The 144179-nt window shown below is 40.0% G+C and overlaps 5 protein-coding genes across 9 annotated transcripts; 3 read left to right on the forward strand and 2 right to left on the reverse strand.

Annotated features, from left to right (window-relative positions):
* Positions 1–22105: 22105 nt before the first annotated feature.
* Positions 22106–50989, reverse strand: Mmut (methylmalonyl-CoA mutase). 2 transcript variants are annotated; one of them, XM_013115062.3, is made up of 13 exons: positions 50853–50989; positions 47026–47444; positions 45578–45945; positions 44270–44427; positions 41849–42020; positions 39162–39410; positions 36459–36570; positions 35424–35539; positions 31942–32057; positions 30792–30923; positions 28514–28661; positions 27835–28002; positions 22106–23499 (listed from the first exon to the last, which is right to left on the reverse strand). In XM_013115062.3, exons 2-13 carry the CDS (start codon positions 47402–47404, stop codon positions 23371–23373), a joined length of 2247 nt encoding a protein of 748 aa, XP_012970516.1. In that variant the 5' UTR covers positions 47405–47444; positions 50853–50989; the 3' UTR covers positions 22106–23370. The 2 variants fall into 2 exon arrangements, with proteins under 2 accessions (XP_012970516.1, XP_005072350.1); XM_005072293.4 differs by having other exon boundaries at positions 50820–50976.
* Positions 50990–51102: 113 nt separating this feature from the next.
* On the forward strand, positions 51103–63946 carry Cenpq (centromere protein Q). 2 transcript variants are annotated; one of them, XM_013115064.3, is made up of 10 exons: positions 51103–51267; positions 52396–52486; positions 55326–55460; positions 55720–55774; positions 56765–56891; positions 57901–57969; positions 59737–59866; positions 62509–62628; positions 62744–62821; positions 63403–63946. In XM_013115064.3, the coding sequence occupies exons 3-10, from the start codon at positions 55362–55364 to the stop codon at positions 63532–63534; spliced, it is 810 nt and encodes a 269-aa protein (XP_012970518.1). In that variant the 5' UTR covers positions 51103–51267; positions 52396–52486; positions 55326–55361; the 3' UTR covers positions 63535–63946. The 2 variants fall into 2 exon arrangements, with proteins under 2 accessions (XP_012970518.1, XP_005072493.1); XM_005072436.4 differs by lacking the exon at positions 52396–52486.
* A 5266-nt stretch (positions 63947–69212) lies between these two features.
* On the forward strand, positions 69213–83762 carry Glyatl3 (glycine-N-acyltransferase like 3). Of its 2 annotated transcripts, XM_005072292.3 has the most exons (6): positions 69213–69344; positions 74337–74445; positions 75285–75392; positions 76376–76502; positions 78643–78775; positions 83172–83762. In XM_005072292.3, the coding sequence occupies exons 2-6, from the start codon at positions 74368–74370 to the stop codon at positions 83596–83598; spliced, it is 873 nt and encodes a 290-aa protein (XP_005072349.1). In that variant the 5' UTR covers positions 69213–69344; positions 74337–74367; the 3' UTR covers positions 83599–83762. The 2 variants fall into 2 exon arrangements, with proteins under 2 accessions (XP_005072349.1, XP_021084140.1); XM_021228481.2 differs by lacking the exon at positions 75285–75392.
* A 22638-nt stretch (positions 83763–106400) lies between these two features.
* On the forward strand, positions 106401–110560 carry CUNH6orf141 (chromosome unknown C6orf141 homolog). Of its 2 annotated transcripts, none has more exons than XM_040729515.1 (2): positions 106401–107001; positions 110009–110560. In XM_040729515.1, exons 1-2 carry the CDS (start codon positions 106470–106472, stop codon positions 110071–110073), a joined length of 597 nt encoding a protein of 198 aa, XP_040585449.1. In that variant the 5' UTR covers positions 106401–106469; the 3' UTR covers positions 110074–110560. The 2 variants fall into 2 exon arrangements, 1 of the variants encoding a protein (XP_040585449.1); XR_005870145.1 differs by having other exon boundaries at positions 106404–107231.
* Positions 110561–117373: 6813 nt separating this feature from the next.
* On the reverse strand, positions 117374–134774 carry LOC101843216 (cytochrome P450 2K6-like). Its single transcript, XM_005072434.3, has 9 exons — positions 134667–134774; positions 132457–132619; positions 131361–131510; positions 128624–128784; positions 126191–126364; positions 124534–124675; positions 123766–123950; positions 121055–121196; positions 117374–117737 (listed from the first exon to the last, which is right to left on the reverse strand). The coding sequence occupies exons 1-9, from the start codon at positions 134772–134774 to the stop codon at positions 117541–117543; spliced, it is 1422 nt and encodes a 473-aa protein (XP_005072491.1). The 3' UTR covers positions 117374–117540.
* Between the last annotated feature and the right edge of the window lie 9405 nt (positions 134775–144179).

Below are 144179 nucleotides of genomic sequence, written 5' to 3' on the forward strand. Positions count from 1 at the left end.
CTGTGGGTTCAAGGCCACAGTGAGAATTTGTGTGAAACAGTCAAAAGTCACAACAGCAAAAAGAAGACAACCCTTATATTGCTTTATTTCCCAAAGTAGTAATATGTTATAAATGAACAAAGACTAGTCAAAGCAAAATCACATTACAATGAAAACAGCTTGCCTCTGACTTCACAATAAAGCACAGGATTATTCTGAGATGAATTATTGATTTCTGCACTTCCCTTTTTAAGTCTTTCTGAGTAATTATTTATTATGTTGACCATGTAAAACACACTCTTTTATAGTGAAATGGTAAATAATAAGACGTCAACACAGTTAGAAATTTGAAATGAGATGACACAGGTCACGAAAAATTAGTAATCTAAAATGAGTCAATGTGAACCAAGGATAGATTTACCAACAGAATTCAACATTAATCTTGTCTTAGTGGCAGTGCTAATAAACTGACCACCTCAGCAACCATGTGGAGAACCCTTCATAAGCAATTACCAACAGAACATGCTCTGAAAGGGGACATTAGGAACATCTAAATGGACTATTAAACAGACATTCTTTTCCTGAAAGTGCCTATGGGCAGGGGATTTCAAAATTGAACATCATTTCAAGCAGGGAAATATAGGAATTATGAACTTAGAGTGCCACCTAAAGGTCAGAAAGGAAAAAAACGAGAAGGCAGTGGGAAGAAGCAAAGAAAAACAACAAAGAACTATTCTTCATTAAGTAAATGGGTGTGTGCCAACCCCACATCTGACAGAGGGCTGATCTCCAAAGTTTACAAAGAACTCAAGAAGCGAGTCTCCAAAACAATAAAGGATCCAATTAAAAAGTAGGGTACAGAACAAAATAGAGAGTAATCAATAGAGGAATCTAAAATGGCTGAGAGACAAATAAGAGAGTGCTCAACAGCCCTAGACATCAGGGAAATGCAAATCAAAACAACTCTGAGCTACCATCTGACTCCTGTCAGAATGGCTAAAATCAAAAACACCAATGACAGTTTATGCTGGAGAGCATGTAGAGAAAAGGGAACACTCCTCCACTGCTGGTGGGAGTGCCAACTCCCCAGCCACTTTGGAAATCAGTATGAGGATTCCTCAGGAAAATGGAATCAGTCTACCACAAGACCCAGCAATTCCACTAGTTGGGATATACCCAAAGGATACACAGTCATACAACAAGGACATTTGTTCCACTATGTTCATAGCAGCATTATTTGTAATAGCCAGAACTTGGAAGCAACCTAGATGCCGCCCAGCTGAAGAGTGGATAGAGAAAATGTGGTACATTTACACAATGGAGTACTATTCAGCTGAAAAAAATCAATGGAATCTTGAAATTTGCAGGCAAATAGATGGCACTAGAAGAAGCCATCCTGAGTGAGGTAACCCAGTCACAAAAAGACAAACATAGTATGTACTTACTCATATACGGATCTTAGACATGAATCAGGGGAGTGCCAACCTACAATCCAACTGCCACAGAGTCTCGGAAACAGAACCTTCATCCAGTGACTGATGGAAGCAGAGGCAGACACCCACACCTAAACACTGAACTGAACTACTGGAATCCAGTGACAGAGAGGGAGAACTGATGAGCAAAGGGGTCAAGACTGGGCTAGTTTAACCCACAGAAACAGCTGGCCTGAACAAAGGGGAGCTCTTGGACCCCAGACTGATGGCTGGGAGTCCAGAATGGGACTGATTCAGACCCCCTGAATGTGGGTGTCAGTGAGGAGGCCTAGGCAATCTATGGGGCCTTGGGCAGTAGATCAGTATTTATCCCTGGCAAACAAATGGACTTTGGGTGCCTATCTCACACTGAGGGATGCTCTCTCAACCTGGACCCTTGGGGGGAGGGCCTAGACCCTGGGGATTGAACTGGGGATTAGTTGGGGGGCTGGGGATCCTACTGGGGCGTGGGGAGGAGGGGAGGGAGAGGGAGTTGGGATTGACATGTGAAGCAAGCTTGTTTCTAATTTAAATTTAAAAATATGGGAAAAAAGAATAGTTAAAGCCTGTTGGGAGGGAAAATAAAAGAAAATGGGGATGTGTGTGTGTGGGGGGGGTGATTCTTGTTTTAAAATATTTCTAAGAACATCTTCCAGACGAATGTAACAGCCAAGGGCCAGTGAGATGGCTTTGAGGATAAAGCACCCCTTGTGCTTACAAAGTCTGACAACCTGTGTTTGTCCCATGACCCATGTTATTAAGACTAATCCTAAAAGTTGTTCTTTGACCTCTACTTACACACTGTGTCACGAGCATGCCAACCTGTTGGGGGAAGTCCTGTGCATTTGTCAATAAAACACTGTCTGGCCAATAGGGAATCTAGATAGGAGGGACTAAGAGTCCAGGAAGACTCTGGGAAGGAGAAACAAAGGAGATTCAAGATGTAACGCCATGGGGTAGGAGCCCGGAACTATTCTCCGGTAAGAGACATACTTAGATTAACAATTATGGGGTAATTACTTAAAGCAGAGCTAGCCAGCAAGGCCAACAAGCTTCATAATTAATATAGCCTCCTGTGTGTTTATTTGGGACTGATGCAGCTCTAGAACCAGGCTGGCGGGAAGGCTTCTCTCAAAGAAAAAGCTTCTCTTAACAGAATGGTGTCAGAAGTGGGATTGAATTCCCACGCAAAATAACAAAATATTTAAAGGAATTTTAGAAACAGAAGAACGGAGAGAAGCACAGATTTTTGGTAGCAGCATTTTCTCAGGTGGGCTCTGTTTTGCTATCGACAAGCCGAGATTCACATGGCTCACTTACCAGAATCTTCCTGACTCGGCATAAAAAGAAAAAAAGAAAAAAAAACAGCAAGGTTGTTTTAAGAGACTCTGCTAACGATTGAAAGGTGTGTACGTACAGCTGGAAGTGGCAGCTTTTGCTGGATGTCAGCATGGACTGAGGCGGTAAGCTGGAGTCACGCTTACGCCCGCCATCTTGAAAAAAAAAAGGCAGTTTAAAACAGCCGCGGTTTTACAGATAAGACACGTGGCCAGAAAAACGTAAATATTTACAGTAAAGTCAGACTTGGATGAACAAAACCTCTAAAGGTTAACAGTGTGTTTACAAATATAGGATTTAGAGAGAAAAAGAATCGGGCATAGTGGTAAATAAATAGAAAAGCCAGGTGTTGGTGGCGCATGTCTTTAATCCCAGCACTCGGGAGGCAGAGTAAGATTTGCTGCAAAGGCAGAAGCAGGCAGATTTCCAAAGAGAAACCCTGTCTCAGAGAAAAAGAAATAAAAGTAAAAGAAATAGAGTAATAATAGATAAATAAATAAGCCACGTAAAGATGGAAAATACACAGAGAGTCTGGATACTGTATGCTATTGTGCTTTTCAGTTTTTTTAATTGCTCAGGAAAGAAAAACTTCCAAAGTACACTTGATTATAAGTGCTGCTAAATTAATTCAACTTCTATCTTTTGAAAATGCCTTGACTTCAAAATTTAAGTATAAGAACATGTTACTTGGGAAAGGAGTTTTTGTTTATGTTTCTACAGAAAACAAAAAGCTGAGGATTCCTTCCAGGCTTCTGTGGTTTGATGAACCAAGACCCCCGGAAGCAGTGCTCCAACAACTGAAACAGCTAAGATGATGCAGCTTTACAGACCCAGAAAATAAGGACTTATACAGGTTTCTGAGTTTTGTCATGATCCCCATGGTATGAACAGCGTCCCCTTCCAGCATGAAGCAGTTTGGAATGAGCGACGTCCCAATTCCCATCTTGTTTATAAATCTTTGTTTTCATTTAAATGGGATTGTTTATAATTGGTTAATGATCACAACCAATCTCCTTTTAATGGTAAAAAGGGGAATTATGGTATGGGTATTGTTTTTCATTTATTGATAAAAAATTCAAGGTCAATTTTATGATGTGTATATTTCTCCTCTTGATTAAGTATTATGCTTATACTGATCTTTTAAAACGTAATGCATAATTGAATACAGACTATAGATAGTTAATGATAATAGAATTTATCGTTAGGTAAGTTAGGTTTTTAGATATACAGAAATATATTTGAGATAGATAAACAGTCTTCAAACCTCTCAAAGACCTTCAGAAAATGGCATTTAAAATGGTTTAGGGTTTTTCTTGACAATGAGAAATGTCTGCTCCTGGCAGCACCAATTACATCTGAGAGGAAGATGGGCATCGAAGAAACTTGTTATGGAGTTTGCTTTAACATGGAAAGATTAGCCATTTGGGCAAGAAACTGCTCTCACCTAGACTGTTTGACTGTTGCTGTATAAACGGGACATGCAGGACCCACAGGAAAGTGACTGCTGAACTCAGTCTTACAGGGGTTCCTGATTCATGTAAGAGTCTACGAGACTTTCTACAGGACACAGAAAAATGACTGACAGACTGCCAATGCAGATGGGCAGTTTGAAATTTCCTACTTTGCTGAGAAGTCTTCCAAACACATTGTGGCCTTATGGGCTGAAGATGGATGCCCCAACGTTACAGAGGAACTCCAGGTAACTGTCCAGGAAGCGAGATGTCTCTGTCAATACTAGTGTTTACATATTATCCTTCTGAGGTCTTTAATAGAGTTGAAGACAGATAGTTATAATTATAGTTTTCCTTAGTTATAATAAGAGATAAGCTACATATAGGACTTTGTACTCACAAGAATGAGATAGATGATATTTTCTTTAAATCTTGCTAAATGTTAATAGACAAAGTGTTGTAACTGTGTTCTTACTTGATAACTGTTCTGTTATATATAATTTGACTATGCTAAAGTGAAGAACTTTCTTTTGTTTAAACAGAAAAGAGGAGATGTTGGGGGAAGTCCTGTGCATTTGTCAATAAAACACTGTCTGGCCAATAGGGAATCTAGATAGGAGGGACTAAGAGTCCAGGAGGACTCTGGGAAGGAGAAACAAAGGAGATTCAAGGTGTAACGTCATGGGGTAGGAGCCCAGAACTATTCTCCGGTAAGAGACATACTTAGATTAACAATTATGGGGTAATTACTTAAAGCAGAGCTAGCCAGTAAGAGACAAGCAAGGCCAACAGCTTCATAATTAATATAGCCTCCTGTGTGTTTATTTGGGACTGATGCAGCTCTAGAACCAGGCTAGCGGGAAGGCTTCTCTCAAAGAAAAAGCTTCTCTTAACACCAACCCATGTTTATGCATGAATGTGCACGCACATACACACCCCATTCTGCAAGTTTACTTCTTGTTGCTGTGTTAAACACCATGCCTTCAAGGGAAGAGTTCACCTGGCTTATTATCATTAGGCTGAGTCAAGGCAGGAACTTGAAGCAAAAACTTGGGCAATGTTTGGAGTAAGATTGCTTGATTGCTTGCTTGATTCTTTTGGTGTGCTCACTGACCTGCACTAAGGTAATTTCCCAAGGGATGACATGGCCCACAGTGAAGTGGACTTTCCTATATCCATTAGCAATTAAGAAACTGCCTCACAGAAGTGGTCATATGCCCTCCTGATCAAGCCACCCTGCCTTCCCAGCCAATATTCCCTCATCCCAGTCATGCCAAGTTGGTAACCAAAGCAAACCACCAGTAATGTCTACAAAAACATTATTTTCATGTGCTGGAAAGCCCAGAATGCATACAAAGTTCTAGTCTTGATCCATGAAAATTTTAGAAGTAAATTTCCTTCATTTTGACATTATATCTATGTTTTCAATCATGAAATTACTGAGGATCAAAAGAGACAGTAGGAATGGAAAGGGGTGTTGGGGTGTCTAGGGGCTGAAAGGGGAACTTGGGAGTGATATGATGCATGAATAAAACTGTCAAAGAAAAAGAAAGGGTGTTTTATTTTCTTAAAATCTTCAAAAGGTAGACTGCCAAGGCCCGGGTACCAGTCCTGCCTCCACACACGGGAAGAGGAGAGCTATCAGAGTATTGGACCTGCTTGCACCCAGCAGAGGGGAACCTTGAACCTGTACCCACCAGAAGAGGAAGAGACTCCAGCTGTGCTGACTAGAAAAATGGATGGGAAGAAGACAATATAAAAACACATTCAACAACAGAAAAACCAATATGACAACACCAGAGTCTAGGGACTCTATACCAGGAAGATCTGAACATCCCAATGCAGATGAGGCAGAAAAGAATGACCTTAAAAACAACTTCATTAAAATGATAGAGGCCCTCGAAGAGAATATGAGACAATTTGTTAAAGAATATTAAGAGCAGCAAAGGAAAAAGGCCAAGTAACACATGAAGGCTAACATATCAGAATCACACCTTACTTCTCCATGGAAACACTGAAAGCCAGAAGGTCCTGGATAGATATTCTACAAACACCAAGAGACCACAAATGCCAGCCCAGACTACTATACCTAGCAAAGCGTTCAATCACTAGAGATGGGAAAAACAAGATATTCCACAACAAAACCTGACTTAAACAATACATATCCACTAATCCAGCCCTACAGAAAGTATTGGAAGGAAAACTCCAACCTAATGAAGTTAACCACGCTCACAAAAACATAGGCAATAGATAATCCCACTTTACCAAAAGCCAAAAGAAAAAGGGGGGGGGTAAATTCACACAGAATACCAACAACAAATCAAAAACAAACAAGAATTAACAATTCAATATTAATGGTCTTAACTCACATATAAAAAGACACAGGCTAACAGAATGGATATGAAGACTGAATCCATCCCTCTGCTGCATACAAGAAACATACCTCAAATTCAAAGACAGACATGACCTCAGAGTAAAGGGTTGGTAAAAGATTTTCCAATCAAATGGACACAAGAAACAATCTGGTATAGTTATTCTAGTATCTAACAAATTAGACTTCAAACTAAAATTAATCAAATGAGATGAAGAAGGTCATTTCATATCCATCACAGGAAAAATCCATCAGGAAGAAGTCTCAATTCTAAACATCTATGCTCCAAATACAAAGATACACACTTTCATAAAAGAAACAATACTAAAACTCAAATCACACGTAAGACCTCACACAGTTATAATGGGAGACTTCAACATCCGACTCTCACCACTAGATAGGACCACCAGACAGAAACTTAACAAACAAACAAAGGAACTATTAGAAGTTATGACCCAGGTGGATTTTTCAGACATCCATAGAACATTCCATCCCAACACAAAAGAATATAACTTCTCAGCGCCATAAAGCACCTACTCTAAAATCGACCACATACTTGGCTACACAGCATACCTCAACAGGTACAAAAAATTGAAATAACCCCCTGTATCTTATCAGATCACAATGCTTTAAAGTTAGAATTCAACAATAACACAAATTGCAGAAAATCTACAAACTCATGGAAATTGAACAATGTGCAATTGCACTATTCCTGGGGCAAGGAAGAAATAAAATTAAAAAAAAAGAAGTTAAAGACTTCCTACAATTCAATGAGAATGCAGACATGACATATGCAAACTTATGGGACACTTTGAAAGCAGTGCTGAGAGGAAAGTTCATAGCACTAAGTGCCCACATGCAGAAACTGGAGAATAGTCACACTAGAGAACTAACAGCACAACTGCAAACTCTAGAACAAAAAGAAGCAAACTCATCCCAGAGTAGTACATGATAGGAAATGATCAAATTGAGGGCTGAAATCAATAACATAGAAATAAAGAAAATAATACAAAGAATCAATGTAACCAAGAGTTGCTTCTTTGAGAAAAATCAACAAGATAGTCAAAACACTATCCAAACTTACCGAAAGGCAGAGAGTGAACATGCAACTTTACAAAATCAGAAATGAAAAAGGGGCATAATACCAGGCACTGAGGAAATCCAGAGAATCATCAGATCATGTGTTGAAAACCTGTACTCCACAAAATACAAAAATCTAAAGCAAATGGACAATTTTCTGGATAGATATCCCTTACCAAAATTAAATCAAGAACAGATAAGCAATTTAAATAGACCTATAACCACTAATGAATTAGAAGCAGTTATCAAAAGACTCCCAACCAAAAAATAAAAAATAAAAAAATAAAGCCAAGGGCCAGATGGTTTCAGTGCAGATTTCTACCAGAAATTCAAAGAACAGCTCATACTAATTCTCCTCAAAGTACTCTACATAATAGAAGCAGAAAGGTCACTGCCAAATTTTTTTTACAAGGCTTCAATCACCTTGGCACACAAGTCACACAAAGAACACAACTAAGAAAGAGAACTACAGACCAATATTCCTCATGAACATTGATGCACAAATACTCAATAATAATACTGGCAAATCGAATCCAAGAATACATCAGAAAAATCATCCACCATAACAAAGTATGCTTCATCCCAGGGATACAGGGATGGTCCAACATACGAAAATCCATAAATGTAATCCACCATATCAACAAACTGGAAAAGAAAAACAGCATGATCATCTCATTAGATGCTGAAAAAGTCTTTGACAAAATCCAACACCCCTTCATATAAAAGGTCTTGAAGATATCAGTAATAACAGGAACATAATTAAACATAATAAAAGCAATATACAGCAAACCAAGAACCAACTCTCTCAATATTTCTTCAATATTGTACTTGAAGTTCTAGCTAGAGCAATAAGAAAACAAAAGGAGATCAAGAGGATACAAATTGGAAAAGAAGAAGTCAAACTTTCAGTATTTGAGGATGATATGATAGTTTACATAAGTGACCCAAAAAACTCTACATGGAACCTCCTACAGCTGATAAACACCTTCAGCAAAGTGGCAGGATACAAGATTAACTTTAAAAAAAAAAAAACAGTAGCCGGAAGCAGCTGTTCCTCCGGCAGCATCAGGTAAACAGGCCGGCTTCCTGGCCTGTGTTCCAGTGCCTGCAGATCGCCTGGGAACTGCACAGAGCTCCCAATCCCGGCAGGAGCCAAGGACCCCAGACTCCAGGTCTTCTCTCCCACCAAGGAGACCAGGAAACCAGAGGAGACTGGGAGTCCAGGGAAGCAGCGGTTCCTCTGGCAGCATCAGGTAAACAGGCCGGCTTCCCGGCCTGTGTTCCAGTGCCTGCAGATCGCCTGGGAACTGCACAGAGCTCCCAATCCCGGTGGGAGCCAAGCACCCCAGACTCCAGGTCTTCTCTCCCACCAACGAGACCAGGAAACCAGAGGAGCCAGGGAGACCAGGGGAGTAGCTGTTCCGGATCAGGTACAACAGGACCCAGCATAGGGTTCAGGGGACCAGGTAGGAGGCTAAGCACCCCAGATTCCTGTTCTTCTTCTCCACCCACAGGACCAGCATTTGGACAAGGAATAGAAGAACCACCAGATTATTGGACTTGCTAGCACCCACCAAAAGGGAACTCTGGTCCCCAGACCAGTAAGGGGCTCTTTCTGCACCCACTAGAAGAAGAGATGGGAAAGAGACAATACAAAAACACACTCAGCAACAGAAAAACAAATATGACACCGCCAGATTCTAGAGACTACACACCAGCAAGACCCCAACATTCCAATGCGAATGAAGCAGAAGAGAACGACCTTAAAAGCAGTTTCATGAAAATGATAGAGGCCCTAAAAGAGGATATAGGAAAATCCCTCAAAGAAATGGAAGAAAAAACAAACCAAAAAATGCAAGAAATGGAAGAAAAAACAAACCAAAAAATACAAGAATTGGAAGAAAAAACAAACCAAAAAAGGCAGGAAATGGAAGAAGAAACGAAGCAAAAAATGAAAGAAATGGAAGAAAAAACAAAGCAAAAAATGCAAGAATTGTAAGAAAAAATATACCAAAAAAGGCAGGAAATGGAAGACGAAACAAAGCAAAAAATGCAAGAATTGTAAGAAAAAATATACCAAAAAAGGCAGGAAATGGAAGACGAAACAAAGCAAAAAAATGCAAGAAATGGTAGAAAAAACAAAGCAAAAAATGAAAAAAATGGAAGAAGAAACAAATAAAAAGAGGCAGGAAATGGAAGAAACAAAGCACAAAATGTGAGAAATGGAACAAAAAGCAAACCAAAAAATGCAAGAAATGGAAGAAAGAACAAACCAAAAAATTCATAAAAGGCAACAAATGGGCGAAAAGATAAACAGAAAATTGCAAGAAGCAATGCAAACACTGCAAGGGTTGAAAACTGAAATAGAGTCATTAAAAAAAACACAATCTGAAGAAAGGCAGAAAATAGAAAAGCTGGACAAACAGACAGGCACTACCAATACAAGCATTACCAACAGAATAGAAGAGATGGAAGAGAGAATCTCAAGTGTTGAAGATACGCTAGGAGAAATGGATTTATCAACCAAAGAAAACCTTAAATCCAACAAATCCTTAACACAAAACATCCAGGAAATATGGGACACCATGAAAAGACCAAACCTAAGAATAATAGGTATAGAAGAAGGAGAAGAAATCCAGCTCAAAGGGGCAGAAGGCATATTCAACAAAATCATAGAAGAAAACTTTCCCAACCTTAAGAAAGACATGCCAATGAAGGTACAAGAAGCCTACAGAACACCAAATAGAGTGGACCACAAAAAAAAATCACCTCGCCACATAATAATCAAGACCCCAAACATACAGAATAAAGAAAGAATATTAAGAGCAGCTAAGGAAAAAGGTCAAGTAACATATAAAGGCAGACCTATCAGAATTACACCTGATTTCTCCATGGAAACTCTGAAAGCCAGAAGCTCCTGGATAGATATTCTACCTACACTAAGAGACCATGGATGCCAGCCAGACTACTATACCCGGCAAAGCTCTCAATCACTATAGACGGAGAAAACAAGATATTCCATGACAAAACTAGATTCAAGCAATATGTGTCCACTAACCCAGCCCTACAGAAAATTTTGGAAGGAAAACTCCAACCCAAGGAAGCTAACTACAACCAGAAAAACATAGGCATTAGAGAATCCCTCTCTACCAACACCCAAAAGAAGAAAGGGGTGAAATTCCACACATAATTCCACCAACAACAACCATTGCAAATCGAAGAAGGATGAGCAATCAATGGTCATTAATATCCCTCAATATTAATGGCCTTAACTCACCCATAAAAAGACACAGACTAGCAGAATGGATTTGAAGACAGAACCCTTCCTTCTGCTGCATACAAGAAACACACCTCACCCTCAAAGACAGACATTACTTGAGAGTTAAAGGTTGGGAAACAATTTTTCAATCAAATGGACCCAAGAAACAAGCAGGGGTAGCAATCCTAATATCTAACAAACTGGACTTTAAAATAAAATCAATCAAAAGAGATGAAGGAGGTCATTACATACTCATCACAGGTGAAACCCACCAAGAGGAAGTGTCTATCCTGAACATCTATGTCCCAAATACAAAGGCATCCACATTCGTTAAAGAAACATTATTAGAACTTAAATCTCATCTAAAGCCCCACACAGTTATAGTGGGAGATTTCAACACACCACTCTCACCACTAGACAGGAATACCAGACAGAAACTCAACAAAGAAGCAAAGGGTCTAATAGAAGTAATGACCCAACTGGGATTCACAGATATCTATAGAACATTTCATCCACATAAAAAAGAATATACCTTCTTCTCACCACCACATGGAACCTTCTCAAAAATCGACCACATACTTGGCAACATATCAAACCTCAGCAGCTACAAAAAAATTGGAATAACTCCATGCATCTTATCAGAGCACCATGCTTTAAAATTAGAATTCAACAACAATACAAATTGCAGAAAACCTACAAACTCATGGAAATTGAATAATGCTCAACTGCACCATCCCTGGGTCAATGAGGAAATAAAAAAAGAAATTAAAGACTTCCTCGAATTCAATGAGAATGAAGACACAACATACCCAAACCTATGGGACACTTTGAAAGCAGTGCTACGGGGGAAGTTCATAGCACTAAGTGCTCACATGAAGAAACAGGAGAACAGTTATACCAGAGAATTAACATCACAGCTGAAAGCTCTAGAACACAAAGTAGCAAACTCCCCCAGGAGGAGTAGACGCCAGGAAATAATCAAATTGAGGGCTGAAATCAATAAAGTAGAAACCAGGAAAACAATACAAAGAATCAATGCAACAAAGAGTTGGTTCTTTGAGAAAATCAACAAGATAGACAAACCTTTGTCCAAACTTACCAAACAGCAGAGAGTGAACACGCAAATTAACAAAATCAGAAATGAAAAGGGGGACATAACAACAGACTCTGAGGAAATCCAGAGAATCATTAGGTCATACTTTGAAAACCTGTACTCCACAAAATTCGAAAATGTAAAGGAATTGGGTGACTTCCTGGATAGCTATCACTTGCCAAAACTAAATCAAGAACAGATAAGCAATTTAAATAGACCTATAACCCCTATGGAAATAGAAGCTGTCATCAAAAGTCTCCCAACCAAAAAAAGTCCAGGTCCAGATGGCCTCAGTGCAGAATTCTACCAGAAATTCAAAGAACAGCTTATACCAATTCTTCTCAAAGTGTTCCACACAATAGAAGCAGAAGGGTCTTTGCCAAACTCTTTCTATGAGGCTTCAATAACCTTGATCCCCAAGCCACACAAAGATACAACTAAGAAAGAGAACTTCAGACCAATATCCCTCATGAACATTGATGCAAAAATACTCAATAAAATACTGGCAAATCGGATCCAAGAACACATCAAAACAATCATTCACCACGATCAAGTAGGTTTCATCCCAGGGATGCAGGGATGGTTCAACATACGAAAATCCATCAACGTAATCCACCATATAAACAAGCTGAAAAACAAAAATCACATGATCATCTCACTAGATGCTGAAAAAGCCTTTGACAAAATCCAACACCCCTTCATGATAAAGGTCTTGGAGAGATCTGGGATAACAGGGACATACTTAAACATAATAAAAGCTATATACAGTAAACCAACAGCCAACATCAAACTAAATGGACAGAAACAATGCAATTCCTCTAAAATCAGGAACAAAACAAGGCTGTCCACTCTCTCCATACCTTTTCAACATGGTACTTGAAGTTCTAGCTATTGCCATACGACAACAAAGGGGGATCAAGGGGATACAAATTGGGAAAGAAGAGGTCAAACTTTCACTGTTTGCAGACGATATGACAGTTTACATCAATGACCCAAAGAACTCTACCAGGGAACTCTTACAGCTGATTAACACCTTCAGCAAAGTGGCAGGCTACAAGATCAACTCAAGAAAATCAGTAGCCCTACTATATACAGATGATAAAAGGGCTGAAAAAGAAATCAGAGAAACATCACCCTTTACAATTGCCACAAACAACATAAAATACCTTGGGGTAACGCTAACCAAACAAGTGAAAGACCTGTATCGTAAGAACTTTGAATCTTTAAAGAAAGAAATTAAAGAAGCCCTCAGAAAATGGATAGATCTCCCATGCTCTTGGATAGGTAGGATCAATGTAGTAAAAATGGCAATCCTGCCAAAAGCAATCTACAGATTCAATGCAATCCCCATTAAAATCCCAGCACAGTTCTTCACAGACCTTGAAAGAACAATAATCAATTTTGTATGGAAAAACAAAAGACCCAGGATAGCCAAAACAACCCTGTTCAACAAGGCAACGTCTGGAGGCATCACCATCCCTGACCTCTATTATAGAGCTATAGTCCTGAAAACAGCTTGGTATTGGCACAAAAATAGACAGGTAGACCAATGGAATCGAATTGAAAACCCGGGTATTAACCCACACACGTACGAACATCTGATCTTTGACAAAGAAGCTAAAAATATACAATGGAATAAAGAAAGCATCTTCAACAAATGGTGCTGGCATAACTGGAGACTGGCATGTAGAAGAATGCGGATCGATCCATGTTTATCGCCATGCACAAAACTTAAGTCCAAATGGATCAAAGATCTCAACATAAATCCAGCCACACTCAACCTCTTAGAAGAGAAAGTGGGTGGTACCCTTGAACGAATTGGTACAGGAGACAGCTTCCTGAACATAACACCAGTAGCACAGGCAGTAAGATCAACAATTAATAAATGGGACCTCCTGAAACTGAGAAGCTTCTGTAAGGCAAAGGACACAGTCAGCAAGACAAAAAGGCAGCCCACAGAATGGGAAAATATATTCACTAATCCCACATCTGACAGAGGGTTGATCTCCAAAATTTACAAAGAACTCAAGAAGCAAGTCTCCAAAACATCAAAGGACCCAATTAAAAAGTGGGCTGCAGAACTAAATAGAGAGTTTTCAATAGAGGAGTCTAAAATGGCTGAGAGGCACTTGAGAAAGTGCTCAACATCCTTAGCCATCCGGGAAATGCAAATCAAAACAACACTGAGATACCATCTCACTCCTGTCAGAATGGCTAAAATCAAAAACACCAACAACAATTTATGCTGGAGAGGATGTGGTGAAAGGGGGACACTCCTCCATTGCTAGTGGGAGTGCCAACTGGTTCAGCCACTTTGGAAATCAGTATGGAGATTCCTCAGAAAAATGGGAATAAACCTACCACAAGACCCAGCAACTCCACTCTTAGGCATATATCCAAAAGATGCCCATTCATACAACAAAGATGTCTGTTCCACTATGTTCATAGCAGCTTTCTTTGTAATAGCCAGAACTTGGAAGCGACCTAGATATCCCTCAACCGAAGAGTGGATGGAGAAAATGTGGTACATCTACACAATGGAGTACTATTCAGCAGAAAAAAATAATGGAATCATGAGATTCGCAGGTAAATGGATGACACTAGAAGAAACCATCCTGAGTGAGGTAACCCAGTCACAAAAAGAGAAACATGGCATGTACTCTCTCATATATGAATTTTAGACATAGATCTGGGGAGTGCCAGCCTACAATCCTATGGCCAGAGAGTCTGGGAAACAGAAACTTCATTTAGTGGCTGATCGAAGAAGAGGCAGACTCCCTTGGTTAAGTACTGAGCTGAACTCAAGAAAGCCAGTAACAGAGACGGAGGACTGATGACCAGAGGGATTAAGACGGGGCTGGTTTAACCCCCAGAAACAGCTGACCAGACAAAGATTAACTCTTGAATCCCAGGCATCAGCCTGGGAATCCAGCATGGGACTGATCAAGACCCCCTGAATCTGGGTGTCAGTGAGGAGGCCTAGGTAATCTATTGAGCCTTGGGCAGCAGATCAGTACCCATCCCAAGTATACACACGGACTTTGGACTCCCATAGAACAATGTGAGGTGCACTCTCACCCTGAACTCTTGGGGAAGGGTCTAGGCCCTGCCCTATATGAAATGACAGACTATGGACACCCCCATGGAGGGCCTCACCCTCCCTGGGGGAATAAGGGGATAACGGGGGGGGGTCTGGGAGGAGGGCACGGGTGGAGGGGAGGGAAAGGGAGAGGGACATGGAACTGACTTGTGAAGTAACCTTGTTTCTTATCTAAATTTAAACTGGAAAATAAAAAAAAAAAAACAGTAGCCCTACTATATACGACGATTAATGGGCTGAGAAAGAAATCAGAGAAACAGCACCCTTTATAATCGCCACAAACACCATAAAATACCTTGGGGTAATGCTAAGCAAACAAGTGAAGGACCTGTATAACAAGAACTTTGAGTCTTTAAAGAAAGAAATTAAAGAAGAGACCAGAAAATGGAAAGATCGCCCATGCTCTTGGATACGTAGGATCAACACAGTAAAAATGGCAATATTGCCAAAAAGCAATCTACAGATTCAATGCAATCCCCATCAAAAACCCAGCACAATTCTTCACAGACCTTGAAAGAACAATAATCAACTTCATATGGAAAAACAAAAGACCCAGAATAGTTGAAATAACCCTGTGAAATAAAGGAACTTCTGAAGACATCACCATCCATGACTTCAAGCTCTACTATAAAGCTATAGTCCTGAACACAGCTTGGTATTGCACAAAAATAGGCAAGTAGACCAATGGAATCAAATTGAAAACCCTGATATATACCCACACACCTACAAACACCTGATTTTTGACAAAGAAGCTAAAACTATACAATGGGGGAAAAAAAGCATCTTCAAAAAATGGTACTGGCATAACTGGATATTGGCATGTAGAAAACTGCAGATAGATACATGTCTATTGCCATGCACAAAACTTAAGTCCAAATGGAACAAGGACCTCAACATAAATCCATCCACACTGAACGTCTTAGAAGAGAAAGTAGGAGGTACCCTCAAATGACCTGGTACAGGAGACTGCTTCCTGAACTTAACACCAGTAGCACAGACACCGAGATCAACAATTAGTAAATGGAACCTCCTGAAACTGAGAAGCTTCTGTAAGGCAAAGGACACAGTCAACAAGACAAAAAGACAGCCCACCGAATGGGAAAATATATACACTAACCCCACATTTGACAGAGAGCTGATTTTCAAAATATAAAAAGAACTCAAGAAGCTAGTCACCAAAACACCAAAGTATCCAATTTAAAAGTGGGGTACAGAACTAAATGGAGAATTCTCAACAGAGGAATGGAAAATGGCTGAAAGACACATAAGAAAGTGATCAACATCCTTAGCCATCAGGGAAATGAAAATCAAAACAACTCTGAGACACCATCTTCCCCATCATAATGGCTAAAATCAACAACAGTTTATGCTGGAGAGGATATGGAGAAAGGGGAGCACTCCTCCTCTGCTGGCAGGAGTGGAAACTCGTACAGCCACTTTAGGAATCAGTAAGGCATTTCCTCAGGAAAATGGGAATCAGTCTACCACAAGATCCAGCAATTCCACTCTTTGGCATATACCCAAAAAATGCCCATTCAGACAAGGACATTTGTTCCACTATGTTCATAGCAGCATTATTTTTAATAGCCAGAACCTGGAAGCAACCTAGATGCCTCTCAACTGAAGAGTGGATAGAGAAAATGGGGTACATTTACACAATTGAGTACTACTCAGTGAAAAAATAATGGAATCTTGAAATTCTCAGGCAAATGGATGGAAATAGAAGAAATCATCCTGAGTGAGGTAATCCAGTCACAAAAAGACAAACATGGTATGTACTCATTCATAAACTGATTTTAGACTTAGAGCAAAGGATTACCATCCTACAATCCATACCACCAGAGAAGCTAGGAAACAAGGAGGATCCTTAGAGACACATACTTTGTCCCCTGGAGAAGGGGAAAGGGACAAGATCTCCTGAGCTAATTGGGACCATGGGGGGGGGAGGGAGAAGGAGTTAGAAGAAAGTGAAGGGGAGAAGAGGAGAGGAGAGAGGAACAGAAGAGAGCAGGAAGACTAGGCAGTGATCCCCTTATCCAACCTACAAACACCATCACATTGCAGCATTCAAAGTACAAACTGAGGTGACAGTCAATATAGGACAACCACTGCACAATTATGTTTGGATGTCTGCACTCACCTTTTTAAAAGATAAAAAAAAACCTATATACCTAGAAGCAGAATTGCTGGGTCATATGGTAATCATGTTTAGTTGTCTGCAGAACTTCAACTGTTTTCCACAATAGATAAAACACAGTAAATTTCTCTAGGAAATGAATGGAGGTGCCCATTCCCCCCACCCCATCCAGGCCTTTTGTTCATTTTCCTAACTTTTAGACTATGATAGACATTCTTACAGCGGTTAAAAAGAAATGCTGCTTGGTATTGATTTGCATTTAAAGACTAGCAAGTAGTGATGGTGAATGACTTCTCCTGAGCTTTGGACAGCTATGAGATTTATTTTGTCTATTTAAGTCTTATGCCCACATTAAAAAGTTTCATTAATTCTCTGAGAATTGCATACATAAGTACAGTGTATTTTGATAGACATTCACACCTATTCCTCCCAACCCCACCTAGATCCACACCCCATCTTCATTCCCTCTAAAATTCTGTCCACTTTTTTATTTCATGTATATGAGGGTTTTGCTTGCATGTATGTATGCATGCCATGTGCCTGCCTGCTGCCTGCTGCCTGCTGAGGCAGAAGAGGACATCACAACCCTGGAACTGGCATTACAGTTGTGAGCTGCTATGTGGGTGCTGGGAAGAGAATGCAATAAGGGTCTAACCTTGGACCATCTACCCACCCCTTTGCCTACAATTGGAATATTTCCTCTTTTGCTTTGTTGTTGGGCTGGATACTATTCATATATTCTGGAGATCAACTGTTTATAAAAACACACTTGTAATTCTTTCCTTATGCAGCTACACGTTTCCTATGTAGTGTACTTTGAAACACAAATGTTTAATTTTTAATTTTTATTCTTCTCTCATATATTCCAACCTGACTGCGGTTTCCCCTCCCTCCCCTCCTTCAACCTTCTCTCTCCTCTAGATCTATTCCCTCCCTCTAACTCTTCTCAGAAAAGAGCAGGCTTCACAGGAAGTCTCAACAGATAATGGAAATAACCCCCTGTATCCTATCAGACCACCAAGGATTAAGGCTGGATTTCAACAACAGAAAACCTACAAACCCATGGAAACGGAACAACTCCCCACTGAACAACGCCTGGGTCAGGGTAGGAAACAAACATTTTTTTTTACTTTTATGATGTTAAAAATTCCATTTTTCCTTGATATTGCCTGCTCTTTTGACATTACATTCAACACACTACTGTCAAGTTTGGTCCCTTGTTCACTCTTATTTTTATATCTGGTCCAATTTGGGTTACATTTTACAAATGTTGCAAGTTAAGCATCCAACTTCATTTTCATACACTGTTTAGTTTTTCCATCACTGTTATCTTTTTGTTTGGGCCTACTCGACTGCTTGCTGGCAGTTTTCTGTTCACACCATATAGGAAATTAACATAAGTGGAGTGTGCCAGTCTCACTGAGCCATGGAGAAGAGATCAGAGTTCAGATGGACAGGGCAACCGGATTGGAAATTAAGTATAAGCGGAGTGTGCCAGTCCATTGAGCCAAGGAGAGAAAAATCAGAGTTCAGGTGGTCAAGGCAATTAGATAGGAAACTAAACGTAAGAGGAGTGTGCCAGTCTCATTGGGCAAGGAGAGGAGACCAGAGTTCAAATGGACAAGGCAACTGGGATCTGCAGGACAGAATATCAGGAAAGGAGTTACTTCTCAGAGAAGTAACCAAGGAAGACCTCACTACCCATGAAAGTTGTAATTCCAGGCAAGGAAACACGGTCAAAGGAAAACCAGCAAACAGGATGCTTGCATAGGACTGGGAAGAGCTTGATCTAACCCCAGCCACAGTTAATAAATGCATTACACTCAAATCCTTGGAGTACCACTTGAAACTGAAGCTCTAAGAGCCTACACCATATCCATCCTATCTCACTTCCATGTTATGCTGGTTAAGCAACTTCCCGTCCTTTACCCCAGCTCTCCTCGGTCTTGGCACAGCCACTCCTCCTCTCTCAACTTCTATGAAGTTTACTTTTTAAAACGACATTTAAAAGAGGATTTTTATGTCTTTGTTATAAAGGAATGATGGAAATTCAAGGTGATGAATATGCTAATTACATTGTTAGAACCACAAAAAGGTTATGCATTTAACAAAACATTATACCATACCCCCATTAACAAATGCAAAGCTATTCTTGCCTCCTCCTGACAAAATTTAAAAATAAAGAATTGAATCAGGTGCTTGTACATTCATTAGCTCCATCTTGACCAGAAAAGGCAAAGTTGCACATATTCCATGTGGTGAAGGCTTTCATCACCGTTCAAACTTGGTAGGTTTTAGATGGGGCAGTTTTCCAAGGCATATCTAGGTGGGCTACCGAGGAATAAAGTGTTTATCAGAAAAATTGCTAATACTGTGACACACACAGGAGCAACAACATGGTGAGGGCTTTGAGGAGAGTTCAGGTCCCATCACCAGAGACAAACAGCATGATGGGTAGAAATGGAGGCCTGTTCTCACAGCTTTCTGAAGATGGGAGAGGTTTCACACAAGAGCTTGCAGTCGGGCTCCCTAGTCCCCAGACAGAGAGGCTAGGATCAGGAAATCAGGAAATGTGGCTTTTCTTTTTATGGGAACGAGCTTTGCCCGTAAGGACTCCCAGCATGAGTTGCCTGTTACTGGGTGTATGGGGTATCTGTGGAAGGAGGGCAGAGCTGGGGCTGGATCCTAACCACACTCTTACAAATCCTCGCCGTGACACGTTCAGTAGTAACATGAAAGGAACTCTCAGAATAAGAGTATTTTTTAATGACTGGTTTTGAGGAAGAACATTTCCAAATACCTTGAAGAAAACCTGTTTGAATCAGCACCAGAGTCATTCTTCCTCAATGTTTCCCTTACCAAATATATATTTGTTTCTACATGTGGGGCTGCCATGTTGAATAGCAAACATGGACAAGTATGAATCTCTGGCTCGTGTGCCTTTCTCCATGTAGGAATATGAAAACATCCTCTAACTACTAATACCGTATCCCTAATTAGGTGGCTTCCAGGGTTAGGCACTTGATGTTATGGTAGAAAGGTAAAAGTCAGTTCTGTGGCATGCATGCATACAAACTGACAGACAGGTACACGTGTACACACACACACACACACACACACACACACACAACACACTCTACATCAATCATTCCTGAATCTTTAATGATACTGAGAAAGAACTTTATGTTATAACTCAAGCTCTTATTCAGCTGACTTTAATCAAATGAGAGATGATCTTGAATGGCCCACTAGACCCACTCATTAGACCCACTCTTAGAAGGAGGCCCAAAGCCACTCCTCGATAGACTCCAAACAGTGGCTGAACCTGCAGCTGCTCTCCCAGAACCCTGTTGTCTCCTTCCTGACTGCCTACTTGCAGAGAGCATGCCCCAGCTTGTGCCTGACAACAGCAGCCTCCTTGTGGCCTTTTGTATGTTTTGTTCAGTTGTGTAAGTAAACTCCTCATACTAAATCATAAAGCATATGTCGCTGTCCCTGGTGATTGTTCTCATTAAACCCTAACTGATACACGTTTTCTTATCTCTGTAGTTCCACACTGTGTGCTCAAGGGTCTACTGTTTATCCTTTATCTGTACATACTTAAAGATGTTTGTTCTATGCTACATGGCATATGATTTCATCACCTTTGCCCATACTATGGTTCACAAAACCAAAATTTAGTCACAGGTGAATGATGGGGCCAGGATGTGGCTATGAACATTTCTTTAGCAGCTGGTAGTGGCACAGACCTTTGACTCAGGTATCTCAGTAAAGAAAATCTCTCTTAGCAGTGTATTTTGGACGTGCTTCATAATATCACTAAAACCTTCTGTTTTGATTCCAGCTCGCATCAGGAAGATATAAGGCGGCAGATGCCTTCCTGATCTTTTTTTATTTTATAATATGTGAAGACCGTGGAACATTCACTTTCTTTTTATACTTGGTCACTGTTTAATTCCAAAAGTGCTTATTGGTAAACACAGAGGTTTGGATGCAAAGACAGAAAAATTAGACAGGAAATTTCCTTTGGAATTTCTAAAATAAACGAATAGTAAAATGTTTAAATGCTGGCATTTTCTACATACAATAATGATAAACACTCCAGAATAAGGCCAGGTTCACCACCTATGCATCATGTTTCTGGGTACTACAGGAAATATTTTCAAATAGTGAAATTATTGATTCTATTGAATGTCACGTCTGCTGCACGGCCTGTGTCTGAGAACGTGTGGAAGGTGTCGGGTATTGAAAACACAGAGACTCATTCAATGATATAAAGAAAACTTTAAACAGGCTCCAAAAAGGTTCAAGAAAAACTTCCTAAGAAAAAGCTCCCACCAGAGAAGCTTCTGCTCTCTCCTCTCCCCTGGCTGGTTCTGCTCTGACACCAGAGGTGGATGTGTGTGGGTTTTTGAAGGTGCGGTTAGTCTTTGGACAAGGTCAAGGTCAGGGCGGTTTCCGTGGGAAGGCCTTTCCCAGGAACTTATTGTATCGTTTTTAGTAAACATGTTTTTACTAAACATTGTCTTACAGCTGCCTACTCCCAGGCAGAAGGGGAAGTGGCCAGGAACTTATTGTATCGTTTTTAGTAAACATGTTTTTACCAAACATTGTCTTACAGCTGCCTACTCCCAGGCAGAAGGGGAAGTGGGTCTCTGCTGAAGGTCTGGTGTTCCCACAATTGAATTAGGGTTTGGGTTAAAAAAACACATAATAAACATAAAATCTGGCATCTTTTGATGACTATTTTTATCAAAGTGATCCTTAAATAGAAATGTCAGGAACTGTAAATATATAAAACACCAAGCACCTAATGGAACACATCCCAGGAACAAAATATTTATTGAATATGTATTTCTTTATGTAAAAATTACAAGATGACCCAATGAATACACTGCTGATGTTGAAGTCAAACTGCTCATCTCTGAAATGAAAACAATAATCAAGATGCCCTCCCAAGAGTCGGATTCTGAAAATTAAACTGTATTACAATGCAGTTTAATTCTATAGCAATATATGATTATGCCCTCCAAACCCTACTATCTGATGTATGATACAGAAATTTACAAAGGAATCCTCATTACTTACTTCACCTCCATTGAACTCCATTTGCTAACAAAGACCGATTCTCTTCCTTTACTGAATGAATTCTTTAACATCACACTACAAGGGTTCCATGAACTATTTTTATTTTTGTGACCTTAATAATAAATGTACACAAATCAGCATGTTGTAGATCTGAAGACATACTTATTTTGTGTAATAGACTTAGATCACCATTCCAGAAGAATCCACATGAATCCACTTCGTTTAAGCAAGTGTTCACAAACATCCTTTTCCTGAGTCCTGAGCCAAGTCTGGCATTAAAGACATCACATTCTCACGCTGAGGAGGAACTGAACATTCCTGGAAGGCAGATCTGTCTTTGCCCCCTATTCCATCAAGCAGGGTATGAAGCAATACTTTAACTGAAGCAATGGTAGATCTGCTGAGGATCATAACCTCAATCTATTTCCACACGCAAATGCCCTCCACTCTTTCTTCTGAGATAAATGTTAATATTTTATCACTACATTAACACAGGAACTTAAGTTTCCAGTACTCCAATCAGCACAAAATTGACAGAAGGCATCAATCAAATCTGTACATGTAGAGTTTAATTATTTGCCTGGTATGTTAGCACATGCCTTTAATCCCAGCACTAGGATGGCAGAGGCAGGTGGATCTCTGTGAGTTTGAGAACAGCCTGGTCTACATAGTGAGTTTACAAAATAGCCAGAGTTACATAGTGAAACTCTGTCTCAAAAAAAAAAGTTTAATTATTTATAAGTACTTGTATTATTAGTTATTTCTAAGCAGTGTACCATTGTAATTTTCAAAATAATGTATCTGAGAGATATTCGGTGTAAATGGCTTTTAGAGAATTTTATTTTTAAACTCAGACTCTTCAAATGTGTGTATTAGCATGACATCATGTTTATAATGTGGGTCTTTTACTGCAGGGCTGCCAAGTCAGGCACATTGACAGGTGTTGGAATTACCTGAAGACACAGCTTTACTCTTCTTTGGTAATAACTAAAGAGCCACATGTTACATAGATTGCTGTTTCTCTGCCAAACACTTCTCAATATCATCAAGTACTTGCATGGCGGCTTTGGGAATCCGGGTGCCAGGACCAAATATATTGGAAACACCAACTTCATATAGAAATTCATAATCCTGTTGAACATATTTGCTTGATTAATAGAGACACGATTTCAACTTCAAAGAAACATACTTTACACATATGTTCTTGCGTGAGTGTGTATACCTTTTCCTTACTTCTTCACCAATGCCAAACGCTTTCTCAGCTGGGACACTGCTTGCATATGAAGTTGAAACAGATGCCTTTCTCCACTGGGCAGCTAATAATAACCAGCACCACTGTGCTCAGACCCCAAGTCTAAATGAACCCTGCCCGGTACGGTCTGCGATGTGAAGCTATGTGGCCCTAACAAGGAAGGAACTGCACTTTTTTAAAACCTACTTTTTCTCTCTTCTAAATCCTTACTGCTTACCATTCTCTGTGTTTTCTGAGTTTAAAAATCTCTTTACTTTCTCCTGGACATGGATCTGTCACTAGTGAACAGTGATACTTTGAATCTGGCCTCATGATAAATCAGGTTGTCTGTTTATGAAGACCGGTAGTTCTTCGGTGCTGCTGCTGAAGTCATTAGCTTATTTTAGTGACAGCTAATGGTTTAGTGTAAGGGTTCCTAGGGCACAAGTACTTCCACAGACTTTAGGATGCATTAACAACAGAACATATTTAGCTATAATAGCACATTTAGTGTATGCTGTGAGGTTTGACCCTTACCATACAGGTCAGATGGTCTAGTCTGTGTTTAATTGTTTCAACAGTAGTCTTTTTCTACCATTTTCAAATGATCAAAACTAGCCACTAAATTACAAATCAAACCAATTATCTGCCAAGTATCCCTTCCTACCTTTGAACTATTCTTCTAATAGATTTTTTTTGCAATAGCATTTAACACATACTCCTGAAACTGTGTCCTTCTTGCCTGAGTTTCTGAGAACACAGCCCTGGACCGATAAGCATTGAAAACACATCACTGAGAGAGCAGATGCTACGTGTTTCAAGAGCCCATAAGAATGACTGAAGTATCTGGTAACAATCAGCTCCAAGTTGAGAACAGGAGGATTGAGAGGCTGTCTTCTTTTATTTCCTAATAACCAAGCATTCCAAGACATCATCCTCACATCTAAGCTACTATGTGGAAAGGGGTGTTCAGTACTGAAATTCTGCAACTCAAAAGAAGGTCTGACTTGCCTACATCTCACAGGAGCTTTGTAAAATGTACCCTAGTGGGTGGGTTAAAAGTTAGCAAGACCTGAATGTGGGCAAAGAGCACATAGGTATTATTTATGCTGTTTTTATTTTTGCACCTTAGGTATTAACTTAGAATAATCTCCAAATACAAAGGTACTCACAAGGTCTTCACCACACTAGGCCAGGAAAATCATGCTTTACAGTGTGAGTAGGATCTGTTTGTTCACTCACTGACACAAAGAAGACAAGATCCTGGCTGAGCGGCAAAGTAGTGAAGATGGGCATGTCTAATCACACTGCAGAAACTGTAAACGCTACATGTTTCAATTTGGTGTGATGGGGAAGTCCATCTGTGTATATGTTTGTCTGATTGATTGATAAATAAAGCACTATTGGTCAATAGGGAAGCAAGATAGTTGGGACTAGGAGTCGAGGAGGATTCTGGGAAATGTAGTCAAGAGTAGAAGGTCAACATGTGGTCCCAGGAGGAGAGGATGCAAGTCTGGCATCCTCGGTAAGATAAGACCTTATAAAAATATATATTAGTAATTATGGGTTAACAATTAAGTCAGAGCTAGCCATTAAGAAACCATAGCAAACAGCCAATAGCTTCATAATTAATATAGTGTCCTGCTTGTTCATTTGGAACTGACACAGCTCTGGCACCAGGCTGGCAGGAAGAATACACGTTACTTTGGTGTTTAATCAGATTAAAGAAACTGTAAATGCAACACTCTGTGACACACTTTCTAGTTCAGTAACTAAGTGCCTTTGAGTCGCGTAACAGCAGTGTTTCACATATACCCTGTACTATAGTTTGATCAGGGTCCCCCAAGGCCTGCACGTTAAAGGACTGTACCCAGACCTTTTCATGACTGTATGCATGGTGCTGAAGTGCCACAGGCGGGGTCAGGTTGGAGTCTTGGGTCACTTCATGTTGGACCCTGAGGTAAATAAATCATCTTCTCGATGCTTTCCTTGTAGACCCCAAAGCAACAGGAGCAATTGACAATGAACTGAAATCTCCAAATCTGTGAGTTAAAAGCTTTTTCACTTTGAAAGTGGGTTATCTTGGATATTTGCTACAGCAGCAGAAAACTAATAAGCATATGAGTATCTGACTATTTTCATTACCTAATAAAGGCTACCCGTACTACACAGAAGTGTGTCAGAGAAAGCAGCCATGCTTGGTCGTAACCTTATAGTAAAGTACAGCAAACAGTTAAAGATGTTCTCAGTGACTCCATCAAAGAAGTCAGTGTGACTTGAAATACATTTCTTGAAAATATCAGCTTATTCACATGGCATATTTAATTTGTTTTCTTAACTCTTACTTAAATCCAACTATCTTCCACTGGTTAATTATTTTAATTCGTACATTGTAATATCATGCCTTAGCTTCCATAGCTGCAAGATATATAAATTATTTCATAGACAGGCAATCTTAAAGAATAATAGCCCTTATTAATGAAGTGTAGTATGTGCCTGTGATTGACATAGGAGGACTGCTTGAGATAAGGAGTTTGTGATAATCTAGCCAATATACTGAGACCCCCGTATCAAGAAACAAAAAATATACAAATAAATTGGTCTTCTTTCCTAAAAATAAATTACACTTGGGAGTATAGGAAAAGTATATTAATAAAAATGTTTTCATGTTGACTATGTCATATTAAAAACCTTATTGATGTAGGAAGAAAACAATATCCAAGTTACTCACTGCATCACTGCCAATCTCCCAGCCTCATGCATATATATTTTTTTATTTCTTAACAATGTACAAATTCACCATGCTATTTAGTGAGCTGTAATGGAGGAATAAAGATTATACATCTAGATGAAAAGCATATTTTCCTGATGGATACTGTAGTGGGGTCTTGGCAATACCTACAAACATTTGCTTTCCTAATTACTCATAGCCATTTTTTTTCCTAATCTTAATTAAAAATGAAAAGCGGTTATCATTGGAAGCCCTAGGGAATAGGCCTTTTTTACATCTTAAGTAATTCTTCTAAACTAACAGTAGTATCACAGGGTTGTGACTTATCCCCTCATTAATAATTAATTGACATTGTCCATTTCTCCATTAAGAAAACTCAAATTTTTTGAATATCTACTTCCTCTCCCTAACCCTATAATGCTCAGGTCAAGCTGATTCCAGGTGCTAGCAGTATGGTATTTTTCACTCCAGAAAAACTACTTCAGTCAGAATCTTTTCACTAGTAAAGGAGTTTATGCAAATGGCAAAACTCTGGGGTAGAGCAACATTCAGGGATGGGGTTATTGAAGAAATGGAGGAGTGACCCTCTAATAGATGCAAGCTACATAAAAGACCCATCTAAAGCCACCAGACTGCTGTCCAGAATTGGACAGACACGCGGCATTTATATCATGTTTCCCCCTCTATTGTGAACCCCATTGTTCTTATCCAAGTCTCCCTGTAACTGTTCACTGGATATGAAGATGGTAGATAGCAATTAGAAGCTCCTGGTAGTTTTCTCATATAAGTTTTGTAAAGAGTTAAATTAAATGCTATATAATAAATTAAAATATAGCTTTAATAACAGTGCCCACTGTCTGCAGAATTTACCTAGTGAAATCACCAGGATATAATTTGCCTATACATCTAAAATAAATTCATCCTTAGAAATATGCCTATTTATCTGTCTGTCTGTCTGTCATCTATCTGTCTGTCTGTCTGTCTGTCTGTCTATTCTATCTATCTATCTGTGCGTGTGTCAGCCCTACATTTTCTCCAGTTTCATAGCCTGATACATAGGCATGGCAGGTGGTAGTGTATATGTGTTGTTTTACATAGCAATTTTCTCTGAATTACTGAAACCTTCCTTCAAGGAAGAAGCAAAGAAATCCCTGAGACTCAGGAAGAAAAAAATGTTCATACGTCTGGGACAGCTGAAACTTACAAGATTCACAAGCACCCCACCCCAAGGCTACAGAAGCAGTGATGAGGAGAGTGACCAACAGAGCTGCAATGGGGAGATTCTTCTGAACCTGATTGACTAAGCTGCCTAAGTCCTGCAGAGAGCTCCAGGGAGGCAGCCTTCTTAAGTCTTCACCAGTGTCAGGGTGGGCTCTTTGGTAATGCATCTGCTTTTGAGTCACGCCTGCTCCTGTTAGTAACTCCAGTCAAAACTTGTGTGCAAGTGTCTATGTATGTGCATGTATACATGTACCTATGTGCAGAAAATTATGAAGAAAAATACCTGTGGTGGAATCACGCCTCCACACGTGACAATGATATCTGGCCGTCCCAAGGCAGCCAGTTCTTTGATCAGCTCAGGGACGAGGGTTTTGTGACCAGCAGCAAGCGTGCTGACGCCCACAGTATGCACATCTGCATCCACGGCCTGCTGAGCCACTTCCCGGGGAGTCTGAGCACACAGAAGCAGACAAGTCTCTGGTTATCAGCAGGTACAGGGAAGCAAAGTACTGGGATACGTAAGGCAACACAATTCTTACTGTCACTTCCTGCTCGCTCATTGTAAGATTGTAGCGAAGCTACTGATGCAATGCCCAACCAATCCTGTATGTGCTTCTAGGACGGGAATTTACCAACTAAATCTACTTTAGAACAAAAAATCTCCCGAAGAAATCTTCAAGGTCATCTTTGTGAACCACAAAATTTCAATCACACTCAAGAAATACAATAATAGAACCTTTATGGTAAACTTCACTCTCCAAAGTCTCATAACATTTCATTCTCAGTGGACATTTATTTTCATAAAAGTCTGAGTTAACATGAATTTTTTGTCTTTTAATTATAAATTAAATGGATTATACACATTAGAAAATATAGAATTTGTTGGACTTTTTGAAAATAGCTTTAAAAACATCACTTTGGCTATTAACATTTACTTTACTTTTTCTAAATGTGGTACATACCTGAAAAAGAGGGCCTATGTCCACATCAAAACCAAGATCAGCAAATCCTGTAGCAATGACCTTGGCTCCTCTATCATGGCCATCTTGTCCCATTTTTGCCACAAGAAGACGGGGTCTGCGACCTTCACGTTCCATGAATTTACTAACTCTGGGGACATTTTAAAAGGCAATAATAGTTAAATATTAACTATCCGAGTGTAAGATATAAGAACTGCAATTTACCCACATCAATAGTTTAAGAATGTCCACTAATGTGCATCTCATTGATATCTGTGTTTAACGGAGGGAATGCTATGCAAGCCTTGAATATGGTTATCTTCTGTTCAGAGCCAAGTTTGAAAGATGGCACAGCCTGTGAGCCCACCACCCCAAGAACGGATAATTCCTAGACAACTATGGCCTACTAAAATTAAATCAAAGGACAAACACCTGATTGATCTACAGCAGACAACAGTCTCCCAAGAAAGAACAGCTTGGGACTGGAGAGTTCACTGCAAAGCTCTACCAATCCTTCAGAGAAAAGCTAACACCAGCGCTCTTCAAATTGCTCCATAAAACACAGTGGGGAGAAACACTACCACACTCATTCTCTGAAGCCAGTATTACCATACAATGTGGCCCATTGTGATGATACATAACCAGAATGCTTGTGTGTATAAAATGACAAAACACAACATCAATTTTTATTTTTAAAAAAAGGTTCCTTCTGATGACTCTTACATTGGCTATTTAACATTTAGTGACACAGTGTGTAAGAGTAAACACAGTTTTTAGAAGAAGTGTGTTACACAAGCTGAAAACATCAATCACTCAGCAGTCAGTATTACACTCAGGAAACGAATCATATTACAACTTCATGTCAGGCGGTGGCAATAGTCCTCACTGTCATCTCAATGAAGACTGATTTTACATTTTGCATAGGTAGCAGCCAGGTGTTCATTTTTCAAATGGGAAAGTTAACTTTGAACTATTCAAGCAACTGAACCATGTGAAAAAAGTTATGAAAGTCTATAGCAACATGATTTTAAGCTCTCCACCTGTGGATAGGAAGCAATATCAGTATCAGTTAAATAAACAAGTGTTTAAAATGAGAAACTTCTAATGCCGACTATGGTGCAAGACAAAAACAGTACTCATTTTGCTAAATGAATATGAGTTTTAATATTTAATTTCATTCTCATTAGTCGGCATATTTCATGGAATTATATATAATTCACTATAGTCATAAATTATTAAATGGCCAAGACATCTTCAGAGAAACACATGATGAGGTGGCTTTGTCAATATGCAAACATTATACAATATATATAAGCTTAGTGGTACAGCTTACTACACATCTAGGCTCTATGGTGTGTGTGTGTGTGTGTGTGTGTGAGAGAGAGAGAGAGAGAGAGAGAGAGAGAGAGAGAGAGAGAGAGAGCTTTCTGTTGCTACAGGTGTTGAAAAAGAAACACAAAATTAAATCGACTTCAGGAGAAAACATTGCAATTAAGATGCAGCAAGCAGAAGCATGTGAGTCTGCTTGCAGCCTGCATACCGCGTGGCAGTACACCATTTCTATGAGCAGGGAGAGTACACTCTAAACTAAAAATTAAAAGAACAGCAAGCAAGTAACAGCATTGTTTATTATCGTTAGTTATCACATACTGTACATGATGGCAAGTGCTCTACTTATACATAGCTAGCAGAGTACAGGTGTATAGCAGTGTCACCATAAACGCATGACTGTGACCATGGCTACACATCCCTAGGTACAATACCAATGGGAGACAGGAATTAGCATTATTATAATCTTACAGGATCGCCATTGTAATCTATGGTTGATCAAAATATCAAAGTTTCACATACTAGCACAAGACTGCATATTTATAATTATAGTTATGAATAATAAATTATGTAAAAACTATAAATTATAGATTAACTGTTTATTACATATTATTAAATATTTATTCATTTTATAAGAATAAGAGACTAGTAGAAAAGTCAATGTATTTCCCAGGTAGCAAGACAGTAAGGCATCAGCAGATTCAAGAGAACTGTATTAACATGAAGATGAGACCAGAGCTCACTAAAGCTCACACATAGTACCTACCTCTTTTTTTTTTTTTTTTTACGAGACAGGGTTTCTCTGTATTGTTTTGGAGGCTGTCGGTCCAGCCCGGCCTCGAACTCACAGAGATCCGCCTGCCTCTGCCTCCTGAGTGCTGGGATTAAAGGCATGTACCACCACCGCCCAGCAAAGGGTTCTTTTTTTTTTTTGGTTTTACGTAGTACCTACCTCTTGATGACAGATGTTATCTCTTTACTTTCTCCAAACTCCTGCCGATATGCTCCACTCACCATACGATCATTAGCTTTATGCTCACCAAAAATCTTTTTCAAAGCATCTGTGATTTCCCCAACTGTACATCTACAATATTAAAAAGAGGTGCCAGGGAGAGCATTAATTAACAATGAATAGATAAATGTTTACCTCAATAATCAACACATTTCGAATATTTTGTTAATAAATAAAAAGTGGGCTGTAAAAAAACTCAAGAATGTTTTTAAGATACTATGAAAGCATCTTTCCTGAGAATACTTAATATAAAAGTGACTCTTGGTGCGGGTCTGCACTGTAATCCCTTTATAATATCTGTCAACCAAATAAAGACTAAGTAACCTGAAGTTACAAATCAGTAAGTATCTGAAGGCAACTCAACAATATCTCATTTATCAATACAAGCAGGTAGAGTAAAAGTAGCACTGATATTTTCTGGTGAGAAATCAATCTTTCAGTGTGTTTCAACCAAGGAGAGTGATGAACTCAAGAAAACCACGGGAGGAACTATGAGCTAGGCCATGACATCAACACAAAAGAAGAGAGTAAAAACAAATCCACACGTACTCTCTTGCCATCCCTCCCCGCCTTCTCATCCTTCCCTCTATTTTCATCTTACAACACTAGATTTATCTAGCAACAAAGAAGAAAGGATTAGTGTTAGGGGTCGTTTATTCAGCTGGTTGCTTCCTGATTAATGATTAAAAGGCAATGGCATGACAATAACTTTTTTTTTTACCAATTACCAGATAAGAGGTTCCCCTCTTTCCTCCAAAGACTATCTATGTCAAGGATGTACACACAGCCTTGATCATACAACTGAGTATATCAGATCTCAGCCTACAAATCAAAGAAACTTATGCATTATAATAGTGCCAAGTGTTCTGAGCTACAGTGAATTACACTACTACTAATGTCCCTCAAAGAATATTGGTATGTTAAATACTAATAAGTACTGAAATGAACAGTATAAAGTTTCTAATAGTTTCATTATTCTCCTTTGGGCTCACAGAATTTACAGAAATGATGTTTGATTTGAGTACCCTCTGAAAAGCTAAGTTGGGCATACTGTCATTATTTGGAAATCTGCAAACTCGCACATATTCACCTTGCACGAGCTGCATCCACAGCTAGAGCCAAGATATTGCCATCTCCGGTGGCAGCACACTGGGTAAGTGCCTCGAGACACCGCTCAGCCAAAGCTTGATCCCTGCTGGACTTGATCTTAGAAAGAAGAGAAGGGACAGCTTTGTGAGAAAGAGTAATAAAATAAGTACTACAAGATTAAACCCTGGCGCCGGGCGTTGGTGGCCCACGCCTTTAATCCCAGCACTCGGGAGGCAGTGGCAGGCGGATCTCTGTGAGTTCGAAGCCAGCCTGGTCTACAAAGCGAGTCCCAGGACAGCCTCCAAAACAATACAGGGAAACCCTGTCTCGAAAAACCAAAAAAAAAAAAAAAAAAAAAGATTAAACCCTGGCACATACGCTATTGACCAAATTCCATAATCTTCACCTCAAAAAAGGGAGAAGCAATGGAATAGAATAATATTCAACCTAAAAGTATGTTCATTTTTAACTCATTTATTCTGGATTCTGTAAAATATTTCTGATTTAGCACAAAGTCAGCAAATCAGAAGCAAGCAGAGTGGTAACTTTCCAAATACTTACCCAGGCTTTTCTGAAGGGACAACACAAGGAAAATAGGTGGGCCCTTCACAGGGGAATGCTAAAACCCCTCACAATGAACAGTGGGAAGGAGACTAGACGGAGGCTTACAGGGGAGTTTAACTGTACCAGAAGTATCCTTTAAATGACTGACAACATGCCTTCCATAATACATACTACTATTCTTTTTATTTAAAAATCATTCTAAGAAGAGACCTTGCTGGAGACAGAAAGAGAGCAAGAAAGAAAAACAATAGAAAGTATGGCTAAAACCATGTCCCCTCAGGTCCCAGCTCTACTGTGCTTTGTCAACACTTGTACAATTAACAGTACTCAAGCCCAAGTCTCACAAACTGCACCTTCTACAAAAAGAGTCCAAACTATGATACTTCCCATGTTGCCACTGAGATATATCATCTGTTATCAGAGATGAATGGAAAGTGTGTATTATAGCAAGGAAAAACTCAATTCGAAATCCTCTTCAAAAAGGAAAAGCTTATTTTTTGCTATTACATGGCTACATGTTTTAAATCTGAATTTTCCATGTAAAAAAAAAGCATGCTAGAGTGTGGTACTTCTGAGTTATGATGTCTAATGCACTGCACACAGTGTGATGGAGCAGAATAACTGTGATAAGCCTTTTTATAGTTTAAACAGAATAGAAAGCATCTAAAAGCATGGAGAACAGTTTATAAGAATATTGTTTGCAGAAACTTATCTTCATAACAGGTGCATTCACGGGGTGTGTATAGCTAGGCATTAGGGAAAATGCACCTTTTGCTTAGAGTTACAGTCAAAAACGCTGGAAATACACTAGGGTTAGAATGAAGCAAATAGGCACAGAAATTTACTCAACCTCCATCTGACATTCACTTAAAAAAATTCAGACATCCCTCCTGACCTGCTTCCTGTCAGATTGGATTGATAAAAAGAATAATATGACTCCTAACAAAATTAAGTGAAGAAAGTGTGTGTCTAACATGACTGCTGGCATAGCACAGACACACAATACATCTTAGTACTACAGAAGAAGCAGTAATAAAAAGAATGCAGAGTAATTATTGCAGGAAATAAGAACGTCTGCAAGTAGGAGCTATACTTATAGCCAGAATGGCTTACCAATTCGATCCCTAACATGTATTTTCAGCAATTATGATCCAAAACCAGGGTTAGTCTTAAGTTCATGGAATTCTAAGGGATTCAGCTCCAGCAAAAGTTTTCATGGGCATAATTTTTCAATTAAAATAGGCAAATATTAATTAAGTAGCAATTACTGGCAGTTTTACTATAGTTATGGTGATCGATTATATTAACAAATGAAACAATGCCCATGCCCTCCTGATATTTTATTCCTGAATTTTTAAGAAAAAACAATAAGCAAATAAACAAGTGATATCTAATGTAACAGAAGAAATAAAGCAGATTAGACTGAAAAAGTGACTGAGCAGAGACTGGAGCCAGCAGGTTTTTGGGTAGGAATGACTACGAGTTTCTTAGGTAGGGTGGTACTTGAGACAAGGCCTGGAAAGTTTGCCTTTCCAAGTTCACCAAAACACTAGTACTCCTTAGAGTAAGTAGATAGTTAGAATTACCAGGACAGAGGAGGACTAAAATTCAAAGAGTAAAAATTACATGCTAAAATTAACTGGGATTAGGAACTGAAGTAAAAAATGACATGCTAAATGAAGTAGGATTAGGGACTGAAGAAAAATTCAACAGAAAGTTAGTATTGAGGTGGTTCAGCCTTGGGGCATGGGGGTGGCGGGTGTACTAACAGGCAAACACTGTTATATCTACTTCTAAGGAAACCTGAGAAAATATAAACTTTAACCCAGTACTAAAATGAGCTCAGGGAACCACAGCAGAAACACATTAAATTGATTTTAACTAAAGTGAAAGTTAATTTTTGTACTGGAAGAAGTCTGATTTGTCATGGTTCTAGGAGTTATTCTAGGTTTAAATGCTTGAAAGGCTACAGCAGAGCCTTCCTTTTCTCCAGAAGCTGAGTTTCTCTTGCCCCAGTAAGGTTTGGGGTAGTTTATGGCAAATGGGTTGTTCCAAGCCTTGAAAGTATATAGTTAACAGGGAACTAAAGTACAAGAATCAAAGGTTTCCAGTTGTAGCAAATACTGAGACTCTGTGACTCCTGGGGACATACGGATCCTTGCTAAACAGAGCATTTCAAGATAAAATGTGACACTTGGTTTAGATTAAGTTGGAAAATGGAAAAGAGGTCCCTAAATATCTGCAAAGAATTCCATATCATCTTTTATAAAAAGTCGATTTAGTCTTTATAGAATGTTTGAACTAAGAAAGGAAAGGTTTATTCTTAATCAGGGAAAGTAAGTGAAGAAAAAAATCAAAAGGGGTTGGTTGGTTGGTTGATTGGTTGGTTGGTTGGTTTGCTTGTGATGACAAAAGCTACAGGTTAGGAGACAAGGCAGCTTCAGATAGTAGAATATATGTGACAACTATGAATGTTTTGTCTACTTTCATATGACATTTCAGAAAGAAAGTGAAATAAAACAGAAGCATGGTGCTCACCAAGATGAAAACAGAGCATACTCCAGAAAACTGCAAAAAGCTCCCTAAACACTGAAGCTTACAAAGTTGCTAGCAAAGACAGTTTGACAAATCAGAAAGCAAATGAGCCATGGTCTAGTGGAGGAAACATTACAATGAGAGCCCCTGACTCAATTCACTAAACCTAAGCTACACCGTGTTCTTACTTTGTGACATCAGCACTAGAGTATTAAGAAACCTAGACTGAGTCATGATTGCCCAATTATTTATTCCAAACAAATTTCCCAATGTCTTACCCTTTAAAAGAATGAGAAGTAATATTGACCTCTTCCAGATATTACACAAGCTATGTGGATCAGGTAAGAACTCAGGACTTACTTATCAAATAACAGTCAACAATACCTTCTTAAGTTTCTCAATCTGCTTCTTACGCACTGAAGTATTGTCAATGGCCAGGACTTCTACAGAGTCTTCTTTCTCCAACTGATACTTATTTACTCCAACAATGACTTCAGAACCTATTGATTGTCCAAAGGAAAATACCATGTTAATCTACTCATAAATTATCCCCTATTGGAAATGCTCAGGTTGTCACATATTTTTATAAGTTACTTTTTTTTAAGTAGCACTCTTATCTCATAACAAACTTCAGCATAATGCAGAAACTCCATCTTGGGACACATGTGAGGTGGAGAGAACAGTTACACATTCATGTGATGGGTTCTCTGCAAGGACAGTCAGGACAGACTTAGAAAGCAACAAGAGTAGCAATGCCCTATATCTTTCTAGTATTTTCTAGAATTTTCTTACAGCTAGTTGTTAAATGAAAAGATAAACAGTTTTAAATATGTCGGTAATGGATCAATATTATGAGCATACTTTCTTGCATCTACAGGTGACTTACCATTGCATTCCAGTTTACACTCCTTAGTTCCTTCACAGAACTTAGCATCATCAGTAATTACTTAGTTTCTTTACATGTTCGGTTCCTTTTTTGCACTGTAATGAAATCTCTATACTCAAAAGAGTTCATGTCTGTCCTTTTCACAGCTACAAGTGCAGCCACAGCAAGCAACTCAAACAGAGAATACCAAAAAGTATCCCCAGAGTGAATGAGTGAATTCTTCCATGGAGAACACAAGGACTGTCAAGCATGCTATCCTTAATACTGCCATTGGTCATCACTCACATATGCACATCTAAGTTAGAAGTAGATATATGCTTCCCTGTGTGCTCGCAAGAATACAAAGACACAAGATACAGACATACAAATATATTTGGATTTGAAGATATGAGAAATATTTTATTAAAGCCCTATTTTTACATTGTTATTTCATTTTAAGATATATTTGTATCAGTTGTGAATGGTATCCACCGACAGAAACTAGCAGTCCTCCTTAATTATTGAAATATACAAATCTTTCTCTTCTCTCTTACCAGAATCTATTCTAGCTTGTCTTCGGGCAGCGCATTCTTCAATGCGAAGCTTAGGTATTCCTTCAGCTACAGCTTTGGCCATTCCCCCCATTTCTTCAACTTCATTTATGATCTAAGGAAGAGAAGAGAGAAAGAGAGAGAAAACAAAAGGAAAAAGGACAAAAGGCTAGTAAAAATAGGAGATAAGGCATTCACCCTAGCCTTGTATTTTATATATCCCCTAACAACATGCAAATTACAAGCCAAAAGTTAATACTTTATAGAAAAGTAATTAATTAAGTACAAGGGAAATAATTAGAAGCTGCATGCTTAAAGCTATCTAAAAAGACAAAAGAAAAACTTTAAAGTATAGTCTGGAAAACCTGAAATTTCTCAGTCACGTCTTGTGGGGAAAGGCCAACAATAACTCCAGTTCTCTAGCCTTTATTTTTACTTTATTTTTACATTAACAAGGTTTTCAAGGTTTATGACTCTTTAAAAAAAATACACGTCAAAATGCAATTCTACTTTTAATCTGAAAAACAAAAGGTGGTATCATATATGTATATATGTGATGGAGGAGAATCATCAAAACCCCAGTATAATTTCGAATAAAATATGCACATGAGATGGGCATCAACACAAAAATCAGAAGAGATCTTGATGCTTTCAGAAAGAAAGATCTGGAATAAAATAACTTCAAATTTCTGATCACAACTACTAGAGTCAAGAGTGAGAAGGTGCAATGGGAAGCAGATGAGTGTTGACAAAGTTGATTCTGATCACCAATGGAAACAATTTGAAACCAGATCTGCTGCCGCTCACTAAGGAGTTTGTGAACGTGACTGGGCACACAGGAGATGAAGACAGACAGACAGACACAAGTCAACATAAGCAAAGCTGGGATGGGGTGGACCCTAGCTCTCAGGTGGAAAGAAATGCACCAGTCAAGAGCAATGGCCAGGAAACTCAGTGTTTTTTATGTACAGCCCAGGAGGGGTGTGCTCGTCTCCACGTGGGGTCTTTAAGGCATCAGCCTCGGCTGCAGTCATCCAGAAGGAGCAGCTGCACTTCCGGCCTTGCACACACTGTCAGCATCTGCCTATGGACCAGCGGAAGGCTTTGTCAACCCCCTGGTTTGAGGATTCCATCCACTCCTTACACGTTCACTTGGGGCTTTGTCAACTCCCTGGTCTGAGGATTCCATCCACTCCTTACACATTCACTCGGGGCTTCCTCTGCTTCCCATGCTAGTCAAGGCTAAGAACACGATGGAGAAACTCTCAAGCACATCAAGTTCCTAGGAAGCTTCTATGAGAAGTCCTTCAAGATTAACAGAAAGGTGTGCAACTAGTCAGAGCTTAGAGACTAACAAACTGTGGGATGCTCGACACTGAATGTGACGTCCACGTCACGTTCGTCTTTTCCTCAAGGGCTCGAGTGATCATTGTAGAAGGGGGGTGGAAAGATTCTGAGAAGTAGAGAAAGGAGATCTCTGGAGAAAAACAGTTCTTCCAGGCATGCGCATCCAATTGCATAGTCGCAGTGGCTGTCTGGGACTGCACGAAAAAGACCGGCACAAGATGAAGCCAGTCAAATCTCAGTAGGGATAGGGAGGGAGTTCAAAGCTCCACCTGCATCTTAGGAGCTGCTGGCAATTGTATACACAAGGGGAGGGAGAGACCGTTACCTGTAAGGAGGGTTCTGACAGCCCATGCACTTGCATCCATGCAGAGAGGCAGCATAAAGGGAACGAGTGTGCATTTCTTTTTTTTTTAAGAGAGAGCCCATGAATTTGGGAGGAAGAAGTGGATGAGGGAAGAATTCGAGCAGAGATAGCAGGTGGATTTGATCCAAACGCAGTCCATGTATGTATGAGTATTAAATAACTTTTTTTAAAAAGAAGTGCTGCAAAATAGCAGGCATGAGATCCAGGTTTTGTATTCCATAAAGATCAGGAGACCTACAGAGAAGCCAGTTCAAAGCAGGTAAGAACATGAGAATACGACGGGGAGGGAGAAACCGGGATACCATTATATTGGTAGGAAGGGGAAAGGAAGAAGCGGTATTCAGCTGAAATACTAAAGAGCAGGAAAGCCGAAGACGGTGTCTAAAGCATTGTGTCTCTCATCTAAAGCCAACAAAATCAGAGGAAACAGTGCATGCATGTATGACACAAAATGCACAGACATAAAGAAAAACTGTGTAGCTTACTTACTCCAGTAAACAAAAAAACAGAGTACTGCCCCTCCCCACCCCCACCCCGTGTGGGGGGGGCGTGTCTATGTCTGCATCTGTGTGTGTCTGTGTGTGTGACTGTGTGCCTGTGTATATGTGTATTGTTTCTGTATCTGTGTACATCTGTGTATCTGTTTGTCAATGTTTCTATCTATGCTTGTGTACATGTGTCCGTCTGTGTATGTGTCTATATGTCTGTGTGTGTCTGCCTGTCTCTATGTGTGTTGTCTATGTATGTGTTTTTCTGTGTATGTGCATCTATGTAAGCATATGCACTTTTAATAGTAGCTATCTTTGAATATTGCATAAAGTATAATCAAAGAAACAGAAATATACTTTTAAAAATGTCTTAGTAGTGAAAACTACAAAGTCCAAAATAGATTTTGCTTTCCTCACACACATTTTATAATTTTAGTATAAGTCTAAAACTGATTATTTACAGGTCAAAAATTATATAAAGAGCAAAGTTGAAGGAGGAGAACTGACCTTCAGAGCAGCTTCATAAACATCATTTGTGAGGGATTCCATCATGTATGATCCTCCCCAAGGATCAGCCACTTTGGGGATCCCAGATTCTTCCTGAATGATGATTTGTGTGTTTCGGGCAATTCGAGCACTTTTCACAGTAGGCAATCCCAGAGCTTCATCAAAAGAATTTGTATGCAAAGACTGTGTCCCTCCAAATACAGCTGCCATGGCTTCAATCGCAGTTCGGACAATGTTATTGTAGGGATCCTAAAACATTTCACCAAAAATAAAAACAAGAAAAAAGTTCACAATCGTCAGAGCTATAAGAAACATTCTAATTAAGCAACAACTATGTAACTACACCAATGTCCAAAGCAATTTGGGGATGCATCGAACATCAGACGTCAGAATATCAAATAAACTCACACAAATTAGGGAGCAAACTAGAAATGAATTAAGAGCCAAGGTGTATAGTCCAGGTATAAGCATGAAAACAGTCTCATATATTCCTCTAAAATATCAAACAATTTTACATTGTTTAAATACTATCCCATGAGCATATCATGAAGTATAATTTTTCTTGGATTACAGAAATCTTTTTTCCTAATTTATAATCTCCTAATTATGTTGCATACCTCAGAGTCTCCTGCAATGGATGTGTACTAAGTAGACACTTAATAAATGACTAATTAAATTGATTAAGAGCAAATTCTTAGGTTAAGAAATAGGATTCTATTTCATTATATTCCTAATGGTGATGTTGACTAGTCTATAGATTACAGTTTTAATTGTAGACATCAGTATATTAAAGTAGGATTATAAAAGTTCCTTCCATGCTCAGAATCTCTTCTTCTGTAGTCATAAAGAACATGTTGGTTGTTATTCTACATTAACAGTAGAAAGGACATGTAGCTTGAAATCATAGTAAGTGAACATAAAAAATGAATGGTTAAAGAAGCAAAATATCACCACACAATTTTAACGGAATTAAATTATACTATCCAAATGATAATAGTCTTTAAAGGCCTGTCAGTGTGCTTTCTTGCTTAAAACACAGCTTTTATTTGAGTGTATATGTGTGTTAAGATAAAATCAAATTTTAAATAGTTTTATGCAAGGATGTATCTCTTTAAAATTATTTACAAGTATTAATTATAACATGATTTTTATTTCTTCATCAGCAAATAATTTTTCACTGTATTAGCAGAATAAATAATCCCAAGAACTGACAAATGAGACTCAAGAGCTTCTGTGTAATGAAGTAAGCAGCCACCAGAGTGAAGAGACTGACTACAGATGGGTAAATAAGAGATCTGCACTACACGCCAGATAGGAAATTAAACCTGAGAACTGTAAAACTTAGGCCCCCAAACCCAAGCAACCAAATCCCTAAACAAGCTAAAGAACAGAAAAGACTAAAGGATAAAGACAAAAAAAAAAACCCCTCAGAAGAATGAATACAAACAGCAGATAAACATAAGGTATTTACAGTCAACAAGGAAATGTATATTAAAACTGCTTTAAGATTCCATTTCACCCAAGTCTGGCAGGCTCTCCTCATGAACACAAATGACACGAGGTGTGGCAGCACACGCCTGTAATCCCAGTGCTCAGTGGGGCCAGCGAGGTCTGCATATTGAGTTCCAGACCAGCCAGGACAAAGCAGTAAGACACTAGATCAGTAAGGAAAAAACTAAAAGATAGGAAAAAAGGAGAGGACACAAGAAAAGGAAAGAAACAGCAAGAAGTGTCAGTAAAGATACAGAGGAGCCCTATTCAGTGCCAGTGAAAGCGTGAACTGTTGTATAGCCGCTTTAGAAATCGGCGTGCACATTCCTAAGGGTCCGAAAAGTGGCACTACCATATGTCCCAGCTATACAACTTCTGAGCGCACACCCAAGGGGCTCTAAATCAACACACCACAGGATAACTGCACATCTAGGGTTATGAGTTCCATAGTCATAATAGTTAGGGAATAAAATCAACCTGGATCTCTATCAACAGATAAAAATAGAATGTGATACATAAATACAAAAGAATCCTATGAAGCTATAAAGACAAATGAAATTATGATTTGCAGGAAAGTGGGTGTAACTAGAAATCATATGTTCAGCAAAGTAAGCCACATTCGGGATGGATACTGTGTGTTCCCCGTATACACAGAACCTAGATTTAAAGGTAAATATATATATATATATATATATATATATGTGTGTGTGTGTGTGTGTGTGTGTGTGTGTGTGCTTATCTAAGTGTGTTTATAGGCCACAAAACCAAAGGCGGTCATGCACGAAAGGTAAGTAACAGAAAGACATAGGATAAAACAGGAAAATGATTTTTTAAAAAAGTCTAACAGGGGACTGCCTAGGAAAAGAAAGGGAACCAGTGGGGAAACCGGGAGTGGTTAGGGGGAAGGGAATGAAGAGAACAATGTATAATGCCATATGTGTATGAGATGACGTGATGAAACAGACCCACAACTTTGTATGCTAATCTAAAATACTAAGAAAATAAGCCAAGCACAAGCCAAGAGAGGAATGATTTTACAGTTACCCACTAGAGGGAGCTAACTCTATTCAGTATGTGTAAACTCAAACCCTAAGTGTGCATTATGTTTCAGATATTAGCAAACGGGCTATACCTGTTGCCTAGAAGAAAACATTCGTTTCCTTATTCAAGATCTCTATTTTCAGACAGATACAAACCTGCTCAGTAAGTGACCACCCTGACGTCTGGCAATGTGCTCGCAGAAGAAGAGATTTGGAGTTTTTAGGCTGGAACATTTTTTCTATTAAGTGAGCCCAAAGTCTTCTCCCAGCTCGCATCTTTGCTATTTCCATGTAGAAGTTCATCCCAATTCCCCAAAAGAAAGACAACCTAAAACAATAAAGTCCAGAACGAGATGAAACTTAGAAATACAAACAAGAAAATAAAACTAATTGTATCACACACTAGGAAAACCCATGTTCAGATTTGAATATCAAACAATTAATTTGAATTAGAAGCAAAGCACAGGTATCTAAATAGCTATAAGCCAAACATAAAAATGGCTGTGAATATTTGCTTCTGCAGAAGAATTGTCCACTTCCCGTGTGGTTTTCTTCGTGTGAGCTAAGTAAGACAGTCATGGGCAGGGGATGTGACTTAGTGGTAGAGCATTTACCCAACACACACTAGACCCTGGGTAGCAACCTCAGTAGCACAGAATCAAACTCTTATTTCCCCAATGCTGGGACTGAATCTAGGGCCTTACACTTGCTAGGAAAACGCTGTTGACATTCAGCTTCATGTCCAGCTCAAGATCCATCTCTTTTTTTTTTTTTCTTTTTCCCAAAACAGGGTTTCGCCCTACAGCTTTGTAGATCAGGCTGGCCTCGAACTCACAAAGATCCCCCTACCTCTGCCTCTGCCTCTGCCTCTGCCTCTGCCTCCTGAGTGCCACCACAGTTCAGCTTCAAGATCCATTTCTTTACAAAGACAAAAAGCCCAGGAATACCAACTTTGCAACACGGGGATTTAAAGAACAGAGACACATGCTTGCTGTGTTTGTGCAGCATGGCGTTGCTTCCTTGTGAGTCTTCAGAAAATGACTGGGCATTCAGTTTAGTCACATTCTCCTCTAATTTGACCCTAGCCTCACTATTCCCTTTTACCTCACTCTGTAACGGATCCAACTGATTTGCATATTAAGATTACCTATTTGCCTCTGGTGGCCAGGTTGTAAAATCTCATGTAAAACAAATGAGCTCTAAGACACTGAAGTTGAATAAAACCCAATGTATTCCAGCACTGAGGTCTTAGGATCTGCGCCCATCCTTAAAATCTGCTGAAGACTATGAAGAAGAACTTTCCTTTGTTTCAGTATAATTATCTAGATTTTGTCCATTGGTTCAGGTAAAATGAGGAACACATAAATAAAGAGTACCGTTTCTCTGTCATAAGAACTTAGAATAAAGGAAACCTTTACTTCTTATTTTAAAATGTTTTTAGTGAAGGGCGTCCACTTTCTGTGTGCCGGTATGCACGTGGAAGCCAGAGGACAATGTGAGGTGTTTCTTGGGCATCATCTACCTTTTTTTCCTTGTTTATTTTGAGACAGGGTCTATCACTGAAAAACAATGAGCTGAGGTAGCTGACCAGTGAACCCCTGGAAGCCACCTGCCTATGCCTCCTCAGCACTGGGATTGCAAGCATGTCTTTAGCTTTGATGCATGGGTTATCGGGATTAAACTCAGATCTCTGCATGGAATTACCAACTGAGTCATTTTCCCAGTCCTGTTCTACATTTTTGCAAACCTCTTTAATGTGCAGCTTAAACAAAGACGACTAAAACCAATCTACTTAATACAACACACCATGTAACTTTATATAAACTCTGGGGAAAATAAAAATGTAAAAGGAGAACGAAGTTTTAAAGTACTCAGGACCAGTGTAGTCCTTGACGATCTATGTAATTCCCAGGAGGCACTGGACCACATTTTGGGAGCTGCTGTGATAATGAGCATACAATATCTCAGAACAAAGACGCTGTCACAAGCCATGTTTGGAACATTTGAATTGCCAGCACACAGGTGATTCTCCCTTCACGAAGGGCTCACCAAGGCATTGCTGATCTGAATGAAACCTGGGTTGGTTTCTGACCAATTTAAAGATTTCATAAACGTCGTTTGAAATGTTTCCATATTTTCATTCAACTTTATTAACAATTCATTTTGAGGCAATATAGTTTATAGTATTGTCCATCCCCAAACATTTATACATGTATTATAGGAAAAAAGGAGTGGGTGATTTCCATATTTTCAAATGGAAAAAATAATGTAACTTGATCTCATATTTATATTTTAGTTTAACCTCCATACATGTGTTAGCTGTGTTCTATAAATCACTAGAAAGATGGCATTCTTCCAATTTACAGAGAATTACAGTCAAATTAAATTCTGGGTTTTTTGCTACTGATAATACTGGCTTATTTTCTCTTTCTCATTTGGAAAATATAAGATAATCTAGATCTGTCATGACATTTATCCCTACAACTTTATATTATCAGTATGTTTTGCTGTACAGGTAGAAAATGGTTCTATGCATGTTGTTGATGTAGAAAAGATAGCTAAGTTTAGTCTACTGACCTTGGTGCAAATTCATCAATTGTGAGTCCAGCCTGGAGTCCGGTTCTGCAGTATTCTAACCCATCTGCGATGGTATAGGCCAGTTCTAGAATGGCATCAGCTCCTGCTTCCTGCATATGGTACCCACTAATCGAAATGGAATTAAATTTTGGCATGTGCTATATAAAATAATAAAATATAAAAATGAATAAACTATGAAAAGGTTCTATTTAAACTTATGATATAAAAGCGAGTATCATCTATAAATGATGTTCAAGCTCAGATTACTTGGTAGTTTATAATCTTAACTGAAATAAACTAGTATTTGTTAGATTAAATTCCCTCTCAAATTTAAGTGATTGACATATGGAGCATCTTCAAGATATTATGCTTGTTTTTCTACTAGTGTGGAGCTCCCTCTGCAGATGCAAACCCCTCAAACACCACTTTATAATTTCCTTAAACCAAACAGAGCCAGTTCCTACTAACTTTTACTATGTATGTGCTTGCTACATGATGCTATGCAGAATATTTATATATGTCTTAGAAACTTCAAAATGTGGTATGAATACACAGTTATACATAATGCAATTATACATGTACAATTCTATGCAGTATGATTCAATTGGCAGATGCAAAACATGAAAATACTTTGCAAAGCACAAAGGCTGAGTATCAAATGAGGAATGCAGAAAATGCCTGCAGGATTTCTGATATAAGTAGATGCAGAGGGAGAATAGGTTAAAAAAAAAAGGGTTGATGCATAAGAGATTTTCTCTTTGGCATTACGCAGTTTTAAAGGACTTGAGGAGAAAAGCACTTGGAAACAGGAAGTGAACATCAGGGAAAACATGCACTGCTCAAAGGAAAATATGGAGGGAATGATGCTTCTGTGGCAGTGCCCAGGGAGCCTTTTCTCCCACCAATCTGGCTGGGGAAGGTGTGCATAACTCAGGGGTGAATTGTCATGGAGGTGGCAGACATATAAGCAGCAAACATATATTTGTAGCAGAAATTCAAGCCCATCTGTCTTGATACCAGTATGTATCTTGACTCCATCTGAGCTCTGAGGAGAACCAAGGAAGTGAGAGTCCCTTGACACTGACAGTTATCAGACAACTAAGTATCAACCAAAGAACAGTAAGTGGAACGGTGGAACACTGCCTAGGTTGTGACCATAAAATTACTACATGAAAACAAAAACACTAAAAGATAACAAGACAGGCTGACAATGTAACTTACTCAGACTCCGTTATGAAATTCAAGGTAACTTGTGGCACTTTGTGAAAACTGCAAATGACTACAGCAAAAAGCAGAACGAAAGCATACCTGTGCTGTGTACTGGAAAATGTCAGCGATAATTTTCATGGATGGTTCCGGTGGGAAAATGTAAGTATTTCTGACCATAAATTCTTTCAGGATATCGTTCTGAATTGTGCCTGTCAGCTTCTCTTTGGGCACGCCTTGCTCTTCCCCCGTTACTATAAATGTTGCCAGGACTGGGATAACTGCTCCGTTCATGGTCATGGAAACAGACATTTTTTCTAAAGGAATGCCATCAAATAGGATTTTGGTGTCTTCCACAGTGTCAATAGCAACTCCGGCCATTCCAACATCTCCACGAACTCGAGGGTTGTCTGAATCATAACCACGATGTGTTGCCAAGTCAAAGGCAACGGACAATCCCTGCTGACCAGCTAAGTACATAAGGAAAAAGAAAAAGAAAAAACAAAAACAAAACAGGTATGTTAGAGTTTCAGAGTGAAGTAAGTAGAAGCAGATGTACCTCATGCCAATGATGATCATCGGAAATAAACACTGGGTTTCCTAAGTGTCTGCTGTTTCCAGGACACGAAGACACACAAACTGAGCCCCTAGGTCTATAAGAAATAACATAAGCAACAAAGTATAACTTATCTCACACCTGTACAAGGATTTATTGCTTAATCTCATACATCAAATAATTTTTGTGATTGTTTATATTGTTTTATTCAGATGTTTTCAAAATTCATGAAAATATCTAGCTGGTCACACATACTTAATACAACTTAGCATATATATGCTTTTTAACTTTTTAAAATTCTTTTAGCATATGTATGCTTTTTATTCTTTACCATAGTCACAGCATAATGTCATAGCCACTCAAATATTGCTGAAATGGAATTTTAGATTTTATTCTCATAAGCCCCCAAAAATGTTAATGGAACTAGGAATGAAATCCAAGGCCACACTAGGCGAGTGTACTACCACTCAGCTAAACATGCAGTCCCTATGAAAACTTGTCAGATAACTAAACACACTAAATACAAATCCAGCCCCTCCCTAAGCAACATAAACCTAGAAATTCTAAAGTTAAGCACTCACACAGTAAAATTTTATCATATGGTGAAAAGGAAACCAGACATAACTTTCTAATGATGGACAGATTTCACTGTATACATGGTTAGCACCTTATTTCCTATTACGGTGTTTGGCATCGTTTAAGCTCTCCCCCCAATGCTTATCTCAACAAACCTAACTGAAAGCTTTCCAGAGATAAACCCAATCTCTCTGTCCTTCATGCATCTCCATCTCATTTCTTTTCTACAGTGTGGGTTAAAGTGTGGATTATCTCCAAGAACTTCACACTTTTTACTTTGCCTCATATCTTTTTGACCACAGAAGTTGAAAAGAATGCATTTGTTCCACAGTAAATTTAAGCATAAAATGCCATGTTTACAGAAATGAATCAGTCTCTTAGGTCATCATAAGCATCATGTGTCACACTGAAATCTTACCCTTAATATTGTCCTTATAGAATTTATTGCTCTCTTCTACAGTACTAAAGCCTGCATACTGACGGATGGTCCAGGGTCTATAGGTATACATGGTGGGATATGGTCCACGTGTGAAGGGTTTCACTCCTGGAAGTTCTTCAGGTAAGTCCATAGTATCTGCCCTGGAATATAAGGGCTTTATAGAGATCCCTTCTGGGGTTCGCCATATTAGGTCCTCTGGGTTTTTGCCTTTCAGCTGCTTTTTGGCCAGTACAGCCCATTCTGGGTGAAGGGGTTGCTGCTGATGTAGGAGCCGTTTCCATCTGGAGGCTGATGTATATTTTAGCTGCTTCAGGTAATGGGGTGATAACAAAAATAGCTGATTCTTAGCTCTCAACATGGTGAAGCATGGATGCTCTCAAAAGTAAATGAGAACTGACCTAGAAAATTTTAGAAAAACAATCACATACATTTAGAAGGGTGAAGGAAATGGGGAGCTTTCAATGAGTAGGGGAAAAGAAAAGATGAAATATTGGTCCTGTTTCATCTTTCTTTCCTTTCTGGTTTGTACTTGATATTATATAAACACTTACCCCTGTTCCTCATAATCACTATTCTAGATACAGTCTCCTTACTCCACAGCCTCTTAGCTGGTCTTAGTGATAAATCTTAGTCCCCCTCAACCTATTCAACACTGATAAAATGCAACTCTGACTATATCATACTCCCCACAAAATTTTTCAAAGGCTATATCATGTGGTAGATGTAGCATAGTATTTCAACTAATTTTCATTCAAAATCCGTTTACAGATTTTTTATGGTAGATACTACATTGCTATGTAAAGAAATATGCAGTAAATAGGACTGGCAGGCATCATGACCTGGTCTCCATATATCTATCCAACTTATTTCTGTCTTTGTCATCTATACATTTTATATACTAGAAGAACTAGAATATTAATAGTTCCTTGCATATTACAAGTATTTACCCACACAGAAAAACAGCAAACTGCCTCAATTACTTGATACTTAGGTGTTACATGGTCTGGGCTCAACCTATAGAACCCATACTTTTCAAAAGAAAATCAAATGTAGATTTCATTAATATTACACTAACTGGGCAAAGTGAATCTAAAACTCTAATTTCAGGTTAGAGAGTTGGGTCAGTGGTTAAGTGCATTTCTTGCTGTTGCAAAGGATTCCTGGGTTCGGTTCCCAACACACACATGGAGGCTCACCACCTCCTTGGGCACAAAGCAAGAATGGGTGCAAAGATGTACATGCAGGAAAAAGTCATATACATAAAATAGTAAAAATAAATCTAAAAATTACTGTTAGAAAGTCTATTTTTCACATTAACTTCTTATCTATCAAGTTAGTAAAACCTTGAAGACTGCCAAATAATTATTATGGATCACAAAAAAAAAAACAAAACCACTGATGGAAGTATTAAGTGCTTTAACTACTTTACAATGTAAACTTCTAATACATAAAAGGTCTAAAAAATGTTACCCTCTTAAGCTGAGTAACACCCATCCTGGGATAACGTCTATAATGAAAGATAAAACAATATTCTCTGCTGCTTTACTTGCACTAGAGACACATGAACATTACAAATATCTAAAATTAGAATAAGTGCATTACAACATAGACAAATGATAGAATTTAATGGAACTATTAGAATAAGCTTAGAAAACAGGCAAAGGTAATGTTCACATCAGAATTTACAGGAGTATTCATTTATGACGGTACAGAAAAAAAAAAGGAAGCCTTTAGGATGACTGTTACGTTCTGGACATGAATTATATTAATGCATTGTGTTTGTGGAGATTAGTACCCTATCTCCACAGTGCTTTCTCTGGGTATTTTGACATCAATTTAAAAGTTAAAATTGTGTTGAGTACAGTTGCTATTATAAGAAACAGGTTCAAATTAGTAGGTGAAAGAATCATGACATATCCCAGTAAATGCAATATACTCAACTAAATCTTTTTAAGTTAGCAGAACAGAATATAAACATAAATACGACAAAAACAATACCAACTTTCTAACGCTTTTGTAATTTTTAACCTCTTAAATCCAAGAGAGCTATGTCATCCATCTTTATTTCAAGTCACTGGGATTTCAGAAAGCCTAGAAAGTGAGTGAAGAAAATACTGAGCTTACATCTGCACTACTTCTGCAGTGACATAGAACCCTAAAAGGGATTTGAAAAATGTCTGAAACTGCATTGAAGGCAGGAAGCATACTCATGTCAAACAAAATATCGATGAACCTTTCCTCACACTGGACAAATGATAAAACAGGGTCCCACTCTAGCAGGGACTGCCTGAAAAGCCGAAGGCCGAATTAGTAAACGTTAGAAAAGCACTCAAAGTAACAATACTAGACAGCATAGCGACTTTAATCCAAGCACTGGGGAGGCAGAGGCACAGGCAGGTGGATCTCTGTGAGTTCAAGGCCAGTCAGGGAGTTCCAGGTCAGTCAAAGCTACATAGTGAAACTCTGTCTCTAATAAATAAATATACATACATACATATGTGTATGTATGTACATGTACGTATGCATGCATGCATACACACTCACACACACACACACACACACACACACACACACACACACACCAGTACTGTTGTTGGTGATAATAGGGCTTCTAAATTTTCTTTGAAGATCCATAAAAAGATTTCAAGCATTCAGAGAAGCAATATGTAAATGTGTTAATGACGATTAGAATATGTTTAAAGTGAAATAATGAAGGCCATTCTCATAACTCAAAATATTTTCATTCTCCAGATAAAAGTAACTTAGAAAAAAAACAGGGAATCTTTAAATCCAGCCCTTTCACAGAGTTCTCCAGAACCTCTCCGAAGTTCAAGGCCAGCCTGGTCTACACAGTGGAGTTCCAGGACAACCCGAGCTACATGGAAAAAACCTGACTCCAAAATCCAAATTAAAAAAAAAATTTAGAAACAAAAATAACTCTGAAGTGCAAACGTTACTGTTTATATGAGGTTCCATATTAACTCGTCATAAGAGCTAGCCACTCCCACTGTTCGATTTGCATAGGTGGCGGATGCAGAGGGTGAAAGTTATTAGCATAAAGAAAGGAACTACCAGCCTAAAGTTAAGGTTCTCAACCTGTAGATCGCGATCCCTCAGGCAAACCTCTTATCTCCAAAAATATTCACATTACGATTTATAAAAGTAACAAGTTACAGTTATGAAGTAGCAACAGTTTATGGTTGGAGGGTCACCACAACACCAGGAACCACACTAAAGGGTCGCAGCATCAGGAAGGTTGAGAACCACTGGCCTAAAGGAAATCATTAAACACAAAGCTAAGCTGGAAGGAAGGGAATCAGCAAGTGGTTTAAAATTACACGCATATGCCATGCTGTAAAAACGGAGAAGTTAGAATTTTTTTGTATCAAATTAGAGCTAACTTTCCTTTTTTGTCATCTCTTCCTCCTATCCCTTACTTTTTTTTTTTTTTTTTTTTTTTTTTTGTCCCACCATGGCTAGCAGAAACGACCTACAAACAACCTGCGCCTCGTGTCGGCGTGGACCCGGGGCACCTCTAACTGCAAGTGACCTCTGCCTGGCGCGCGCGTGGGAGGCAAGGGAAGAGAGCGACACTTGGCAGTGGTGACCTCCGAATGCCCGTGTCCCAGCCGACAACGAGAAGCCAGTCTGTCGGCGTCCACACCTAAACGTCAGGAGAAAGCAGGCGGCCTCCTGTCACAGGAGGACGGCAAGGACGGAGGGGAGAGAGGAGGCAGAAAGGTGAACCCAGCAAAGGGGAGAGACTTGCAAACCTGCCGTGCTCCAGGGCGTACAGCCCTACTCACAGGCCACAGAGCCGGGGGCCCCGATCCCACGGCCGAGCCCGGATCCCACGGCCGAGCCCCGATCCCACCGCCGAGCCCCGATCCCCGCGGGTCACCAGCGCCCGCAGCTGGAGCTCGCGCCCGGTCCAATCGTGGGCGGGGGGCGTAGCCGCACCACAATCCCGCCAGCCAATCCCGTCCCGCCGCCGCGCGCGCGTTCCTGATGACGTAGGAGGGACACCTCCTACTTCTTGACACTTCCGATTTCCGGATCGTTGTGTTTGTTTTGGTTTTTTTTTTCTTCCCTTTTCCGGTTGTTTGGGCGCGGAAAGACAGAGGCGCGCTTTCTGAGGCCCGGAATAAACTGCGGGCAAGCGCTGGAGCGACCGATGGATCCGGAAGGGGCTGGATTTTGATCTGAGCTCAGGCGTTTGTGGTAAACTCTGTTGTTTCTGTTTTGTTTTTGGATTTGTTTTAAAGGGCAATGTCTAATGTCCAAGTAGGTCTCCGCCCCCCGGGGCAGCAGCCTGAGGGCCTGGCTTGTCCAGGGAGGCGTGCACACCCTCCGCTTCCCCCACTCCCTCTTCCAGCGGAGCCTCCCGGCTCTCGCTCCTGAGGCTCCCCACCCGTCCCGGGGCGCCCCGCTGCCTCGCCAGACTTCGTTCTGGTTTGTACCTGGAAGATAAAGGTGTCAATTGAGCTAAGCCGTCTGAAACTGGCTTCAGCAAACCGGCAAGGAAAGCAAACAAACCAAAAAGTAGGGTCCCTCTTTGCTGCCTTTTCCCTCTGCTCCCATAAGCATGCAACTCTGAACCGAGTGGTTCTTGGAGAGAAAACAGCACCCCCCTCTGAGCTGTCAGGATGTCACTTAAGAACTTCTCTTCCTCCTGGAATAGTCGCACAGCTGCTCATGGGTCAATTTGATTGCGTTTAGTGTTATTTCATACATAGTGATTGCTTTCATATCTGTTCCTGCCAACCCACTATATTAATCCCAGTGGATCTGGGAGCAGTGGGGATTTTTTCTTTCATGTATACACACCGAAGTTGTCCCAACAGGGACAGAAGTCATGACCCTTGTTTGCATTCTTACAACATCTGTCTCTTGTACACTGATCTGGGAGTTTTGTATTCTGTATTGCCCTTTCAGCATTACAAGTACCTGATAATGGTAGTGTTTTATCAGTGGGAAATTCTAGTTTATTTACTGGATCTGGGGCTAGTAAGTTTTTAGTTAATTGGGATTGAGAACTTGGACCATTTATCTTCCATTTATATAGCTTGTTCTTACCCATCATGCCATTGGTTGTCAATGGAACTTTTTTGACTCGGGATATTTGACAGTAACCAGAACAATTTTGGTTGTCACTGCTTGGGAGTGGGACCATTCTAGTATGTACGAATAGAGACGAGAGTGCTGCAAACCATCTTATGGAGTTGTTTCGAAAGCCAGCCAATGTTAATGAGGCCGAAGTTGCACTATGATTTGTTACCTCAGGTAGAGAGCATGAAAACACAACTGGCTAAGGACCAATTTTGTCTTGTCTTGCTTTTGTATTTCTAGTCAGTCAATACTGATAATTTTGATGACGACAATTTAAAATAAATTATTAATCAACTTCATACACCGTGCAACACCAGCAACGAACCCTAAGGTAAACTATGAATGGAGATAATGTGATGTGTCAGGGGAGGTCCAGTCACTTGTAGCTACTGTACCACTTAGATGTGGAATGCTAATAGTTGGTGAGGTAACCATGAGTAGCATATGAAAAATCCCTTACATTTCCTTTACAATTTATTGGAATCTAAAACTGGTCTGAAAAGCTAATCTATTTCTAAGTATTAGCTGTTAGAATAAATGAAATTCAAAAGAGGTGGCCAATTATTTTTTGAGTGAATTTGACATGAAATTCTGTTAAATTTCTATAGACATTTATTCTCAATTTCTGTATTTAATATTAATTTTACAAAACAGTTTGTAAATCACATCTGGAGTAATGTTGAACTAAATATGATTGATTGAGTATGTCATATCTGGAGAAAATGACTGGCAGAACCAGCTATGTCAGACAGTGAGAATTGTAAAAGCCCACAGACTTTTGGAGAGAAATGAAGAAGAGTGGTTAGAAAGGATTTGGAAAGATGATAGCTCATAGTCTGAGTGAGCAGAGATAGACTAGAAAACAATTCAGGTAGAGTGTGCATTGTGTGCACGAGAGACAGAAATACTCAGTGTGCTAAGCAACCAAATCTAGCTAGAGGGAAATGTAAGTAACAGGTAAGGAGGGTGAAGAGCTGAGTAGGGTCGGACTCTTCAGGACTGTAAATGTCAAGGTAAGAGTGTAGATGTTAAACACACTGAGTATTTAATCGTGTATTTTGTTCCAAAGTTTGGGCTTGAATGGCTTAGTAGGCCTGGCTGGTATATTTGATATATAATTAAAGATCTATTGGCTCAGGCACGTGCACCTGATGCCAAGGTGACTCTGGGAGCTCAGGTGAGGCTTATGCCAAGGGTTTCAGTCCCTCTTCATGTTGGCCTTCCCATCTCTTGGGGAGTGGCTTCCAAGACTAGGTGTTTCCAAGCCCAGGAAAGCCGAAGCTGCCGATCTGTCCCCGTTTAGGCAGTACACCCTCAGCAGAGTCACTCCTACCAAGCTGTATCTCAAACAGCTGCAGGATCCGCTGTGATGTATCATGGAGTGCTACGTCCTAGCATTGACCCGGCCTCCCAGCGGTGGGAAGGATTCCATAGCGTGTTCGTCCAAAGACCACAGTCCCCACCTTCCCTCTCAATGGACACGCTCTCATCTGGTGAACACGAACTGCTTTAATGTCAGTTCTTCTAGAAGAGATCCACAAGTAAAGCTTACTCAATGTGGGTTGGTGTTTTAGAAGCCCAGCTGAGAGAATTGGGTATTTTAGAACTGAAACAAGGGAGTACTGCATTGCTCAATAACAGATAAAATGTTTTGTCTTGCTTTTTTAATGGGGGAAGGGGTTCTGCTAATTTTTGTACCTGATTTGATATATGATTCCTAAATGTGGTATGCGATCTTCAACTATTTTTTTCATGTATTCTTTGTCTTAATTTAAGCAAGTAAGAGGAGTCTTTAGATTTAAAAATAAATAAATATCCAGGGACTGCTTTTCAAAGAGCCCAGTCTCAACTCTCAGCACACACATGCTGTCTTACAAGCGTCTCTAACTGTAGTCCCAGAGTGGGCTCTGTGTTCTCCTCTGGTCTTCATGACCACCAAGCACACTTATGGTTCACAGACATGCATGCAGGCAAAGCACGTAGACGTAAACACTTACGTTTATAGTTCAGAAAGAGAACGGTGGATAGCTTAGTAGATATATGATAATAATTAAAACCTGTATGTGACTGGGCTGTGGTGGTGCACACCTTTAATCCCAACACTTGGGAGGCAGAGGCAGGCAGATCTCTGAGTTCGAGGCCAGCCTGATTTACAGAGTGAGTTCCAGGACAGCCAGGGCTACACAGAGAAACCCTGTCACAGGGGGAGAAAAAGAAAAAGAAAAAAAAACCACGTGTATATATGCTTTTTAAAACTATGCCTAACTTATAGCCTGTCCACTCATTATAAAATGCAGAAATACATAACCCATCCCTCTTCCTTTTATCAGAAATGAGTTTGATTTTAAAGGTCTGCTAGGGAAAGTAAGTTACTCTAAATGTTGCCATCGATGCCTCCATCAACAGCCCCATGTTGGTTTGTAATTCGTGAGCGAACTGAGTAGTCAGCATATTTCTGTACCCTTCTACAATTCACACAGTCCCAGAGGAGGTACAGCCTGCCTCCTTGTGAGTTGTACCTCCCGGCAGACTTTCCCATTACTGTTCACAGTGTGGAATGCTAGCTAGTACAAACCCAAAGTTTATCTCCTTCCACCTTTGCCACAAACTGAGTAATGGTAAACCCATTACTTAAAATCCAGTAGTAATATTCTCTGAACTGACTTTCTCTGCATCCATTTTATAATTTTTCTTGAATTTAAAAATGGAGATAATATTGCATATGGGAGTATATACATTTAAAAGCATCTTTAAAAGTTTTTTCTGGAACCATGAAAATTGTAGCCATTTTAAGGAATGAAATTAAATTAATGATCGCTGTTTGATTTTTGAGACAGGGTTTCATTTATCTTGTTAAAGACCCGCCTCAAATTCACTCTAACTGAAGATGGCCCTAAACTTATTGTCTTCCTGAGTGCTGAAATTACAGACATCAACACCAAGCTAGATTATGCAGTACTGGGGATTTTATGCCTCTTAGATAAGCCTTCAACCAACTATGCTCCATCTACAGCACCAAAGTGATTGTTTAAAACATGTTTAAGTGTTTGAAGAGCATAAGATATTTTTCCCAAACTCTGAAGACATAGTTTAGAATAATTACACATAATCTTTTAATGAAAACATATATAAGCCTTTTTCATTTTTCTCTTTCTTTTTCACCTTTGCAGAGTATGTATCATTGTAATTGTACTGCTTAAATCAAAATGCCTGGTAAAGCAAATGCCTCTAAGAGAAAATCTCAACAGTTAAAGAGAAATTCAAAACAAAGAGTTGATGAGGAAGCATATTTGCCGGAGAATGAGGTAATAAAATATTGAATCTGTCATTTAGATCTCTTTGATTAGAAATACCATCTATTCCTTTAAAAAGTGTAAAAGTCAGTTGTACTATATGAATCACATGCTTTAATGAGTTCTTTGGTCGTAGTATCTACCCCATCTGTAGAAACAGCCGTATACTTTTTTCTGCCTCCTGGAAAGTAAATACTACTCTTTAGTATGCATGGAAATGTGTTGCAAAACCATCTTTTTATCTGATGTTTCATTGTTTGTGTATCTCTAGGTTGGCAACACAGCGAAGAGAAACAAAAGTCATGCGGGGCATCTGTCCTCTAAAGGTATGGCTCTTGTATGACTTGTTTAAATTGTCTTCTACCGATTTTCATGAAGAAATTTTCAGCATCTTGGTTATGAGATCATAGGTAGTAAAAGCTGGTCAAAAACAGCCATATTCATAATATTTAGTTCTTCTAGAAAATATACAGAAGTTTATCTGCCGCATTGATGGGAACTAGAAGACAAATCATTGTCCCCCCACTCCGAATTACTCATCTCTGACAAAAAGACAGTCTTACTTCTTTCTCTTCAAGACGTCTGTGCTTTTGATTCTGCCAGTACTATACAGATGATTTGTAATACTAGCTTAAGCTTTTCAACGTAAATTAGTTTGAAGTACTCGCGTTTTTGTAAACATTATTTCTTTATGATACCTCGCCTTTCAATGTAGATAGTGTTCTGATTTTCTAATTCCTGGGGTACCACACCTTTTTCTTTTGTAATCCCTGCACTCGTATAATTTGCATAATAATATCCCTTTTTTCCTTACCAAATCATTTTGAAGTCAGACCTCTGTCTTGTTTCTTCTGCCTTGTAAGTAGAACAATGCATTATCCATTTCTTCTGGCAGACACTGTTGAGGTTTATCTGCCACACTGATAAGAACTAGGAAGTAAATCATTGTTCCCCACTCTGAATTACTCATCTCTGATTAAAGGTATAACAGTCAATGTCTATTTGTAGATTGTTCTGTCATTTCTAAAAAATAATTTTCTCGTATTATTGAATTTTTAAAAATTCAAGTCATTTTTCAGAAACAAATTTTAATAATATCTTCATTTAAAGGTGTTTGTATTTCAGTGTCACTTGATACCAGGTATCATCACAATGGGCAAATTCATCTTCAGAACTGACGTGTTGTAGCTGCAGTAAGATGTGAATTAAAGAGTAGAGAGTTCTAGTGTCATAATGCCATTAATGTTCTTTAGATTAAAGTCATTCTTAAGTAAAACTGCAATCATCTGTATTGATTATACTCTCTTGTATACCAGTAACAGGACAAGCAAAGTCTATTAACCTAAAACGGATAACAGTAGCATCCAACAAGAGAACAAACTGGCAGCCTCTTCCAAAGACTACTGAAGAGTATTTGCAGAGTATGATGGAATCAGTAATTCTGTGAGTTTCAGACATTTCCTTTGCAACTCTTTACTCTTACTTAGGTATTTACTATTTACATTTTTCTAAATATAGTTACTCTGTTCATGGAGGTGTCAGGATGTTTAACATAAATATCTTAAACAGCATAAAGATTACTTAGGCTCAGTTTCAGAAGATTTGATCCATAGTCTTAGCTCCATTGCTTCTGAGCCCTTGTGAGACAGACAGTCACAGCCATGGAAGCCTGACTTGGAGCAAGCAGAGCCCAAGAGAGGCACCAGGGACCAAGTGTCACTTAAAAACACACCCCAGTGTCCTGCATATCCTCCAGCCTGTCACTACTTCCTGCAGTTTCCACAAGCACTCAGCACATGTGCCAATGGCAGTCCTATCAAATTTAAACCGTGACAGTACGAGCCTTTACAACAAAGGTTTGCTTAATTGTACACTCTTGGATCCCATCAGTGAAGCAAAAATCAAGTCTGTGTGGATTGGCTTGCAATCTATACAATTTTTAAATTGTTCTACCATTATTGATTCTTCAGAAGTTGGGCTCACAATAACACTTTCTCTGAAAATTACTTTGTTATATGAAATACAAAGAAATTAAAAGAGAAAAATCCTCCATGGTACAATTTAACTGCATCAGAAAAGTTGGACGCATAAATTATTATAATACAGTATGATTCAAAGAAAATGTCCTTGCTCTGCTTAAAGTGTTTTGTGGGTAATAGAAGAGAAATGCTATCAAATTACCATGTGTGTGAGTGTTTATGAAGATGTCAAAATAAAACCCACTATTTTGTATTAATATATACCAGTAATAAAAACATAGATATATAGTACTAAAAATCTCAGTATGGTAAATTTCACTTAAAGCTAAGTTATTGTTATTTTAAAAATGTATCTTGTATAAAAGAGAAGGTGAATGGTTCTGCCTAACTAGTTGAACACTTGAAACATTTTCGAAATACAGATTGTATTATGTTTCTAAGTAATATTTAATTGGGTCTCTTTATTCCCCCAGAGAAATTTTAAACAAAAACATTAAAGGCAAAGAACAAATTCAGTATCATCTCAACGACTTAAAGAAAAGGTAATACACATTGGAAATAATTAAATTATATTTTTATCCTTTTGTTTATCATTTATTCATTTTGGTGTGTTTTGTTTTGTTTTGAGTCAGGATTTCTCTGTGCAGCTTTGGAACTCACTCTATAGAACAGGCTGGCCTCAAACTCAGAGAGATCCGTCTGCCTCTGCCTCCCAAGTGCTGGGACTAAAGGCATGTGTCACCACCACCTGACCTGTAATTATTTTTAAAATATAATTCGCAGCCTGGCGTTGGTGGCACACGCCTTTAATTCCAGCACTCGGGAGGCAGAGGTAGGCAGATCTCTGTGAGTTGGAGGCCAGCCTGGTCTACAGAGTGAGTTCTAGGACATCCTTCTAAAACAATACAGAGAAACCCTGTCTCAAAAAAACAAACAAACAAATATATAATTTGCTCCTGTTTTCTAAAATGATTTCAATATAATATACTTTTACTTTTTAAATGAAATTAAATGTTCCAGGTTTGGGGTTACTTTTAGATTTGATGATATTTACATGTAGTCTTAAGGATAGGGCCCAAATTCGAACACAAAATTCACTTATTTATCGTGTCATTTCACATTGGTTCATTTTATGAAGTATTTCTTTAAAACTCTGTGTATGCATGCGCAGGAGAGAGCAGATGCTGTGGCATGCTGTTGGAGGTCAAACACAACTTTGAGTATTTGGCTGTCTACTTCTAGATTGTGTTCCTTCCTCATGTTCCAGGCACTGAACTCGGGTCTTCAGGCATTCTTGCTAAGGGCCCTTACCTACCGACCCATTCTAACAGCCCTTATATAGTATTTTTAGTACTTTTTTTGCATGAGTCAGTGTTTTATAATGGTGAATGAATTTTCCATTAGTAACTTAAGTTTGGAACCAAAAATGGTTCCAATTTTCGGGCGTTTTGGCTGTTAACTTTGGGAAGGTGTTCAACTTGCTGGCCACCCTACTAATTTTTAGAAAACCCACACTGTTGCTGTGGCAGAAGCAATTACAATGAGTTTATTCTCCTTCATTTCACTCTAATAGAACTGAAGAATCATGTCTGAGAAGCTTATTTTGCCATCTCCTGGAAGGGGGGATCACACAGATCAGTAACAACCTTAACTAGAATATAGAATAGAATTCGTGCCATAGTGTTCTACAGCAATGCATGGAGAGATCATCATCTTATCTGCCCTCAACTATAAAACCCAGTTATCTTTGAAAGCATCTAGATTAACCTGCATTGGTTGGATTCTTTAAAATCAAGAAGTGGGTCTGACTTAAAACTTATGAGTTCTAAGCCAGGCAGTAGTGGTGCACACCTTTAATCCCAGCACTTGGGAGGCAGAGACAAGCAGATCTTTGTGAGTTTGAGTCCAGCCTGGTTTAGAGAGTGAGTCCTAGGACAGGCTCCAAAGCTACACAGAGAAACCCTGTCTCAAACACAAAACAAAACAAACTTCTAGAGTTCTCTCTCTTATTCAACAATCCATTCTAAACTGGCAGGCTCACAAGAATGCCTATTTAAACAGTAGTAAGAAATTCTGTTTTTAAAGTATATTTCTAAGTGTGTGAACTAAAAAAATGTTCTAGTAAAGCAGCCTTAGCATTTCATGATTTTCAATAATTGTTAGTGTATTGAAGGTGATGGTTTGCTTGGGAAAGGAATGCAGTTAGCTATTGTGTGGGAGCAGGAAAAAATGAAACTGTTTCAAAACAAACAAATGAAAAACAAATGGCAATGTTCCCAAATGTCAACATGTTTAATTATATTTTTAAGATTACTACAACAGTGTGGAACACTGAAAGTCCCTCCCAGACAGCTGAACTACTTAGCAGATGTGTCAAATCTGCTGAAACTGGAAAAGGCACAGGAAAGAACTAACGAAGAGGGCCTGGCTTTACTGCAGGTGTGACATTCAAAAGGGCCTCGGGAACTAGGGAGCTGGTGAAAGGGACAAGGGTAAACTAAGTCATCCTAGTATTGGCCTGGTAATAAATTCAAATTTTGGATTGAGGTTTTTTGTTGTTGTTGTTGTTGGTTTTTGTTTCTTGTAATGAAAGCAAACCTTTGGGCCTCTAAAATTGAAGTCTTTATGATTTATTTATCTGTGATCAAATAACAGCCCCATTCTTGTAAATATTTTTGAAAATTTCTTTCATATGTATTGATCATTTCTTTTACCTCCTGCAGTTTGATCCAGATCCTTACCACCTCCCTATCTATCCAACTTTATGTTCTTTCTCTGTCTCTCTCTTAAACAAACAAACAAAAACCACACACACACACACACACACACACACACACACACAGGAAAGAAAAACACAATAATGGAAATCAAAATAAATGAGCAGAAGACCACAATAAGCAAAAAGTCTACAAAAGTACTATTTAGTTTGTTTTATGTTGGCCAAATGCTCCAACTCATGGGTAGCCCCATTCTTTTAATTACTCTCTTTTACCTGAATTAATGATATGTTTAATTACCAAGTCTCGTCACTGAATAATATGAAATCCCAAAGATGAGTTCCATAATGTTACAGAAAGTTGTAGTCATTGTGTCAGTTGTTACTAGCTCTATAGCTCTTGTATATTGAGAACTTTCTGTCCAAACATACCATAGCTACATCTCTTCCCCTCACATAGTCTGAAGAGTCTAACCTTTGTCATCTTTATTTTACTAATTCGAGAAAAATTCCAACTGAGCCATAAACAAACTGCTTATAGTTGAATACCAGCCCGTCAGATATGAGAGCATAGTGTGCAACTTTCAGCTTTTAATTAGTTGATATTTGAACGAGTAAGAAAAGCAATTTTAGAGAACTCACTAATATAAAAACCAAAGCAATTGACCCATACCATCCTCAGACATTTTTTAAGTAGTTTGTACATGTGGTGGCATTAGTGTTTGAATGGGCTTTCAGGAAGGTCAGGGTAGTGATAGTAGTTAGCGCAAGAACTATGTTGGGAAGAACATCTAGTAACTCAAACACATAACTCTTCCTGAGTATGAAGAATAATGTTGTACAATGCATCCACATATAAATAATAAGATATATTTATGGAGTAGTGGCCCTACTTAATTCATGAATTCATACTATAATTTCTATCCCGAAGTTACTGCTTCTGATCATCTTTTAGTATTGGTGCCACCTCTACCATTTAATTAACAGTGACATGACATTAATACAGGTTTTTTGTAAGTCTTTTAAGCCATGATAATGGTGAGTGTTAGCATCACAATTAAATAGTATCAAACAAGAGTTTCAGAAGCAAGCAATAAATGATAGTGTGACTTTATGGGAAAGTATCTCTCATTTCCAGTTAAAACTGGATGGCAATGGCAGAAATACAGATGCAGTCAGTGGTTTCCTTGGAGCTCACTCAGAGGAAGTACCACATCCAAGGTGGGCGAGTGGAGGGTGAGTGTGTTTCAGTGCGGCATAAATATGATAGGAATACCCAAGAGGATAGCAAAAGCAATGGAATGAAAAAAACTTTAAATCTTACAGTGATTCACATTTTTCCGGTGATGCTGGAGGCTAACCCAGAGCCTGAAACACTCTGCCACTGAGTTACATGGCTAGGCTATTTATTCTATTTTGAGACAGATTCTTGCTAATCTCCCTGAACCGACCATAAAATTGAAATATTCCTGCCTCTGCCTCCCAAATGTTCTAATGAATTATAGATATATACCACCATTCCTATTGTCACAGTGAAAATCTTTATTCATTATTGTATGTAACTCTTCATTCAGTGAGTGATGTGGGGGGTGAGGTGTTCCTGCCTCTGCCTCCTGAATGCTAATGTGAATTATAGATATATGCCACCATTCCTAGTGTCATAATGAAAATCATTCTTTATTATATGTAACTCCTTTATTATCTGTAGTCCTTTAGAGTTGTACATTGAAATATTTACAGATGAAGTGGTATGATGTTGAGGACATACTTTAAAAGGTGCACTTTAGTAACAAAGAAACTGGTTTCTACTGTACTTGGTCTGCAGTTAGCACATCTTATGTCTATAGCTAATTTCATTCCTTTTGCATAATTCTTTGTCTTTCTCTATAAATTAATGTGCTTCTTTAATTCAGAAAATGCTCATGCAGTGTTTTTAGTAATATCTAATCCCAATGCCTAGCATTTCATTCTTTTGATATATTAAAATGGGCATTCAGATGTTACTAACTAAAATGAAAATATATTCTTTTTTTCTGGCACTTGATATTATATGCTGTTGTTTGGTAGCATTAGTCTTGGGCTCTGCAAGACTCCTACGAGGGTTTTCCAGAACCTCTGGTACTAGTTAGCTTTTGAAGCATTGATGGGAAGTTAGCTCCTTAGCCCATGAAAGTAAGTTTCCTTGTAATTCATGTTACAGTGGCCAAGCAGCCTTCTAGGGGCTATGTTTTTGAAAGATACGCAACAGTAGTTAACCTTTTCAGCCATAGTGTCATAAAATATAAGGCATTATATCTAAACACTCTGCAAGTGTTTCATTTATAAGACATTTCCTTTAAAATATTAACTTGTCTTTTTCCCTCAGGAAGAAATAGACAAAATAGTGGAGACCACAGAGTCAATGACTGAGAGAATTCAGAGCCTGAAGCACAGAATTCAGATTCTGACGAATGAGGTAGAGGAGGAGGAACAGCAGGTGAAGCAGGTAACACTTACAAACCATGTTGCTGGTATCCAACTATAGTGCTCAATGCTTGAGTTTTGTGAGGTGAACAAAACCAGCCTTTTGAAATAATCCCTACCTTTCTGTTTCTATTTAGAAATTTCACGTGGATAGTAATAAGGTACTGTCTCTTCCAGAACTTCCTCAGAAAAGTCTTAAAGCACCTATACTTCAAGTAAGTACCAGACAGTGTTACACACATACACACACACACACACACACACATGTGCACTCCCTCATTATAAAACCGTAATCCATGTCCCATTTCTTTAAACAAACTAATCCTGTTATAAATTTTTTGACAAATTACTTTTCTACTTGTCATATAATTTGAACCTTTTCTGTCAGTTCATGTATACTATTCCTATCAGTAGTTATATAACATTACATTGCACAGATATATTATTGTTGTAAAGTACTGATAGAAATGAGTAATTTTATATTACACATATTTACACAGCTCTTTATGAACTAGCATTGGTTGGAATATTTGTCATTAATCTATACACTTGTAGTTTGTCTTTATTCTATTGAGCTCATTGATACAGTCATGTTAATGCTCATTTTATTATCTGTAGTACTACGGCTGGGCAGGAATAGGAGAAAGACTTATATGAACACAAATGGCCATTGGTTGATGATTAGTGAAGTTGGTTGGTGGGTACTTAAGACTATTATATATGTCTCCAAATAAGAGACTCATGACATTTTTTTCATCATAAAGTGCTATAATTAATTGTACTGTCTTACCCACAGAAAGAAATTTTGGCACTAATTCCAAACCAGAATGCTCTTCTGAAGGACTTGGATGTCCTTCATAATTCAGCCTCAGTGAAGACCATGTCAGCATTCATTCAAGAAGCCTATAAGAAACTTGATGACTCTTAAAGAGTTGGTTTTTGTTTTTGTTTTTAAGCATTGTTCCATACTAACTTATTGTTTATGAACTGTAAAACTTTCCTCTTTGTGTAGCCTGGGCTGGCCCTGTATCACCCATCCTGCCTTGAACTCACAGAATTCCTGCTTTAGCATCTGAGGGCTGGATTCCATGTGTGAGGTGCACATCTGGCCCAAAGTTGTACGACTTAACAAAGCTGATGCTTCTGCAGAACAGTCACCCTGTTCTGCAGGGCTTAAAAATAGCCTTTGTGAGCCTGTCATTAGTTTCTAATGTTCTAAAAAATAGTGTATAGCAGTTGCTAAGTCTAGCAGATGCATATATGCTATATCTATAGTTATTTGCTAAAACTGTATACTACGAATGATTTTTAAAATTAAATAAAAATGTCATGTAACAGTTGATGATTTCTGAATGGAACTTCTTTATTGGAAGTAGCTATGTGGATATAAGGAGTTTATGTGTAATACCTAATCAGTGAAAACATGAGAATGTTTCTCCCTTTAGCTAATAGCCTACATTTTCTCTTTGGTCATGTGGAACTTGAACAATCCCAAATGCCTGTTTAAATCCCTGATCTTTGTGGGAAGTACTGCTGTTTTTTCCAGATGTTTTTATTTTGAAGGTAATAACATTTTGGTCCTTTGGTTCCTGGCTGCTTGCTTAGATGTTGAACATTTTCTGCTATTATCAAAGCATCCTCTGAGAAGATTGTTGAAAGGAACCTAATTACGTCTATCCCCTTAAAATGAAAAGAAAAAAAGAAAAACAGCCAGAGAACAGTTTTGGGACACAGAAGAGCTGACTGCCAAAGGTAGAGGCCACTAAGATGAAGAGAGGAGGTGACAGTCTAGGATTGCAAACCGCCAGTATGTGTATAGTTGGTGGCTAGATAGAAGATCCAGCACTCTGCAGTAGAAAGAAGGGTTGCTGTGGGGTGCTACACGGAAGTGGCCCTCAGCTAACCAAATGTACCTGGGCTCTCTGAGAAGCTGTGAATGTGTGTCAGGAGACAGCCTGTGTTAGTGGCAACCAGGGGTGTTCATCTCATATCTCAGTGATTATCCTCTAGAGTAAGAGATGTACCAGGCCAGCTCACAGGCAAGGTGGCAGTTTTGACCAAGACAGCATTAGTTATATTAAACTGTATCCCACCGAAGCTTTTTTGCATAAACCTTGCCTCATGGTAAGTTTATGTATGTCAAGAAATAATTCTGTAAGCAGGTCAAAAATCTTCTCTAAGCAATAGTAGTACATTGGCTTGAATTTTTTTTAATCTACTTACAACTGCAACTGAATTTTCAGTAAGAAAAATTTCTAGCAAAGAATATTTTTGTTACTTTATTAAGGAAATTCCATAATACTGCTAATACCCCTCAAGCAGAGCTCCCAGGAATTCACCTGCAGTTAAATATGTTGGGATTGATGCCTACTATATAGAGGGAAACTATGTCTTACAAATTCTGGAGCTGCTCAGTTCCAACCAATCAGAAGCAGGATCATCTTCGGAAGTAATGGTCAGGAAGACTTCAGGAAAGGAATAGATTCCACAGAATGCCATAAAACCCTGCACTTAGCAACTGAAAACTTCAAGCTTTTAGACTAATAGAACCCCAGGTCATTGATGTTTGTCATTAGCTAGAGCGTTTACACCAGCATGCTGTTTTCCTCAGGATATCTGCTTGATAGATGATTTCAAGTCGACTAGAATTTTAGCTTATCAGTACTGCTGGGTGAGAGGCGGCTCATTGCCACGGATGAACTGATCGGCTACCCTCCTAGCTTTGGAAGGATATAGCTTTAACTATGCTACTCCCTGGGACATACAAATAATCAGAAACATACAGGGTTTTGGTTTTGGTTTTTAATGCTTTATTTTGAAATATATTTTGTGAATGGTTTGAGATAAATACATGGCTAATATTCTTTACAGCCAAATAGATGCCAAGTAGCTAAATAAGGTAGGAATGAACAGGTGTCAGTGTAGCAATAGCCCATGTCCTGGCAAGCAAAGATAACTCTGTAATGAAAAGTGATAACTGTATGACACTCTGATGGTTGTGAGAAAGATTTAAGAACCAAGCCAGATTGGGGATACACTACACACTAGGGAACTCAGCATATATTAAACTAAGTCTTACATGGAAAGAACCACAAAACAGGTATAAGTGAAATACCAAGAGGAAATGGATTAATTCTTAAAGGAAAAATTTTAAAGTGAAGAAATATTTGAAAGATAATTCAACCTTCAAATGATCGAATAGGCACAAAATAAGCCCTTTCACCAAATAGGTGGCAAATGTTTATTATTTTGCACTCAGAATGAAAACTTGAGTTAAACTTATAGAAAAATAAGCATTCAGTAAAATGCCATAGGATAATAACTTGGTATAACTGTTTTGGGAAACTACTAGACAGGTAAATTACAGCCTCCATGACATGTCAAGTCATTTAAAATTCTTTATGTAAGCCTCTCGGTTCCCTGCCAGCTCTGTTGGGCATTTCTTCAACAATTGGGCTCTGTTTGCTGTGAACCACCTGCGGTGGAGCCTACCATTAAAGGAGCTGTTGGTTGGGTATCATTTCATTTCATTCTCTGTTTACAGAAAATATGCACTTTGCACCTGTCAAAATTAGCATTTGAATTGTTCACATTGGCTTTTTTCCTAAACACGTCTAAGCCTTCTCAAGTTTCGTTCATTGTCAAGAAATATTAGACTTTGAGAAAGAGAAAGGAACGGAGCAAATACAGAGAGAAATTCAAATTTCCCAGTTGAGTGATAGCCTATCTACAGGTGTGAGCCCTGTGTGTTCAAATGAGTTTTTCTTACAAAGCAGCCTTTGGGCACATTTCTTCTAAATCACCACACAGCCACTTTTTGTAGGCTTAGGAGTTTGCCTTCTTGGAGTTTTTTGAGAAAGGGCTTCACTTTTGTAGCCTAGACTAGCCTGGAACTTGTGCCAATCTTTAGGATTCATTTTTATTATTTTTTAAATTTTTTATTTCAATTAGAAACAAGCTTGCTTCACATGTTAATCCCAACTCCCTCTCCCACCCCTCCTCTCTCACCCCCCCACCAATCCAACAATCCCCCATCCCATGTACCCTCTGCTTCCCAGGGAGGGTGAAGCCCTCCATGGGGAATCTCCAAAGTCTGTCATATCATCCCTGGCAGAGCCTAGGCCTTCCCCCAGGTGTCCAGGCTGAGAGAGCAACCCTCCATGTGGAGTGGGCTCCCAAAGTACATTTGTATGTCAAGGATAAATACTGATCTACTGCCTGAGGCCCCATAGATTGCAGAGGCCTCCTCACTGACACCCACATTCAGGGGGTCAGGATCAGTCACATGCTGGCCTCTCAGGCATCAGTCTGGGGGTTCATGGGCTTCCCCTTTTTTTTTTTAAAGATTTATTTATTATGTATACAACATTCTGCCCCCATGTACGCCTGCACACCAGAAGAGGGCACTAGATGGCTGTGAGCCACCATGTGGTTGCTGGGAATTGAACTCAGGACCTCTGGAAGAGCAATCAGTCCTCTCTTAACCTCTGAGCCATCCCTTGTTCAGGTCAGCTGTTTCTATGGGTTTCTCCAGCCTGTTCTTAACCCCTTTGCTCATGACTCCTCCCTCTCTGCAACTGGGTTCCAGGAGTTCAGTTCAGTGTTTAGCTGTGTCTGCCTCTGCTTCCATCAGCTGCTGGAGAGATGGCTCAGCGGTTAAGAACACTTGTCTGTTCTTCCAGAGGTCCTGAGTTCAATTCCCAGCAATATATGGTGGCTCCCAACCATCTGTAATGGGATCAGATTCCTTCTTATGGTGTGCATAAACACAGAGCGCTTATGTACACAAAATGCATGAGTAAATAAATCTTTAGAATTTGTTTTTAAATGAAATCATTTGTAGACCAATAGAAAAGATGTGTCTTGGCCAATTACAACAATTTTCATTTCCAAGAAAGTCCTAAAAATAAATGCACATTTTCAAATGAGATAAATATGACAAAGGGAACTTGGTGAGAATTAAAATGTTAGAGGGCTGACATGCCATTGTGTATTTGTATGTCTGTCTCTCTGTGTGTATACCCTGGAACACAAGCACATTCCTGTCACATGCCAATATTTAATCTCTTAACAACAAAACGGGGATTAAGTCTCACAATATTCACTATTACATCCATTCAGTAGATAAACTGAGGAACCAGAAAGATAAATACCTGTCTTAAGGTCACAAAGAGTGACAGAATTTGCAAGTGAACAATATAGTTGGACCTTGACTTCTTAGAAACTTTCTGAACTACAACTGGATGGAACTACTAAGTATCAGTGGATCCCTTTACAATGGCGTAGATCTTGGTTTTTCTTTGGAAATAATAAGTGAAGTACGTATTTATCACTTGTGTTTACTGGGGGAAACCCCTTCATATTTATTTCACGTTCACTCACACACACACACACACACATATACACACACTTTCCTTAAGTTTGGAGTTCAGTGCTCATCTTACTATAAAAGCCATACTGCAGAATAAACATCTTCAACCAATTCAGTTTTCCTGGCAAGGGCACACTTTATCTTTGTTATTTTCCCTAAGGTCAACAGCAACCATTCTGATGCTACTCAGAACACTTGTACGGGATATCACATACATTGCAGGAGATGCTTAGCTCTCAAAAGCCATAAATAACCTGACCTCTAACTTTAAATAATTCCCTTGGATGCTGTACACATGCATAGTTCTACTCTGCAATAGCAGTATGAGTTTATTTTTTAAGTCTACATTTTCGTTTTTTCCGAGACAAGGTCTCCCTGCATAGCCCTGGATGTCTTATAGCTCTCTATAATCCAGGCTAGCCTCAAATTCATTCTATATTTCTTTGTATTTACTTAAAAAATTAACTACTTAGAAAACTTCTTAGGACCACAAAAAGCTGTATATTGATTAGCCTTAAATGTCTTATATTTTTGTTTATCAATATACCAGTATCTAACACCCTTAAGTTTAGCACAAAGTAATTGACATAATGGCTTCTCAAATTGCCGGTTACTCATTTTATTCCTTAGACCAGTGTCTTTCAAGAAGAAAGACCTAGTCTTAGCAGCTAAGATGGTAAACAGTGTCCTCCTCTGTGACCGCTTCGAGCAAGCACTCTCAGAGTGCCATGGACACATCTCTGCTGTTGTTTTCCAAAGACGTGTGGTGAAATGCTCGTTAAGTGCCACTTGGTGGTGGAAATTCGCAGCCTGACTTTTCATTTAAAAGAACATGGGGAAAGAATTAAAATTCTCAAAACGACTCTCAGCTCCACAAGTACTCTTTTCTGAGAGCTTTCAGCCTTGGAAGTTTAGGGCAGCAAAATCATTTTCTTGAAACAATTTAAAACCATCCGAGAAGTCAGTACAAATATTAGTTCCCGATTGTACCCCTTTTACCTGGCTTTCAGTACTATTTTTTCACCCACCCCTGCACCGACCGCATAGGCTTCTGATGAATAGGTACACTGCATGTCTAAATCTAACTAGCCGTCTCCTACTCAAGATTCATACTGGATTTTGCACTCCAAGACTAGACGGGGTTGAAAAGAAATGAGTTGAAAATACCTGTGCTGATTTGAGATGATGACTATTAGGCCCTACATAAATCCCGCCCCTTCCCTAGGTGTGGCTACTCTCCTTCCTCTTCACACTAAGGCTTAATTAGAAAAGTAGCTCAGATGTATAAGTTTACCATTTACACAGAAAGAGCTCTGCGTGGTGACACGGCTGAAAAACCTGTTCCCTACTGAACTCTCAACAGCAAGGTATGTTATCAAATAATTCCCTCTAAGTCATTAGTCCGTCATTAGGGAGGAAGGAGAGACACAGAAAAGATAGTCACTGTTTATAGATACAATCAATTATTAGATTTACAGGAAAGAACACTTTTCTGTGGCTTCATTTCTCTCTTTTAAGTTTTCGGTGGGGAAACAAGCACTACAAAGTTTCCCACTTTGCTGTGGTGGGATTGTAAGTTGAACAACAAAAGATGCATCACCTGAACCAAAAGTCTTTAATATGTGGTAGTTTCGAGCAGTGGATTACAGGCCCTCGAAAGAAACGTTCCTTGTTTAAAAAGGAATGACAAAGATCATATTTCTAACCTTAATTGTGATTGATTTCCCTCAAAGTCTAAAATGCCAAAGAGAGAGAGAAAACATGGGAATTGTGAACATAATTGATGAGGGGCCTTTCGTTGCTTGCAGGGGCTTTTTGTTGTTGTTTTGGGTTTTTTGTTTGTTTGTTTTAGTTTTGGATCTTTTCCTGTTTCATGGTATTTATATCAGAATCAGAAATCAGAGCTGCCTCAAAAAATGCACAACTAGAACTTGCAAATCTGCGATCTCAGAAAACAACTATGAGTTCCTAAAATAGTAGTCTTAAAATTGACATTTCACTGGAGGCCTTGTAGTCATTGCAAGTCTCTTCTGCAAGGAACTTCCCTAGACACAGTTCTGTGAACTGGCGTCTGCACCCAGCAACTTCCAAAGGCTGGGAGGGCTAAGAACTCTTGCCTATTTCCCAGACTCTCTGGCCGTGGGATTGTAGAACCTTCATCCAATGACTGATGGAAGCAGAGGCAGACACCCACAGGTAAACACTGAGCTGAATTCAAGGAACCCAGTAACAGAGAGGGAGGACTGATGAGCAAAGCGGTTAAGACTGGGCTGGTTTAACACCCAGAAACAGCTGACCTGAACAAGGGGGAGCTCTTGAATCCCAGACTGATGGCTGGGAATATAGTATGGGACTCATCAAGACCCCTGAATGTGGGTGTCAGTGAGGAGGCCTAGACAATCTATGGGGCCTTGGGTAGTAGATCAGTCTTTGGGTGCCCATCCCACAATGAGAGATGCACTCTCACTCTGGATTCTTGGGGGAGGGTCTAGGCCCTGCCCTGGATTGAAATGACAAGGCTATGGACACCCCCATGGAGGGCCTCACCCTCCCTGGGGAAATAAGGGGATATTAGGGAGGGTTGGTGGGAGGGGAGGGAAAGGGAGAGGGACCTGTGATTGACATGTGAAACAACCTTGTTTCTAATTTAAATTTAAATTTAAAAAGAAAAAGAAAGCAAAAAAAAAGTCCAATATAGACATCTATGTACTGCATGTTGTTTGCCCATTTATCTGCTGATGAATGATCAAGTTCCACTTTTTGCAATAAACATGGGTTTTGCAACAAAAAAAAAAAAAAACACTCTTGCCTAGAGCAACAACAGTATGCCTACCAAAACCCTTCCCTTACTCTCTAGCCTCCAGGGCTGTGGAAGAGGACCTTGGTTAAATTACTCCAGGTGTAGTAATTTGTTAGAGTAGCCCTAGAAGATTGAAAACAGTTTGAAATTAGTAATTCTAATTTAAATACAGTTTAAAGCTTACTGGCAGCAGAAAAAACGGGAGATGGGAGATACAGTAATAAGGAAGGGAGTTTTCCCAGGGCAGGGCTCCAATGATTATCCGACAAGTAGTGACTCTGCAATTTCTGCAAATTTGGGAAAGTGATTTGCAAAATTTATGGTACTGGTGCCTGTGTTCATATGTGCTCTCCCCTGAAAATTTAAAAAAAGAGAAAAAGAGATGATGGCCATTGTGGTATAAATGGCATACCACCACCATGAAATAAATTATGTTTTACTTGTTTATAAAAACCATTTTCCAAGAGAGTCGTGTTTCCATTGTATGGCAAATTAATAAAAATTTCCAAGTACTTTTTCTCTGTTGATAAACAATATCCCTGAAAAAGCTCGAGTTCTTAAAACCTGAAGCACTTATTTTTCTTGTCAAGACTTTGTGTGTGTGAGTATTGTTAGAAGTTTACTTAAATGGGTTGTAAATCTTTACTTTCCAATTCTAGAAGACATTCTGGTTTGGGGGGACCTATAGAGGAGTAGGAAGAATATGACATTCTGGTAACTTTAACACTGTGTGTGTGTGTGTGTGTGTGTGTGTGTGTGTGTGTGTGTGTGATGTATAAAAAGTGTTTTCTCCATCTGTGGGAATTACTATATTGTATTTTGTGGAATTAATGTAATTTTACCATTTAATGAAGGTTACTTAGGAAATTCATGACTGTTGATTGAACAGGCATTTTCCCACCTTGTGTGTTAAAATTAGTATCATGTATGTAAGGCCCAGGGAAGTGTCTGATTTTAATTTTTCACCTGAGTAATTTGTCAGTTGCAAGAGCTGAGCCTGGAAGGGAGGCTGGTCCAGGAAGGTTTTGAATATAGAAGGTTTTGAATATAGAAAGCAGGACTGCAGTGTAGAGATGGCAGGCACGCAAAAACAAGCAAGCGACAGGAAAGAATATGAAGTAATTTTATAGAGCACTGAAGCAGTACATTGCCATGTTTGTTTCTCTCTGTGTTAACTACTGGAGAGTTTAGTGTCTAATGTGAGCTCCCAGCCTATTTCCCATTGTGGGGCGTTTCAGTCTGTAGCATCATGTAGAACGCTGATTTAGTTGATACTGAAACATTGCATCTATTGGAACAGGGGTAGGTTCCTACAAGACTGTTTTCATTCACAAGTAATACATGACCTCACTTCTTTTGTTCTTGTTGTTTAAAGACATTGTTTACCCAATATGTGTTTTTGATTGGCTCTCATCAAACTGGTCAGCAACACTAAAACTCATGCTTGAACAATGCTTGCCTAACATGCTTTGCCTGCAAGACATCACAGCCTCCTTGCACTTAGGGATATCTAAGCAGTATCTGTGCATTATGCCTGGGAACCATTTTTAATTGTTTAATGGTTTCATATATTTATGGCGTGAACTTTATTTCATTTCACCCTTCCTCTCCAGTGGAACCCTTCTTGAACCGGGAAACTCAACTACCAAGCCAAAAGCTATACCGCTGAGCTGCTTCCCACTGCTCTCAGTGGAACCCTTCTTAAACAAGTCCCCTTCCCCTTCATGTCTTCCTATTGTGCAAGGCCACTGCATTTAACTAAAGTTCCCTTCCCTTGAACATGGGTGGGAGGTTATTCACTGGAGCAAGGGCCACTCATTAATGGTTACATCACTGAAGAAAATAACACACACTCCCTTAACACCTGTTAACTGTCAACAGTCAATCTCAGAGATGTGGAACCTCTCACCACCTATCCATGATGAAATGTTGACAGGTCTAATCTTATACAGATAGCCACAGCAAGCATGAGTGCAATGGCCATGTCATGTCAAGGAAAGATCTTTTCAGCACATCTCCCACCCTCTGGCTCTTTCTTCCTACCCCCTCTGCTATGCTCCCTGAGCCTTAGAGAGAGTTACATAGCTGTCGCTTGTAAGGCCAAGCACTGCACCATTGATCATCCTCACATTTTAAACAGAAAATTGCTAAAACAAAAAAAGAAAGAAAAAATATTTTTAATTAAGTGAAAATAGCACTAAATAGTGACTCTCATTTACATTATGAGAAATAAAATAGGATAATAAAGTTCTCTGTTGAACTTAGCTGGAAAGATGTGGCAGGAGACAGCTTTTTGTTGCTCTTTACACATCTACAGATAACTGCCACAACATTGCCAGCATTGGTTCGGCAGTTATAAATAAATCTTAGTTAGAAGGCAGCCAGTCACCACATATGGAATCCAGGAATAAGGTTCGATTTGCAGGACCATAGTCCTTTCTCTTGACTGCATTCCTTTTATAGCTTATTTTCCATTTGCCTGAATTTTAATTTCAACTTCATTGTTTGATAGAGAGAGATACAGATATAGATGCATTTACCTGTGTTCAGAAAATTATTTCACAGCATCTAGGAAATGTTATAGCTAGCATTTGATTTCATTTTATCCTTCAGTTAAGATACAGGAAAGAGTTCAGGACAAAACAAGGGTAATGTTTGTTGATAAGCATTACAGTTCCTCCAGTAGAGGAGGGGCCTCCAAAGCTAGGAATACCATGGGCTCTAAAGGAGTTGGGGGTTTTCATTGTGTCAAACCCAGTTATTTCTCTTTCCTCCCTGTGTCCATTGGTCCATGGGTGTCTGTATTTCTCTTGCATAACATGGAACTTACATGGCAGGTGATTGTAAGGAAAATGACAAACCAGGAAGGCCTTCCCCTCTTCCTGCCAACTATCTGCGGCTAACTGAAACAAACATACATAACTGTAAAAGCACAACGCTTACAAGTTCCTGGCTGGGGATGATCAGAATATAGTGGATGTGGAGCCCTCCTGTAAAGGACTAGGTCTAGTGATCTCCATTTCCATGTATTCACTGGTTTACCACCCCCCTCAATGGGGGAAGTTCTTATGTGTATATGTTTGTCCAGTTGGTTGATAAATAAAGCACTGTTGTCCAATATGCAAGGAAGATAGGTGGGACTAGGAATCTAGGAGGATTCTGGGAAATGTAGTCAAGAGTAGAGAATCGCCATGTGATCCTAGGAAGAGAGGACGCGTGAGACTGTGTCCTTGGTAAGATAAGACCTTATAAAAATATATATTAGTAATTATGGGTTAATAATTAAGTCAGAGTTAGCCATTAAGAAACCACAGTAAATGGCCAACAGCTTCATAATTAGTATAGTGTCCTGCGTGTTCATTTGGGATTAATGTGGCTCAGGAACCAGGCTGGAGGGAAGACTGCACATCACATATCCCCAGCCTCCCCACTTTCCATCTCCATCCTCTTCAAAGGAAAAATTAGCATTATACCAAAAGAAAATGTCATCCAAGCATATCCCCAGTAGGATCAAGTGTTGAGAGGCAGAAAAATTAAATGTCTATCTTCAATTTTCTAGTTAGGTGCGGAAGTACATAACTTTGGAGACGATGCTGGTGCTAAACTGCTCCACCAAATTGCTTACACTGGAGAAAATGTTGAAGAGTCACTTTCCTGAATCACTCAAGGTAGTGCAAGCCTCTCTGTTGTATTAATTTTGGAGATAATGTCAGATGTGTGGCTGTCCCTTCTCTTCTCTGAGAAGCACATGTTAGTTTCCCAGTCTGCTGCTGTTATCCTTCTGTTGCTCTAGAGGACTCTGTGTGGGAATGTGGGCAATGGCAGACTATGTTATTTTTGAAGTAAAATGTTTTAAATGATGGAAGATTGTGGATTTGGTGACACTGAAGGCAAGAATATACTTGAGGATTAAGGTCTAGATGTAGGATTGTTACCTCCTGGTCACTCAAGCCTCCAACCTAAAGTCCAAGAGGGACTGCTGATCATTCTGTGACAGTGTGAAAGATGTCATACATCGAGGATTATAGTAAATGTAAAACTGTGACTGCTGTGAGAATTGAAGTTGCCTTTGAGTTGATGGACATTAAGGTTGGTTCCTGTTTGTTGTTGTTTGATGTTGATGATGAAAATACTATGAATATTAGCTCAGCAATCCTTGCTGCAACTTTCACCAGTTCTGTGTGTGAGTGATGTTGTTAGGACAGTCATTTTTCGTAATGAAGGAAATAGATGGGAACACTACAGAACAGCTTCTCATATCACCCTCATATTAACTGGTGCTCAGTCACCAAGAAAACTCTCTCAGCTTCTTCAGGGTTCTAAGGCATCAGAATTTAACAGGTTCTTTATCAGTTTCCATAAATGTCTTTCAATTGGTAACTCTAAGAAATCTGTATTGTGTATATGTGTATGAATGTATCTGTAATTTTAAATTAGAGAAGGAAGAAGTTGACCCAGCCAGAATAGCTAGTGGTATGGTTGTCTTGTCTCTGGTTCCTTGGCTCAGGTTTATGGAGCAGTGATGAACATAAATCGTGGGAATCCCTTTCAAAAGGAAGTAGTATTGGACTCATGGCCAGACTTCAAAGCTGTCATCACCCGGCGACGGAGAGAGGTACAGTGCTGAAAAGCCAATCAGAAATGTTAAAAGTTAAACTAGCACCAACTGCAAAGAACGGATTAGATAAAGGGAACAGTATGACCACTGTAGTAGCGCACATTATCTTGACACTGGTTTGTAGTTGACTCCTTTGGAGTCTCAGGCATATGGAAGACTGCTAGTCTGTAAGTGCGCCCTTAGTGCCTCACAATCTCTAGAAGATGAAGCACACAATTCGTACAAAGTAGCTCCTTCATTAGTAGGGTTTCTTTTCTTTTCTTTCTTCCTGTTTTTGTTTTGTTTTGTTTTGTTTTTTTGTTTTTCAAAGCAGGGTTTCTCTGTGTAACAGTTCTGGCTGTCCTGGAACTCACTTTGTAGGACAGACTGGCCTGGATAAAACTTAGAGAGATCCACCTGCCTCTGCCTTCTGAGTGCTAGGATTAAAGGTATGCACCACCAATGCCCTGCTTCCCCAAGTCTTTTGACTGGAGTGTTTTCTCATAGCTACAGAGAACAAACTAGAAGACCAGAGTCTGGCCTATGCCGGGCAGCTGCTCTGCTACCCGAGTTACATTTGTAGCCACCTTCTTCGTCATCATTTGCTGCTGTTGTCTTTGTCTGAGGTGGAGTCTGTAATCCTCAGGCTAGCCTCTTAGAAGCAAGCAATCCTCTTGCCTCAGCCTCCCAACAGTGTCTCGGTTGAGGCTGCAGTTGCTGGACACTACAGTCTTTGTTTTTGTAAAGCAAACACTAAAAAGTCTGGAAGGTCTTAAAACTTCGTTAATTCTGGAAGAAAGAATCAAGAAAAAAATCACAAAATCTGCATTTTCCTCACTATAGTATACTAGCCTCATTCCTGTTTCTCTGTTTCCAGGTAACTAATTAAAGCAATTGAAAATTAGCTAGATAGTAATAATAGTTAATCTTTCTAGGGCATCGATTACACAGAATACATGTTTGGTTACGTGTTGTATCAATGACTATGTCTTCTTCCCTAGGCTGAGACAGATAACCTTGACCATTACACCAATGCATATGCTGTGTTCTACAAAGACGTCAGAGCTTACCAACAGCTATTGGAAGATGGTGATGTTATTAACTGGGACCAAGTTTTTCAAATACAAGGTAAGGTCAAGTTCAAATCATACATTATATACTCATATTTTCCTTTATCATGTACACCAGAGATGTATAGAAAAACCTATCATGGAAACTGGGGAGAAAGCTCAGTTGTTAAGGTTCTTAACTGTTCTTCCAGAAGATCAGAGTTCAGTTTCCAGCACCCATGTGAGTGTTAGGCAGCACACAGCCACCTGTGACTTCAGCTCCACGGGATTTGACACCATCTTCTGCCTCTGAAGTCAGTGTGCTCATGTGTTCCTCTCTCTCTCTCTCTCTCTCTCTCTCTCTCTCTCTCTCTCTCTCTCTCTCTCTCTCTCTCTCTCTCTCTCTCTCTCTCTCTCTCAAGATATTACATACAGCCAGGCGTTGGTGACGCACGCCTTTAATCCCAGCACTCGGGAGGCAGAGGCAGGCGGATCTCTGTGAGTTTGAGGCCAGTCTGGTCTACAAAGTGAGTTCCAGGACAGCCTCCATAGCCACAGAGAAACACTGAACCCTGTCTCGAAAAACAAAACAAACAAACAAACAAACAAAAAGATATTACATACATGTACAGTATATAGATCTAGACAATTAGAGACAAGTCCATATACTTAACATATACTTGAGTTTTATACAGTAACTATTCCTATACTGGAGTGTGTATGTTGCCTTTGACCTTTACCACTTATTTTTCTCTTGTGACAATTTTTTTAGTGTTGGGTATCTGGACACCTACTTGTAATCCCAGTGTTTGTGAGGTAGAGGCAAAAGGATCCCAGTTTAAGGCCTGCCTAAGTCACTATAAAGCACACCGTTTCAAAAGAAAGAGAATGCAAACCTTTTGACTACTTAGGTATACAACTCAGTCTTGTAATAAGGGATACGAACTATTACAGCTGTAATCTTAGTAGCATTAACTTGTAAACATCCTAGTCCTTACTGAGGCTTAGCTCCCAGAGGAAGGTCTCAAGGTTCAGCTATCACACAGTGTTCAACATGCCTTCTCACTCAATTGTAGCCTCAAGGACATACTGGGAAGTAGCTCACAATGGGTAGGAAAACAGAAATGTTGCCTGCTTGAATAATGGGTCAAGAAGAGACAAAGCCAAGTTACAGGGGATTCTGTGCACCAAGAGTCAGATTGCAAAGGCTAGAATATAGGGTCTTAGAGAGAAGTGTAATGCTGTAGCCAAACCACAATTTTATCCACTGGGGTGGGGGGAATAGTTCCCAGAGCACCCCGAAATAAATAATCAAACGAAGGGTATAAATAATGTAGTGTGGCTGTGAGAAATGACTGGAACCTGTGTTGGTTAACTGAGCTCAAGCTTCCAAGCCCAGGCTACCATGAGGGCATTGTGGAAATGGACAAGAAACTTTAGTTTCCTTGTGTTCTAGACTCATTTCTGTAGATGATAAAAACAATGAGAAAAAGTAATTCAGGGGAAAGGGGAGTTTATTTCAGTTTACAACTCCAGGTCCTCATCCATCCCTGGAAGAAAGTCAGTGCACTAACTTCCAACATTGCATCCATAGTCAAGAATGGAGAAGCAAATGTATGCACATACATGCTCACTTACTTAGCTGCTTGCACTCAGTTACATTTCTCTACTCTTAAATGGTTTAGGCACGAGGCCTGCTGAATGGTGCCACCCATAGTGGCCTGGTTCTCCCCACATCAGTTAACTTATTAAGATAATACGGCACAGACCTCCCGACAGGCTAACCCCAAGGTAGTCAGTCCTTAGTGAGACTCTTTCCCCAAGTGAGTCTATGTTGTCAAGTTGAAGCTAACCATCACTGGTACCAAATAAATCCAAACTTTTGCAAACAGCTGATTGTTCATTTTAAAGCTATAAGTAAAGACGAGACAATTCTCTTCAAGAAATTTAATCCAAGGCATTAAGAACATTAACGAATAAGACTTCCAGTAAGAAATTCCAAACTCCCCTGAGATATTTCCAGCAAAAGTGGAAGACCATGACTGGTGATGACAACGTGATTTCATTTGTAGATCAGGTAGAGGGTACCTTTAGTAATACATATGTAACTAACTATATCGTGGTTACAACATGACAGGGTATCCAACCATGGCATTGATGACATTTAGCATACAAATGCTGAAATAAATGACTGTGGTTTTTTGTCTTTCGTTATCCAGGCCTGCAAAGTGAATTATATGCTGTTTCCAAAGCTGTTGCCAATGCAAAGCTATTGGATTTGGATATAAAGCTGGCCTCCTTCAAAGCTGTCCATTTTCCTCCGGTTTCATCTGTACCAGACCACAATTTCCTGTATGTAAAACAAGTACTACACTTGGGGCTGGATTTACTATTATGCAAGTCCCAACAACAATGTTAGAATATGCTCATTATTTTTCTGAAAATCAAATTAGTGTCTTTGTCTATAGTCAGTGAGCTCATAAAAGCTGCATTTTCATAGTGTATATAGTATACATAGAAAAGCCATTTCTTGGTTCCCTCCTTTGTGATATAATTCTAAATAATAATCCCTGCGGTCTGAGTCTAGGGTTGTTGAAGTTTATGTTGTTTAAAGTTAGAGGTGTATAACTGATTTATGTTGAGTTTTTAAGGACACAGGACTAAATGATTTAAATATATTCCTCTCTCTTTCTGTCTGTCTTTTTTTCATTTTGGTTTTTTGAGACAGGGTTTCTCTGTATTGTTTTGGAGGCTGTCCTGGAACTCCCTCTGTAGACCAGGCTGGCCTCAAACTCATAGAGATCCACCTCCCTCTGCTTCTGCCTCCTGAGTGCTGGGATTAAAGGCATGTGCCACCAACGCCTGGCCTGATTGTCTGTCCTCTACAGTAGAACCATCATGATTCCATTTTGAACATAGTTGAAATAAAACACACAAGTGAGTTCTGAGGCCAAGAACTGGTCACAGGAAGTCCAGCTTGAGAAGGTGGTCCTTGAAAACACTGTCATTGTGTGTCTGCATTGCCTCTTCTTTCTTTTGTGGAGGTCTTGCATCATTAGCATCTTCCTTTTAGCTTATGCTTCCTAGACCTTAATCTCTTCTCAAGAATTGGGGTCTAGGAGCTGGAGAGACAGACAGCTCAAATACCTAAGTTTGAAATCCCAGCACCCACTTAAAAGTTGATTGTGGCAGCAAACCACTGTTGCTCTGGAGCAAATAAGAACCTCTCTGAGGCTTGCTAGTCTCATCCAGTCAAGCTGAATTAGTCTGCTTGGGTTCATTGAGAGACTCTGTCTCAAAAAAAAGTGAAGAACAATTGAAGAAGACACCTTATGTTGACATGTGCAAACACACACACACACACACACACACACACACACACACACACACACACACTTTCTTTTGAAAAGTTAAGTAAATTAAAAAGAATTAGGATGCAGTACCTTTTTCAAGTGTTTTTTTTTAAAGAATGAAACAAGGTTGATTAAAAAACACCCATGACCATGCATCTTAGTTTTTCTGCTCCTATACTTAGTGTTGGAGGACTTGTTAATCACAGACTAAAACTAAATTCACAGAAATTCCCAGGAAATCACCAGGATATTTTATTGGATATTTTCTCACCGTGGAAACTTCAAGCACTTGCAAATATTGAAAGAAAACCCTCCCCCAGGGCTGGGATAATTGTTCACATATACCCTGTGACCTTTCCCCACACAGGGCAGTCTTCCACATAGCATCGTGAGAACTATAGCTTATGAATGCTACACATCTATTCAATTAATTGAAACAGAATATCATACACTTAATCCTTAATCTAATTTAAGATGTATGCCTAAAACAACAAGGACTTTTTGGAGGGGAGGTGGACACAGGATTTCTCTGTGCCAACCTGGCTGTCCCAAAACTTTCTGTATAGATCAGGCTGCTCTCAAACTCAGAGATCTACCTGTCTCTGCTTCCCAGTTGCTGTCATTAAGGCTATGTGTCCCAATTCCTAGGTAAGACAAAGATTCTTAAAAGAAAAATCAATCCTCAATGCCACCCTGCAACTTGCTTTCGCTAGCCTCACCTCGTCACTGGTTTCTGGAAATTATGATTTTAGAATTTTCATGTGAGTGAGATCATGTCCTTTTTATCTTTCTGCACTTGGCTTATCTTGATTAATATAATAACAATCCCATCATGTTTTTACTGATGATAAGGTTGAATCTTTTTTTAAGGATGAACACTATTTCATTATATATATATATGCCACATTGTAAATGCTTAACATGAATCCATGTCTTGCTTATTGTGAACATGCTGTGGTCACTAGTGACTGATTTCACTACGTTGAGGTACTCGGGAATAGGATTTCTTGACCATATTACAGTTCTAATTTCAATTTTTGGAGGCATCTCCACACTGTTTTCCTTAGTAGCTATACTAATTTATCTTTCTCCTGGTGCTGTATAGAGTTGACTTTTCCCATCCTCTTTACCCCTTGTTACCTTTTGACTTTTGGACTACAGTCTGTCTAACTGTAGTGAGGGAATGTTTCATTGTATGCTTGATTTGCAGTTTTTTTAATGCCTCTTAGCCATTTGTATATCTTATTTTTTAAAATGTCTCTGCAGGCCCACCTAAATTGGGTTATTTGGTTTTATCCACATTGAGTTTCTTTCATTTTATTCGGATATTAGATGCCTCACTGATTGGGGAAGTCCTTCTGTGTATATGTCTCTCTTTGGTTAATGAATAAAGCACTGTTGGTCAATAGGGAAGCAAGATAGGTGGGACTAGGAATAGAGGAGGATTCTGGGAAACATAAGCACAATAAGTCACGATGTAGGACATGGGAGAAGTAAGAGGTCTGGACCCTTTCTCTGGTAAGAGAAGATCACATGGAAATACTCAGATTAGCAGTTATGGGTTAATAATTAAGTCAGAACTAGCTGATAAGAAATCAAAGCAAACTGTCAACAGCTTCATAATCAATATAGTGTCTTGTATATAGCGGGACCCAAGAGACTGTCAGGAACAATGCACATTGCATGTCCCACAAGTATAATTTTCAAGTGCTTTCACTCATTCTTTAGGGTTTCCCAAGATTGTTTTGTTTCTTTTGGTGTCCACAGTCTTTTACCATGGTGTGTTGGTAGTATAATACTGAGCGCAGCTGCCTTCTGGATGATTTTAGCTTGATGTAATCCTATTTTTGCAATTTCCCCTATACTTCTGTATGTTCTTCAAAATATCTGGGTTCATTCTAATGTTGAGGGACTTGTTCTGGTGATCTCTCAGAGTACTGACATTTTGTCTTTAAACCCGAAGCCATACTCAAATTGTGGACGGTATTTTAAATGAATGTGTAGCATGCTGTGCCTGAAGTGCTGGCTTTGGCAATGTTTCTGCTTGCAATAATATTTGCTCTTGAGGTTTCTGCTTTCTTTCAAGTATTCTTTCAAAGTTGAACTGACAAATTTCCCTCCTGAATACAAGATTGGCCAGTGCTCCATCTGACAGCCAAGTAAGAAAGGTGAATGGCAGAATTAGATACATTTATAAAACCATATCAAGGCTACAATATGAGTTTTTACTAGTCAGTAGATTAGGGAGTATTGACAAATTCACAATGGTAGCAAATTTCAAGTCCCACTCAGCCTCATGGGCTATCATTTGTTTCAGTTCTTTTATTTAATTTGTTTATGTGTAGGAGTTTTATTCTCTGTGTGTGTGTGTGTGTGTGTGCGCGCGCGCGCGCGCGCCAGAAGAGGGTATCAGATCCCATTACATGTGGTTGCCAGGAGTTGAACTCACAACCTCTGGAAGAGCAGCCAGTGCTCTTAACTACTGAACCATCTCTCCAGCCCAGCCCCTTGTTTCAGGGCTTTTACATTTTCAATTACTAGACACTTCTATAAAAAGTTTAAAATAAATAAAAGCTAGTGGCCTGCAAAACTTGGCCAGTGAAAAACTGAGAATATTCAATCCAGAGAGGAGCAGCAGAGGGAAAGCCTGTCAAAGCTAATTCTCCCAGAGAATGTATATATGCATAGAAACTTACGTTCATTTTCTGGCCAGGACTATGTAAGGCAGAAGGATCCTGAATGCTAGAATACCACTTAGTCTCAAAATATCGGGGCTCAAACAAAATCTGGACTAAGACTTCACAAAAGTATTTTAAGGACAATCTGGGTGAAAGCCATAATAATAATAGATAAATAAGCATGTGTGTGTGTGTGTGTGTGTGTGTGTGTGTGTTAACTGTAGCCTAGCTTATTTGTACAAGGTATGATTCAAAAATCTGTCAACACTCAAAATCAAAGGAGGTTCCAACATTCCACCCATCCAGGTGATAGCAAGTGGGACACATGTGGGTGCAAACCAGGGAATCACATGATTTGCATCAGCTAGATGCCTGCCTCCTTGGGGGATGAGTTCGGTCAGCTGCCTGCTCCTAACACGCTGAACCCTAAGAGTTGGGTATCCTTCTACATCCCTGCGAAAGCAACCCAAGCCCAAATTAAGTTGTGCTCCCTCTTCCAGAGAGTGAACATGCAGCAGCAGGATGGGTCACACTGCGGTCTGCAGAGCTCACAAGTAGGCATAAAACTAAATTTGGCATGAAATGATTCGTCTTTCAAGTGGGAAGCGTTTAGGTTCTAAATTCTAGAAAAAGCCAGACATAGTCTCAGAGATGATTTCGATTTTAAATCAGTACGAGCGTGACTGTGAGGACCCAAATATTTTTTTTTTCTTCTAGAACTGGACCTTTCCCGAGACTTACCTACCTGAGTGTCTCAGAGGCTGATCTCCTCAACCGGACCTGGTCACGTGGTGGCAATCAGCAGTGCCTGCGGTACATAGCCAAACTCATCGCCTGCTTTCCCAGCGTGTGTGTGCGTGATGAGAAGGGAAACCCGGTGTCCTGGGGTATCACAGACCAGTTTGCCACCATGTGCCATGGCTACACCCTACCTGACCATCGCAGGAAAGGTTACAGCCGACTGGTGGCCCTCACACTGGCCAGGAAGTTGCAAAGCCGGGGATTTCCCTCCCAGGGAAATGTCCTGGATGACAACACAGCCTCTATAAACCTCCTGAAGAGTGTCCATGCTGAGTTCTTGCCTTGTCGTTTCCATAGGCTCATTCTCACCCCTGCGGCTTTCTCTAGACAAGCTCAGCTTTAGCTCAGAGAAACTCCAAGAATGTTCTCCTTTCCCTGAACACACACCTCCTTTTAGCTACCAGTGAGGGGTGAAGTTAAAAGAAAAAGCGTGGCTGGGCGGTGGTGGCGCACGCCTTTAATCCCAGCACTCGGGAGGCAGAGACAGGCGGATGTCTGTGAGTTCGAGGCCAGGCTGGACCGACAGCCTCCAAAACAATACAGAGAAACCCTGTCTCATAAAGCCAAAAAAAAAAAAAAAAAAAAAAAAAAAAGGCGTGGAAAGGGCCCGAAAAAGACATGCAAGATCACCCTGAGAAACTGTTTCTGTCTTAGATTTCTACCATCAAGAACTCTGGCGGCTGGGGTGCCAGTAGCTGTGTCTCAGAATAGAGGGTGCATACCTTCTGTTATGATGCACTCCAGGGAAAAAGCCTTTAAAGCCAGCCATTCCTGACATATGGGGAAAGAGTAATTTAACCTGGGCCATTGCCCTCCTGCTCCGTTGTCTGCACCCTTGCCCGTCCCTGCTGCTGTAAAATCCTCCTGCTCCCTGCTGCATGTCTAACCCACCTATGGGAGCTCTTGGTAGGGGACCTGCCATTTTCCCCTTCAGTGACTGACTGCTGGTACTGATGGTTCTTCCCTGGAGTGTGCCTGTGGAGTGGTTCTCACAGCTTCCTGTTTATCAAGAGTCTCCAGGAGGAGAGGCTGCAGCCCAGATGCTGACCCCTCCCCCAGAGCTCCTGATGCCATGAGCACCTGGCAGGGCCTGAGAATTTGCATTTTACAGTTTTTCTTCTCATTGGTCTTGGATGGATGAACAACTATCATCGGAAGACCAGACCTTCCCTATGAACGGTTCCAGACACCTGGATTATAATCTGCTCTTTCATGAAAATTTGAAATTCGCATGTAGATGTGTGTGAGGTTATACAAATGGCATATATGTTGCATACATATTTCCTATAGGCATATGTTTATAATCCTAGAATTTTGATATTACAATCAATTGTAATCGTATTACTAAGAAGAAATTTGAAATCTAGAGACAATAAATGCTTCATTCAAGATTATCTTTAATATGATCAGTACTGGCAAACCAGAACTCTGCAATTTTTATTTTAGTTCTCAATTAAATCAATGCTTTATTGTTGTGATTCTTTATGTTACTTGGTCTCTGTGTGTAAATCAGAGGACAATGGGTAAGGGTTAATTTTCTGTTCAGGCTGCCAGACTCAGTGGTTCACACCCTTACCTGATAAGCCATCTCAGCAGCCCTGTTGTCATTATCTTCAATTTCTGTTGGTCTAAGCATATGTCATTTTCAAGGTCCATAAGGAAAAGAATAAAAACATGAGTGCAGACATAAATGCAATGGCTGAATTTATATAGACTCAATGAAGTTTATTTCACCATGTAGAAACCACTGCTTCCCTATACCCTGGAACTTAGAAAATGTTAACTATGAAAATAAGGCAAAAATCCAAAGTTTTGGTGTTTATTCTGAGAAAAAGAAACAAAATGGTCGATCTACATGGCATTTTAATAATAAGACTTCTTTAGGGTGGATGTATTCTTAGGTGATCCTTAGCCAGTGGTTACCTAGAAACCCATCCTTGGTACCAGAGGGATAAAGGGGAGTCCATAAAACCCTTGGGAGAACATGGTCTAATTTCTACCCTTGGGATGCTCATTATCTTTAGCCCTGACTCAGCATGAGTAGCACCTGCCTCAGTCTTGGTGTTATTATTGCTTTGTTTCTTCCTAGAGTGTGTACACCACACACTCTATGTACCTAGTGTAATCTTCAGGATAGATGAGCCATTTTCTTACTGAGTTGGTGATGTAATGATTCACCCAAGATTATTCAGTGTGCAAGTGGCAAAACCATGACTGTGATCTGAATCTGTTGTGTTCCGAATTGTGTGTGCACACCGCGTTATTGCTCGCTATTGTTCAGTTGGAACCTCCAGCTTGCTCCTGCATGGTCTGAGAAGCCCCATTTCTCTGCCTCCAAACCCCACCCTTCACCCACAGGCTATAAAACCTCCCAGCTTTCATCCAGGCACATGATTCAACTCACCTGGGAATCGCTTTCCTCAAACAAACCTGTTCTTTTACTTTTTCAGTTTTGCTTGATCTGGCTTACTGTGTCAGCAGAGAAACCTCTTGTCATGATACAGAAACCCTATTAGTTATATTTTAATTTTTTCTTATTTTTGATGTTAAAATATAGTCACATCATTTCCCCCACTTTTGGACCAATCCTTTCAATTTACCCCAAACTCTCTCTCAAAGTGATGGCTTCTATTGCCTTAATTGCAGTCACACACATACACATTCCTAAATATATAAATAGAACCTGCTCAGTCTGTATAATATTCTCTGATGAATATGATTTCAAGGCTGATGACAGTATTGGCTAAACAATTGGGGGCATCTCTTTCCTGAAGAAGAATATTTCCCATTCTCTGGGCATTCCACACTTTCCTATAGTTCTTTGTCTAAGGGTGGGGCCCCATGCAATCCCCCGGCCACCTACTACAATGTCTATTGGTGCTGTCTTTGTAGAATCCAGGCATTATGCTGGCCTGCCTATGTCACCTGGCAGAATGCACTAAGTCGTCTGAGTACAGGTACAAAAGATCCCTTTAAAAGAAAGACCCCTGCCCATTTATGCTCTCTCTTTCCCACTGTTCCCCGGGAGGAGACAGGACTTTTCCTGTCTCCCTCTTCTCTTCTGTCCTCTCTCTGTGTCTGTGTCTCTTTAACTTCTTTCCTTACCTCCCCCTCAATAAAACTATCAATATGACTCATGTCTACTGGTCTCTGTTTCCCATCCACCCACTGTCCCAAAGCTGCCACCTACAGTTCCAACCCATTATTCTTTATTCCTAACCATCTTGATTAGGCATCCATGTTGATGAGACATCATGGATGTGGCTTCTCTGACATTTCTAGGAGACACCATCTCACTTCCTGTTCTTCTGGCTCTTAAAATTCCTTTTGCCCTTTTCTTCTGCATTCTTCTCTGAGCCTTCAGTACAGAAGTTGTGTTGTAGTTGTTACAGTTTTAGGAGGATGAGAACACCAGTGTTAGCAAAGTAAAGATGACCATGGGCCAATGTGAACAGCAAGCTTGTAGGAGAAAGGATATTAACGTCTCTCTCTTGCCGCCTTCCAAGATTTGGACTCTTTATATGTACCCTGCTTTTTCCTCAGACCTGGGAAAAATAGTTTCAAAAAGTGATGGTTCTCCCTTTGCCGTGAACACAAACTGAGATGATCCCTCACAGTTCCTTCTAGAACTAAGCTTCCTCTTCTAGTTGTTTTAATTTGCCTCGTATCATTTGGAACTTTCTAGAAATGATGCCATTATCTCCCTGTTTTCAAAAATGTTTACCTCTAACAATACATACCATTTTTGGCCATTTTTCAGCTTTATTGTCTGTATACATAGGAAATAATTTTATATACTCTAATTAAAATTCATACAGGCATACAAAATCACATGACTGTATACTTGTGTATTAGACAAAATGGATCATATTTTAGTATATCACTCATTAAATACCTGTTTTATTACAAAATGTTGGACCCAATATTTTTTTTCCTTCTAGTTTATACTACACTAATCATTCTATCTTATGTGGAGCCATGATAGATATAATTGTTTAACTTTCAACCCTGTTTTAATCGTATTTAAGGAAAATGTGGATCTGTCTTCTGTGTACTATAAACCAATGCAGACTTTCTAAGTACAGTTTAATCTTACTAAGTTTAATTAAACAATCTCCTTAATTGTTAGTTGGAAGGCTAAAAAGTATGCAAGAGACAGTACTGACTTGGGTTTGGATACTGGCAAAGCTGAGCATGGGAGGTGGACGACAGTCACCTGGCCTACTAGGACTGAAACGACAGGACTGCGCCAGGGGCTCTCTGGCATAGTGAGTGATAAATGCCAATTTTGACTGACTTCTCAGCACTGTGAGAACTAGCTGGTTGTGTGTTTCAGAGCCACTACCACAACAGCTACCACCACCACAACCACCACCACAGCAGACACTGCGACACCCGGCTGGGAATCCCCCAGGGGCCAGCAGCTACAATAGAAACAGCAACGTCCCTGGCTCCAGCGCCAATACCAGTGAGCAGCTACAGCCCTCCACAGCCTGTTTATAGCCAGCTGCCCTGTAACTCCCAAGGCTTCGCCCAGGGCTACACAGCCCCACTGACTCCACCTCCACCATCACCTGCACGCAACTGTGGGAGCTATGGCCCCTACAATCCTGCCCCTATACACACCACCAACACCCTTCACTGCCCAGATCTACCCCCAGCCCATTTATAACCAGTATCAGCATTATGCCCACCCTTGGAGCCAGCACTACAGAACCAGATTCGGGAAAGAACAGTTGGAAGGAGGGGGAAATGTTTGTTCAGTCTGAGACTATTGAAGTTTGGAGTTGTAAAAGAAGAAATGGTGGGGTCACGTTGAATGCTAAGTTTTAAGCACAGAGACTTCTAGGACATATATACGGGCATAAATAAATAATCAGGAATCATCAGGATGCAGACAGAAATAAGCCAGGGGTTTCACTAAAACTGCTTACAACCAGACGTTGATGAATAAATCACTTTTTTATTATTATTTTAATTTTAAATAGATTGTTTTACATGTCTATCCCAGTTCCCTCTCCCTCCCCTCCTCCCACAACCCCTCCCCGAATAAATCACTTTTAAGGTGAGTGGAGGCAAAGGCTCTAGAATGAAAACAGGAAGACAGGGAAATGCCACAAGATGACCATCACAGAGAAAAATTTCCAGGATGAGAAATGATCAAGCCTTGAAATTTTCCTGAGGGTCAAGAATACAAAATGAGAGGCTGGAGTTGTGGGACCAGCCTGTAACCCTACCCCTCGGAAGGAGGAGGCAGAACTCAGGCCTGTCATCAGCTACACAATGAGTTTGAGGCCAGTCCAAGTTATGTGAGATTTTCTCAGATGAAGGAAAGCCACAAAAGAACGAACGTGAAAGGAGAAGTCTCTGTTGCACCATGGCGAACTTTAAAAGTGCATGCGCTCAAAATCGAGGGGAAGCAAGATTACAGACAATGACTCTGTTTACACAGAGTCTGAAAGCAAACCAGGCAACTTCATGCTACAGCTTTTGCAATCAGAAATGTGCTGTATTTCAGAGGGGCTGGGTTTCTTCCAGTGTTTAGGCACTTCCTGGATAGGTTTTGCTTTGGGAAAAGTCATCAAGTTACAACAGCTCAAAGACGACTGTGTATCTTGTTCTTCCCGGTGTCCGCCTTGTACTAACACCTGAAGACTGGAATAAGATCAGAAAGGTTGACTGTATATGGCTCCTCTTTTTCCAGATCCCCATATAATAACCTCAGCAGGGTGGATTGTCACATGTCCCCACCACTGTTTCAACGTGGGTGATTTTCTTTCCCTTAGGAAACTTTTGTTCACCTCTCCTATTCCTCTGTTTCAAGATAAAGGACAGGAATAGCTACCATGTAGGTATTACTTCCCAGTTTTCTCTTCACTCAAAAGATCTGTGTTTTCTAGGCAAAATGGACGTGAGATTTTAAAGACTGTCGAATACAGAGCATGTTACAAGATGGGCAGTCAGCCAGCCAAGACCATGCAGTTACTACAGTGAACACTAGATGTCAGATTTTAGTTCTAGATTATTTTCTCTTCTATTTTTCTTTTTTAGTTTTTTATTGACTCTCTGCATTTCACACCATGCATCCCAATCCCACTCATCTCCCAGTCCCCCCCCCCCAGCCCTTTGTCATTGAGACTCCTCCCCCCCAAAAAATTTAAAAGTATAGTCAAAAAACAAAACAAAACAACATAATCTCCAAGTGGAAGCTAGTTTGGCCCAGCGAGTCACACAGTATACCTCTTAGTTCATACATTTTTATTTGTAAGTGTTCTTTGCAATGGATTGTTGGTCTGCTTTGAAGCTTCTGGCTTCTGCTACCCTGTGGATACTGGTCCCTCACTGGATAGTTTGTCCTGTGTAATGGAGATCCTGCAGCTTTGGATCTGTAGGCCCAGTCCCTTCAGGGACTCCAGCAGTTCATAAATGAGGCGGATGTAGGCGTGGGTCAACACACAGCCCTGGTTCTGGGCCTGGGTGGTAGCTGGATTGGCCAGCTCACCAGCTTTCCCTCATGGGCACCGACAGGGCAAGCTCTCCTGCACTCTCCCAGCTAGCTCATCCAGTTCAGCAGGCAGCAAGGAGCAGGGCAGCTCTCCTGCTCTCAGGACCCTGGGCCTGGCTCTTCAGTGCTCACCCCACCAGGGCCAGGAGAGCTGTACAGGAAGGTCTTCTGATTACTGCACTTGCTGAGGGACAGCGCTAACTTTTCCATTCCTGTGCCCCATGACTCCTACCCCCAGGTCAGCTCTCCTGCCTGCCACAGTTGACAAGGGGTGGGGAGAGAGCATATACATGTGGGGGGGGGCACGGAGGGAGGAGCAAGTTCTGTTCTTTTGCTCTGTAGGACCAGCTCACCTGTTTTCCCATGTGCTGCAGCCGGTAAGGAGTGGCACCAGCTCTCCTGCAGGTGGCAAGGGACCAGGGGAGAGGCCATCTTTCCATCACCCATGCCACCACATGGCTGGGGGCGGGGGTCAGCTCTTTGCTCTCATGGCCTCCCAGCTGGCTCACCTGTGCCCGCCTCGCCTCCAAGAGCATCAGCTCTAGTGTGCTGCTTGGGTGAGGTGCAGGGCCAATTCTCCCACTCTCCAGGGCCAGCTCTCTCACCCACCACAGGCAGCAGCGAGGGGCAGGGAACAGGCGAGGTCTGCTCTCGATCGCCCACTCCATCATATGGCAGATGAGGGTGGGGGCCAGATCTTCCATGCATCACCTGCCCTCCCCCCTTCCCCCACCCCCAACAAGGTCAGTTCTATTGTGCTGCTGCCTGGGCCAACTCTTCCAAGTGTTGTAGACAATGAAGGGCAAGGTCAGCTCTCCCTCTCTCTTGACCTCGGGACAAGCTTTTCCCACCTGCTGTAGGTGGTGAGGGCCAAGGAACGAGGGTGAGGGGTGAGGGGTGAGGGGGTAACTCTCCCTTGCCCACGCCACTGCTTGACAGACAGTGAGACTAGCTTTCCCAGTCTCATACATTCCGGGCGGTTTTACCTGTACCCACACCAAAACAGACAACTCTATTGTGCTGCCCAGGTGAGATCCAGAGCTGCTCTCCCAAATGGTGCAATTGGTGAGGGGCAGGGCCAATTCTCCCTAGAGCTTCATCCAGTGAGGGACAGGACCATGGTCCCAGTTGGCAGTGCAGGTCACTGAGAAGGCAGCAGTGTGGCCTTCAAACACCCACTTGGCCCAAGATGGCAGCTTAAGCCCTGGACATCCACCGTAAGAGGGAGATGCACCATTGTAATGTAGCTGTGTACTGGTCACCAAATCAGACGGGATCGTCAGCACCAGTAGCAGCGGGATAGCAGGTGTTGAGGGCACGCTTCACCCATTCTCAAGTAGAATGTTTGTCAAAAGTGTTTGGACAGTCCACCGTGGAGGCTCATGACTTCAATTTCAGCCCTCAAGTTTGAGGCCAGCACAGGCTAGAGTGATAACCTGTCACAAAACAAAGCATAAAATCTAAAACTATTTAACCAAAGTTGGGTGTGGTGCACACCTGTGATCTAAGCACACAGGAAATGGAGACAGGAGGATTCCAGTTGAAGGTTGTAATCTGGGCTGCATAGTAAGGCCCTATTGAAAACGAAGCAAAAACCTTAATTAGAATCTAATCATAATAAACCAACTTTAAAAACCTGTAATGTGGAACATTTTAACAGATAATTTGCCTGAATACTTCACTAATTAGTATTATTGCAAAAATTTTGGCCACTTCATTCTATTTTATAAGTATTAATCAACTAATAATTGACAGACCTTCAGGGGAATAAGGTATAAAATGTATATTGAGGTCTCAGGACAACTAAACCAGAATTTTATATTATGTTGCACTACTTGTGAATTAATGTTAAATGATACAGGGGTCAATTGATTACATAAGAATTTATTTTAAATATTTCAGGCATGTTTAAAGTAAGTCTCATTTATGTCATTTAATTTCAAATTTTTCTAGTGAAAGATGTATATAGGTATATGCTTGTATGTGTGTGAACGTGGTGTGTGTGTGTGTGTGTGTAGAAAGAATAGAAAGAGTGAAGATAACTCATGAGATAAAATATTAATAGATGCACATAAAAGGCACATAGTAGTTTGTTATGCTATCATTTTAACTATTTTATTTTTTAATCTAAATAAAACTAATGCTTAAAAGTGAAGATTTAAGAGACAGCTCAAGCTACACAAGGGACCAAAAGGGAAGTTGCCACAAACTATACTCAGTGTTATATCAAAATGGTATTGTATTTTCATTCTGGTTAAAGAAGCACACAACTAAAAACTATCAATACGTGTTGAATTTGAAATATCTCACTATGCTTTAAAAGCATAAACCCTAGCATAAACAAGAGCACCATCAATAGATGATGGAGAACTGGGAGAGGAAGGTTTCCAGGGTGGAGCAAAGAGAGGGGAGGCAAACATCACAGAGGATATACTGTTGTTAATGATATTCCAAAAGGGATGGCTGAATTAACTCACAGCAGTGTCGGGAAGTCTGCAGCTCAGCTATTAGGACAGGGTAGATATGGTTGTACTGAAGCAAGCAGAAGTAACAAACCCTCCCACCTTCGTCCCAGGAGGCATGACATCTACTTACAGGCCTTATTCAAGGGCTCCATAGATAGTAATCTGCCCTACCAACTGGCATTCTTCTCATTCCAACTTTTCCCTTCATTAAACTAGGGCAAGATGAAAATTAGTATCCTTCCTGAAGTCTTACCGCTAGCTAGTTTATAGCAGAGGTAGGAGCTAAATTTCCTGCACTCCTACATTTCTGTACTGAATTAGTCTAGGACTCTGTTAGTTTCTTCATGAGATTATAGTGTTGAAAATAAATAAACAGAGCCATACTTTGTTGGGCTTGCCTTTAAGAGAGGTGAATTTGAAACTAGCCTGGGTTACATAGTAAGATTCCCTCTCTTAAAAAAGAGAAAAAAAAGAAAAAGAAAAGAAAAGAAAGAAGCAAAGGAAAGAGAAAGAAAGAAAAGAGAGGGAAGGAGGAGACAGGAAAAAGGAAAGGAAAAGGGCCAAAAAAGAAAGGTTAAAAAAAAAAACAAAGAAATAAACAGAAATAGTGAGAAGATTGTTGAGAAATATTAAGGGAAATCGAGACCAACTCAACACAGTGTGCATTTTGCTCAAACCTTTCCCTTAAGCAGTGGATTATGCAGTATATACAAAAAGTAGAGGGAAAAATTGATTACTACTAATCCTTTTTTTGAGCTGATAGACATTCCAGAGCAACTTGTTTGCAAATTTAGTGAAGAGCAGACTGTTTTTCTTGATGTCTCTGGCTGAGAATAGCACATTCATGAATCTTCATACAGAGCTAAATATTTAGGAAGCAAAATCTCTGTGGCTATAGCATTATTCCTATGGTTGTCATAGCCTGATATGAAATAGGGGGGAGGGGCAGAGAGAGATTAAAAAAAACAAGAGGGGGTAGGGCAGACAGAGACAAAGACACAGAGATAGAGAAACAGATTTCATACAATGATGTCATCGGAAGAAAAATGGCCTTACACCCTCAGCTGTAATCTAATCAAGACCAGCCGTTGTTGCTAGTTGTTCTTAATCATTGTGAACAAAACACGTGTATGCACATTTCAGAGAGAAGGGTGTAACGTGGATCTGAGTTACAGTGATTTCAGAGTTGCTCAGCCTCATGTGACACAACACAAGAGACACAAATGTGTGGCAGAGGCTGCTCTCCTCTTCCTGGTGAATAGTAAGCAGAGAGAACTACACAGGAACCAGGACACCAAGTATACACTTGGAAGACACATCCCCAGTGATCCAAGCCCTCCAGCTACGTCCCACCCTCTCCTAAAATAGTGCCTCTGGTGGAAGCCAAGCTTTCAGACACAGAAGCCTGTAGGAGACAGTTCATAGTCAAAAAATAACTGATACTAGGATCTTGATACTATCTCCCTAATCTCATCAAGTTTCATTTGATATATGTAACTAGTGCTAAGTTTCTGTAACAGTCTCCCAGAAACATTCACAGAACAGACATGAACCTTTTGAGTTCAAAGGGTTAAACAAAATCCCCTATTGTAAACATTATCTCAGGGGCAGCCAGCCAGCCGGCTCATCTGGTGAAGTCACCTGCCACCAAGACAAACAACCAGAGCTCTGTATCTGGGATGCACATGATGGGAGAAATGAATTGACTCCACAGGCTGTCCTCTGCCTTCCACTCGTGTGCTGTGGAAAGTACATGCAGACACACACATACATACACAGGAACATACACACGCGCACACACACACATACACACGCGCGCACACACACACACACACACACCTTTGATTTCCATTCTTCTGGATATAAGAAACATATAAAGACCATGCAGTAGCTTCTCAGTTCAAAAGCAAACTGAAGCCTTAAAAATTAAAGTTATTTTATATGTTTGATGGTTTAGAAAAGCTTAGGAGAGTATTTCATTTAAATTCTATAACATTCCAAGAATTATTGGGAGAAAGTACTATTTACACTTCTGCAGAGGTTGAAGTCACCAAACACACACACACACACACACACACACACACACACACAAACAACAAGAACACACTTGCAGAAAGGCTTGTCTTTCTTTTCACAGACAGGATGGATTAGTCACAGAACGTCAGCTGTAAAAGGAACTGTGATTAAGTTCTCCTTTAAAATGCTTGTAGTCTTCAGGATTATTCATAATGAGATTAGATTTTATTTGTATTGAGTCACTTGACATTTTCTCATACTTACACTTTGTGTTCATAAATAGTATTCATTAGGCTTCTGTTTGGGGGATTCAATCCATCATATGTAGTAATTTCGTTGGACAAACTTAGAAAGATTTTCTTATGTCTGCCCTCAGAGTCTGCAGCTGTGAGGGGTAATAAGGAAGGGAACAGAAAAAGAAGAAAAAGAAATAAAGAAGTGAAATTTGTAACATTTCGTTAAATACTAGGTGTGTCAGGGAGAGGGAGCCAATGAAGGAGAGGAAAGACCATGAGACTTCAGTCCTGTTAACCACTGATATAACAAACACAGGAATGAGAAAACAGATCTAAGAGAATGAAGGAGCTGGGTGTGGTGGCACATGCCCTTAATCCTAGCTGGAAGGATCTCTGAGTTTGAGGCCAACCTGATATAGAGCAAGTTCTAGTACAGCCAGGTGGTGGGGAAGACAGAGAGAAAACGATATTAATCTTGGACATTTGAGTTTTGATACAAATGGAAATATTCTGAAGAAATATCCAGTAGCAAGCTCTCACCAGGGACAGTGTTTATTGGGTCTTGATTTTTGTGAGAAATACACCCCAACGTGTCACTGGGTTATAGTAACCAGGGTGATGTCTTTCTCTGAATGTGTGCCAGCTGCCCTAACCTCTGCTGGGTTCTTCTTTGCTCTGTGCAATGTGTTGTCTTCATTCTGGGATCCAGACCAAGTTAAGCATTTTGGTTCCGGACAAGCTCATGGTCAACCTTGCACTGACTGCAAGCTCCTGTCTACAGGTTTCCAGAGTCATGTCTCTTTGGGTGTCATACACTCAGGAAGCCTGTGACCAAACCCAGTGTCAGTGGAGTAAAGTGTATTCTCATACATGAAGACTTGCTAGTCCCACAGTCACAAACCACAAGTGAGAGATCTGATTCCATTTCAGATGAGGAAGGGGATGATTCGGGAGGGCAGTGCTGTTTGCTGTCGGAGTAGAAGTGAGTGGCAGCTTTGACAATTGAAAGACCACAGAATGGGATGTATGGTTTAGCAACCTTAATTGCAGAAGGGCTGTAAACCTTGAGTGCTACAAACGGAAGAATCATTCAGTAGTTAATCAGCTTCATTTCACAAGGTCAACACACCAGAGTCTGGGACTCTGTTTGAAGGATTAGGCCAAGATGAAGGGCGTGTTGGAATTATTGTCTTGTGAATAAAGTGGCTATTTGTAGATTTCTCTCATTGCTTATTCCCATCTGTTACAAACTTGGGATTTATTCCCCACAGTTTAGCACTATTTGATCATTTATTGGGCACAACTTTCCCTATTCATTTGGTATATAATGATAACATCAAATTTAAGATTTTTTAAGATAAACTATTACTAAAAATATACAATCTTGTTTACTAGGACATGTAGCCAACTGTATGATTTGTTGAGCCAAGGTAAATAGAACAAAGTAACCTAACTGCAGTACCAGGAACAACAATTAACTCTTTACATGGATTTCTAACCTCAGTCTTGTGTCCTTGTTCAGAAACCATGGGATAAGATTCCCTGACTGAGGGCCTCACCCTCCCTGGAGAAATGAGGGGATAACGGGGGGGGGAGGGCACGGGAGGAAGGGAGGGAATGGGAGAGGGACCTGGAACTGACTTGTGAAGCAACCTTGATTCTTATCTAAATTTAAACTGGAAAATAAAATTTAAAAAAAAAAGATTCCCTGACTGGCCAGGGTTAGCTACAAAATATAAACTGACTTCACAGCCCCCCAAAAGAGTTACAATCTTCTCTTTCTATGGCAAGGCTACATGCTGGACAGAAAAATATATCTTGAGATTTAAAATGCTTTTAATGGCTGGATGAGTGCTGTATGGGCTCCTCTGCCCATTGCACCTGCAGCTCATAATGCTGCCTTCTCTCTAAGGACACTGTAAACAGACCGAGAAAGCCTGGCTTTTATGACCACTAATCACAAAATGTTTATCCACTCAAAAGAATAGGATATAACCCACAGCTTCCTTATTTCTCTTATTAGCTTAGTCCTATAAGGCTACCTCTACAGGTAAGATAACAAAAAAGAGGTCTTTTACAGCTGCCGTTTGCAGCCCACTAGTTGGGGGTTAACGGAAAGAGAGTGCTCTTTTCTTACGATCTGAATTTACTGCACCGTGAGTGGTTGGAATGACTGTTTTTTATCATTTCCTAAAGACATGGTATGTGACCTTCAGACGAAGGTCTGCAAGGCTTCGTGGGTCTTTATGAACTGGATGGAACAAAGAGAGGCGTTAGAAGCTGAGGAGCAAAAGCTGAGGAACAGAAGCTGAGGCAGAGGCTAAAAGAGAAGCTGACAGAAGTCAGCAGAAATTGGAAAATGAAGAAGGAGGAGGAGGAGGAGAAGAAGAAGGTAACAGAGAATTAGAGCTAAGAAATTACTGACAGGATAGGACAGAAGAGTTAGAAGAGGGGCAGAAGAAAAAAAGTAGAAGAATAAAAGAGACATGTTGAAGTGTAGTCCTGTGAGCTTATTCGTTTCTCTTCACCCTCAGACATTTTCTCTTGCCAGCTGTAGAGCCTTGACTGAACCCTGCAGGGATCTAAGGGGGCTGGTACTCCAAAAGATCTCCATACTTGAGAATTATCAGAATGCAGGATATGTACAACATAATGGACATTATTTTTAACTTTTGAGAAATGTAAAAATAACAAGGTGGATATGGTAGTACATAATTTTAATCTCAGCACTCTGGAGGTGGGGGCAGGTAGATCTCTGTGAACCCAAGGCCCTGATCTACACAGTGAGTTTCCAGTCAGCAAGAACTATGTAGTAAGACCATGTCTAGTCAAATAAACAAAAAATTGATCTCTTAAAAAATGACCATTCTTATATAGAATATGCAGTCATGCCATTTCTAAGTTGTGTATCGGTTCAGTTTTCATCACTGACAGAACACTTGATGTAAATTAAAAGGAGGAAGTTTTTATTTTTGTTTACACTGTCCAAGGTTGGAGACAAGGGTTGCTTGGCTTTGTTAATATGGGCCTGTGGTGAGGCCCAGCACCATAACAGAAGGGCATGGAGAATGAGAACCTCACTAAAGTCAGGAAACAGAAAGAGACAACTCAGAGCTGGCACACTATGTGACCACAATGATACAACCTCAGTGACACACTTTCTGCAGTTAGACCCATCTCCAAAAGTTTCCCAGGTCTACCCAAATAGACCCACCTACTGGTGACCAAGCCTTCAACCTTTGATGCTTGGGGAAAAATTTCATATCCATATTCATTCTATTACTCAGGTGTTTGTCTATTATAAAAATCAGTACACTGGAGAGAAGGTTCAGTGGTTCAGAGCATTTACCACTCTAGTATAAAAACGAGTTTAATTCACAGCACTCATTTAGGAGAGGGCCGCTCACAACCATCTATGACTCTAGTTACAGGGCATCCAGTGACCTGCTTTGGCTTCTGCAGACATTTTTACTCATGTGGACCTATCCACACACAGACACACACATACACATAATTATCAGAAATAAATTTAAAATATCATAAAAGCCAACAGTGGTTCCCAGAAGATTTTTTGGATGTATGTTTTGTTCTATTGAAAACAATAGGAACAAGGTTGTGTAAGCCAGTCCAGTTTGGTTCCAAGTGGGGGCTTGATTACCGAGTAAATGCCTCAAGTATGAGTAGCAGAGCTCTTCATTCAGCTAAGACATGGAGCCGGCTAAGACTGTGTGCAGAATCAGCTTGCTGTTCCTTTGTAACACACTCTCCTTCCGCTTCTTTTACAGTCTGGTGTTCTTAATATCCTAAAGCCTATTCTCCTAAAGAAGCTTTGGATTGGTCAGACTGTCACCACAGGGTATGGTAGGCTACCTAAAGAAAAATATGTCTTCTACGTTGGGAGGTGGGGGCTCTGAGATCTGGGTGCTAGCATAGTCAAGTTGGGGCTGGGCGAAGCCTCTCTTTTTGCCTTGCAATGTCCTCCAGTGTCAAAGGACTCTATCCACCTTCCTCTTCTCTTCTGTCTGACACAGTCCCATCAGATTAAGGGCATGACCCTTGTGGCTTCATGCTATCATTATTACCTACTAAAAACTGGATTCAACAACACTTGGAATTCCATTTTCAATCCTTGTCTTTAGGAGATATGAACTCAGTCTACAAGTATTAGTTTCTACAACTTCCAACCAAAGTATAAAAACCAAAAAGGGTTGAAGTCCACTTAATCCAAAAGTTTTTCTCAACTCCTCTAGCTCTCATATACTTTTATCCCCTGATGATATTTATTTAGTATAAGTTCTGGGAACTAAGCTGCAGTTCCTAATGTACATTCTATGCTTTTAATATGTCTTTTTAATTACTCATTCAAACAATGGCAGCCATCAAGATAATATCAAAATATGAACAATTCTAATAAAATAAACTCAGCTTTTTATTTTATAGTTTTTACTACTGTGAAGAGATACCATGACCACAGTAACTCTTATAAGGAAAACCTTTAATCAGCGTGGGCTTGATTACAGTTTCAGAGGTTCAGTCAGTTACATCAGGAGCATGGTGGCTTGCAGGCAGATGTGGTGCTGGAGCTGAGAATGCATCTTGCACGCAATAGGAAGTTGACTGAGACACTGGGCAGCATACTGAGCATAAGAAATCTCAAAGCCTGCCCCCACAGTGACACACTTCCTCCAACAAGGCCATACCCACTCCAACAAAGTCATACCTCCTAATGGTGCTGCTCCTTATGAGATTATGGGGAGCAATTACATTCAAACTACTGCACACAATTTGGTCAAATTTTGGCATCATGATAAACAAAATAATGGACATGTTGAACTTTCCCTCCTGCCCAGCTCCCACTGGACTTTTGGGAAGCAGCAGATGTGCATTGCTTAGCACTTAAGAATGAGTGGGGGGGGGAATAGAGGAGAGCAAGAAAAGGGATACCTTTATAGAGGGAGCCTTTATAAGCCATAAGGGAAATCTGGCACTAGGGAAGTATCTAGAGATCCACAAGGATGACACTAACTAAGAATCTAAGCAATAGTGGAGAGGCTATCTTAAAGCCCTTCCCTTATAATGAGATTGATGACTACTTAAATGCCATCCTAGAGCCTTCATCCAGTAGCTGATGGAACCAGACGCAGACACCCACAGCTAAATACTGAGACAAACTCCTGGAATCCAGTTGTAGAAAGGGAGGGATAGGCAAAGGGGTCAAGACCATTCTGGAGAAACCCACAGAAACAGCTGACCTCCAGGTGAGAGCATATGGACCCCAGTTGTAAAATTGTGGAACCAGCATTGGACCGAACCAAGCCTTCTGAATGTGGGTGCCAGTTAGGAGGCCTGGGCAGTCTATGGGACCTGTGACAGTGCAACCAGTATTTATCCCTAGTGCACAATTGGACTTTGGGAATCCATTCCCTGTTGCTGGATTCCTGCCTGGGTCCTGTAGCCATTTTAGTCCCCAAGTAACACACAAGACACTATATTAATTATGAAGCTGTTAGTCATTTACTATGGTTTCTCACTGGCTAGCTCTGACTTAGTTATTAACTCATAATTGCTAATATATATTTTTATAAGGACTTATCTTTCCAAGGATGCCCTCCTGATGGGTCCTTTCCTCTTGGGATCACATGGCGACTCCCTACTCTTGACTACATTTCCCAGAATCCTCCTTGACTCCTAGTCCCACCTATCTTGCTTCCTTATTGGCCAACAGTGCTTTATTCATCAACATATACACAGAAGGACTTCCCCCATCAATTCCTCATGGAGGGATACTCTCTCAGCCCAGATACATGGAGGAAGGCCTAGACCCTGATCCAAATGATGTGACAGACTTTGATGATCCTCCATGGAGTGGATGAGGGGTGGGATGAAGGGGTTGGTGGGGGACATGGGAGGATGGGAGGGAAAGGGAACTGGGATTGATATGTAAAATAAGATTGTTTCTAAATTAAATAAATGAAAAAAAAGAAAAAAATTACTTAGCACTTTCCAATGTCTCACATAAGGGAAGCCACACAGCATATGTCTTTTTCTTTAGAAAACTACATTGTGAACCTAGGACTTATTTCTTGTTTTTGCTGGGCAGTAGTCAACTGTGTGGGTCAATCAGTATTTGTTCTCTATATTCATTCATTCATTCATGTGTATATGTGTGTTTGTGTACATTCTTATGCATATGGAGGCCTGAGGACAAGGTTGCTCAGCTGCTGTCCCACTTAAAAATATATTTATGGTCTGGGTTGCCACCTGAAGCCATGTTGATGTCTCAGGGCCATGCTGCCACTAGGGCCATATTGATCTGAGTGGTCTATGCTGCCACCTGAGGTCATAGTGACATCCTAACCCATGCTGCAGCCAAGGGCCATGTCTAGGTCATGGTCTTAATGCAGTTGATCTATGTTGATGTCCTTGGATTTTGTTGCCACCAAGCATCATGAAGATGCCTATGGTCTGAGCTGCTATCTGAGGCCATGCTGATGTCCAAGGTCCAGTACTGAGCTAGCCCTGTCCCTCGATGTCTTTGGGAGAACTTGCCTTACCTCTCTCCAGTCACAGGGAGACCTGGCCCTGCCCCTGGGCTTGCTAACCCAGCTGCCACCCAAGCCCACATCCAGAACATTGAGTTGGCCCACCCCAACATCTACCCTATCTATGACTCCCAACATCTACCCCATGTATGACCTGCTGGAGGAACCATATGGATTCTCCTGAACCATAGCCTTAGGATCTCCATGACTTGGGCCAAGAGCAAGACACCAGAGAGGAGTCTTGGTGAGGGTCCAGTATTTATGGTGTAGCAGAAGCCAGAGACCTTTTACCAAACCAATGACTCATTATAATGAACATTTACAAGTAAACTGTTTGGACAAAGGGATTTACTGTGTGACACACTGCAGTTCCCAATGCCACTATGACAAATGAGTAAGCAATGGAGAGGAGCAAAGTTATTTTTTAAAATATTTATTTCTATCTTTTTTTTCTTTTCTGGGGAAGGATACAAGGGTGGAGGGTAGACATGGAAGGACTAGGAACTGAGTGGAATTGGAATACATGATGTAAAATTCCCAAAGAATCAATGAAAATACATGCTCACAGTAGTTGTATGTATTTTCAGGGTTCAATGTAACATTTCAATATGTCCTATTTTCTCTTTATTACATGTTGGCTTAAAGATTATCTGACTCAATGATCCTGAAATGTAGTGGCTGTTTGACCCATCTGGGAAGCTTTAAACATGGGCCCCAGCCACATTCCAGCACAGTTATGGAAAAAAAACAATCTTTCAAAGTGGACCAGATAACATCTTTTAAAAACACTTGCCTAGATTATCCCAGTGTCCAGTCAAGTTTGAGAAGCAATGATGCATTTTAATGTCATGTGTAACTTGGAAATTTGGGGTACAGGGCAGCTGGAGATGGGCAATGTTTTTGTTCTGTGAATGCTGGACTCACTATATTCCATTGGGGTACAGGGCAGCTGGAGATGGGCAATGTTTTTGTTCTGTGAATGCTGGACTCACTACATTCCATTGGGCTCATCAACACTGGCTGCCTACTGAGAAGGGCTGTAGTTACTTTCCCAGGAGATGAGAACAAGTTGCTAGACCAGTTTTTCAACTCTTGGGTGTTATATCTGATAAGGGAAGAAGGCTGGTAAGTACTAATGTGGGTGTAAATTAAAGCCAGGAGGCTGCCAGCACTTGGTATGTATAGAGGAAGTGGAATTAGAATAACTGACAAGAACATTTTACTGTTAGTGTATGAAATAACTCCTGAAGCCCAGGGTTGTAGCTAAGTGGCAGAATACTTATTTAGACTGTTCAAGGCCCTGGGTGCCTCCTGCCCCCCACAGAAGCTCAGGCACATGTGACAGAGAGACAGAAGGGTAGGAGAGAGAGAGAGAGAGATCCTTTTGAGTCTCACCCACAAAAACGAGAACACCAAAGAAAGTATATACTTATACTATAGGCAAAAAAAAAAGATAATTGGATTATGTTTTTGCTTTTTAAATTTTTTGAGATTATAACATAGTTACATTTCTCCTTTCCCTCTCCTCCCTCCCTACCCTCCTATATACTATTCCTTGGTCTCTTTCAAATTCATGGTCTTTTTTTCATTCATTGTGATTACACACACACACACACACACACACACACACACACACACACACACACACACACACACTCCTAAACATATCCTGCTCTTTCAGTATAACACTTTATTTGTATGTGTATTTTCAGGGCTGACCATTTGGCATGGATAACCAATTGGTGTGCTCATCCCTGAGGAAGCCTATTTCTCCCACTCGAGCATTCTTCAGTTGCCTGTAGTTCTGGTGCAGGGTTGAGGTATCTTGGGATTCTCCTCCTTCACTTTGGCATGTCCATCAGTGTCCTCCTTGTTCATCTCACTGTTGGGCAGTCAGATTGGTGAGGCTTCATGGTGCAGCTTCTGACATTACTAAGAGACACACAACTTCACAGTGAGTTCATGAAAATCTTCTGACTTTTGAGAATATAGTGCAAACTGGAGTTCCACCATTGCTGCTCAGTAGAACTCAGTATGAATTGACATGCAAACCCTCATTGGCCAAAATACTTGCAGCTCTCACCAGTAACTTAGAGAGACAGTCAGAGGGTTCATCTCAGTACTCTTTATGCATTTTTAAAAAATCACTTTGATATATTAAAACATAGTTTTGTATGACTTATGAAAGGGATTCTGAACAACTGTACACTCAGCCAAAGACATGATGTCACTTTAGGGCTAGCTTAAGGAACCTGTGAGTTTATTGGGATTATTACAAGAGCTTGGGTAACTCAAAGGCAGCTACGTCACTGGAAAGCCCATCCAGTATGAGTGATGACTCCTTAAACTGCATTCTAGGAGGTCTCTACACAACAGGCAGAGAGCTAGTTCTCCCTACAGCAACTGTTTCTGTGCATGTAACTTTAGGGAGAATTGCCTGCTTCCCAGTAGCTTCCTGAATCTCCTCCTAAGTTTTATTTACTCCTTGAATTTTCATTGGGAGGCCATACAGCTCCACAACACACAGCAAATACCACCCCTGGGGGAAGTTATCTACTTTTGTGTATCATGAGTATATTTCCTTCACCTTTTTCCATTCATGGCCTGTGTGCAGAAATACATACTTTCCTTTAAACATGCAAGTGCTATACGAGGGGTGTGTCTGCCTCATTTCTTAACAAATGGTTTTCTTCCCTTTCCTTTTCTCGGTTTAATTCTTCATCTCATCCCGAGGTCAGAAAAGTACTTGGAAGGGAAAATCTTGGACTTCCTTCAGATACATACACCCCAACTAGGATTCTCCCAATTTGCCTGAAAAGAAGAAATGGACAGTTTCTCCTCGCTGCTTCAAAGGAGCAAAAGGAGACCAGGATTTTTGACAGTTTCATAAATGCATACGTGTTCTCATCACTCTATTCCCCACACCCTCTCTAAAACTCCTTCCATTCCTGTCCCTATCAACCTTTCTCAGCTTCAAGACTTCTTATTTTTTTAAAGTTATTTTTGAAATTATAACATCATTTCTTCTTTGCCTATCCTCCCACCAAACCTTCCCACATACCCTTCCATGCTTCTTTCCAGTTCATGGCCTCTTTTCTCATTTATTGTTGCTGCATGCACATTTTATGTAAATATATATACCTGAATATAACCCACTCTGCCTGCATACTGTTACTTGTGTGTATGCTCTTGGAGCTAACTGCTTGTGATTCATTTAGTTGAAACAGGGCCATCTGTGTGACCATTAGATGGGATTATTCATTGGAGCCCAATGGAGTCACCAGTCTGATTTCCTCCTCCTTGAATCATTCAGTAGCAAATGACTTAGCAGTGAGGATCAGGGCCCCAGAGCCCTTCCTCCTTCCATGGCTAACTGTTAAAGGGCCCATTCTTGTACTGACATGGTGCGAACGTCTGCAGTTGCTGTGAATTTGTGATGTGTTTCCCATAATGTCCATGGACCATCAGCATCTGAATTACTGAGGACCTTGCTAAAAGTCAGTGTTCAAAGCTTTTTTTTTTTTTTTTTTTTTTTTTTGGTTTTTCGAGACAAGGTTTCTCTGTGGCTTTGGAGGCTGTCCTGGGACTCGCTCTTGTAGACAAGGCTGGCCTCGAACTCACAGAGATCCGCCTGCCTCTGCCTCCCGAGCGCTGGGATTAAAGGCGTGCGCCAACGCCTGGCTACAGTGTTCAAAGCTTAACTCCAAAGCCATCAAGACTAAATCTGTGAGAATAGGTCAGAATATTGATCTTCCAATGTTCCCCATCTACACACAACCGAGTTTTTAATCTATGACTCCTGGGTATTATATCATACTACCTCAAAGGAAGCACACTGTGGAGACAAGCAGTTTGGCTTGTTCCCCTAAATGTCCCATCACCCTGTACTGGCATTTGCAAGACTAAGTACATTCTGGTTAAGTACATTCTGGTTAAGTACACGGCCAGGACAGAGCTTTATAGTCTTACAAGGAGATGCTTTAGAGGTCAGCCAGGAACAAATTAACATAATTGAAACAAGGCTCTACTGTTCATCAGTGTTTGCTCAGGGTCAGGAATGCTTTAAAATTCCCAAAGATAACGAAGAAATACTACTTCCTTATTTCACTGTGGAGGATAACTGAGTGCTGGAAGCTGTTTTCATCTGAAGCACGCAATAATGATAAATATGGAATAGCAGTGGCCAGCCCCACTGCAGCAAGGTCAGACACCACCCTGATACCAATATGTCCCTTTCACCATGCTGTTCGGTCTCTCTTGTGAGAGCAGAAATTCCCACAGTTGTGGTCATTTTGCTAAACCAGACAGGAAAACAGTATTTTCGAGTAAAACAAACAGCTGTTACCAAGGATGGACTAGAACTTACACATACGAGCTTTTTCTCATAATGACTAGTATCCAACACCAACCTCAGCATAGACTAATGTGGCATGGGCACTGACCAAGAGTATCCTCAAGCTTAGCCATATGTGCATACATGGGAATGTATATATGTATGTATGTATGTATGTATGTATGTATGTTTGTATGTTTGTATGTGTTATCCTTGGGGGTAAAAGAGGAGAGACTGGTGAATGTGGTGAATGGGAGGGGGGAATCTAGAAAGGAACAAGAACACAAATTCTGAAGCCCTAGTGATTTCCTCTTGTTCATTCCTATTCTCTTCTAGAAGTGTTTCAAGTCAAAGGCACCAGGCCTCCCTCTGAGATAAGTTGACAATAACAACTCAAACACAGATGGAGGTGACCACTGTCCCCGCAGATGCTGGCATTCCAAAGGAAATGTGCCAACTAATAGCGCTGTTCTTTAAGGCTTCAGCCACCTCAATCTCACATTGTGATCTGTGTTCCACAGCCTTAGAGCTACAATAGCCCAGGGGAGGATTTAAAGTAGACACAAATCCTTTTTCAGTTCACACACACGGGAAACTGAGGTCCTGGCTGGGGGTGAGGGGATTGCCAAGGAGTTTGAGAACAGCCGAACTGTTTTCCAGGGCATGACACATTCTACCCGACTTACTTGTTTCTTCATGTCTGATCATCCATGGGAAGGAAATGAGGAATAGCGTTTTGAGAACTTGAGGTGGTCACAGCACCCAAGTGCCCCTCATTTCAGTTTTGGAGAAGGAATGCAGGTGTGAGGGCGGGCGGATGGAGACCTCACTAGACAATCGTGGGGCTGGAGCCAAACACATCATTAAAAGAATCGGGTCTATAGTCAAGGGTAAGAAGAGGTGCAAAGACTGTGCTTAAATGGATGGGAAACCATGAGGTCTAAGGGCTGAAAGGAGACCAAGAGAGGAGATTGGAGTCCTCAGCTATCCTGGCCTCCGGCTGCTCCTCTAATCTGTAACTCGCTCAGGCCACACCCAGTGCCCGCCCTGCTCTCCCGCCGGCGGTTTTCAGAGCAGAGTAGGAGTTTTCCTTTGAGAGCTGGAGAAAGGAGAACGTATGAATGACCCCCTCGCAGGAATTGAGCCCGGGAAATCCCGGGGACGCGCCGGGTGTTCTCCGCTCCCGGTGGAGTGTGGGCCGCCCTTGGATCCTGGCGCCCGGGATCCGACGCTGGCGGGGACCGACAGGGACCTAGCAGCAGCAGGTGGGGATGTGAGATCGCGGACGGGAGAGAATTTGGATTGCCAGTCCTGGGTCAGAGAGAAAGTGCTCTTTCTTCTGCACCCCGAGAGGTGGCTGGGAACACAAACGGACCCTGCTTGCGCAGAGCTGGCGGGCAGCGAGGACCTGCCCCCGAGGATTGGAGACCGCCGCCATTCGGAACCGGAACCGAGGCTTTCCCGAAGGCGCATTGCCACGATTCCCGGAGCCCAGCGCCGGGACCCCGCAGCCACACCCAGGTCCGTGTTGGTGCGGGTCGTGGATTACCAGGAGACGCAGGAGGTGCAGCGGACTGCGTGGACCAAGGGTCATATGACCACGAGGACTGAGGAGCGCTCTGTGACCGCAGTCACCTTTCGCACCCAGAGTGAGTGACACAGTTTGTGGAGCACCGGGGCCCCAGCAGAACCTGAATGCATCGCGCATTGCTATTCCTCACCAAGGACCGGAATCCCGGGGGGAGATGAAACACAGATTCCTTGAACCTGAAAAATGTTTCATGCTGTGTTTCGAGAAAATGCTCTAAGAACCCACTCTCAGCAAACTTAGATTTCCTCGGTGGCGTCAGTGTCTCCCAGTGGTTTAAGAGAACAAAAGGTATTTTTTTTTACATTGACGGCCTATGGAAGTTCGGAAGTACAAAACCTGAGTGCACTTGTTGGCGTTGTTGGAAGTAACTTGTATTGCTTGTCTGCGTCTCTCTTACCTGTTGAGCACCCCCCCCCAAAAAAAAAAAAAAAACAACGCAAGGGATGCTTGAGGTCTGCCCTGTAGGATGTGTGCGGTGTGGGAAGTGCAGAGAGTGGCTTGCATTGAAAGCCTTAAGAACTTTTTTTAATATATAGAAAAAAATAAAACGAAACAGGAAGTGAAGCAAAATGTTTCTATATACTCTCTAGTGGTATGCAGCTCCCACTCTCTTTCTTCCTATTTCCGTGTTAAGAGGAAAAGGAGTTGGGAGGATTTTTTTTCGGGGTGGGGTGGGGTGGGGGATTGGCCTGAGCTTCCAGGGTATCTAACCTAGTTTACTGTTTAATAAGTTAGGCAGACATTCTGTATGCAATATGTCATAAACGGTTGTTTGAGTATTTTTGTTTGCTTTTGTTTTTTTATTAGATTTATTTATTTATTTTACATCCCGATCACAGTTTCCCCTCCCTTCTCTCCTCCCAGTCCCCCATCCATTCCTCCACTGCTTCTTTTCAGAAAGAAATATACCTTATTCTTATCCACAGTTTTTAACAACTAAGAGTTTTAGTTAAGGCTAAACAATAACTCTGCTCTTTTTTTAAAGTTTAGTTTTATTTTTATGATCTTCAATCAGATCTATGTGGGTGTGTAAGTATGAGTGCTGGTAGGTGCCTGGAGGAAACTGAGAATTGGGCATTGAGTGCTGGGAACCAAACCTGGTCTCTGCAAGAGCAGTCTGCACCCTTGACCAACGAGCCCTCTCGCCAAACTCTTCCCCGTATTTAAAATGATCTAAGGCTAGTACTTGGTTCTTTAATGTATTCCCTTTGTCATTAGATGCCGGCATTAAAAATGACTTTATTCTTTTGTTTATGTGAGTGTTTTGCTTGTACATACATCTGCACACAGCTAGTGTGCCTGGTACTCCCAGAAGTCAGCCCTGGATCCCCTGGAATTGGAGTTAGAGATGGTTGTGAGCCACTGTGTGGGTGCTGGGTATTGAACCTGGGTCCTTTGCAGGAGCAGCAGGTGCTTGTAACCATTGAGTCTTCTCTCCACCACCACATAGTTACTAAGTTTTTAGTGTTGGGACATAGTTTGGGATTCCGAGGAGCTAAACAAAAAGCTCTTGGAGATTGGTAAGGGGTCCCTATGGGAGGGGTGTTTGGTGGCCCTCAGGTAACAAAGGAGAGGGGCTCTACTTTGGGGAGGAAGCTTGAACAGCTGCTCTATTCCGGGTCCTTTTAGCTGTCTTCAGTTTAGAGCTAGACGGGCCTTCGAGCCATCATCTCATCCACCTCTTATCTTCTGGCCAGATAGCATCCTTCTTTTACAGATGAGCTAAGCTTGGCCTAGAGGTCACACAGCTTGTGTAGCTCATCAGCAAGTGTTTGCATGTGCTTACTAAGTAGACAACAAATGTGGTCATCTCCCCCATAAAGATTTGTGGATGGTGTTTGCTTCCTCGCACCTCTAAGGATCCAGATATGCCCAAGCAGGAGAAGTTGAGTTCTAGAACAGTCTGTGCTGCACAGGGACACCCTGTCTCAAAAGGGGAGCTATCCGGGTTTCTAATACAGGTTTAGGAAAAGTATGAGAGTCATCTTTATCCCTGAATCCTGCAAGGCCTGGGAGAGCTTCCCAGAGGAAGGATGTTAGTCCTTGTGCTTAGCCACAGAGCCTTTGAGTAGTTGCAAAATGTGATGTTGGCCCCCATTAAATTCCCCTTTTGCCAGAACTTCTTCATGGCCTCTTTGTAAGGCTAATCATGACTGGTAAGTGGCCTCCACACTTGTGGAATCAGTCCTAGGTGACTGAGCACTGAATGGAGACAAGAAAAACAACTCTTTTGCAATGATCCGAAACAGTAGCATCCTTCAGCTCTCAGAAGGCAGGCTGTGGGAGTTTTGTGGCTCATACCAGCCCTTTGTTAACTAGTGACCTTGGGCAAGGTGCCTAATCTCTATATCTTTGCTTGTTAAGTGGGGATAACAAAAGCTGAGCTTTGGGGGTAGGATTTACTTAAAATACTTAGAATGCTGTAGTACATGCTCAAACACTAACTCCTGTGATTTCCTAGTTCAGTTGTTAACCATTTAACCCGATTTTCTCAGTTTTTTTTTATTTAATAACATAGATATAATATAGAAATCAAATAACAGTATAGGAATCAAAAACAAAGCAAACAACCACAAAACAACGGAAACTGGTCTAGTGGATTTTACTAAGACCTCCTATACCCTGGAAATACTTTTTATTTTTATTTTTTTGGTTTTTCTCAGCATTAATGGATCAGTGCATATATTTTCCAAATTACTTAGAATTGATTCCTACACTATGTGGGAGGCTTCAGCTAAGGCCAGAGGACCATGGTCACTATGCTTAAGCCTGTCAAAACTTTGAATAATTGTTTTTTTTATTTTTTTGTTTGTTTGTTTTGGCAGGGTATTGCTATGTAGTCTTGGTTGGCCTGGGAGTCCATATAAATCAGACAGGCCTCAGATCTGCTTGCCTCCAGAGTGCTGGGGCTAACGGCATGTGCCATAACACCCCATACTGAAAAATAATTTTTAAGCTACTTCTCTAAGCCCCCAGCTGGCTGTCTGCAACATGTTTACAGGCTTAAAGTAGATGTCACATTGAAAGTGAATGTGGTTGCTGAACTGTCTTGATTTGTCTTACAGGTGAAGAACACTTATCATTTCACAAATGTCCCAGGAAGAGCATCCAAACTTGTCCTCAGTGCTAAGGAATCTCTCAGATGACCAGGTCTCGGCTCTTTGGCTTAACTTCTACCTCACAGCAAAACGAGTTCATCTGAAATTGTCTTTGTTAGATGAATTGCATCCAAGACTCCCAGAGGCTCATTGGAGCGCATTATGACTGGGACAAATGTCAAAGTCAAATAGCCCCCATGGATCAGGCCAGTGTCTACCTCTTTTTTTATTATTAATATGTATTTTTAATTTTTTTGAGACATTGTCTCCTTGCGTAACCCAGGCTTACTTTGGACTTGGTGTCTAGCCTGTGATGATTGACCCTGAGATTTTTCTCAGCCTCCCACACGCTGGGATGACAGTGTGTCCCGGAATGTTTGACCTCCACCTCTCTTTAACCCCCTTTTCCACACCTGTTATTATCTGTGATAGTCATTATATTTGAGTTGCTGCTGTTGTATTGAGGAGCCTTATGAGTTCTTGCTATTAAAACTCACTGTGACTCTTTTTTCTTCCTAAGATTTTTACATTTTAAAGTTACTTTATGTATGAGTGTTTGCCTGAACGTTCATGTGTGTACAGTGTGTGGGCCAACCACCCACAAAGAGCAAAAGAAGGTATTAGATTCTCTAAAACTAGAGTGTAGGTGGTTGTGATCCTCCATGTGTGTAATTGTAATTGACGCCAGGTACTCAGTAAGTGCAGCAAGTGTTCTTAACTGCTGAGTCATCTGTTTAGCCCCAAAAGTGACTCTTAAAAGAAGAAAACAATAAGCTTTATTTTCAAAATAAATTGTTGGGGCCCAGTATGGTAACATAAGCCTTTAATTGCCACAATCTAGAGCTAGGAGGATCTTTGGGATCCCAAGGCCAGCAGAGATACATATAGTGAAACCCTGTAATAAACCAAAACAGTAAAAGAAAAGAAAGGAAATGAGAAAATGTTTGCTCATCTAGAAAAAAATTAAAGAAATATTATGGGGCTAATAAAGATAGATTAAAAGACAACTGATATTATCCCAAATCTCTTTTAATATTTAATATCTCTTAAATATGGTTTTATTTTAATTTTCTTCACGTGTATTCTTATGTTGACACAAAACATACAGTTTTTACCTCAAAAGGAATAAAAGCTAGTTCATTCTAAAACCAAACATGGGTGACAATGGCCCAGGAACGCAATGATTCAAGTTATGCCCAAATCCATGTGCCAATTTAGTTTCATGACATTTTTATACTATCATAACGCCAGAGTACTTCATGAATCAATCCATAGGCTTTTAAAATATACTGGAGGAATTATCAGGTAGGTGGGTACAGCAAATTGGGAAATTTCTGTTATAGCTCTCAGACGCCATCTGATGTCATTATTAGCCTTTGGATTGGTGGACGCCAAGAGCCTGTACATTCTAAGAATGTTAGATCACACATAGAGGTGGACTTACATAACCCAAGACATGTTGGGCCTTGGCCTGCAACATCCAAACTCTCTATAACCATTCAAGTCGTAGTTAATCAGCACTGTGAAGCCACTCAAAGTGTGGCTTTCATGTAATAGTTTCAGCTAATGCACATCTTTGCATTTATTTTATTGTAAGCCTAAATTATATATATATATATATATATATATACATATACATATATATATAAATGGTCCTGATGTAACCCCTGTGTATTTTTGGAGGAATGCTTTTATGTAAGTGGGCTGCTTGGTTAGCTGGGTAGTTCGAGAAGGAACAAAACTTTGCCTCCACCGAGTCCCCTTCGGTCCTAGAGTTTTTATCACAACAGCAGAAAGGAACCAGAATGATAAGCTCATAAAGGGGTCAGTGTCCGGTGTCACTGGAGATCTAGTGCAAGGGACCCCCCAAGCAGAGAAGAGCAGGACATCAAGTCCCCTCTTCTCTTACTGCCCTGATGAGTCAGCGTGCTTTCCCGCAAAGATCCCTGGGTGATTCACATTAGAGCTTCACAAACATTGACCTATCCCTCAGGTTTACTTCAATACATCAGTCACTTACTACAATGAAAAATATAATTAAAAAATATTATTTATTGTTAGCAATGCCAGGGCAATAACAATGCAGGATTATGGGACTAGAGTTCATAAAAGGGAATAAAAAGTTCATAAGGGATTTGTAAACAGCCGTATTATTCTGTAATTGTCCCTATTGAACTATTGACTAACTATTGGATCTCTTAACCGGGAAAGAGTCTTTCCTTATCAAAGAATAAGATGTGGTTTATTGTCACAAGCCCCCAAGGGAGGGCAGGACAGGAAGTCATTAAGGGCAGCACAGTTGCAGACCTCTGCCGCTGAGTCACAGTTGCAGTCACTCATGATGAATTGCAAGGGAGTGGGGCAAAGGCGGGGCTTGAATTTCAGTCAAATGATTCAGGTAAGAAAACAGGGCTAGGACTCTAGGACACTCTGAAACCTCCATCGCCACAGCCAGTACTTTGCTCTTTAATCAGAAAGGGTGACTCTTTATGAATTTATTTCTTGAAGTAATCTCATAAATGGAGATAAGGAAAGGAAAAGTCCAGATTACTTGGCGCAGCATAAGGAGGTGTGTTCAGGTGATAGGCACTGTTCCAGCCAGTAGTTCCCAGTACAGTAAGAACAGTTATGCTCAGAACAAGGAAGTCATTTAAAAGCAGAGTCTGACTTCTCAGCTAAAAAGAGAATAGTAGTTGGCTGGAGAGAGGTTTGCTCAGCAGCTAAGGGTACTCGTTGCAGGATCTGAGTGAGGTTGTGAGCATCTCACAACCACTTTTAACCCCAGTTCCAGGGCCTCTGGTACCTTCTTCTTCCTCCTCAGGCACTAGTACATGTGAGACACACAGTCACACACATGCACATAAGTAAAAATTAAAATCTTAAGAAAACAGAAGACGTTGTAATAATGTTAACAGAGTTGACCAGCATCTCTCAGGCTAACTGGAAGCAATAGTGCCCAGGCAGTGGGAAAATTTTACATGGTCTCTTAACTTGACTAAGGGCCCATGAACCATTTCTTTGAAATGGAGTCATTGAGGAAGGGAGGGCCCCAAATTCTCTTTCCCTCTGTGGGAGAATAGAAGTCTAGCTTATTTGTCAGTTAACAAACACAGATGGCCTAACCACATTGAGTAACCTGTCTCCAAAATTCTTTAGTACATTCTTAGCAATTAAGTTTATTCTCCCTTCCCTATCATAAAGATCTCCAATAAAGTCTTCATGTTTTGAATCTATATGGGCAAATTTTCTTTAACAGTAAAGAGGAAACAGAAAAAGGGAAGGCTTGAGGTGTACTGCTTTCAAATCCTTGGCATTAAGAATTTGGCGGGAGATGCTTTCTAGAAAGACAACTTGTCATAGGATGCATTTGAATCAGGGAGGGGCTGAGTGACAAGGTGGACTTATTGGAAAGCTGGCAGTTATTGAGTAATTCTGCCATTATGGATAGATGTCAGGAGAGGCTGAGTGGCATTCTGTCAGCATTGTAGTAATTCTCTAAGATTAAATTTAATGAAAGCTACTCAGTAGCTGCCATGTGATAAACACCCAAATTAGCTATTATTATCATAATAGTGATCAGTCATGGTAGTCACGTTTACTTCTCTCTTCATTCTAATCAACTGTATTTTACTTATTATTTATTTATTATTGTGTGTGTGTGTGTCTCTGGGGATATTGTGCACTCAACTGTAGGTGCCCTTGAAGGACTCTGAACCCTTCAAGTTGGAGCTATAGGCAGTTGTAAGTCAATCAACAAAGATGCTGGGAAACAAACTCAAGCCCACAGCAAGAGTAGGTTCTGATCTTAGGCACTGAGCAATCTTTCCAGTACCCCAGGCTGTACTTTTTAATGACAAAAAGCCGAATACTTGCGACAGTTTCTGCAGAGACCCTTTTCTTTCTGTTTTCAATTGTCTCCATGTAAGGCTGGCCACTGTCAGCCTTGGGCTGGGGACAGGATCTGGAAGAATGCTTGCCTGACATATCTGAGGCTCTAAATATGGTCCTCAGTATATCCACCAACTCCAGTAAATGGAGTGACTATAGATTCAGTCTTTTAGTAAATTTGGGTTTTGCATGTATTGGAGATTAAACCTAAGTCTTTGCAAATACAAAATATGCTGCCTTCTGGACACATCCAGCCCTCTTCAATTAAGAAGTATAAGGGGTCTGGGAGTTAGAAAGCTTTTGTCATGGAATAATAGCAAGGCTGTAAAATAATTAAGACAGGGCTGACCTTAATGCTGACCCAGATCCGAGAACTTGTAAGGATTTGGGTGTCAGAAACTCTCCATCCCATTGTGTAGGAAAATTACAAAGGCATAAGTGAAATAATCTTATAATAAAATTTTCATCGGGGATTATGTTGGAGTAGAAGGAAGGAATCAGCAACCCATACCCAGGGTTGAGCCAAGGTTTAAGAAGTGGGGATGAAGGCGGGCGGTGGTGGTGCACGCCTTTAATCCCAGTACTTGGGAGGCAGAGGCAGGCGGATCTCTGTGAGTTCGAGGCCAGGCTGGACCGATAGCCTCCGAAACAATATAGAGAAACCCTGTCTCATAAAAACCAAAAAAAAAAAAAAGAAGTGGGGATTTTATTATCACTTTGTGTTTAGTGATAAAACACTTTTGATAGCTATTGATCTGATTTTTATTTATTTTAAAAATTTAAATAAACTTTATCATTAAAAAACTTGCTAAGAAATAAGTAAATAAAAACAACACACATTAAAATTAACCAGACCCAAAGTCTACACAACATGTATGAAAACCTGACGTGTGAAATTTAATGTGAAGGTCTGAAGCCTCCATTCCGAATGCCTAGTCTAGCTGTGTGTGTATGAATTTTATTCATGCAAATGTAAATTTGAAAGTAGCACGTTTGAATTTCCCTTTACCATTTTTTATGCTGAAGTTTATTTTAAGGAGAAGTATTTACTGCCCCCCCAACACACAAACAAAACAGACAAAAAATTTTTCACCTCATGTGTTTATCTCTTCCTCTTCCTCATCCTGTTTCTACATTTCAAGAGTAGATTTGACTAAGGTGGCACTCAGTGACACAGCTTTTATCTAAGACAGTTTCAACTTTCAGCTTTGCACAAATAAATTAGAGGGTGGAACATGAAACAGTGGGTAAAGGCACTTGCTGCCAAGGCTGACGTCCAGAGTTCAAGCCCATCTTGAGAAAAAGATGCACACATGTGTACACTCAATAAATACAATATAATAAGAGTATTTAAAACAATTTTAAATATTGTGTGTAAGACTTAAAATAGAGAAACAATAAATTGTAGTGTTTTTTACTATATATGTATGTACATTTTTATTAGACATGAATGGCTTGAACAAGAAATTCTTTATTTTATAATCATTATTAAGAGAATGAATCAAGGAAAAACATATTAGTGGAAATTAGTTTTCTCAGTGGTATCTTCTGCAGACAGTTTTAGCTCTAATGAAGTTTAATTACTAGTTACTTTGCAATTACACAAAACCATGTTTGTTATTTTACTCTCTGACCACAGCAAAGATGGCTCTGTGTTTTGCTTTGTGCTTATCACTAAACATTATTATCTCCCCTGCTTCTGGTGGCAGACAGAGCATGTGAGCCTGACTAGTGTGTAGTCACAGTCATAAAAATAGAAAGCTGACACGGTTGTAACTGGTTTAAAACTTGGGTCTCCTGATCTCTGGTACAAGACATTTTCATGGCTCCCCAGGTAAGAAAAACACACCTACCAGCTAATTTTCATTGGGGGTTCAGAATTGACTAAAATACTAGTGAACCCCAGTAATAAACTAAGAGCAACTAGGAAAGTGTATTTCTGTGTGTGTGTGTGTGTGTGTGTGTGTGTGTGTGTGTGTGTATTTAAACAGCAAAGTGAGACCAGTAAGTTACATTTCTTTATTTCCTTTAACTCTGGCAAGTCAGGGCACCTGAGGACCTCCTGTCAAAAGACTTTGTGGATAATGATGTGTTGAGGAAGCTCTAAATGGCCTAACTTTTTCTGTCCTTACTGACCTGCAGATTCTTCCCAATGAAGATGATAGGGACTTCTCTCTTGAGGTTTGCATTGAGAAATGCTCTTGTAAAGTTTTTTCCCTTTGAAATTCAAGTCTTTTTAAAAAGATCTCTGGCCAGTTTCACAGATGTGGACTGTGTTTCTTAAGGGTCTAAGAGCTTTTCTTGAGATAGGACACTCTGACTCCTAGTCTGTGGGAAGCAGCAGCTTTTCAAAGGAGGCCCAAGGGCTGGGGCTGCCGCTCAGTGGAGGACTGCTTGCTTTCATACACAAAGTTCTGGGTTTTATCTGTAGCAGTGGATGAAAAGAAAAGGTCAAATGGGCACCAAGTAGCAAGAAATGTGTGAAAATTCAGGAGTAATCCAGCGAGCTGAACACAGCCTATTGGCCAACCTCCAGTACTTTTCCATGGCACACCTCACTGCTGAAAGCATTTCTGCTTTGCTCTTCTGCACAGTTGGGTTCTGACCAAGTTCTAGTTTATTACAATACCCTTAAATAAAGTCTTCTTTGTCTAGTGCAATTCTCACTTAGATATGAACTGATAAGAGCAGGGAGAAGTACATCCATTGATGGTGGGAGAGTACATTTGACTTCATAAAAGCTGGAGATGTTTTTGTGTCTGGGGGACAACATGGTTTCTTTGTTCTGCTGCCAAGGGTCCCCTGTATTTGGCTTCATTGGGATTTTAGATGACTAACCACAGGCTTGTGACTGCACATTCTGGATATGCCAGAGCACAGATGAATACTTTCCTTTTCAAAACAAGTAGTATCATTAGTAATAATACTTGTGTGTGTGTGTGTGTGTGTGTGTGTGTGTGGGTACTTATATGATGTATGGATGTATGGGTGTAGGTACACATGCCATGGCATACTTGTGCAAGTCAAAGAACAGCATCTGTGGAGTCAGTTCTCTCTTTCTACCTTTATATGAGTTCTGGGGATCAAACTTATGGTGCCAGGCTTCCAAGTGACTTTACGCCTCCCCCACAATCTGGTAAGACCCTGATTAACTAATACTTTCTGATCTCCGCAAACTGGCTGCATTCACAACCAATTGTCTGTTACTAGCCACTGCTTGTTTATTCTCATAATGAAAACAATGACTTATCTTTAGTGTGTACATTACCTAGAGCTGAGCTTACTGCAGCTGTGATATATTCATGGATATTATATAGTTCCCTGACCATAAACCCCAACTATGACCCTAGATTGGTGATCCTTAGATGTCTCATGACTAAAAGACCATGTCTGCTTCATTTTGAGGTTCTTTTTGTGATGTTATACATTCTTTTTTTTTTTTTTTTTTTTGATAGGGAGCTTTCTTCTATAGCAGTTACCAGAGAAGGTGACTAACTGTAAAAATCATCATGAAGGATTTAGTCAAATACCATAGCGGTAGGAATGAAGGCAAGGAAAGCTTTTTGTGCCAAGGACCACAGAGCTCACCAAGAACGGGGGCTGTGGTAAACTCACAGAGCCGAGGCTCGGAGCAGAGCACATATCTTATGAGGCATTGGTTGCATGGTAAAGCCAGTGTCTGGCGTTAGATCCAGGTCCAGATGGGAGACTCCAGGGGGTGGTAGGAAGGTAAACTTCTGCATGAGACTGGCGAAGAAGAGGAAAAGTTCCATTTTTGCCAGTGATTCACCAGCACACATCCGGCGACCTGGAGACACAGATACCATCGGAGGTTAAAGACATCAGCACAAAAACCTGAACAACCCTGGACAAAGATAAGATCAGAGCACACATTCTCCTCCATGTTGTGTTGGGGTACCCTGAATTGAGGAGGGGTCCCCAAGCTGGATTCATCACCCCAAGAATCAAGAGTCCACGCGCCAATTGATGCAACACGCAAGAGGCTTTAATTAGGCACCTGCAGATGGGTCTCTCGGTCAGCTTTTAGACCGATTGGCCCCGAGGTTCAGTTACAATCAGCTTTTAAAGACAAAAACCACAAGCCGTTGGGAGCGGTCCTATCTTGTGACGGGGGGGGGGGGGTATATGACTACTGACCAGGGGAAGTAGATGTCTTCCTGACCTACACGTTGTAAATTCCTCAAACCTTGGTATGAGTTAATCATCTCTCCCTAAGTAAATGGTGGTTCCCACAAATCTTGTTTGCCCATCTCTGATGCCCTGGTCAGTTCTTCACAGGTGGTCAGCAGCCCGGAATTGGCCTTTTGTGGGTTTACAGCCCTTCTACAATTAAGGTTGCTAAACCATACATTCCATTCTGTGGTTTGGCCAGTTCCTGGGATGGGGTCCTTTGCTCACTTCCCAAGTTCTCTAGTGGGGTGCCCTCCCTGTTTAAGCTTATATTTTATTTCTATAAATTTGGGGTCTTTCATTGGAATGAGTGGGTCTGTCATCAATCTGTTTGAGCATTTTAGGTTCTGTTTCAAAATAAGGCCTGGAAAAAAAGACATCCAATGACAGCTTTAATGGTGGAAAAAAAGCAATTCAACATAATAAATTTTCCTCAATGTTTTTTGTTTTCGTTTTTCTTTTTTTAAAATAATACAACCTAGAGTCACTTGAGAAGAGGCAACCTCAATTGAGGAATTTCCAGATCAGATGACCTGTCATGTTGTCTCTGAGGTGCTGTCTCAATTGATGTGGGAAGGCTCTGCCCACTGTGGATGACATCCTCCCTAGGCAGGTGGGTGTGGGGTGTATGAAAACTCTGGCTGAGCCTGAGCCAGTGGTGGAGCCTGAAAGCATGTCTCCCTAAGGCCTCTGGTTCCAGGTTCCTGTCTTGAGTTCCTGCCTTGACTTCCCTCAGTAACTCAATATGACCTGGAAGTATAAGCCTTTCCTCTCTAAATTGCTTTTTTGGTCATGGTGTTTATCACCATAATAGAAAAAAATTAACAAGAACAATATTTTAATTTGAAAACATCTTTTGACAAAGTCATGTGCACCAGGAGATCATGTGTAAAAGCAAGTACAAGGTATGTCTTCTAAGTAAGTCCACCCACAAGCTCACGTTTAATGTCAATAGGACAGCTACGGAACTTGATTTAGAGTCTCCTATTGTTCCCAGAGATTTACTGTGTAGCAGGTGACTTACAGATGAACAGTCAATTGTAATACAGTGTCACCAGTCATGAGGAGACCTGGAGAAAGACACCCAATAAGCCAGGGAAGGCTCCTTCTTTGAGTGAGAGCCTTATAACTAAGCTTTGATAGAAATTTTCCATGTGACGGAAGGAAGGTGGAGATGAGGTCCTTGCTCCATTGGCTGGATGAGATTTGACTCTCGCTACACAGGGAGCACCAGGTACATTGTCTTTGATCTGAGGAAGGAGTAGGAACTAGGTCACAGTGATCTTGAAAATGATATTGAGCTGCAGAAGCATTTTGGTAAGAGAGACCTAGCTGGTATAATTCTGAAATGTAAATTGTTAGAGAAAGTGAAATAAAATTGAGAAAGGAAACTCTCCTGGTAGAACCTTATTAAAACAATAGGCTCTTGGTAGTTAGTTATATTTCCTAGATTGTACTGTATGAAGAATGATCTTATCTTTAGAATACATATGAGTTTTGAATTCATTTTGTAGACTAAAGGTATCATATTTGAGTGAAATGAAGCTTTTTGTTTGCTTGTTTTTGTGACAGGGTTTCTCTGTATATTCTAGGCCATCCTGGAACTCACTTTGTAGATCAGGCTGACCTTGAACTCACAGAGATCTGCCTGTTTCCTGCCTCCTAAATGCTAGGATTAAAGGTGTGCACCACCAACGTCCTGCCTGAAATGCTCTGCATTTTTTGTGTGTAATCTGCTCTCAGTCCTTCTGAAGAAACAGGTCTATTTACCCTGCTCCCAGGGGGAGGACTTGAACATGCTGTTTACTTTATGACCAGTAATTTTTGTATTTAATGCAGTTGTAGATCTCTGTTTTATTTTTTTGAACATAAATTGTGAGTGTACAAAATCATGGAAGACTGCTATTTTATAGCAGAAGGAAAAGATCTTATGTTAACCTTTTGGTTTGAGACCTACGGGAATAGAATAACTCTACATATCACTATGCATTTTCTTATTGGGCACAGGAATGAGGCAAGATTTTTTTATGGGTGAAAAGTCATGGGTATTTCCTCTCTGTTTGGAAACATCTGTAAAACAGCTAATCACTCAGTCCACAAGCAGGTTTATTGTGCTTGGCTTAGAGACTGCTATTGTTCTCATGGCCTTGACTGTGTAACAGATGACCCACAGGTAAACCTATAATTATAATATAGTGTCACAACCATGGAGAAAACTGTGGAAGGGTCAACTAATATAGGTTGGGGTTAGATCTTTCCATCTCCCAAGAAATAAGGACATAATTGAATGATGTTTAATAGAAATAGTATCTGCTGGGTGTGATGGCTCATGCCTTTAATCGCAGCACTCCAGAGACAGAATCAGGTGGATCTCTCTGGGTTTGAGACCAGCCTGTATGCATAATAAGTTCCAGGATGGCCAGGAATAAACAAAAAGTAGTATTGCTACTCCTAGCTTTCTTTAATTGAGGCCCACAATGAATTCCTGTTTTTAAATTTATTTTTAAGTATTCACATGTCAGTATGTTTGTTTGTGGGTGTATGCACATAAGTCAGGTGCCAGGAGAATACAGAGGCAATGGGGAGTCTTGAAGCTGGAGTTACAAGCAGTTATCATTATCAAATGTGGGTGCTGAGAACAAAACTCAGGTCCTTTGCTAAATCTCTGTTAACTGCTTAGCCGTCTCCCCAGCCTCACAAAGAAAATTTCAATTTCCACGCTAAGTTGGGTAAAATCCCTGAACAGGCTACTTATCCTAGTTATGGATAGCTTCTCTCATTTAAAGGCTGAAAAAGGCTTCCCAGTGTATACAAAGCCAGCTAGGCTTGGATACAGTATTGATTATGGGGCAAAAGCAAAATTAGGAACTGTTCATAGCGATAACCACAAGACCTGAGCATCTAAAACCAGCTGTGTCAAATAAGGCACCTTACCCACTGAAAAGGGCATGAAAGCTTCTTTCTTGACAAAGCTGCCCTTGGAGCTGAGGAAATGAGCAGGGTTAAAAGTGTCTGGTGTTTCCCACTGTGTTGGATCCCGAAGTACCGACGTCAACAAGGTGATGACCTCTGTGCCCTAGAAATGAAAGTTCTGTTAGTGAAAAAGATTCAATTTCTTCCTAAGAGGTTCCTCTCCAATGTATTAGAACCACGTGAGTTCTGGAAGGAAATGCAGTAGTAGGGGAAGACTTTAAGTTCAGTAAGGGGATGTTCATTTTAGTCATTAAAGTTTTCTTTAGCTCCTAACTGAAAGCAGGACCTGGAGATGAGCCTTTAGTCTATGTTGGTTACATGATAACAGCATGTTATTTAGCAGGTCCCTCTATGTGGCCCAGACAAGGCTTGGACTCATGATCTTTAGCCTCCCATGTGCTGGATTTACAGCATGAGATACCACACTCCGCTTGTTAACTTTTAATAAATGAATTTCCAAGTCTGTGCGGGGGAGACTCAGTGGTCCTCACTGGCGATGTAAGTTGCAGGTGAAAGAATACAAATGAAGAACCTGTTAGAAGGTTTGATGGCTCAGTGAAAATTTGCTGTTTTATCCCCAAGGTCCATGACAGTGGATGCCAAATCAAGGAAGATTTATATGGACAGGTTCTAAAACATAAGATTGTCTGCTTTCATATCTTGCTGTGAAACAGCTTTCTGTAAATAAATAGGGTGATTTTAATTGTGTAGGAAAAGACAGTTTGAGAATGAAGCAAACAAAACAAAGTAAAATAATGACTAAAAGCCCTGAGCAAGAGGCAGAGTTCAGACATAAGAATACTTGCTTTGGATGCACAACATTCAAATTTAGTCATCAGGAAATTAATTAGTTAAAGAAAATATTCACTGCCAGGCGGTGGTGGCACACGCCTTTAATCCCAGCACTCGGGAGGCAGAGGCAGGCAGATCTCTGTGAGTTCGAGGCCAGGCTGGACCGACAGCCTCCAAAACAATACAGAGAAACCCTGTCTCGTAAAACAAACAACAACAACAACAACAACAAAAAAAAAAGAAAATATTCACTACTATCTTCTGTGAGGCTTTGAAATATAGTCTTTTGGTTAACTATTTTATCAAATAAGGTCTCTAAATCTTTTTTTACTCAAGTATACAATTGAGTAAAAATATTTTGTTTTGTTTAAAAAGTATGTACTATCACTATCTATCTATCTGTCTGTCTGTCTGTCTATCTATCTATCTATCTATCTATTTACATTCTGTCTAGATTATATGTATACATACTTTCTCTGCCTCATAGCAAACATTATATTTATTTCCCCAAAGAGCTGACTGAGATGTGTCAAGACTGAGCCTACATCCTAGCAGCACAGCATATTAGTTAGATCTCTCTGTATCTGCAACATCCTCTTGACAACAGTGCGTTCTGTGGATCGTAGCACAGTAGGTGGTTAAAACTAAAATCCTACCACTATTCCTTGTGGATCACATTTAATATTACTCTTCTGTTCTCACTTTACCTATGGCTTTAAGACAGGGAGATCCTTCCAATGGTCCTATGTTCATGACTTTTTCCAAAGGATGTGGTAGAGCATTAGGAGATGAGGATAAGGGGGAGGTTCATCCTTATACCAGTGATGTCCCCTTCTAGGGAGTTATGGCACATCAGTCTGTCAGTCTTTGTTCACTCCTCTCAACGCCACCTAAGTTCTCCATACACTCCCCTCAACGCCACCTACTGTCCTCACCAGTTCAATTTAGATGGTACTGGGATGCCTAATCTTGGATGTGAACTGGCAAAACTCTTCTCTTAACAAGTTAGCTGCCTTGTATATTTTATTATAGGGATGTGAAGCTGACCACTGCCTCGTTGCTTGACTTTGATTTTTTGTTTCACTGTTCATTGGATTAACTCAGCTCAGTAGTGTACCTAATACTGCCTGAGAAGCAAAGCTCCAAATGGGAGCTTAATCTTCTTGTTCAGCGAGTATTTCCAGAGTGGAATGCAGCAGTGTAGGGAAAAGAACTCTGAATAACTAGTAGCTTCATGGCTTTGTGCAGACACGGCCCACCAGCAGTGATCAGACCAGGTACTGAGGAAAAGAGCTGGTGCCACGTGCCTATCACAACCTTCTGGTCATGCTTGCCTTCAGTCTACGTTTAGGAAGGTATACATACATGTCTTCCATTTTCCATCGGAACTCAAAGGTTTGCATGAAGTCAATGCCAAGGAATCAATCAGTATGCTTGATTCCATGGGAGGATGTGATTGAAGCATGGGGGTGCTGATGTAAGAGCCTTCCTAGAAAAACTCAGGACTCTGATCATGGCAGCTTACGTGGAACCCTGGCTCATTCAGAGAACACCTTACATCCCAGAAAAGGTCTAAATCCCCTGAATTCCATTTTTCCCTCAGTTATAACTTAAAAATAAGATAATATGTTAAAGTCTTAGGGAATAGTTGTCATCAGTTGCACACATGCACGCACACATACACACACATTCACACACATTTTCAGCTATCTTATTTTGGATGATGGGGAGGGAGGCAAGGGAAAAGAGAGTAAAAGGAGAGGGAGCAGGGTGGGCAGGAGAAAGGTGGACCAAGACTGCAACTGGACTTCAATCTCAGTGCTTCTACCATTATAAACATCTGAAGTATACTCTCTCCTCTCTTCTGCGTCAGCCCTTACCTTTGCAATATAGTAGTTCTTAAATATAACATCTGTGGTTGTCTCATGGGGCAAGCTGATGGGCAGTATGTCAGCAACCCTCTGTATTTCATGAACTACAGCATCTGTGTAGGGCATTTGAGTTCGGTGCTCAATCCGAGGCTGAGCCGAGCCCACAACTTTGACGATCTCATCATGGACCTTCTCTGCATACAATGCAATTAGAGGTTAGCATTCTGCCTGGACATGGATTCAAATGATTTTACATGTTTTCTTTACATATGAAAGTCAAAACCAAATGTTCTCCCAATTTGGGGGCTTTCTCCATCATTTTTCCTGCTTCTTACTTCTGTTCCTAAGGCGTCTCTTTGAACGAGCTTGGGAAGATTTCAGACCATCTCAGGGTGCTTAAAGAGCATACCTTAAAGGTTTATTTGGTTTTCAAGTGTGTGTGTGTGTGTGTCTGTGTGTGTGTGTTTGTGGTTCTGTGAATGGAAGTTCAGGAGCCCATGGAGTACAGAAGAAAGTGCCTTTGGAGCTACAGTTGTGATTCTCCTGGTGTGCAAACTGAGAACTGATCCTTGACAAGAGCAGTATACACACTTAATTGCTGAGCCATCTCTCCATCCCCAAAGCTCCCTTTCTCATTCTCAAAGGAAACCAGCCACACAAACTATTGTCAAGGCCACAATTTACAGGTATCCAGAATGACTAGACTTCTGCATCTTTGATTCCTAGAAACTTTTGTTTTCCTTCACTTGGGAAATGCTCTGAATCTTAGATACTCACCCTGGACCTCAGGGTATCGCATCATGAGTATGATTCCCCAGCGCAGTGTGGAGGCTGTGGTCTCTGTTCCTGCTGCAAACAGATTACTAACAAGGGCTAACAAATTTTCTTCATTGAAATAGTCAGCAGATATATGATTTTCCTAAAATGGTAAAATGTCATTAGTCATGGAATGATTTAACAATGGTTAATTGTAAAAGATTACCATTAATTAGAAACAGCAGTTATTTCATTCTCCAACTTAGAGGAATTCCCTTTTATCATGCAGCTGTCATACAGAACTTGAGAGTAGAGAATGTATCCCAGATACTAACAGTGGAAAATAAATCTGAACATAACAAAGGCTGTTTTTCTTTAGGAAGGTTACAAGTTGTATTTAATTGAGTTACTAAAACATTCCCCACATTTTTGTAGTATTGTGAAATACCATATTAATTCTCTTTAAATTTTTAAAAAAATTATTTGTTTTTGAATCCCTATCACAGTTCCCCCTCCCTCCTCTTCTCCCTCTCCCCTCCCTCCCTCCTCCACCTCCCATCTGCTCTTTGGAGAGGGTAAGGTCTCCCGTAGGAAGTCTAGTAAGTCTATCCCATTATCTCACTGAGGTAGGACCAAGTCACCATTCCACCCCATACACCCATGTGGCTAGACTGAGCAAGGTATCTCTCCATATAGAATGGGCTCCATGAAGTCAGTTTGAACTTTAGAGTTAGATATTGGACCCACTTTCAGTGGCCTCATATATTGTCCCAGCTGCACCATTGTCACCTATTTAAAGAGAATCTAATTCGGTCTTATGCAGGTTCCCCATTTGTCAGACCTGAGTCAGTGATCTCTCACTAGCTCCGGCCAGCTCATTCTGTGGGTTTCTCCATCATGGTCTTGACTCCTTTGTTCATATTATTGCTCCTCTCTCACTTCAATTGTACTCCAGGAGCTTGGCCCATTGGTTAGTTATGAATTTCTGTATCTGCTTCCATCTCGTTCTGGAAGAGGGTTCTAACTTCTCTGGGGTTACAGATTGTAGGCAGGGTATCTTTTGCTTTATGTCTACTATCCATTTATAAGTGAGTACATACTATGTTTGTGTTTCTGGTTTTGGGTTACTTCACTTAGGATGTTTTATTTCTAGTTCTGTGCTTTTGCCTGCAAATTTTAGAATATCCATTATTTCTTACAGCTGAGTAGTACTCCATTGTGTAAATATACCACATTTTCTTTATCCCTTCTTCAGTTGAGGGGCATCTAGGTTGCTTCCAAGCTCTGGCTATTATGAATTATGTTGCTATGAACATAGCTGAGCAAATGTTCTTATGGTGTGAATATTAATTCTCTTTAAAAATTTCCTCTTTTAAAAATTTATATTTCTCTTTTAAAGTTTTAACAAAATAGTCTTTCTCAGATTTAGCAGCTGAAATACCAAGATTGTCAAAACAGAATATTTTAAAAGACTAATATAAAAGATCTTTATATCTTTCCCCGCAGAGAATATGGGAAATGTATGCACAGTGTAACATATAGCATTTTCAGTCTATAAAAGACCTGCTATTATCCTGAGTCCAGTCATCTATCTTCTTGGAAGGAATGTTTTGTTTCTAGAAGCGGTTAAATTAATGCTAAATGTTGGCTAAAGAATCCTCTGAGAAAACACCATTACCTCCTGCTGTCTGAGCAGAAAGGCATCAATGAGACTTCTGGGATCATTTTTGTCAAGATTATGTCGGTGTTCTAGTAAGGTCATCCTTATGAAGGAAAATAATTCATCTCTGTTCCTTAGGACCTTCTTGTGGCTTCTTAGGAGAAATCCCAAAACAGGAAACATATTAAAAAGCTAAAGGAATATAAAAAAATACTTTAAACTAGTTGGAACAATGGATGTGATAATAATATTATTGAAAAATTACAGAAATAACATTTTTAGTTTTGCCTCAGCTAACAATGATAACCATGATCACTACATAGTGATGCTTTTTCATTTGCCAGGATTAAGCAATCAACAATGAATTCATAAACAGCTTATAAGTTCTATCTATGCAGAGTAAAAGTATTTTGTTTAATGTATTTGCGGGATAATGTAATTACAGATAATATAGTATACAACAATAATATCAGCTTTATGTTGACAGTGATAAACCCAGTGTTTTTCTAAAAAAAAAAAAACCTTATGTGAGTCCTGGTAAACAACTGCATTATTTTAATTCTAAACAGCGCAATAAATTTACTTGAGTTTTCAGTAGAATCATAGAAATGCTCCAGTTTGTAACAGATGTCATCTGTAGACCCTGTCTTGAAGTATCACTTTATCAAGTCATCCCCAACACTTAAAAATATTCAAGGAAGATGTTAGGGACATCTGTATTATGTGTTATAAGGCCACTCTTGAACTCCTTGATGTAGAAAAGGTCTACCAGGTACACTGATTTACTAACTTAAGCTCACACACACTCCATTAGTGGTTGGTTTGTTCTCAGTTAACCACTGTTTAAGGTGGCAGCCCTACTGGCCTCTATATACAAAGAAGTTGGAATGTTTGGCAGACCCACCCCTAAAGAGCCTGCCATTGGTAGCTTCACTCCAAAAAGGCATTGAGAGCTTCCACTTCTGGATTTACCTCGTGTTTCCTGGTTTTCTGTTCCCCTGGGGTCACCTCAGACTGTTTTGCTCAAATTAAACCTTGATCTATTAATTCTATCTGATTGATTTATTGTACCACCAGTGGTGGGTTTCCGTTAACCTTTCCATTAACTAGGATTTTTAAACCTAACAACAATCTCCCAATCCATATGCCCCTGGAAGAGTACAAGGTTGGTACCAACTGAAGACAACTAGATTTCAAGAAGTTCTCAGCTCATATGTCTAGGGAATGCAGGAAGAATGCAAGGGATGCTGACAAGAGAGACAACAGAAGTCTCAAAAACATGCTGGATCTCTTGATCAGAGAGGCAAGGCTGAGCACTGGAAGACTGACTGCCTTTGTCCCTCTCCATTCCCTCTTCTCCCTATTTAATCTGCTGACTGGAGATGAGATGGGAGACAGTCTTTAGGATGTTAATGGCTCTCTGAATAAAGCTAATTTTAAAGATTCAATACTTGTCTTTTTTTTAATCTGAAACTGATGGGCAGCAAGTTTTGACACTCCAGGTAAAACTTTGCCGTTTCCTAAATTTTTCAATATACTTATTTTTAGTTAGCTAAGATCTGATATTTAGCCACCTTCTCAAAGGAGCTCAGGCCTTTGAACAAAGAGGCAAAAGATTTCATCTAAGGTTGTATGATACAGCTGCCTGTGTCTGTCCTAAGCACTAGTATTGAGAGGTGATCTGCATTTATAGTAAAAGCCTAAATTGAAATGATATGGTTGGCTGTATTGGTATTATTCAAAATTTTACAAACCTTGGATCTAGAAGATGTAAATTTTAAATATATATATATATCACATGATTTATCACATGGTTTTTCATCTGTATCTCTATGCTCCACTTGTATGCCTGGTGCCTACAAAGGTCAGAAGAGCACATCTGATCCCATGGAATTGGAGTTACAGCTGACTGTAACCCACCTTGTGGGTTCTGGAAATGGAACTAGGACCCTCTGGAATAGCAGCCAGTGCTATTATCTCAGTATCCATCTCTCCAACCCCCAGAAACCGAACATACAATGATAAAAGAATCAGGTTGCAGAGCCATTGTGAGCATATGCAGATAGACATAAACATTGAGGTAGCATTTAGTTGAACACTTTCTTTCTCTTTAATATGCTTGTTAGTTCTTCTTGTTAGAACCCTCATTCCTAACTGAATTCTACTATATATTTCTTATTTAATTGATGCTTAGTTCATATCCCACAAATGGTTGTTGTTGTAGGCAAATGATAAATGGTTACAGTTATGAGACAGACCAAAGCCATACAACCTTAGCGTGACTCACATTCCACATTGCAGAGCTTTGTGGTGAGAGAATCATCATGTAAGTTAGATAAGCATGTTTGTCATGCCATTATACTTAGAATGCATTACCACCCTTTGCATAGTCTCTTGAACAATCAAGTGTACCTCAGAGGAACAAAATCAAAAAAGGAAAAGTACAGTTACCACAATTCTTGGGCTTCCAACGAGTTTCACATTTTCACCAATTAAGGTTAAGAGTCTCAAGAACTGGGGGTCTTGGTAGTCAAACCGTTTCCCGAACAACACGGACACAATGACGTTAGCAACAGAAGCATTCAGCACTTTCTTGATCTCAAAGGGTTTTCCTAGAACACAATTCATCGAGCAGGTCAAGAATAGTCACACACACAGCACTAAGCTACTTCCAGACTGATGGTGGCTGCCTTTCCAGTGAGGAGTTTCGTAGAAGGATTATCTATGATAGTGTCTTTCAATAACAGCTTTGGCTAATGGCCAGAAGTTGCCGCACATGTTCAGATGGCCACAAAGAAAATGAAATGGAAATGGGAAGGAGAAGCGAGCATTGAGCTCAGCTAAAGAAAGAACAATGTGGCAGAGGTGTCTTGACGTTGGTGTGCACAGCTTTGTAGTGCAGTGTGTGAGAGACACTTATTAATGCACAGTGGATGGGAAAATACCATTCACTCTCATAGGGTGCATTGCAGTTTGGGGTAGAACATTCTATTCTACTACATTTTGATGTTTTCTGTATTGGTGATATCTACCCAGAGCGTGAAATCAGACTTGATTTCACAGGTCTGTATCTGTGTAACAAGGAAGGCTGAGGTAGGAAGGAAGAAAGAAAGAAAGAAATGCAAAGAGGCCTGGAGCTGCCTGATTGCCGGGCATCATTTGGGATCTAGCTTGGTATCTGTTGGAACACCTCTAATTGCTATTAGTTGCTAATCATCTTTTCAAGTTCCCTAGTCTGTGATTGGTGCTACCTTTTACTAATGAATACATTTCTTGTCTGGACAAAGCTAAGGACCTCCATTTCAATAATGGATGAGAAAGCATTATAGCATAAGTTAGTTCAGATAAAGTTCTGATAAAAAGGAAATATGATAATGTTCTGGAAAACTCAGCCTTCAGGGGTAGAGGCTCTCAGGCATTTCCTACTGAGCCAGCCTTCTTTCTGACTTCTCCCTTCATGAGCTTAACTCTGGTGGCTCCTCTATCAGCCACCTCCTGGCTGCTGTCCAAGTGGAAGGCTTGTCTGCTCTGTTGCCCAAAGCACCTTTTATCTGTTCTTGAATTAACGCCAGTTTTTTCTTCCTTTTCTTTTTTTAATCTTTTTTTTAAAATTTAAATTGGAAACAAGCTTGTTTTACATGTCAATCCCAGTTCCCTCCCTCTCCCCTCCTCCTCTACCGCCCGCCCACCGACTCCCATCCTATCCCTTTTCTGCTCCCCAGGGAGGGAGAGGCTTTCATGGCTGTTCTTCCAAGACTGTCATATGATTTGGAGCAGGGCCTAGACCCTCCCCTGTGTGCCTAGGCTGAGAAAGTATCCCTCTATGTGGAGTGGGCTCCCAAAGTCCATTCGTGTACTAAGGATAAATACTGATCCACTTCTAGAGGCCCCAAAGATCAACCAGACCTCTGAAGTGACATCCATGTTCAGGGGGTTGGAGACAATCCTATGCTAGTTTTCCAGCTATCAGGCTGGGATCCATGAGCTCCCCATTGTTCAGGTCAGCTGTTTCTGTGGGTTTCTCCAGCCTAGTCCTGACACCTTTGCTCATCACTCCTCCCTCTCAGCAAGTGGATTCCAGGAGTTCAGCTCAATGTTTAGCTGTGGGTGTCTGTTTCTGCTTCCATCAACTATTGGATGAAGGCTCTAGAATGGCATGTAAGGTAGTCATCAATGTCATTATCAGAGAAGAGCATTTGAGGTAGCCTCTCCATTATTGCTTATACTGTTAGTTGGGGTCAACATTGTAGATCTCTGTATATTTCCCTAGGGCCAGATTTCTCTTTAAACCTATGATGGCTCCCTGTATTATGGTATCTCTTTTCTTGCTCTCTTTTATTCTTCCCCTGACTCAATCTTCTTGTTCTCTCATGTCCTCCCTTTCCCTCCTCTTCTCCCCTTCTCTTAACTCCCTTTCCCCTCCCCCCATGCTCCCAATTAACTCAGGAGATCTTGTCCCTTTCCCCTTCTCTGGGAGACCATGTATGTCTCTTTAAGGGTCCTCCTTGTTTCTTAGCTTCTCTGGCAGTGTGGATTTTAGGCTGGTAATCTTTTGCTCTATGTCTAAAATTCAAATATGAGTGAGTACATACCATACTTGTCTTTTTCTGACTGGGTTACTTCACTCTCATTGGCCAGTTTTTAAATTCCTTTATGTTGGAGAATGAAAACCCGAAAATGTTATTGTGTGTCCCCAGATGCTGTATATTATGTCAAAGTCAATTTATTGGTATGTAAAGACTGTATTACTGTTACAAGAACATTATTATACATTATTTGAGAATAATATGTAAAGACTATGTAAATAATGCTATGTAGATTATTACTGTTACAATAACATTATTGTACATTGTTTGAGGACAGCATGTTTTCAAAATGCTTTCAAACAGTTCAAGGTTTATTTTATATAAAGTGGATTATAATAGATTCCTATAAGCAGGGGAAATAAAGGAAAGAGAAGGAGGCAAGGAGGGACAGGGAGAGGAAAAGCAAGAGGGAGAGGGAGGGAAGTAAGGAAAGAGGGGAGGGAGGGAGAAGGAGAGAATGAGAGAAAATTTGACATACATGATCTTGGAGTAGACAGCATTGGATATGGGAATTTGCTACAAGCTAAATTATTTCAAACTATGTGACCTTTTGTTGATTTCCTTCTCATGAAAAATGAAATGTCTTTATTTGCTCTACACACCTTTGTAAGATTCAAAATTCTGTATGAGATGATGGCATTCCTCTATAATTGTGTCTTCTATAATCTGTTTGCCCATGCCAAAGTTCCTTAAGGTGGTCAAGCTGAATCTTCTCATTATTTTCCACGTTTCACCATGAGCAAAGACAATTCCTCAGATAGAAAAGAGTATGTTTAATTTACTTCCAGCAGTGTTAAATTTAGTGCTCAAGGACAAATAAAAATTATAAACAAAAGTTTTGATTTTTTCCCTACCAGAAGTAAGAGAAGAATGGGTTGATGGCATAATCTAATAGTAGTTACCCATCATATTTCAGACCCTAGTTTCTTTTCTCAGCAAGCTAAAAAGAAAAAAAACAATACCTCTCCCAAAGAGTAGAAAGTCTCCCATTTTTCATTTGCTAGAGAATTTACTGTAGAAAACATTCTAGAAACTTTCCATTCTCTTTGAAATACACGCAAATATTTCTGAAAACCAAGCCATCATTTTGTATGGGTGTCTATTTGACCAGAAAGTCTTTCCTAAAGATCTTGAGACAAGTGTGAAATGACCATGGAGATAAGAGCCTTGTTTCCCAGCTCCTATGGGAAGACAGGAGCCTAACCTTAAGGGTGGAACTTGCCCTAATTCACAAAACGAGCTTTTGCCTTAAATATATGATACATTTGATTTTCTTTGTATGAGTCCAATTAACAAAGACAGTATCTTGAGTCCTTGTTATTTCTTTTCTGAGAGTATGTAATGTGAACATCTGTTCCAGTGTGTAAAAGGCATCCTTCCTGATTTTACAGTGGCAGATTGTGAAGCACATTCTTCTCAGTTAGAAGGTATTTTCTTTTTCTAGACATACCACAAAGAATTTTGGGTTGGGAAAACATTTTGTATTTTTTTGTCAATAAGTTCAGTACACAGTTTTTCAGTATCTTATATCAAACTAGGTGTCAATGAGGTGTTAATGAACTATTGCAAACAAATTTATTATTTTCCAGGGAAAAAGACTGGTCCAAAGCATATACAACTATCAAAGAAAAGAGATTGGAATAATAAAACATACTTTATTTAAAAACTTTAACCTATTTGATGTTTAGGAGTCATTACCTTTTCCATTAGAAAGTCTTTCAAATATAGGCACTCGAGAACGCTCTCCAAACTGATTGCCATAATTAATAAGGGCATCTTTCACCGTCTCATAGCCAGAAAGCACCACCACCTTCCTTGGCCCCATATGAATGCTGTAAATGGGGCCATATTTCTTGGAGAGCTTTGGTGTACACAAAAGAAAACAGAGAAACAACTAAAACATCACGGTATAAGAAAAAGTGAAATTGATCATGACCTCTGGACTTTGTTACTAGGGTTACTCCTCCAGTCATCACAGCACCCGGAGCCACTCTGATGACCTAAAGTTGGTGTTCCATGGGCTCTATTTGATTTCAAATTTGAGTGTAAGGCTTGTCTTTTACTACAGAATGCAGGCATGTCTCTCCCTACTATGGTTTTGTTTGCAAACAGAAAATGCCCAGCCAGAGCTCAGGAAAACAAAAGACTTCTTTGACACCACACTGATATGTTCCATTGAATATCTCATTTCTTAGGCTGATCTATGATGTTAGTAGGGCCATTTTCCTTTACTGGTAACATTCTTTATTGAAAGAAACATTGGATATTTTTTAATAATTGAAAAGTAGCAGACACCAGCATATATTACATTCTGACTTATTCTTAGCTCTGTTACATCCTTGCCTGATGTAGATACATCATTGAATAGGAAGGTTATTGCATCTTCATGAGGTCACACAGTAGGTGGAGATGCTCAGAAAAGGCCACACAATCAGTGGCACACTGTCTGAGAGCTTGTGATCTTAACCTCTGGTGAAAGACTGAGATGACAACCTAGAATGCTCCTCTATATATGAAACTTGATTTATTTAGAGTTGCTATGGGAATTGAAGGATGACTCAATGATTTAGAAAATTAGAATAACTAAGATTACTGTTTCAGAAGTAGAAATTAAAGTGGGAATTGGAGAACAGAGTGTCTTGTTTGAGAACTACTTTCATAGAGTAGATTAGCTCATATCAGAAAAACAATTCAAGGATAAGAGTAATATAAAAAAGTGCAGGTTATGGAAAAGGATTGAGATCTCCCTTTTTGTAGGCAGAAATAGTTCAAAACAATGGCATAACTGTGGAAACGAGAAAGAAAATGAAAGAACATGTAAAGAATTTAGGCTGGTTAATACACAAGCAAAGAGCAGGAGTAGTGTAAAGATAAAGTTGAGGAACACATAATCAGATGAAGGGATTTGTTGAAGGAAGATCTCATGCTTATGAAGAATTATCCTGATTTTGGATTGTAGGATGAGGGGCCACAAAATTGTTTTAGGTAATGGTTTTGTTTCTAGAAAGTTAATTTCTGTGAAGTATATTTATCTGTAAAATGGAGATAAAAATGACATCTTATTTTCCCCCAGGTTAGTTAGGAGGAGTATGTTAAATCCCTGTGTTGATTTATCAAATAAAAAAGCATAAAAGAAAATTTAAAGTGTTCTATTTTTGTGCTGATTTAGGTAAAACTATAGTTTTTTCTTCAATACCTTGTCCCCTAAGATTTTAAAGTTAAAATGTTACAAATTCTATGAAAGCTCAACTCTAAAATACTTTAGAAATTAAAGTTTAAATTTTATAGTCAGTTTGCCACCTCCAAAATGTTAGCATTATTCATCCCTGTAACCAATAACCATAGGTTTTCTTTTTCAGTGAGAAGCTGGAGAAATTTAGACCAATTTTTGCACTAGCTCTGTAAACTGGCAGACAGTGACACAAAAGACAGAAGCTGAACTCATTCATCAGATTAACAGAAGACCTAGATCTAAACTGTTGGATTCATAATATAGATTTTATCTTATTTATGATAGAGTTTTGAGTAGTTAACTTGAAATTTGCAGATAAATCAATGATCAAAACTTAGTTGTTTTGTAGTAGGTCATATATGAAAACAATCTAGACCAAAACATTTGAGGTGATGATTATATGCCATAAATACTTCAGAATAAAATTGCCACCTAGGTCCTTGAATCATATTAGCTAATTTACACACACACACACACACACACACAAAGAAGCTCTGTTAATTTTGAAATCTGATAACCCCAATATATATGCATATATATACATATATGAACTATTGTTAGCACATGTAAAATAATAGGTATCTCAGGTCAAGAATGATGTGGCAAGACCCCCCCCACACACATACACACACTCCAGGTGAATGAACATGTATGCTACTATGCCTTTATGTCTTACCTCTAACATGGTTTGATATGGTCTCCTCAGGTTGAGTATGTGTAGATTTCCAATAAGTGGCCAAGGTTTGGGTCCTGGAGGAGACTGTAGTTTGGATGCTTTAGCCATAAAGACTTTAATATTTAAAATAAAAATGATAATAAATCCCAGAAGTGCAAGTATAGCAGAAGAATCAAACCCACTCATTATCTTAAACTGATGCAATTATACAGAATTAGAGATCTTTCCAGTTACGAACAGATAGAACCAACGTTTCTGATGAAAACCAAAGACTTCAAGGTGTTGCTAAATTTATTATAGTCATTGTCTTTCACCTATTTTATAAATAAGCCGAGATAAACCCTGTTCTGCATCCTTGACCTGTTTTGGTCTTTTACTTTTCCCCTTTTGCCTCCTAGTTCAACCTGTTCTGTCCAATAAAACCTGGAAGGATTTTCTTTTCAGGTAAAACTGGGATTAATCTCATGTTTCCTGATAGATAATACAAGCTTAATCCTAAACATGAAGTCCGCATTTCCACCATGAGATCAGTTGCATTGTTTGGTAAGTAGAGTGCAGTATGATCTCTGCATGGGTGGTTACATGTTGTGAAAGCTGCATGGAAAGCTTCAAGTTTCGTAGAGTGTTACGTGATCTTTAGCCCCTTTAATGCCCTGGACAGGCACTTAGTTGAAGCTTAGTAAGTACTGAGGACAGACTCTAGTTCAGGTCTCCAGTAAAGTAATCTCTTCTAAAAATCTCTTCGGAGATTGGAGCCACTAGAAGGAAATGGAGGGAAATAATGGTGTGTGGACACTGTGTTGTATAATGTATGTTGAACAGTGTTATAGAACTTTTAAAGAAAATAGCTGAATATTTTATTAGTGTATTCTAATTCTAATAATTGGCATTACTTTTATAATAGAATACAGTTTGATCACATCCTTCTTCCCAGTTGCCCTCTCTTTTACTCCCTCCCACCTCTTACTGGCTCCCTCCTCTGTCTAAATAGATCTCCTTCTACTTCATGTCTTTAAAAAAGATTCAGATTCTTTACATGAGGGAAAGAGTTAGTATTTCTTTCTGAGTCTTGTTTATTTTAATTAACATTATGATATTTTATTACATTCATATTTTATTCTATGTCTAAGTAATAGTTTATTTATTTTTTATATTTTTTAATTTAAATTAGAAACAAGGTTGCTTCACATGTCAATTCCAGCTCCCTCTCCCTCCCCTCCTCCCACACACCCTCACCAACCTCCAGTCCCCCACCCAATCTCTACTCTGTTCCCCAGGGAGGGTGAGGCCCTCCATGGGGGATATCCAGTCAGTCATTTCATTCAGGGCATACTTTATTATGTATGCATATTGCATTTCTTCGTTCTTTCTGCTTTCTTCCTCCTTCCCTTCCTCCTCTTTTTCCATCTTTCTCTCACTCTCTCTTCTTCTCTCCACCCCTCTCTCTCTTTGTTTTTACATTTTATTTGTCTGCATACTGTGTGAAGGTCAGAGTACTGCTAGTGGTAGGCGATTTCCTCCTACCACATGGATCCTGGGGTCATCAGATTTGGCAGTAGACCCTTTTCCCACCGAGTCATCTCAATGACCTTCATTCTGCGTTTGCTTTATCTATTTACATGCTTATGGTACCAAGGGCGATTGTGCAACTCAATTATCATGAATAATGACAACAAACATGGGTTATCTATTGCATTCTGACATTGGCTCCTTTAGGTGTGCATCCAAGAGTGGATAGCTGTGTCATATGAACTTGCTATACAGCCCACACTGAACTTAAACTGCCACCCTTCCTGTCTCAGCCTATGGAGTGCTGGGGTTACAGGTGTGCACTACTGGTCGGTTTATATAACCTTTATCGAACCTTTACTTCTCAGTTGATACATAAAAATGCTAACAGCACAGTATACAGTAAGTAGATTGTTGAGATGGATACTGAATATGCAGCCCCTGGTGTATACTGAAGGTCCAGTATCTTCCATCCATCCAGTTCCTTTCACTGACAAGCTCTCTTGTTTACGTCTTCATTCTTTTCTCAAGAGGAACCTTTCCTACTGTCACCATATTTGCCAGCTTTCTTTGTGCTTTGAACCCAAGGGAAGCTCTTTCTAGTTCAGTTGCTCAAGAAAGAATTGCGCATTTTTCCTTTCTGTGTCAGAACTGTGAAAAGAAAGTTGGTTAACAGACTTCAGTGACCAACCCTTTGCACCTTGATGGCATTCTCTCTTGTTCCACCATGGTTCATGTTTAATTTATCTTTTTTTCTCTGAATCAAACCAAATCCTTAAAAGTGAGGATGTTTCCTTTTTACTTTTAATTTCATTTATTGCATATTTTTTGTTTTTGAGAAAAGATCTTACTTTGTGTCCTTTGCTGGCCTGGAACTCTCTATGTAGACTAGACTGGCCTGGGATTCACAGAGATCCGCCTGTCTCTGTCTCCTGAGGTCCAAGTATGGTGACTAAATACATGCACCACCATGCACAGCTGCTTTCTTTTTTAATGTTGAATCCCCAACTCCACAGTGCTTAGGACAGGACTCAGGCCTCAATGAATAGTTAGATTAAAAATTGAATGAATGGTTGATGCACTTCACACTTTTTGAACTGAGAAGGATCATGTGACCATATAAAACAAATTCTGCCACTGTTTGGGTGAAGACAAAGAGATTCAGGAGACTAGGTGAATATATGGTTAGCTATTTATTTAAGCAGGACTGCAATTATGACTTAAATCTGTTCCTTCTATGATGCTCTGTTTATCACATGGTTTAGTGACAGGATACTAAATCTTCCTCACACCAGGCTAAAAGTCCTTCTGTTTGGGAAGACTTTGAACTGCTAGATCTAAGTCTCAGACATCCACATTTGTCAATTCATGTTGAAAATCTTTTCAATCAAGTCTTGGACATTTGAACAGTTTATAAGAGGCTGTTGGGCTGGAGAGATGGCTCAGAGCTTAAGAGCACTGGTTGCTCTTCCAGAGGTCCTGAGTTCAATTCCCAGCAACCACATAGTGGCTCACAACCATCTGTAATGAGATCTGGTGCCCTCTTCTGGCCTGTAGTGATACATGCAGACAGAACACTGTACAATAAAAGAGGCTGTTACAGGCACAAAGCAAAGAATAGCACTTCTTTATACAGAATATACTACATACAAATAATACTGCTATTTATTGTGACCATACTATGTTTATTCAATGGTACAAGTAAGGAAATGGAGGTTTTAAGGAGTTGAGTGTTCTGATCAAGGTCAGGATTGAGGTTCATCTGAACTGAATGCTCTCGCTCTCTGTGACAATATGCTAGCTCCCAGTCCCGGTGGTGAACACATCTGGCTCACATCTGACCATGATTAATGTAGCACCTGGAGACTGGCTGTGACAGATAACCAAGAGATATGGCCATAACTGTTTCTTAATTGCTCCTAAGAATGTGCAGGATAATTGCTAGATATTATCAGTGATATTTCCTGGCATCTATGCATGTCAGTTAAGGAAGCTAGGTGTTTCACGTTTTGACTATTATTAACTCTCCAAGAAAAGGAATAAAATCTCTGACTGTAACTTTGTATATATTCTCAAGACTCCAAATGGGAGAGGATACATGTTACCTGCCAAGGGCTGACATATAAAATGAAAGAGACTGGTAGGAGGAAACTTTGGGACCTCTTGTCCATGTCTGCATGGGTTGTTTCCTCCAAGTGTGACTGTATCATAGTCTTATAACTTCAGCCATACTGAAATCCATAAGAGGTAGTCACAAGACTTGGTCAAGTATAGAGTAACAGGCCACAGAACTGCCTGGATATAAACTACTGAACCAAAAAGTTTCAGGGCTAACTGTGGTGACTTAGGTAAAGTTATCCAATTGTCTTCATATTTTTCTTTTCTCATTAAAAAATGTTTGTAAGTGATCCCAAAGTTCTTTTTGCACTTCCTTTTTATGTTTTAAAGTGATGCCATAATGCTATGGAGGCCGTCTGGTTATTTATCAATGTCTACTCATTATCACCTTTCAGACATAGGTTTTTTCTGCATTCATAATGTATGTCCAAAAGCTTTTCTCTCATGAGCTCCAAATATTCTACCTTGGTAATGATTTTTGGCTATAGAAAGCGTCTGTTGCAGCAGAGTGATTCAAAATACGACCTTTGACAGATTTGAATTTGAACTCAAATTCTGCCTTTTCTTAGGCCACTTGTGACAAAGTATTGTACCTGTCTGTGGCTCAATATGAAATATGATTCATCCGGAATCATAGTTACCAAAACTGAAATACATTAAAATAATGTGATTTACTGGCCAGTTGTCAGCCTGTTATGAAATCACTTCACAGTTTCAGGGCTAAATAAACAAATTTCCAATGTAAAACATGGGCATTTTGACTCTGCATCTTATAGGTTGTATATTATATAAGTTAATTCCTTATAAAGTGTGCTTTAATTGTTATTAATCTCTCTTTCACATGTCTAAGACTGTATAAGCTATAAAACTCTAACATTTTCATTTAACCAATTATTTCTGTAAACTTCCTCTGTAATTTATCTTACTGTGGGTTTTGGAGATAACTTAGAGGCATGCACATGGTAGGCAAACACTGTTAACTGATCTCTCTCTGAAGCAGGCCATCTGTAGTGGACTAGAAGGTCAAATATTACTAAGACTGGCAAGTGTAATTAGATTTTAGGTTCTCCAGTAATCTTTAAAAATGAAGAATATACCCTGTTATTCACAAATATCAATTAGCTGGGCTTCTGTGTGTATTTGTTTACCCTTGATGAGTCCCTGTATATGTAAATGTTTTTGTTCTTGTGAATTTTAGCCTAATTTAATTAACATACTTATGTTGCACAGTCTATCTATGCTTGACATTCAAGAGCATCTACCAAATTAAAATAGATCAATGTAGTAAAGTGAGATTTTAATCATAGTGATTATTATAAACAAGAGAGAGGGATTACTGCCACAAGAGGCAGGACTGTTGAAATAGGGAGGGAGATACTTTGACTAATGGTGTACAGATGTTTAAGTAACCAGAGTGGAAAGAGTTGGGTGTACAGGATAAACCAGTAGAAAGACTGAATGGTAGGTCAGAGTGTATGCTAGTTACCATGTGACAGACGAATCTCTGTAGAGGTTTTATGTTGGAGCCACATGAGGAGGAACCATAGTTCTGAGTTTGGAGGACAGAGAGGGAGATTGCTCTGGTTGATGAGTGACTTAGCAGCTCAGTGATTCAACTATGTGGAGGAAATTGGTGGTATGTGCCTGGCTATGTCATAGGTCAGGAAAGGGACATCTATGGGGATTATGTAAGTCACACAGGGAAAGACTTTTAAAAATAAGCCATTGTCTGGAACACACAGGGTCAAGTGTTCTCCTTTATCCTCACTCTTCTCATGTGACAATCTGTGAAATTCAGATTCAGATTCCTGCTATGTAACATGGGGCAGGTGAGAAACATGTTCAAAAACAAACAAACAAACAAACAAACAAACAAAAACCAATGAAAAGTAAGTAGGGAATGAAGATCCATGTGTTGATGGGTTTTTATTTACCAATCTTGTGTACTGACTGGAATAGTTTACCCTCTGTCATCTACAAACTTCATAAAAGAGGTATTATTGAAGGCAATGCTGTGTTTCAAAACCTTTAAAGGAGATAAAGAAATTTTACTATTGATCTGAAAGAAGATGCCTTTGAGGTTTGTGTGATTGCTGTCTTAGCTAAGGATTACCAATGTGATAATCGTGACCAAAAGCAAGCCTGGAAGGACAGGGTTTATTTCAGCATAGAGCTCTCAGGTCAAACACCATCACTGCAGGAAGATGGGATCTCCAAAGCTCCAGGCAGGAGCTGAAGCAGAGACTGGAAGAATGCGGCTTACTGCCTTGATTGCCATGGCTTGCTTAGCCTGCTTTCTTACACAATCGAGGACCACTTACCACACTGGGCTGGGCTTTTCAGCATCAGTAATGAATGAAAACAGTACCATACAGACTTGCACAGGCCAAGTTTACAGAGATGTCTTCTCAGTTAGGATGCCCTCTTTCAAGATATGTCTAGGTTTGTATATTGCCACAAATCATTGTTAATAGTAAGTCCTGTCTGACTGAGGTCCAAACAACTGGGGGCCTGTGCCTGGGTTCTCTTGACCTTACCCCAAGAATATACAGCCCCTGGCCAAGTACTATTTAATTTGTGTCCTTTTGCGGTAACAAAATATGTCTGCCATTACAATCTTTTTCAAAATTTTGATCTTTCTAATAACTTAGCTGAATGTAAAATGATCTGAATGACCCTACTTTCTGGTAAATGCAACATAGCAGTTCTCATTCTAATCTAAGCTAATACAATGTAAGCATTGTACTGAGTTTTGTACAATCTGTTTGATCATATTTATGTGTCCCAGCTCTTCTAAGATCCACTCCCCCATTTCTTTCCTATCCAACTTTGACACAGAATTTTTAAGTAATCATTATTTAAGAATGCATAATGATGTCCAAAATTAACTTCCCTCCCTCCCTCCCTCCCTCCCTCCCTCCCTCCCTCCCTCCCTCCCTCCCTCCCTCCCTTCCTTCCTTCCTTCCTTCCTTCCTTCCTTCCTGTGTCCAGGACTTTTTAAATACATTGGAGAGTCTGTTTGGAATGTCAAAAATCTACAAACGAAAAATTATATACCAGCTGCTCTAATTCAAGAGAGTAATTTCCATGTCCACTTTGAAGGGAACAAATGTACAAGAACATATTCCATAATGCAAATGCAAGAGAAAATATACCATGGTGGTGTCACTGCCTTCTATTGGACTGTTCCAAACTGTTATTGTTTTGCCGTCTTCACCCCTTTTCATTTCTTCTTTTAACAAGACACTCATTTATATATCTAGCAAGTAGGGCAGGGAGGCTATAGGCATAAGCCTGGTGCTGTGTGTCCCAAAGCCTGCCAAAGTGTAAAGTGGCATTCACACAGGGGAAGCCTGAAATGTGGATGGTGAGGATTCATCTTTTACTGAGAATGAGGCAGTATTAGTGGTGAGAGATCTGTCTTGTACAATCAATAATTATAATCAGAATAGTAGGAGCCACATTTATTTATACTGAAGAAATCAGCTCCCTTATAGAAATGACTAGGATGAGTTCTACAGTGCTGGACTTGAGACATATTTGCATGAACTTATAATTTTTAGTAGTATCAGTTTTGTTGTGACATGTGCCTTAGTCAAAACTATTGTGTCATGGAAAAATCACACAAAACAATCAAGAGTTTATGGAAGAACAAAATTGGAACACAAAACTCAAATATTTCATCAGGGACACACACGCACACACGTGCGCACACACACTCAGTCATCCAAGGTAGATACTTAATAAACATGGTAGTACAATTTACAGATACTACGGATAACAGATTCAAGAATTTGAAAATGTGGGTCTTCACCTTACAAAGGACCTAAAGTTTTCTTGTGTAAGTAAACTTAAAAAAGATTGCACTTTGAAGCCATTTTGAGGTTGATATCACGAAACACCTGACAAGTGCCATTTAGAGAAGGAAGGGCTAATTTGGTTCATGGTTTGGGAGTCTGTCATGGAACTGAGAGCTTGGTGGTGGGAATATGAGGCAACTGGTCATGTTGTGCTGGCATTCTGGAAGTAGACAGATGAATGCTGGTTATCAGTTTGTCTCCTCATTTCCCTCTTTGTGTTCTAGGAACATAGCCCATTGAATGTTGCTGCTCACACTCTGGGTGGATTTTCTACCAAGAAATGTTCTCTGAAAGCACCATATCAGATAAACCTAGACGTGTGAACTCCAGGTGATTCCAAATCCAGTCAAGTTGACAATGAAGATGAACCATCACAGAGGGTGGTTTGAAGTTAAAACATGAGCATCAGATGAGGTACATGCAAAATGAAATGAAACAGGAAGTAGCCCTGTGTGTGTGTGTGTGTGTGTGTGTGTGTGTGTGTGTGTGTGTGTATGTATATATATACATGTTTATATTTTATGTGCCATCTTGTTTGGCTGAGTGCAGTTTTCTGTGTTTAGCTTGTCTTTCTTTCATTCAGTTTGTTTGTTTGTTTGTTTGTTTGAGACAGGATCTATACAGCCCCGACTGTCCTGAAACTCACTATGTAGGCCAGGGCTGGCCTCAAACTGCCCCCGTTCTCAATGCTGGAATTAAAGGTGTGTACCACCACAGCCAGCTGTCTTCCTTTCTTTTTAAGAAGCTTCTCTAACCTGCATTAATGTGCATTAAATAACACACGAAACACCGTCACAGAAGACACAAGCAGCACTAACACTTGCCACAAGCAAATGAAAAAACTCCCTCTTCTACAAACTTCTTTTTAGAAGAGTCCATCACCCTTCCGGATGCAGCATTTGCCACTCTCTAATTGATTTTATATCGATTTATATACATAAAGAAGCATAAATATAAATATATTTGTATACATCATAATTGTTTTTAATGTAAATACTATTACATACTAAATATAATTATGTGATTTAAAAATTACTTCTTTGAGAGTTTTGTACACTATTTTTTAAAAATAAAATCTAATATGTGTAAACACAAATTTTGCTATACTTATCCCCTTTAACTTGTCAATTACATTGGCACAAGTTCATATTTTTAAAGTAAGTGTTGTACAAGTTCCCATTTTCTGTGTATTTAGATAGACTGAACTAATTGTAGCTGCAAACATGTGCATATGGACACATATCGTTTACTTTCTCCATTTCTGACCACAGAGAGGACCATGGAGAACAAACACCACAATGACAATGAGCACATATCTTTACATCTCAGAAGGTAAATGCCACTTGAAGAAGCTATTAAAGAAATGACTGATTCCATAGCTAACACTGCCAAAATATAAGCCAAGCACATGGGAGAAAGATATAGAAATCATCATGAGGATAATTTCATGTTGACAATAATTTACTATGTTTTGCCAAGAACAGATTAAGAGCTGGGAATGGTGGTACATGCCTTTAGTCTCAGCACTAGGCAGGCACAGGCAGGTAGATCTCTGTGAGTTTGAGAAAAATCTGGTCTACAAAGTTAGCTCAAGGCCAGCCAGGGCTATTACAAAGAGAAACACAGCCTTGAATAACAAACAAACAATCAAACAAGAGAAGCAAACCATAAATCCATATGGGTATAAATTAATATATGAACACACTGCCTCTGTCTCCCAGCCCCGAGTTTACAAAAGTATGTCACCACACCTGGCTTAGGGGGTGTGTAGATCTCACATCTTTGTGCTTGTGTGACAAGTACTATGTTATCTGCCCAGTTTTCCTCAAACAAGAAAAGTTAAGGTAGAGAGAAAAAAAATCAACTTCATTGGTGATCAAAGAACAACCATTAATGATGAAACAAGTTCAAAGTCTCTTCCATCCAGGAATTCAAGGCAGAGCTTCACTTCTTCAATGTTGGCATTCAAGTCGCACAGCATGAATACAATTTTCTGAGGAAACACCAGAAATATCCAAACTGGAGA

The sequence above is a fragment of the Mesocricetus auratus genome, unplaced genomic scaffold, assembly GCF_017639785.1.
Source record: "Mesocricetus auratus isolate SY011 unplaced genomic scaffold, BCM_Maur_2.0 Super-Scaffold_100021, whole genome shotgun sequence".
Classification (NCBI taxonomy): Eukaryota; Metazoa; Chordata; class Mammalia; order Rodentia; family Cricetidae; genus Mesocricetus; species Mesocricetus auratus.

Excerpts from the sequence above, each read along its gene's own strand:
- Mmut (XM_013115062.3), bottom strand. The coding sequence starts at position 47,404 with ATGTTGAGAGCTAAGAATCAGCTATTTTTGTTATCACCCCATTACCTG. Across the intron at positions 44,428-45,577 it reads TTTTCCAGTACACAGCACAG|CACATGCCAAAATTTAATTC; the intron begins GTATGCTTTCGT and ends TATTTTATATAG. Across the intron at positions 30,924-31,941 it reads GTGGATGCAGCTCGTGCAAG|ATGTACAGTTGGGGAAATCA; the intron begins GTGAATATGTGC and ends TTAATATTGTAG.
- Cenpq (XM_013115064.3), top strand. The coding sequence starts at position 55,362 with ATGCCTGGTAAAGCAAATGCCTCTAAGAGAAAATCTCAACAGTTAAAG. Across the intron at positions 56,892-57,900 it reads ATGATGGAATCAGTAATTCT|AGAAATTTTAAACAAAAACA; the intron begins GTGAGTTTCAGA and ends TTATTCCCCCAG. Across the intron at positions 59,867-62,508 it reads AGGGCCTGGCTTTACTGCAG|GAAGAAATAGACAAAATAGT; the intron begins GTGTGACATTCA and ends TTTTTCCCTCAG.
- Glyatl3 (XM_005072292.3), top strand. The coding sequence starts at position 74,368 with ATGCTGGTGCTAAACTGCTCCACCAAATTGCTTACACTGGAGAAAATG. Across the intron at positions 75,393-76,375 it reads TCACCCGGCGACGGAGAGAG|GCTGAGACAGATAACCTTGA; the intron begins GTACAGTGCTGA and ends CTTCTTCCCTAG. Across the intron at positions 78,776-83,171 it reads GTACCAGACCACAATTTCCT|AACTGGACCTTTCCCGAGAC; the intron begins GTATGTAAAACA and ends TTTTTCTTCTAG.
- CUNH6orf141 (XM_040729515.1), top strand. The coding sequence starts at position 106,470 with ATGAATGACCCCCTCGCAGGAATTGAGCCCGGGAAATCCCGGGGACGC. Across the intron at positions 107,002-110,008 it reads AGTCACCTTTCGCACCCAGA|GTGAAGAACACTTATCATTT; the intron begins GTGAGTGACACA and ends TTTGTCTTACAG.
- LOC101843216 (XM_005072434.3), bottom strand. The coding sequence starts at position 134,774 with ATGGCTAAAGCATCCAAACTACAGTCTCCTCCAGGACCCAAACCTTGG. Across the intron at positions 132,620-134,666 it reads CATATCAAACCATGTTAGAG|CTCTCCAAGAAATATGGCCC; the intron begins GTAAGACATAAA and ends TGTACACCAAAG. Across the intron at positions 124,676-126,190 it reads TTCTGCTCAGACAGCAGGAG|GAAAATCATATATCTGCTGA; the intron begins GTAATGGTGTTT and ends TTACCATTTTAG.